The sequence below is a fragment of the Lampetra planeri genome, chromosome 35 (assembly GCF_965212315.1).
Source record: "Lampetra planeri chromosome 35, kcLamPlan1.2.h2, whole genome shotgun sequence".
NCBI lineage: Eukaryota > Metazoa > Chordata > Hyperoartia > Petromyzontiformes > Petromyzontidae > Lampetra > Lampetra planeri.
In genome coordinates this window covers 5304381-5443403 of record NC_136141.1, presented here as the reverse complement: position 1 = coordinate 5443403, position 139023 = coordinate 5304381, and the positions used below count along the sequence as shown (strand labels likewise).

Here is a 139023-nt window from a genome sequence, read left to right as displayed (position 1 = left end):
GCAGCTACAGGGGGGGGGGGGGGGTAGTTCACCCCCCGATGAGGGGTGGTGTGGGTGAGGCTTGAGGCGGTGGGCCTTGGGAAAGAAGGGGGGGGGGGGTGCAGGTACCCCCTGGAACTCAGAGGGTCCTCTCGGGATCTCCACTGGCAGGACCCACAAAAGGGGCTCCTGAATATGAATTATCGATCCGTGTCCAGAATTCCCGAGTTCTTGGATCCGAGGAGTCCTTGATCCAGACTTTCGCGTCCGAGTCTTGTAAATTGGAGTCCGTGGCTTCCAGTCGCCTCTCGACTCCACTCCACGCGATCCAGACGCTGGACTTGGGCCCGTGATCCTCATGCCGGATCTGAAACCCTCGATCCGATTTCTCAGTCGGGGTTCAAGCGATCCCCTGAGCGGGGGTCCCACCGGGTCCCTGGGCGCGCTCCCCGCACGTGGCTGGCCCCCCCGCTCGCAGGGGTTCACCCCTCGCGCTCGGGAGGGGGGTTGGAGGGGGAGCACGTTGGGGGGGGGTCCCTGAGACCCCCTTAGTCGTCAGGCAAGACTCCCCTGCGCGCCGCGCGCAGCATCTGCCGAATGTCGGAGCGGCCTCGGGGCAGGAGGTCCTCGGGGAGGTCACCGCCTTCGGACAGCGCCACTGGGGACGCGCCCTTCCGGAGAAGATGTCTACGCGGGGGGGGGGGGGGGTAAGGGGGGCACAGATTAGGAGGTGTAGGTGGGGAGTGAGGAGGTGTAGGTGGGGAGTTTTGATGATGATGGGAAGGAGCAGCTGTTGGCTCCACGACTTGGGGGAGCTCCAGGGAGTCTTCTCGTCCACGCCACTGATGATGATGATGATGGGATTCTTGATACCGTGGTGGGTGGTGTTGCTGCTGATGCTGATGGGATTCTTGATATCGTGGTGGGTGGTGTTGCTGCTGATGATGATGGGATTCTTGATACCGTGGTGGGTGGTGTTGCTGCTGATGCTGATGATCATGGGATTCTTGATAACGTGGTGGGTGGTGTTGCTGCTGATGATGATGATGATGGGATTCTTGATAACGTGGTGGGTGGTGGTGTTGCTGCTGATGATGATGATGGGATTCTTGATAACGTGGTGGGTGGTGGTGTTGCTGATGATGATGATGATGGGATTCTTGATAACGTGGTGGGTGGTGTTGCTGCTGATGATGATGATGATGATGGGATTCTTGATAACGTGGTGGGTGGTGTTGCTGCTGATGCTGATGATGATGGGATTCTTGATAACGTGGTGGGTGGTGGTGTTGCTGCTGATGATGATGATGATGATGGGATTCTTGATAACGTGGTGGGTGGTGTTGCTGCTGATGCTGATGATGATGGGATTCTTGATATCGTGGTGGGTGGTGTTGCTGCTGATGCTGATGATGATGGGATTCTTGATAACGCGGTGGGTGGTGGTGTTGCTGATGATGATGATGGGATTCTTGATAACGTGGTGGGTGGTGTTGCTGCTGATGATGATGATGGGATTCTTGATAACGTGGTGGGTGGTGTTGCTGCTGATGCTGATGATGATGGGATTCTTGATAACGTGGTGGGTGGTGTTGCTGCTGATGCTGATGATGATGGGATTCTTGATATCGTGGTGGGTGGTGTTGCTGCTGATGATGATGATGGGATTCTTGATAACGTGGTGGGTGGTGGTGTTGCTGATGATGATGATGATGGGATTCTTGATAACGTGGTGGGTGGTGTTGCTGCTGATGATGATGATGATGGGATTCTTGATAACGTGGTGGGTGGTGTTGCTGCTGATGATGATGATGGGATTCTTGATAACGTGGTGGGTGGTGTTGCTGCTGATGCTGATGATGATGGGATTCTTGATACCGTGGTGGGTGGTGTTGCTGCTGATGATGATGATGGGATTCTTGATAACGTGGTGGGTGGTGGTGTTGCTGATGATGATGATGGGATTCTTGATAATGTGGTGGGTGGTGTTGCTGCTGATGATGATGATGGGATTCTTGATAACGTGGTGGGTGGTGTTGCTGCTGATGATGATGATGGGATTCTTGATAACGTGGTGGGTGGTGTTGCTGATGATGATGATGATGATGGGATTCTTGATAACGTGGTGGGTGGTGTTGCTGCAGATGCTGATGATGATGGGATTCTTGATATCGTGGTGGGTGGTGTTGCTGCTGATGATGATGATGATGGGATTCTTGATAACGTGGTGGGTGGTGGTGTTGCTGATGATGATGATGATGGGATTCTTGATATCGTGGTGGGTGGTGTTGCTGCTGATGATGATGATGATGGGATTCTTGATAACGTGGTGGGTGGTGGTGTTGCTGATGATGATGATGATGGGATTCTTGATATCGTGGTGGGTGGTGTTGCTGCTGATGATGATGATGATGGGATTCTTGATATCGTGGTGGGTGGTGTTGTTGCTGATGATGATGATGATGGGATTCTTGATAACGTGGTGGGTGGTGTTGTTGCTGATGATGATGATGGGATTCTTGATATCGTGGTGGGTGGTGTTGCTGCTGATGATGATGATGGGATTCTTGATAACGTGGTGGGTGGTGGTGTTGCTGATGATGATGATGATGGGATTCTTGATATCGTGGTGGGTGGTGTTGCTGCTGATGATGATGATGATGGGATTCTTGATAACGTGGTGGGTGGTGGTGTTGCTGATGATGATGATGGGATTCTTGATAACGTGGTGGGTGGTGTTGCTGCTGATGATGATGATGGGATTCTTGATAACGTGGTGGGTGGTGTTGCTGCTGATGATGATGATGATGGGATTCTTGATAACGTGGTGGGTGGTGGTGTTGCTGCTGATGATGATGATGATGGGATTCTTGATAACGTGGTGGGTGGTGTTGCTGCTGATGCTGATTATGATGGGATTCTTGATATCGTGGTGGGTGGTGTTGCTGCTGATGCTGATGATGGGATTCTTGATAACGTGGTGGGTGGTGTTGCTGCTGATGATGATGATGGGATTCTTGATAACGTGGTGGGTGGTGTTGCTGCTGATGATGATGATGGGATTCTTGATAACGTGGTGGGTGGTGTTGCTGCTGATGATGATGATGGGATTCTTGATAACGTGGTGGGTGGTGTTGCTGCTGATGCTGATTATGATGGGATTCTTGATATCGTGGTGGGTGGTGTTGCTGCTGATGCTGATGATGGGATTCTTGATAACGTGGTGGGTGGTGTTGCTGCTGATGCTGATGGGATTCTTGATAACGTGGTGGGTGGTGTTGTTGCTGCTGATGATGCTGATGATGATGGGATTCTTGATAACGTGGTGGGTGGTGTTGCTGCAGATGCTGATGATGATGGGATTCTTGATAACGTGGTGGGTGGTGGTGTTGCTGCTGATGATGATGTCGAAAGTGACAACGATACTGGTGCTTATACTGATGGTGTCCGATGGACATTCCCCGTTCCCATGACGGGAGCCCACCTGATGACGGCCGTGTGGCCCTGCGAGCAGGCGAGGTGCAGCGCCGTGACCCCCCCCCTCGGTGCGCAGCTCCATCCGCGCCCCCCCTCGCAGGAGCGCCTCCACCACCTCCACGTGGCCACGCAGAGACGCCTCGTGCAGCGCCGCCATGCCTGCGTACACGTGGTGTCGTCACGAGGGAGGGTCACCCACGTGTCGCTCGCTCTCTCGCGTCTGCGTGCACGAATTGTACAAAGGCAGAGACCTCCCCCCACCCCCCTGCCCCCCCCCCCCCCCCCCCGTATAGCCTTCAACAGACCGCTCACTGGGGCAAGTGGTGTCAGCGAGCACCTATGAAGGCCGTCACGGCACACGAAGGGGGTGGGTGGCCAGCACCACGCCCGGCCGCCTTTGTCTCCCCCAACGCCGATGCTTACGCCGCCACACTAGGCTACTCATGTGAGTCTGAGTCGACCTAGGGGAGGCCCGGGACCTGGTTCAGATATCAGTCACCGATGTTGGCCGTGAGCGGGAATCGAACTCGGGTCTTTTTGCCGGGTTCGTCGCGTCGTGCGCTAACCGCCGCGCCACCGTTCCCCCTACGAACCCGCATACAGCAGGCGCGCTCAGGCGGAGGACATCGCGACCGTGCCCAGCGAGAGCGGTTTCTGCGCGGCGCTTTTACCTTCGCGAGGCGAGCGCGAGTGGGTGGCCACTCTCAATGATGCTCTGGAAGAGGGCGAGAGAGCTGGGCTCAACAGTCGGTTATAGGAGCGCTATGAAGAAGGGCAAGCTCCCAAAACGTCACCTATCGCAGGTGTCCCTCCCTCTATTTCGGGCTCGCGTGGTGCCATTTCGCGCATATGCGGCTTAACCCGGTTCTACCCAAAATCCGCTACACTATGCGGTTTGAATTCACTCCACATGCGGCTTTGCGGTCGTACGTGGGACAACGTAGTGCGTAGCGTGTGCGTAGCGTGGGTGCACTGTGTGCATAGCGTGTGCGTAGCGTGGGTGCACTGTGTGCGTAGCGTGTGCGTACCGTGGGTGCACTGTGTGCGTAGCGTGGGTGCACTGTGTGTGTACCGTGGGTGCACTGTGTGTGTACCGTGGGTGCACTGTGTGTGTACCGTGGGTGCACTGTGTGCGTAGCGTGTGCGTACCGTGGGTGCACTGTGTGCGTACCGTGGGTGCACTGTGTGTGTACCGTGGGTGCACTGTGCGTGTACCGTGGGTGCACTGTGTGTGTACCGTGGGTGCACTGTGTGCGTAGCGTGTGCGTACCGTGGGTGCACTGTGTGTGTACCGTGGGTGCACTGTGTGTGTACCGTGGGTGCACTGTGCGTGTACCGTGGGTGCACTGTGTGTGTACCGTGGGTGCACTGTGTGTGTACCGTGGGTGCACTGTGTGTGTACCGTGGGTGCACTGTGTGTGTACCGTGGGTGCACTGTGTGTGTACCGTGGGTGCACTGTGTGTGTACCGTGGGTGCACTGTGTGCGTACCGTGGGTGCACTGTGTGTGTACCGTGGGTGCACTGTGTGTGTACCGTGGGTGCACTGTGTGTGTACCGTGGGTGCACTGTGTGTGTACCGTGGGTGCACTGTGTGTGTACCGTGGGTGCATTGTGTGCGTACCGTGGGTGCACTGTGTGTGTACCGTGGGTGCACTGTGTGTGTACCGTGGGTGCACTGTGTGCGTACCGTGGGTGCATTGTGTGCGTACCGTGGGTGCACTGTGTGCGTACCGTGGGTGCATTGTGTGTGTACCGTGGGTGCACTGTGTGTGTACCGTGGGTGCACTGTGTGTGTACCGTGGGTGCACTGTGTGTGTACCGTGGGTGCACTGTGTGCGTACCGTGGGTGCATTGTGTGCGTACCGTGGGTGCATTGTGTGCGTACCGTGGGTGCACTGTGTGTGTACCGTGGGTGCACTGTGTGTGTACCGTGGGTGCACTGTGTGTGTACCGTGGGTGCACTGTGTGTGTACCGTGGGTGCATTGTGTGTGTACCGTGGGTGCACTGTGTGTGTACCGTGGGTGCACTGTGTGTGTACCGTGGGTGCACTGTGTGTGTACCGTGGGTGCATTGTGTGTGTACCGTGGGTGCATTGTGTGTGTACCGTGGGTGCACTGTGTGCGTAGCGTGGGTGCACTGTGTGTGTACCGTGGGTGCATTGTGTGTGTACCGTGGGTGCACTGTGTGTGTACCGTGGGTGCACTGTGTGCGTACCGTGGGTGCACTGTGTGTGTACCGTGGGTGCACTGTGTGTGTAGCGTGGGTGCACTGTGTGTGTAGCGTGGGTGCATTGTGTGCGTAGCGTGGGTGCACTGTGTGCGTACCGTGGGTGCACTGTGTGCGTACCGTGGGTGCACTGTGTGTGTACCGTGGGTGCACTGTGTGCGTACCGTGGGTGCACTGTGTGCGTACCGTGGGTGCACTGTGTGCGTACCGTGGGTGCACTGTGTGCGTACCGTGGGTGCACTGTGTGCGTACCGTGGGTGCACTGTGTGCGTACCGTGGGTGCACTGTGTGTGTACCGTGGGTGCACTGTGTGCGTACCGTGGGTGCACTGTGTGTGTACCGTGGGTGCACTGTGTGTGTAGCGTGGGTGCACTGTGTGCGTACCGTGGGTGCACTGTGTGTGTACCGTGGGTGCACTGTGTGCGTACCGTGGGTGCACTGTGTGTGTACCGTGGGTGCACTGTGTGCGTACCGTGGGTGCACTGTGTGCGTACCGTGGGTGCACTGTGTGCGTACCGTGGGTGCACTGTGTGTGTACCGTGGGTGCACTGTGTGCGTACCGTGGGTGCACTGTGTGTGTACCGTGGGTGCACTGTGTGCATAGCGTGTGCGTACCGTGGGTGCACTGTGTGCGCACTTGTCTGTAATGTGCGCGCGCTGGGCAGGCGCTGTCACGTGCGGTAGATCGGTCTATTCTACGCGATCTATTCTACGCGATCTCGCTTTGTGCGCCCTCGTCTCGTAACGCATCTACCGCAAATGTTTCCTGTTGAGGCCACGAACGGTTGAATGTGCCAGGTTTGAATTGTGATGATGTGCTGTAAAGTTTCGAACCAAGAAAGGGCACCGCATCGCGCGCTTTCAGACGCGCTTCTGCGGCCGTCTGGAACGCTCTTCCTTCCGATATTAGGAAGCCACTGGAGCTATCCACCATTAAATCAACTAAGAGGGAAAACGAATTTCTTTAGCACTGCTTTTTGTATTTAAGTTTGACGCCCTCCCCCCGCACCTCGGATAAACACGATCGGCTACGTACGGTGCGAAAGAAGTTCAGTATACACTCACACATGCGAACTCGCCAGAGCTGAGTGAGCGGCGTCAATTCTAAGGATGCTGCTATCGAACATTTTTTTGCCAGCTTCCACTGGGAGCCTGGGTTCAAATCCGCGTTCTTTGCAGCCGCGCACTCGTTGACTCAGCCCGGTTTCTATTCTCCTCTTGTGCACGGCAGCAGCAACATCATCATAATATTCAGAGCTCTCTGCCAATGTCGAGGTCTGCTGCTGGTCACAACGAGAGGGCTTCAGCAGAGAGAGAGAGAAGAGTTGATGTCGTTTTTTGCCGATCCTCCTCCGTTGAAGGAGCGCAGATCACGGTGGGTTTACCCTGCGGTTCATAGTTTTGGTTGCACGGCCACAATCACACGGTGATTTGTCTTTATTCGAACTCCGTGCCTCTCTGTGTATCTCGAGGAGTCTCCGCGTATTACGATGTGCCTCTACGGGTTCAATATGCGGTCCGTAGTTTGTGTTGCAAACTACGGACCGCATATCGTGCGTTGAATTTTCCATCTGTGAAGGAGATGTGCGCATGCGTCTTGGGGTGGTGACAACGTTCCGATTCGGTTGAAGGGCCTCGGCTCGGCCACCAATGATTGCACAACTGAGACCCATCCACTACGCGTCGCGTGGTTTCTCGCTGATGGGGCATCTCGCAGAAATCGGTGCTCCGTGGTGCAGTGGTGTCGCCTGCGTTTCGTGAGTGAGAAACTACAAAGATGATTACGTCACGATCAGATGCTTGATATCATCGGCAGCGGCAGCCGTGGCCAATCCACTGCTGGATGGAGGCCTCCCCAAGCCGCCGCTAAATGTGTAAATGGTATAAGTTAGAGTTGTGGTTTAGTCGTGTGGCGTAAATTTTGACTTAAAACTTTCGCGACTGAAGGAATTCATATTCGTAGGTTTTTACCCTTTTAAACTGGTACACAACTGACACCTTTAAAGGTGTCAGTTTTGTACCAGTTTTTTGTACCACTATATTTTGCCACTGGTAAAAGAGATCTCATAGTGAATTCATATTCGTTGATTCTTTCGGTAAAGTCACGTAGATAGAAAAATAAAAATAAAGTGCATAAAAATAATTAAAATAAAATTCAAAAAATATAATAAAACCACGACATTTTGATCGCAACACAAGTGGTGTTGCGATCGAAACGTCGTGGTTTGTTTTTTTATTTTATTTTTGTATTCACTTTACTTTTTTGTGTGTGGATTAGTCACTTTGGATGGATTTTAGATGCGTGTATGTATTGATGATGGTTATGATAGTGCTGATGGTGGTGATGATGGTGATGATGATGTTGTCGTGTATTCAGCAGTGATTGCGAGGTAGTTTCACGTCTCGCTAACGGGGCAACTTGCAATCTTCGCACTTAAATTTAGCAGCGTCGCGATGACGTCTGCCGCTCCTGATTTAGTGCCGGGGCGCCGCTGCCTCAGACCGGTTCAGCAGCCGCGTCCCCGACACGAAACGCGGTTGTCGCTCTGCGTTAGAGACGCACGGAGAGCCGAGAATGCTGATGATGGTTCTAGCGGCGAGGCTCTGCGTTAGAGCCACACACAGAGAGCCGAGAACGCTGATGATGCTTCTAGAGGTGAGGCTCTGCGTTAGAGCCACACACGCAGAGCCGAGAATGCTGATGATGGTTCCAGCGGCGAGGCTCTGCGTTAGAGTCATACACAGAGAGCCGAGAATGCTGATGATGCTTCTAGAGGTGAGGCTCTGCGTTAGAGCCATACACAGAAAGCCGAGAATGCTGATGATGGTTCTAGAGGCGAGGCTCTGCGTTAGAGGCACACGCAGAGCCGAGAATGCTGATGATGCTTCTAGAGGTGAGGCTCTGCGTTAGAGCCACACACAGAGAGCCGAGAATGCTGATGATGGTTCTAGAGATGAGGCTCTGCGTTAGAGGCACACACGGAGAGCCGAGAATGCTGATGATGGTTCTAGAGGTGAGGCTCTGCGTTAGAGCCACACACGGAGAGCCGAGAACGCTGATGATGCTTCTAACCGCGAGGCTCGGGCACACGAGGCGTCGTTGCTGCCGGGCGATGAGAGGCGCCTACCGGACGTATTGATGGTGTCGAGGGAGTGCTCCCCGCCCTTGACGAAAGCCTCCACCTGCTCCACGTCCCCCTGCCTCACGTTGTCAAGGAACTCCACGTCAGCCGTGAACCGCACGCTCTTGAGCGGCGCGGGGGAGTCGGTGCACTCGGGGCCGCACGAGGAGGCGACCGAGCCGCGTCGAGAGCCGGTCCCCTTGGTCTTCTTCCTACCCCCCGGGGAATTGGGTCCCGAGTCCCCCCCGCGACTCAAGAACGAGAAGCGTGCGCCGTAATCCCCGATGACGTGGTACTGCCGTACGCCCAGGTAGAGCGCCATCTCACCGGCTGATGATGCTGCTGATGATGATGATTCTGCTGATTAGGATGACTCTGCAGATAATGATGCTGCCGCTGCTGCTGCTGCTCCCGCTGCCTTGGGTTGCTGTAGCACGCTGATAATTGCGCTGCTGTTTCTGATTGATGTCCCTGCTGCTGCTGATGATGATGTTGATGTCCCTGCTGCTGCTGATGATGATGTTGATGGTCCTGCTGATGACACTGCCGATCCTTGAGTTGCCGCTGCTATTTCTGTTCCCGCAGCCGCCGCCGCCGCCGCTGCTGCTGCGGGAGTTGACTCCGACGAATGTTGTTTTGTTTTGTGTTAAAACAAATATATTTCCGAGAAGAGCAACAACAACAACAACAAAAGCGTGTCGCTCCGAGAGCACGTCGAGTCGCTCGTCGCTCTCCTCTCGTCGTCTCCTGTGCGGTGTCCACGTTGCCCCGCACCCCCTAGCTGCTCCCCTCTCCCGGGCAGGCGGGGTCAGGTCCCCTCTTATAGGGGGGCCAGAACGGGGGGTGGGGGGAGGTGGGGGGAGGGCGGCACGAACTCCACGCCGATGATGGAGCGAGAGTAGCGCGAACGCCGCGGGGGATGCGGAGGGGATGGGGGAGAGGGGAGGAGAGGGGAGGGGTTGAGGGTGGTGAGCTCGTGGGGTGAGTACGAGTGGTGGGAGGGGTGTTGGGAGAGAGAGAGAGAGTTTCGTCGTCAATAAAGGTGTGAATGTGGTTTCGTGGGGTGAGCGCGGTCAGGGTGAGTGAGGTTGAGCGCTGTGAGGATGAGCACGGTGAGCTCGCCATGGCCCAGACGACACCGCACGACCAAGCAGCTTCTGTTCGGCCGGATAGAGGGGAGCTAAACGGGCACGGCGCTGGAGAAGGGACGCAGCTGATGCGGTGCAGCAGGATGCGTAGCCGAGTGGCCTTGCCGATGACTGTGGAGGAGAGGCTCGTGAAGGAAGCTACTGGTGGAGTTGGAGGCTGTCGCCCTCCAACAACAGCGGAGGGCAGAGGAGTGAGAGCTCAGCTCACTGGCGGAAAAAATAAAATCCCGCAGCAAGTTGGCGCAGTGGGGAGCGCGGCCGATGCATCTGCCCGGCCATCTCGGTCGGTCAAACCCATGGCACCTGGGTCCGTTCCGTGACCTCCTTGCCAGGGGCCCTTTGACACTTCACGTGGCCTCAAAGTGCACCTTGCATGGCACGAGCGCCGTCGTGACGTTACCGCCACGTGGTGGTGGTGGTGGTGAACGGCGGTTGTTGTTGGTGAGCGTGGTGAGGGTGATCCATTTCATCACCATCATGCGCGCAGATGTATTTTAATATTACGTGACGCAATGTTAATATAAATAACTTGAAATTGAACCCTATCCACAACCTCTATCACCACCCCTAATGCTACGCCGAACAGTACACCTATCGCTAGCCCGAGCACTAATCCTCCGTACCCCCCGTGACCCGAGCACTACCCTTATCTCCCCAGCGTGGACAAGGTTCCGAGTTTGCACATTGCCACCATCAATGCTCTCGTGCCAGGCTAGGTGCACTGTGAGAGATGCTGGGAGCCTCTCCGCCGAGACCCAGGGGGGGGGGTCCAGGGTTCGTGTTGACTGCGTTCCTCGCTCAAATTAGCGGCTGTGGGGCGGGGGTGAGGGATGGCGGGCGGAGGGGCGAGGGGGGGGGGTCGTGGGTTCTACCCCCCCGCTACCCCAGAGCTTTGTTTAAAGTTAATCTGTTCCAATAATAATCATAAATAATCATCCTGGCGCTCTGTTTACTCAAGAAAGCCGCACGGAGTCTCGATACTCATTGCCGGGTCGGTGCGGTGGCCTCCGTCCGGGATTGGTTGACCTCATGAGGGTTTGGGTTCTGGGGGGGGGGAGACACACACGTGGCAGTAGTAGGCCTTCGCGACCAATACCATCCATATTCTTGGTTCTTTCGGTAAAGTCACGTAGATAGAAAATTTAAAATTAACTTGAATACAATTTTTATGAAAAATAAATTCTAAAATTAAAGCAAAAATAACCCGCGATGTTTCGATCGCGACAAAAGCGGTCTTCATCAAAGTCTGGGGAGGTCGTGGTTTTAGCTTTGCAACAACTGGAGCAATATTTGCAGCATGAAAAGGGAGCGATGGCTTCATTGCGTGCTGAGCTCCGATCCTGGACCTCTCCCCCGTCTCCTTTTCACAGCAAGACTCTCGACACGATGATGATTTTCTAAATGCGATTTGTACCTTTGATTGAACTATCGATAGTTCAATATTAAAGGTCCTATTTTTATTTACCGTGTTTTTTCTTTGTGGCCTGGGACCGTTTGGTTGTTTTTACTGCCTTGCCCAACTGTAGATAAATCTGACAACTTACTTTTCTAGTGACTAGCTCACCCTTTTCTGTTTTGCACTCCTATCGTTTTTGTTTTCCGTTTTAAGTTGTTGACCCACCCCCATACTGGACATCTGTGAAAAATAGTCATAACTCATCGGATTCCTCCAGTCTAAATAAAGATTCAGACTCGCTTACAAGAGCAACAGCGTTCAGCTCGGCCGACTGTTTGCATAAACCAAAACCCCGTTCACTGAAACCATCGGACATCTTTCTCCTCCTGGCCAGGCCAGGCAAGGCCCTCACGTGTCTCCCCCGAGGCTTGGTCAGCGCAGGTTCGTGAAGGCAGAGACCCACCAGAATATTGGAGCAGGGATGAACAGCCCAGCAATGGATTTTCTGCACTGCCCTGTGGCACAACACCACGTGTCCTCACAGCAGCCACAGCTGTGTGTGTGGCCACCACACCTGTGTGTGTGTGTGGCCAGTCCAGGCTCAATCAGACTTCGCTTCCGAGACCCGACGAGGTCTGGTCCGGTGCGTCGTGGGCGATGTGGGAATAAACCGCGAGATAAAACCACCACTTTGGAACACAACCACGTGATGAGTGACACCAAGCGATATGTAAAACTGGGAGAAACAAAGTCACGTGAAATCAAACCCTGGCAACTGAAACCCCGGCAAGAAAGCACGAGAAGCGAGACACGTGATGTCGTAGTTGCTGTTCCCTTTTATTTGCATCGCGAACAGCGACCCCCACCCCAACCCCCCCCCCCTACGCTCCCTACAACGACGTAACCCGCCTCAAGTTACTGCCATGTACACGCGCACGGGTACACACGGGCCAATGTGGCGCGCACACACACACGCGCACGGACACACCTGGTACAAAGACAGGTACACGTACAGACACACACACACGTGTGTACAAGCACGGAGGTACAGTCACAAACAAGCGCAAAGACACCCGCACACATCCCTGAACACACCTGGACAGACGGCACAGCCATAATGAACACACAACACCCGGACAACACCCGCAACCTAGCCAGAAGTTTCTGCGCTGTTACAAAGTTTACAAGAGAGGCGCAGTGAGCGAGGGGGTAGAGCACGGTGAGACGGGGTAGGTAAGCGAGTTTTATATTAGTCCAACTTGTTAAATTAGCAGCCAAACGCTGCCTCCATGGAGACCCGCGTCTTCCCCGCACCTCACCCTCCGGGGCGGAGCAGATATGGAGCTGCGTGGAGCATTCCACTCCGCAGTAATGTTTTTAGGTGGCACCAAGCAGAGCCTGGAGGCCTAGAGAAGGGCTCCACTACGATCCATCACCAGAATCAGCAGCCGGTCGTGTGGAACACCGCGCGTGCGTTAAACTTTCACTCGGTTGTCAGGGAAAGCAGAGAGACGTTTACAAAATATGAAGCACGCGGCGTTTCACTCAACCAACCACAGGCAGTGGCAACTCCTTTCGGGAAGCCACAGAGGCCAAGGGATTGAAAGCTCGAGGGGATTGAGGGATTGTTAAATCGAAAAGAATCGGTGGGAATGCCCAGGGAGGCCGCGGATTGGGAGACGGGCACCAGACGTGGCCCACACTCCGTAGAGCGTTCACATTTTTACATTTAATCATAAAAAAATAATTACCTGGTGGAAGGCAAACCCCAAAACAGACCCCGCAGGAAATCAGTACAAATTAAAAAAAAAAGAGACGGATTTCTTCTTCTCTTAAAGCAGACGGGAAAGGGCGCCGAGGATTTTCCGCGAGCTCTAGACACTTTGCGTCCGCACGCCCAATCCGTGGAATTCATTTACAAGGAGGCATCTCCGACGCCACGCGGGGAAACACGTGGTGGGGGCAGGGGCCAGACGTGGCTTGGCGACGCGTCTTGCCAGCCCAGCGGGGGAAAAGCAACGGAGAGACCCGACACCAGGTCGACGGCGTCACGGGGGACGGTGGTGGTGGCGACGATTCCCAGGCACTAAGGGCCTAGGCTGGACAGGCTGAAGCACGGCACAGTAAGAGGGGTGTGGGTTTTGCATTTGACATCCATGGCCTAACATTTACATACACACGAGGGGGAGGTTCATTACAAAATGGGGGGCCCCGTGGGGGCCTACAGCTCGTCCTTTTTAATGGTGTCCTCTGCTTCCACGTCGTCACTGTCGTCTTCCACCTCCTCCAGATCCTCCAGCTCCTGGGTCAGGGGTTAAGGGGCACAGGAAGGTCAGTGTCGGTGGCGTTCGACGCCCGTTCAACAGCACTGTTGACCAGTCTTAAGATTTCATTTCATTATTTTTACATATTCGCCAACTTCATCCCCCTGATTGTGCTATCGGTGTCAAGAGATCAGACGAAGAATCCATTCCAAACTCTCACAGAGCAGTTCATCACTTCACGTTACAGAACGGCCCATGGAGTCGGACATCGCAGAACTAATTCTGAGATCATTAGCAATTTAAGGCCCAGGCACAAGCCACAATTGGACACAGACAGGCACGTACACACACCACACATGAAGATCCCCCATGTAAACCACATATGCCGCCATTGGAGCAAGTGCTATTCGTGAGTAGCACCTATGAAGGCGGGCACGGCATCTCTCACAGTGCACCTAGCCTGGCACGAGAGCATTGATGGTGGCAATGTGCAAACACGCCCGAGCCCATGGCTGCTTTAGTCTCCCCAGTGCCGATGTTTACGCACTGCACCAGGGATTTGATAAACACCGAGTCGACCCCATACAAGCACATACGCGAGCGCACATGCTCAGGAATGGGTTCGTGTTGTCACACGCACAAGGAATGGCCCCACGCGCCCCACGCGAGGCCGACCCTTGGTGCTTCGTGTCCAAGTCTCCCCCCCCCCAAACCCCTCTACTCGCCAGGCCCCCGCCTCCTTCCACCTATACCCCCATATCCCAATATCCCCGCTATCCCCCAGTTTGTGCTCCTTGCCAGGCCCCTTCCCCAACTCCCTCCACCTGGCCCCCACGCACCAACCATCCCTGCACCGCATGGGGCGGTATGAGCGCGTGGCAGCGTCAATGCTTCCAGCCGCCCCTCCTCTCCGTGTTTACCAGCCGTTCAAGTGGTAATCACAGGGGACCCCCCCCCCCCCCATTGTAGATGCACGACCCTCCTTGTCATTACCACCATCTGCGCTAACCCTCACGGCCTAGGCTGCTGCCGCAGGTCGTCGGGGTTAACCGACCGTACGTCAGCGCGCGCTGGTCAGTGCGGGTTGGAGCATAGTGCGGTTCAACTGAATTTCCCTGCACTGTGTGGCCAGCACCACGCCTCTCGTCACCCCCAGCACTGAGCTGGGCAAGAACCAAGACCGGTGCAGATATTCGGCTATGGCCAGGAGTTACAATAATGTTTCCAGATTTGCCAATGGTTCTAAAATTTTACCTTTTAAAATTAGGGCCCTGTAATAATACAAAAACAGTCTATGGTAAATTTCAATAATGTGCCAATTTTCAGGGTCTCAAGAGGTAGTATATATGTAGAACTTCTTTCGCACCATACGTAGCCAACCGTGCTAATTGGAGGTGGGGGGGGACCGCCCCCATTCCCTTGCAACCATCACCGAGCCAGTTTCTGCAATGGAGTCATTTGCAGCTAATTTTTCATAATTGGGGATATTTTAGCCAATACCAGTTACATTGTGTGTGTTTTATTTAATCTATGCACGGGCTCCCTTGCAGAATAGGAGAACAGACAAACTCCACGCAGAAAAGTGCCCGAGTCTGGAATTGAACCCGGGCCCTTTCTTGCTACGGGGCGCGCAGGTGTTCCCACCTCACCACCCTGCCACCCGTGGGTCATGGGTCGGGGGTCAACTCACGTCCTCGCCGGCGCCACCCTCGCCTCCGCTCTCCAGGAATTTGACGAAGGCGTCCAGCGTCCGCTCGCCGTTATAGTCTACGACCTGCGGGGGAGGTACACGCACACACGCACGTAAATACAATGGTAAAGATCCCCCCCGTATAGCCTGGATAGACTGTTCAGATAATCGTCACACGTATCCACCACAAGCGGGAATTGAACCCGGGTGGCCGGGCTCGTAGCCCAACGTGCTAACTGCTACGCCACCGCTCTCCGCTAACTCGCACGCGCACTCGCAGAGACGATCTCCCCGCCTGTCTGCTGACACTCATCCTTACAAGAACACCACGGCCAAGTGGTGTTGGTGACCGCCCAGTAGAAATCCAGTGCGGCGTGGCCCGGAGCGGGACATACCTTGCGGCCGGCGGCGGCGGGGAAGAACTTGAGCGTGGGGAAGCTGTGCACTTTGATGCCGTCGACCTCGTTGGCGGTGGAGTCCATCTTGGCGATGACCACGCTGTCGTCCTCCTTGAACTTGTCCCCCAGCTCGTCCCAGATGGGCACCAGCTGTTTGCAGTGGCCGCACCACGGGGCGTCTGTGGGCAACGACACACGCCGCGTCGCTCGCCAGGGTTCCAACTCGGTCGCCCCAACTCGGGGGGGCTCCATACACACACCTCTCTCTCTCTCTCAGGAAGACCCGACTTGGTGCCCAGGCCTGTAACTAACTCGCCGCCCCATCAATCCCATTCATTATAATAAGAATGTCGATGTATATAGTATCTCAATGCTATAAGCAACTCTAAATGTTGTACAGGATAAACTATATTAAATAATGTGGAGGCAACAGCAAACATCTGGGCAGCTTGCCAGTAACCTAGCACACATTACAGTAAAACGTAAAATGAAATTGGATTAATATTGGATAAGAGATAAATGCCAAAATTCATGATCTGACCGGGGCATATAAAATACCCTGCTGTAAGGGGAAGCCAATTTAACACACGGTTATGATCTGTCATAACCTGCACGCCAAATCTAAAACACTTACAGACAAAAGGAGGATTTATTGTCACAAGATTGATGCTGCATCATTTGTAAACTTTGTTATTTTACATCTTGTTCGGAGTGTTCAGCGCTTCCGTGAGCCTCAATTTTTCTTGAGTACTGCGGCATTTTGCAACAAGTATCAATCCACCAATAGCAAAGATTATATTGTCTCAGTCACGTGATTCGATAAGAGTACGGCGAACGTAGGAATCCACCAGACTAGTCGAATCGAAGCATTGTTACTCCCCTGCCAGCCAGCGTACCTACTCGGTCACCCTCTTTGGGGCCCTGACCCAGAAGCACATTCTTCACTACCGACCACAATCACCGCAAACTCTACCCTCCACTCCGAACCTGACGACGCTAACCGGACTGACTGCACTCCATCTGAATATCACACTTGGCGCTGCGTCGCCCACAATTTAAGATGAAATCGATCTCACTTTGCTGACAACTCTCGCACAGGAATTTGCGCCTGGCAGTGCCCAGCTGTCGGTAAAACCCATCGGCAGTGGTGGCCGTGGCAGTAACAGCGGCTCGCGCCAAACATGGCGCGGTCCGTCAGTGGCATGGTCACATGTCGAAGGGCTGGCTCTCACCGCACCACCCTTCACCCGCCCTTCCCCGGGTTCGCGCCGAGACGGGCGACGAAGCCTGGCCCCCCACGACAGCTGGCGCCGATGCCATTCGGCGCAAACCTCGATCGACGGCACGAGTCCCAATTTCACGCAGTGGGGGGAACCTTGGGAACGGTCGCCATAAGCGGCGTCGGAAACCAGAAACGCCCTGCTGGTGCAGCTGTGAGCAGCAGCCAAACGAGTGATGCAACGCGATGGTTGTTTGAAGGATACTGCCATCCTAAAACGCAAGGCCTGAGATGATCGACCCCCTTCCAGCTATTTTCTAAATTGTTATAATTCACGGTGGCAATTTTACTCAAGAATCGATTGCTTTTTTGTCGTGTTGACCATCTCGTTTGTGTTGGTGCCAGAGGTCGCAACCGGGTACCCGATACCCGTGCCCTACCCGATACCCGGCTACCCGTACCCGGTCAGGTACGGGTACCCGTTTGCGACCCTGGTGCGGCCGGGTACGGGTACGGGTAAGGAATCAAAACCCGTTTGCGACCTCTGGTTGGTGCTTCTCGTTTTTCTTTGGTCTCGTTCGTACAGCTTTGTTTCTTCTATTCAGCTCAAAGTGACACAAGCACATCCTTGGCATATGCTATACATCTCCAGCATCATTGTCGAGCCAGACGCCACGTATTTACTCATTGCAGAGTGAATACAACTACACTATTTCTATTCTACCAGGTAAGGCCCAAAACGCCCACCCGAGCACCACTGGCCCAAACGCTATTTGTGTTGTGTGACATTTAACGCCGTGGAGTATCATTACCCATGCGTGTGACCTATTGGGGCATGCAGGGGTGCACAGGGGTGGGAGGGAGGGGAAGGAGGGGCAAGAGCAGGTATGTGCACATGGGGCACATTTAAGGGTGTTCAATTGGATCACCCTGCCACCCTCTACCATTGTACTACTGTGCCACCCTGCCACCTTATCACCAAGCCACCCTACCCACTGCACCAACCTACCACCCCACTACGGGACTCACGTGATATCCTACCACGTGCCACCCTAACCACTGTATCAACCTACCACCCCACTACGGGACTCATGTGATATCCTACGTGCCACCCTAACCGCTGTATCAACCTACCACCCCACTACGGGACTCATGTGATATCCTACCTCGTGTCACCCTACCCACTGCACCAACCTACGACCCCACTACGGGACTCATGTGATATCCTACCACGTGTCACCCTACCCACTGCACCAACCTACCACCCCACTACGGGACTCATGTGATATCCTACCACGTGTCACCCTACCCACTGCACCAACCTACCACCCCACTACGGGACTCATGTGATATCCTACGTGCCACCCTAACCACTGTATCAACCTACCACCCCACTACGTGACTCATGTGATATCCTACCACGTGTCACCCTAACCACTTTCAACCTACCACCCCACTATGGGACCTCTCGTGATGTCCCACCACCATGCCGTGCGAGTGTGGGAGGTGGGGGAGGGGCCACATACAGAACTCGACGAACACGTTCTTGCTCTCGTCGAAAGCGATCTGCTCGAAGTTCTTCCCCACGAGCACCTTGACGGAGTTCTTATCCCAGTCCTCGGGGATGTCTTCACTCATGAGGTGCGCCTGGGTGGGGGTAACAGGAGATTGTGGGGTGGGGGGTGAGGCGTTCGTGAGAGACGGCTCAAGCCGACACACCACGCCCTCCCCCTCGCCCAACCAACAGTGGACAGTCGGGTGTGGAAGACGGTGTGAAGAGCAGGGTGTGACTGTTCAACACCCTTCCCTCACAGCGGCAACCCAACCCACCCGACCCAGCAGCTCAACTGAGCAATACCGCTGCCAAAATTCCCCACCACCCCAACTCCTCCCCCCACTCCCACCACTCCGAGCAGTACCTTGAGCGCCCCGTTGAGGAAGGACCTGCAGAAAGCGATGAGGTTCTCCGTGCTGAGGTCGTTGCTGTCAGGCTTGTACTTGGACATCTCCTCCTCCAGCATGATGATGCGCGCTGCGGGGCACTCCTCCTTCTTCAGCCCGAAGAACTCCAGGATGCGCAGGTTCTCAGAGTTGTCCACATCGATGTAGATGAAGAGGATCTGCAGGTGGACACGGGGACACGCGCGTGAGAGGCGGCCGTTGAGTTCCTAGTGGCGGCTACAGCGTCCTGCTCGTCATTACATCCTGGCTGAATCATTCAGGTCGGCCTGCCTACGATCCGTCCTGGATTTTAAACTGGGCTGGATTGCACGAGGAGCTCCCTGACCCTCACAATATATTTTCACATGCGCGTTCAGGTGCACGGGTTTAAGGGGCGACGTTTAAAATCGGAGAAACGACGTGGTGTCACGCCCCCGACGACGCCTACCCACGAAGATAAAAGTGGGGAAAACGAGAGAACTCAAGGGAACCTCCCTCCTGGCACGTAGCCTCCAAACCTCCAGCCAGAAGAATGAGGGCAGGTCACACACGTTTCTTTACAAGCAACGTTCACCTTGCACCGCAATAAACGCTTGATGGTAGTCTCAGCCACGGTGGCTGGAATTCAGTCCCTTTCTCTCGGAAGAATTGGGTGAGGGGGTCTTTGGATAATAATAGTTGTTCTCGCAGCCACGTTGTTGTTTTTATGGGACCAAGGGGCAGGCCACGTGTAGGCACTGCTCAGGGCACGATAGAAACGGCACACGGGGGGAGAGTGAGACGAGAGGGTAGGGCAAAGGCGGCACGGAGATCGGGGAGGCCCACTGGGATCGCGAGCAAATCAATTATCCACGGTCAATCCAAGTTGTCGCCGTCCCTCGGGGTCTTATACGTAACAATCCACCCAGCACCTGCACGAAAGAGAGTTTCATCTGGCACGTTCACTCGTTTGACTGGACCTCCTTAATTATTCTCGTCCATGCTGTTTTGGCAAAACATCTCAAGAGATGTATTTTTGTTAAAATGTGTGTACTGCTTTCAATGACGGACAAGACCAGGACCATCGCTGCCAGGCGTGGTCTCTCCGTGGCAGCCTCCACAGTCTGGAAGGTGGCCATCATCCACCGCTGCACATTCGTAGCGGCGTTCCAAGTACACTAACATTTAAGAGAGACTTAACGGCACCACACCTTTTTTACTATCATCGTGTGTTTTTTTGTTTGCATTTGACTGCAGGTATTGTGGTTAATGCAGACACGAATCCTCGTAAAAAAGGTTTCAGTTTTGTTGCAACAAAAAAATGGAAAAACCCTATTTTTATATTTTGGTACTGGCAAAGGAGGTCCAATGATGTAGATGCTCACCCCGAGGCCTCATTACTTTGATAGTGCATTGTCTGTGAGCTGTACGCCTTTTGGCGTCCTCTGGTCGAGCACCAATTGGATCAAGGCTCAAAAGAAAGCCGTCCCTTGGTGAGGACCAATCAGTTTCAAGGACAATGCATATATTATCATCGCGTGTTTTTTGTTTGCATTTGACTGCAGGTATTGTGGTTAATGCAGACATGAATCCTCGTAAAAAAAGGTCTCAGTTTTGTTGCCAGAAAAAAGGGGAAAAACCCTATTAGCACCACACCTCTCGCCTGGCTTTCAAGTGACGTGGAGTTTGGCTCAGAGCCTCGATTCACCGTCATTTATGTCCATGAATAATCGTGCGCATTATACAAGGAGTGATTGTTGTGATTATTATTAGAGGTACACACGTGGCTCGGATGTCAGACACCGATACAGCACCACTCGGACGTGGGGTCCGAATTTGGGTTTTAGTTGCAGGTGATAAAACCGGATTCTCAAGTGTGACGAGTTGAAGGTCTCAGCCCAACAAGACTTACACAGAGACCCACAGATTTACTAAACTAAAACTATATATTAAAACAGTTTATTTCGCCAGATAAAGCTCACGGGAGCTATCAGCTATTTTTCAGAAGCGACTTGGCCACTAATAATAGCTCAACCAAGTGGCTTATCACGTGTAAATCTATAGCAGCCAAATAATTCAAAGGTATGTTTATAAATGTGGAGGTAAAAACTGGATGACCTGGAGAAAAATTCACACGGCCGCGGGGAGAACACACAAACTTCAAATATACAGGCGTCAGGGTCGGGATCAAACCCACAAACTCCTGCATACCAGGCGAGGCAGATAATGTCTCACCACCACAGCACCCATACACATTGAGTTGTAATTACACTGGGTTAATGGGGGTAGCGAGTCACAGGTCTAAGCCCAGATAAAGAGATCTACTGGACTGACTTCAATGGTAGTTCTGTGATGTTACATTCCGGGACCATTTTGTGACGAAGAGGGTGCGCACTGGCATGACACCAATAGCAGAATTGGAATATAAATAGATGCAAAAGCAAAGGAAAATGCCAACATCACAAATACATTTCCAACAGAGGCAAGAGATAACACAGACTATGGTAGGTGATATGGGTACCTGGGTAGGTATCAAGAGGGACCAGGGTGCCACGGGGATCAGGGTGACATGGTGACATAACAACGGAGGGGGTCACAGGGAGCAGGGGCCTCACCTCCCCCCTGAACTCCTTGGCGGCTCCGCGGAATTGGTCGAGCCTCTCGTCGTAGTCGGAGGACGACTTCCCAACGAAGAGGAGGATGTGGCTCTTGATGTCTCCACCGAAGATTTTGGGAGCAGTCTGTGAAGGGCCAAGAGGGTAAGGTGGGGGGGGGGACACACACAGGGACAAACCCACACAAAACACGATCCTTTATGGCAGGCCCACAACTTAATTTCCACAAGGTCTGTGGCCACACGAGGCCCACCGCTTTGAAAGTATGACCCACATGTATCCATCGCTGCAGGCATCTCAGCAGTGTGTCTACCATGGAACTGCTACCCGACTGGCAAGCCATAGAACAAAGATGATAACTGCATCGTGCGCTTTCAGGTGCGTTTGCGGCCGTCTGGAAAGCTCTTCCTTCCGATATTAGGAAGCCACTAGAGTTACGCACTTTATTAATCTGGATTGAAAACTAATATCTCTAGAACTGCTTCTTGTGTTTCGCTTGTTGTCCTTCCCCTCGCACCTCCAATGAGCACGGTTGGTTACGCACGGTGCGAGTTAAGTTTCACATACAAACATACATCGACGTGTTTCGAAGGAAAAAGAAACTGGATCGCATAGAATTCACAAAAATCACGAATAATTTACTCACAGACGCACGGTATGACACGTTTATTGTCAGCTCGAGGATCAAGTTTAATGCTAGGAGCAGCGTGGGGCTGAGGTGTCAGGAACAACGTGGTCTCCCAGAGCAGCATTGTATCCACGGTGTCTCATTCTTTTAATTGACTGCATTAGAAATACTGGTAAGTGGCGTACAATTACAGACACGCGCAGCACGCGCGACACGTCGTGCCAAAACTGCACGCGCGTAACATTTACACGTCCAAAGCCACGACACGCAAACACAAACACGGCCCCCAAACGCAAACAGCAGCCGGTCGACAGAGCTAACCACACACACACATTCCCGCCACGATCTAAAACCAGCCGGTGCTGACCGCCCACGGATCAGATTGCTCGTTATGTGATTAAATCATTTCTGGCCACGGTATTCAATCATGGGAGCGGCGCTGGGAGGGACAGGAACGCAGCCCCGAGTGGGGGTGTAGCATTGACCCGGCGCACCCCTGTGAAATGGAAACTTTAGGAAGGGCAAAACAGACACCCGACCCTCACCCTAAAATTAAATCCCAGGCAATGGCTGACATCAACCTTTAGTCACAGGGAATTCAAGTCATGGGGTCGGTGCTCCCTCGCTGGACTACCCACCCACCCTTCCACTCGATCGTGTTCTGGAAGCAAACTTTCACTTTGAGCGTCGAGATAAATTAAATGAACGTCGTGAGAAGCGAGGCAGACTCGACGCACTGCCCGGATAATGGGTTCTTTATTTATATCTGCAAAACCAATTTCACAAAAAGCATTTCCCTTTCTAGCAGCGGCGCTAAAACGCAGGCTAATTTTAAAATGGTTTTCACCGCAAGGATCTCTGCTTTTCGGTGCCGACCACGGGCCAGAGAACGAACGCATTCACCGCCGTCCGGTACAGCGGAGCTGGGCGAACAAGAGCGGCGTGGTCGGAACACGCCGGCGAGCGCGCGACAAATAACAGCTGATCGAGGCTCGTGACCGGTCACACATCGGCATGCCCTCCGCGAGAGCAAGAGAGTGGGCGGACGTTTTGCGAGCGAGCGCCGAAACTGGCCGCCTGGCTCGTCAGGTCGGACCGCGGTGGGGGCCGCGATCCAGATGCCTCGGCGAGGACGGCGACGCTCGCGCTCAACCATCCCATGGCAGCCAGACACGCGGACAGTGACGGACGCACGAGGCAGACACGTGGGCAGTGACAACCGCCGGCAGTTATCACGCATCTCCGCCTGGCCCATTATTCGTCAAAGCATTTGTCCTTCCATCCATACGGCCGCTAACGACGGGGAGCCTCCGACGACAGAAACCTTTAACGAGGCTGCACTGTAGCGAGCGATCACTGGGTGGTACGCCGCGCCAGGCTAGAGAGGCCAGGTGTGACCCGCACTCACGCTGTGGTGCTGCTTCACACCAATGCGGGGGGGCTGGATGTGCAATGTATTCCTCTGCTCCGGTGCACGGTGGTTATCCCACGTTAAAGCGTGTTATTTAATGAACCGCACAGGCAAACGATTGAGATAAAGGAAAAGCAACTTTATAAATAACGTGCAATGAAAACGGGCCATTGCACGAAATATCGGCCATTATAGTTTTGTTTTCTTTTAAAGGCTATAGTGTTATTGACAAACGTGTTTAGTTTTCGTTATAGACACAAGCGATGAGTTTCTGATGAAGAATTTTACATTTACACTCTACAACAATGTAACGTGTTATCACACGAAACACTAGTGACATCACTTCCCGTGATCTCATGTTTTTCTGAACAATCCCAAACAAAAACAAACAAAACTCGATCGTGTAATATTTTACAGCTGGCCTTGAATTTAGGATTTTTCTAATTAATCTCAAAAGACCGGACTTACAAGACGGTCAGATCAACGCACCGATGAAATCGATCCGACTCAAATCCAACGGTGCACGCAAAACCCCTCGCTCAGCAAATTGATTATGTCCAATTCAACAAACGACATTCAAGGTTCATGGCAAAGACATGCAAAAGTTATGTTCATGTCCGGAATTACGTGGCGCAGGTGGATGGGCTATTTGATGGACCCAGAACTGAATTAACCAAATGGGATGAGAATTCCAGCATAGATTAATAAATTAATTTAAAAAAAATATGGCACAGACGAGACCGCGCATATGAGAAAGTAAAAAAAAAGAGTACAAGAGAAGAGAGCAGACGACAAGAGGAGACGGTACAAGACGGGAAGAGTACACAACGAGCAGCACAACAACAGTGCACAAAAATAACAGCACAAAAACTACAAAACAGTATGGAAGATACAAACAATATGGGGCAAGGTACAAACGAGACATTACGTAAACGGTAGGCGCGTGTAATCAGTAGGCGCGTGGCGTATCATCGGTAGGCACGTCCAATCGGTAGACGCGTGTAAACGGTAGGCCTGTGTGAAGCCTCTGCTCACCTCTCGGCTCAGACGGGATGGCAGGAGAAGTCAGGAGCGAATACTGCCGGCCAAAGTGCAGCGAGAGCAATTTTGTTTTTAAATGGTTGGCTCCGGCTTTCCACGTGGCGTTTGGAGCCAACGAGGCAGGGCAGACATCCACCGTGTCCGGTCAAAGTCGCAATGCATTGAAGACACAGGATACATTTATGTTAATAAATGCTTGTCCTGCAACCAATTTGAAAAAAAGGGCCCGAGTTAATTCTGCATTACTCATTGCCGTGTTAAAGAGAAACTTTCAACAATTTTAAAAAAGTCACCAAAATGCACTCTGTTCGACAGAATGGGAGAAAGCCGGTTAAATGTTCTAATCGTCAGGTAATTGAATCGTCCCAGATGAAGAGTAGAATCACTAGGCCCGCAACTATTGATGCCCTCCCTCGCGGTTATTTGACGCCACAATTCAAGTACAAATTATTTTGCGTCTCGTTGTCTTCGCATGTGTACATCAGCCTCTTTTCTCTTGCTCCGCTAGGCTGAACGTAAGATGGGCATCTCATTCGCGTACATTTCTTTATCAATCATTCTTGCACGCACATGAATGGATACACAAGTACCATGAGCGTAAGAACTGATTTTAATGCACTTGTCATTACCTGCCCGTGGGTAGCTACCAAAGAAGACATGTTCGTCATTTTGGACCATGTCCGGCTTTTCTAGTCGAAGCAAAACGTCGCGAGCAGCGCCCTCGGGAGCGGGGGTTCCACGCAGTGAATACCGGGGAGCGGGGTGCACAAACGCGCCAAGTGGCATGCGTACGCCGCAGAGGTCAGGGGTCAGGGACAGGAAGGAATCTGCCCCACTCAGGGTGACGGCCACACCTCCCACGGGCCGTGCAAAGCTATACGTTTCAGCGAAGGCTCCAGACGCTTGTAAACGACGCAGCGCATCGTGCATCCTAACCCTCCACCCCCCCCCAACCTCCACCCCACACCACCCCAGCGCCAACTGCCGTTCCAGTTCCGCTATTTTTAGCCAATCTCTTGGTAACGGTTTGTGACTCGCAAACAAAAATGGAATCCATGGGTGCTCATCTTTTTAGACGTTGTAATTAAACAGGCGGCGAGCAGCTGTAATTAAAAGTGCAATGCGATGGTGCTCTTCACTGCGATCTTAATTGCGTATATGTGCCCACGATGCAGTGCCCGGTGCTGACACCGCCCTGGGAGTTGTCACTATGAAAGTTGAGCCTCCAGTAACCGAGGGCAACCCTCACCAACATTGGCCTATGCACAATTGCTGCAACAGATGTATTTGTTCAATCTGGACTCATTTGATCGCTGCTCCCCTCTGGTGGGTGGCCAAATGGGATGGAAAATTCCAACCGGACCACAGAGGTCACATGACTAGATAAGGCTGTGCGCTCTGCAGACCAATCGTCACTCATCTAACACTATTAAACTATACTCCGATTTTTTTTTTCAAGGTGGCTCGATGACTATGCCATTGCCATACTATGTCATCACGTGCTGATATCAAAGGCACCGCAGTTGATGGTCGCCCTGGTGTAGCAGCAGCTAGGTTGACGGAAGGGTGGTGGTGTGGTGGGGGGTGGTTTGGGTCGGGTAGGTGGTGCCGTGATCGCCGTGCGCGACCGGCGGGTGTCGTCGCCTCGCACCTGCTCGGTGAACTCGATGAGCAGAGGCAGCTCGTTGGACTTCACGAACTTGCGCAGGCCTTCCTTGCTCAGCTCGCCCTCGTACACGTTCCGGCCCTCGTCGAACTGGAAAGCACGCGACGTAACGGCACGTCAGACGGAGCAGGAAAAGCAACCTTTAAAACTCATCTTTATGCATTATGATTTCCTAGTTTTTTTTTTATTCTCATTTCCTGCAGATACTGGATGTAGTTTTAAGCGAAACGTCGTGTATCTAATTGCTATATTTAGTTGTGACAATGGTTCTTCAATTTACCGGTGAGTTGACACATTCATAATTGGCACATCAAAAAACTTGTACACCTGACAATTACATTTGTTTGGCATCTTAGGTGGCGGATGGTCTTTCACACAAATTTGGCCATATAATTTACGTGGCATAACCCAATAACAAATTAGGAATCACAATGCTGGCTTTAAAAGCCGAGGCATCAACAATCTTTAAGACATTGCGTCGCCATGACCCCATGTGTCGCGTTGTTACCAAAAGAAGTTGTGCGCAGTGATGGCAGCAGCCCCAAAATAGCAGCGCGCATCACGAGTTACGTAGGCCAGTTAGCTCGCTACATTCACGCCACGAATCAGTTTCACTGTGGCCACACGCGCAGTATAAATACCACACTCGCATCAGCATGAGCTCAAGCCGAGATGCCGGGGGTGGGGGCAGGGAATGAGAGGGGTTGCCGAGCGCCCACCCTCATGCTCACACCTCCATCCTGCGACGAGCGCGTGCGTACGACCAGGGACAACGCGGAGAAGCGAGCAGAGCCATGGGGAGGAAGAGTGGAGCTACGGGGCACAAGCAGGAGAGCCTCCCGAGCGGGAAGCGAACACCGCGGGGAGCACGAGGAAGAGCAGGAAAAAGCTGTGGAGTGCCAACGCTTACAAGCCACGCGGCCATGCATGCAGAGTGCCAAAGGGGTTGTCTTGAAAAAACTAGATAACACACAACATATCTTCATGTACACAGTAGGCTTTTGTGGAGCGTAAGAAAACTGTACAGCCATTGTGCTGATGATGCAATATTAACTATTAAAAGTGGCCTGTAAAGTCTTCCAACGAAGCCAGCACGAGTTATCTTAAAAATACACACGTGCGAGTTATCAGGTTCTTCCACGAAATCCCTCAAACGAGAAACAAGACGAGTCTCCACGCAGCGCAGCACTCCCCGGCACGCTTCAGCCACGTCGTTGACACAAGATTTACAGCCGTGAGCTCGTGCCAAGGACGGCACACACGTGTTTACGTGCAACCCGGCACGGCCCGAGCAGTGGCGGCAGGGTGGGGGCCAGCGAGGGGAAGCGAGGGGGTACACACCTTCTTAAAGAGTATGACGCCTTCTTTGGACACCTCGTACTGCGTGAAGGCGTCGTCTGATGACGCGATGCCGAAGGCGATATCGTCGATTCCGTCGGCCGCTTTAAGGAACACCTTAGCATCCTCAGCCTCCACATCCTGAGTGGGGGAACACCACCACAACGTCACGGCTCACTCTATCCCACCACCGCCACAACACAGCTCACACGGGCTTCGTGTACGCACATGGGTCACAAACGCAACACGGGTTACACCCACACAACAGGGCTTCCTCCAACACAGCTCACACCGACAACTCATCATGGTTTCACAGCACCCTCACTTGCACCGTGACAGCCACACAGCACAGATCGCACTCGCGTCCACGCGGCACCACACTCCACGATGGCGGCAGGAACAGCACGGCACCGTTTTATCGTTTGCACACAACTCCCCCTTCTCAGTCCAATTGCAGTGGGCAACTTAACTCAACATGTCCTGTACCTTATGCAGGCAAACTACTTTATTGGGATTAGAGCTAGATATCATTGCCCCCCTGCTGACAGACTAATGTCCCAGGTCACGCTTGCAAATGAGAGAATCAAAATTTCAGAAAAAGTCTTTCCAAATATGCTTCATTTAAATATTTGTATTTTATGTTATATTTTTTGTTTTTGTACATGGTTTAATTTTTAATCCCATGCACCGACTCCGATGCCACTTGAGGGGGACATTTGAGTCGTTGGTGTCAATCGGTGCAGATTTCCCGCACACAACTTCACTGTCGCATGTGCCATGGAAAACATGCAACTACATGGCTCCTATTGAGCATCGTGGCTGCTTGTTACCGAGCCATCAAACGCATTCACGTTCCACGTCTGTGGCAAAAAAATGCACCAGTTCGGCCTACATTGACAAATAAATGATAGGAAAAAAAGCAAAAAAAAGAAAATGACAATACCAAAAGTTTATTAATTACTTCTAGATTTGAAGCTTTCGTGACTGCAAGGATTCATACTCTTAGGTTTTTTCGGTAAAGGCACGTAGGTAAAAAATCTATAATAAAATGCTTTTTACAAATAATAGAAATAATAATAGAAATAAAATAATAAATCGCCACGTTTCGAAAGCAACACAAGTCTCCGTCATCAGGTGGGACCGTCACAGCTAGATTTACTGTATCAAGTGAGGCAATATAAGAGTATGTATTAATTACTCTTTGGTTCTTTCGGTAAAGTCAATTGCTGAATTTCAGCAATTGTTTTCTTGCTGTGGTTGTCCCCACCTGATGACGGACGCTTGTATTGCGCCCGAAACGTCGTGATTTTATTTTTATTTTATTTATTTTTATTTTTCACCTACGTGATTTTAACGAATGAACCAAAGAGTATGGATCCTTGCAGTCACGAAAACTTCAAATCTAGAATGTATTAATTACCTTCGCAAGGAGCGATATCTGGTTTGGTATCAGAAATCTCCTAGCCGCCATATTGGACCAGGATTCCAGGATCACTACATGACCGTGCAAACAATCAGTGCGCATGTTGCTTGTGCAACACCATCACCCCCACAACGTTTCAAAAACGGTTAAGCACCAAGTTGCTCTGGATTGCTAGACAGCCACAAGCAGGTTTAGTTCCTCCAAGGACAATGGCGTTGCATGGAACGCTGTTGTGGGAAAGCGGCAGTTTATTTCCAGAATAATCAGAGCAATGATGATGGTGGTGAGACCGGGTGGAGAGGGGGAAAAGAGGGGCGGGGGGGCAGTACCTTGAAGAAGCCGACGACCACCACCTCGGCCGACTCGATGAACTTGGCGGTGGCAGCGGCGTCATCCAGAGTTGTGGCGGAAGGCCCCGTGCGCTTCTTTAGCCAGTTCACAATGTCGTCCGCCTGCCGCCCAGCTTAACCGCACACAACCCACACACAACCGCACACTAAGCCCACTGCTACGTCCAACATGGCCAGACACCCAGAAATCAAACTAAGGCTGCCGAGTTTGAAGCGCACTGTGCTAGCCTCTGTGCCACCGCCCCCGCGTCATTGACACAGTTGTCTTCTCGCGCATGTCTAGATTAATAGAAAAAAATTACATGTCTATGTCCATATTAGATATGTGTGCTAATAGGGTTCGTCCCCTTTTTTCTGGCAACAAAACTGACACCTTTTGCAAGGAATCATGCTTACATTAACCACAACACTTGCAGTCAAATGCAAACAAAAAACAATACTCTGATAATTTATGCATCGTCTTTGGAACTGATTGGTCCACACCAGAGACAGCTTTCTTTAGAGCCTAGTCTCATATGGTGTTCGACCAGATGACGCCAAAAGGCGCCTCTTGGAGTCATCTGGTCAAACACCATATGAGACTGGGCTCTAAAGAAAGCTGTCTCTGGTGTGGACCAATCAGTTCCAAAGACAATGCATAAATTATCAGAGTATTGTTTTTTGTTTGCATTTGACTGCAAGTGTTGTGATTAATGTAAGCATGATTCCTTGCAAAAGGTGTCAGTTTTGTTGCCAGAAAAAAGGGGAAAAACCCTATTAGTATATTTTGGTACTGGCAAAGGAGGTCCCGTGATGTAGATGTGTGGTGGATTGCTTCAAATTCTCCATTGAAATTTCGGGTGAACAATGAAAATCCTCGAAGAGGTTAATGCGATAAATGTTCTAAACGTGAACACAAACCAATGTCATCAGCGAATAACGGCAAAGATACAAACGTAGGCACACGCACGAAGGCACTTGTACGCCTTGATGCAGCAGCAGCAACCCGTGCTCACCCGCGTACTCCTTGGCGTTCTTTGCGTCGCCGTCCTTGAAGAACTTGATGGTCGGGTAGCCGCGCACGCCGTACTCCTTGGCCAGCTCGGTCTCCTCCGTGGCGTCGACCTTGCCCAGCCGGATAGCTGAGCCCTCGGCCTTTAGTGTGCCGGCTGCTTTGGCGAACTCAGGTCCCAGGGCCTTGCAGTGGCCGCACCATGGCGCATCTTTGGCGAAAGCAACAGCGGCGGCGTCATTAGCGGTCACAGGTGTGGGTTCGTCCACATCAACGCGAGAAAGAAACTTTCTGGTTCATACTCTTAGTTTTTTCGGTAAAGTCACGTAGGTAAAAAATGAAATTAAAATTAATAAAAATAAAATAATAAAATTCACGACGTTTCGGAGGCAACACAAGTCTCCGTCATCAGGTGGGACCGTCACAGCCAGATTTGATACCGTCACAGCCAGATTTGATACAGCAAATCTGGCTGTGACGGTCCCACCTGATGACGGAGACTTGTGTTGCCTCCGAAACGTCGTGAATTTTATTTTATTTTTATTAATTTTAATTTCATTTTTTACCTACGTGACTTTACCGAAACAACTAACAGTTTGAATCCTTGCAGTCACGAAAGCTTCAAATCTAGAACTTTCTGGTTGATGATTCAGCACTCAATAATTTACTCCAGTCACTTGGTCACCGGTGATCAGTTGGCTCCTCGCTCGTCTCCCACTACTACCGTGGGTATCACTCCAGTGAACTTCACTCAGTCTTAAGCCACCGGTGAGGAACTATATTGGTCAAAGTTTGCTAAAACCATTGGCACGTATAGATAAAATGTGGCAATCTTGTCAGGTGGTGGACAGTAAATAACATTAATTTTGGCATACAACTACCATGTGGCACAACCCAAAAATTACAATGGACCGTGTTAACTCTTATCTATTACAACTGTTCTGTTTGTCGCTGGCTCTTTGGCGTTTTGGGCCTTTGGTCCAGTGCACAGCAAGTTGTGTTAACAAGACACCACGGTACAGTGCGGTGGGGCCAAGGGACTAGGGGCAAACAAACTTGTTTGGAATGGGCCGCCCTGTATTTTCCAGCTGGACAAGTAATCACTGCAAGCTGTGCACGGCCGATGGTGGGGGGGGGGGTCAAAAAAACCAGGATATTAATAGAAAAATTAAATATCACTGGCTTTATATAAACCTGCAAGTTAATTCAAAATTAAATATCAAAGGATGAAAATTATAATTCGTCGCGGTCCACATGTGAAAGCGAACAAATTTGTTTAATGGGCTTAAGAACCCACATCCCGGGACACGTCACAGGCCCCAAGTTGCAGGCCCCGCAAGTTAGGGGTGTTTACACAAAGGACAAAGACGTGCCATACAGGACAAAGACAAGTGCCATATACCAGTAGTCCACATTGCTAAAGAGCACATTCCTGGTGGGAAAATGTTGCAGCTTTTTGGGTCAGGATGGCACGAAGATATATATTTTTTTATGGACACAACGGTAATTAACACTGCCTTATTATAAATACATGGGCACGCATGATGTTTCAGGCAATGGTCCATCTTCAGTGTAGGTAGTCGAGAAATTGCTGACACGCTTTACACTGTGGCAGCTTTAAAAGCGGACAGAGAACCACCTACAATGGTATTCAACTCTGTTGACTTCAAAAAATGTAAGGCCCCAAGGTATAACATTTACAACTATAAGCCCATCCCTCGGACCAATCTCCAATCTCAAGAAGGGACACTAGCTTAAACTGGTCACGTAAAACTGGTTGTGCTACAAGACCGGTGTTAAAAGTGAGTGTGGAGAGTTCTAAATTTATTTTCACCGCAAATGCGGTATCAATATTTGAGTCCATTAGAGACAAATGTTCATGCAGCTGGCACCCCAATCCCACCGTCAGAAAAAGACTGATCTCCAAGACTCTTACAGGAGGCCCCTGCAATGTTTAATGTGGTAGGAAACCAATTACCAAAACACCCACGCATACGAGAGGGTACCACTCAAATGTCCAAACGTGGCTTCAATAACCCATTGCTACACTCATCTGGTCACCTTGTGTATAACACATGACATTCCCAGGAAATCTCCGGTATATGTTAACTGGGCTCAATTTGAATTAGCTTACGAGTTCTAAAAGGGTTATTTGATTTAATGCAAATAACCAAATCTCAATTCTGCGGGTTAATGCGGGGGGGGTGTAACCCAGATAAAATAAAATCTGTCATTTACCTACGCAAAATGTGAAACAAGACAGTGTTGCACTTGGTTTTAATGCACTTTTAAGTAATCAGCTTACTTTCCAACAAAATGGTAAAGTCCTGACCCTTGAAGATAGGAGCAGCTAATAATTAAACCAGCGTGGGCGTTAAGATATGAAACAATTTTGTTTGTAACTCGGATAATCCGCAACCAGGATAAGCCGCCCACAGACAATTTAGGGTTGACTGTGGGCCAACTGCCCTTTGCAGCTGCAGCGCAACCATCAGATTAAGGTTCAAACAGCATCTGTGGCCTGCACCAGTATCAGCCGGGTGACGTGGAGCTTGTGTCAGGGTCACCCCAACACATCCGCACAGGGGACAGAGCGTCGCGACTCTAGGAAGTGCCAATATACGTCGCCCGAGATTGGTCTCTACTTTGGGTAAATCAACCGCCCTCCAAGCTGTGTTGTTGACAGTCCCCTGCGCAAATCTGCGGCAAGCCAAACTGCGTGGCACTCAACCGACATACAAAGCCACGTCGCCAACCATCGCGATTCATCGAGGTCTGCAGCAGAGGGAGGGGTTACACAACACGTGCAGCAGGACACGGAAGCTTCCTGCAAACGCAACAAGTAAAAGCACGCCACGTGTAACTCGCCCCTGCAACAATGGCTGCAATCGCCGAGAATAATTACGCGACTTCGACGGCGAACCCTGGATATTGCACAAGTAGAGTAATTATGTGTTGCCTGGTGAATGTGTCAGAGGCTTTTTTTGAGGTCTCTGTGTAATTAATGCACGGATGATACCCACCCCTCCCCTGCTGCCTGACGCGACCCAGCTGTACGTGCATCTAAACATTTCGGCAAACATCTCCTTCCCGAGAAAATTCCTGCCCCACGACCGCCTCTCCCCCATCTTCTCCCGGGGTTTTCATGTGTTGCACCCATGTCTGGGAACTCTTCCGGTCATAAACTTTATAGGGAGACAGAGCATCAATCTCACCATATATCATCTCCCCCTCTTCACCTGTCTAACTTTTCTCCACACCTGTAACTTCCCTCACATCTTCCAAACAACGCGCAAACCCTCAACCCTCACTTTCCACACAACTCTCATTCGCAGCTCCTTTGCGCCTCCATCAAACCTCCCTTCCACACTTCTTCCCCAACTTTCACACTCCCACACTTCTCTCACCTTGTCACCTTTGCACGCACACACCTCCCACTTCCTCCACGGCTACCTTCACACATACCCTTCCCTCACCACCGACCCTGCCTGCTCCACACCAGTCAAACCAGTGGCCAACGTCTCTTCCCGTCTCATGGAATGCAAATTAGGCATTGGTCAACGTGTCACCACCACCCACAGGTAGCCCCTCTACCCCACACGTAGGGCCCTGGGCGAGAAAAACCATGTGCACTGGCACTGCTGATTGCTGCCAGCCTCTTCTGCCTGTCAATGAGAATGCGATTCACTCCAGAAACAAACGTGGACTCAAAACACGCACATTTAATTCAACCCTGCCTCGCTGCAGCCGCGCTGCATTTGCGCCTGTAGTTATGACGCCTCCACGACTTGATTTGGAACTTTGGTCACTGGGTGAGGCAGGAGGCGGCTTTGATTGAAGGGTTGGGGCGGGTTTAGCGGTCTGCAAAATGTTAACCAGCCCCTAGGTAGGTTACCCTGCTCGCAGGCGAGGTAAAAAATATAATAAACCTACAGATGGGTAATCCTGCTTGCAGGTGAGCTAACTCAAGCCACTGATGAGTTCATCAACCCACAGGTCAGTGGACAAACCCAAAGTGGAGTTATAATAAATTAGTTGGTCTTATATAGGTGTCATAATGAACTCTGGCGAGTTAATTGGCTCAGGAAAGTTACAGAGCACACAGGTGAGCTAATTTACCATAGGTGAGTTACCCAACTCACAGGTGGGTCCATGATGCTGAGCTCCACCAGAGCTCATACCACAGGGGACGTGCATTATTGGCTGGTTGCATGGAACGTGTTAAGTGACCTTTTCACCCATCCCTTGAACCAAATCTTATTTCAATTACAAAGCAGTGCAAAGTGCAACTTTAGCTGTTCTGTGCAACTGGTCCGTGATGGGGGCTGGTGAGGCCGGAATTGAGAGAGGCCTGATGACATGGGTATCTGAGTCAGGTCAAATCAGATCACCACTAAAGCTTGGTGGGTCTTTCACCGATTGAGTGAGATCACATCATGGGAGATCCCATGATGTAGATCACATCAGTTAAGATCAGGGACGTGTCAGGCGAGATGATTACCAGGTCAGGTCAAACTCAAAATTTCAGCAATTACTAGCCAAAAACAGGGTCACGACAAATTGTAGTCATATTCTTTGGGTCTTTCGGTAAAGATTTAAATTTCAAGTCAAGATTGTACGAGGTCAGCCGAGGTCCGGATCAGACCAGGTTGGATCATTCGCAGGTCAGGCCAAATATCCAATCACAGCCAACATTGGAGCCATGTCCAACCAAGACCAGCTCTGCTTAAGAGCAAAATTGTCCCAAGCGATGATCTGGGGCCATGCCAGGTGCGATTATGTCACGCCAGGTCCAGCCAAAGAAAGAGCTCAGCTCAAATCGCCATCGAGACTCAGCGGAATGAGGCCCAACTGTGCCACATCACGACAGCCGATGTCAGGTTGTGTCATGTCAGGAAGAGGCCAGGTCAGGGTTTGTGAGGGCGAGGAGATGCCAGTAGCTCAGAGTGAGGAGGGTGCCAGTAGGTGTGAAGATGTGCGATAGGAGGAGGAGAGTGAGGAGACACGGGCCAGTCGATGTGAGGTGAACAGCGAGCGCTGCGGGCCACTCACAGAACTCCACGAGGATGGCCGGGTGCGCGCTGAGGGCCTCCGCGAAGTTGGCGCCCGTGAGCACGAGAACGTCCTCCTCCTCCTTGACCTCGCCGTACGATCTCGCCACGCAGGCGGCCGCCAGCAGCAGCAACGAGGGCAGCAGCTTCATGTCGGAAGGCGGGAGGCAACGAACTGCAACGGAGGAGCGAGCGGACGAGCGAGAGTGGAGCAGAGCAGCGGCCGCCGAGACGAGATGGAGGAGCCGGAGAGGGCGGGGCGAGGCAACGGGCGGGGGGAAGTGGGGTCAGGGGGCGGGGGGGGGGCGAGGGGCGGGGGGGGGGCAGGGGGCCGAAGGGCGGGGCTGGGGGGGGACGTGGCACTCACGCCCGAGGAACCGCTACTGCGCATGCGCCGCTCGCGCGTCGGGGCCCTCCTCGCGCATGCGCGGCGGGGGGGGGGGTGGCCTCAGCGCGCGCGCGCGGCCCGAAAGCGGCGCGCGCGCTCCGAGGGGTGACTTGGCCGCGTCTGATTGGTCGGCTTGGTGACGTCACCGCGGGACGTGGTAGGTGGAGGGTTTGGCGCTTGGTTCGCACGTCGGCGCGGGTCGGTTACGTCATCGCGCGGGCACGCCGTAGACGACGTGACGTCGTGTCGCGCCTCTGCTCAAGACGTAAGCGCGTGGCGTCATCGCGGGCGTTTGACAAATGACGTCATCGCCAAGCAACGAGCCGGGTGACATTTTGCGTGGTGGTGCCGATTTTTTTATTACACGCTTTTTTATTTAACTCACTCTATTGTTGGTTCTTTCGGTAAAGTCACGTAGCAGAAAAACAATAAAATAATAAATATATAAAACAATAAAATTATACAGCAATAAAATGTTCTTGCTGTGGTTTTCACATCTGATCATGATTATTTGTGTTGCAATCGAAACGTGAAAATGTTATTGTTTTATATTTTTATTATTTTATTGTTTCCCTTCTACGTGACTTTACCGAAAGAACCAAGAATATGAATCCCTGCAGTCACGAAAGCTTTAAATCAAAATTTAACTCATTCTGTTGTATCCTCAAAAAATCTTGCAACTCAATTTTTCCCACTTCCCAATGTGCTATGGACTGCGAACTTGGATGCTTATGTCATACTGATGACAAGACTATTCTAACATAAAAATCTAAAACATTTTAAAACGTTATTTTACACGCTTTGATAAACTCACTGTCTGTTGTCGTATCCTCAACTCTGTTGTTGTATCCTCAAATCTTGTAACGAAATTTTAACCCACTTCCCAATGTGGTATCGACTGCAACCTTGGTATACGTATGTCATAATGGTGACAATACTATATTCTATCATTAAAAATAATATATATTTTTAAACTATCTTTTTTACATGTTATGTTTCGGCTTGGGTCTAATTGTCCACGCTCAACTAACGTTGGCTGTAAATCACCACGGCCCCTTACGTTATGGCAAGCTTTGGGGCCACTTCCTGGAGTTCTGCCATTACTAGTACGGTACATTTCATAAAAGCGTGTTTTTTTTAAGTTTGCTTAAATATTCTTTATTTTTTTTTACACGCTTTCATTTAACTCACTCTGTTGTTGTCGTTGTTGTATCCTCAAATCTTGTAACGCAATTTTAACCCACTTCCCAATGTGGTATCGACTGCAAACTTGGTATACGAATGTCATAATGGTGACAATACTATATTCTATCATTAAAAATGATATATATATTTTTTAAACATTCTTTTTTCATGTTATGTTTCGGCTTGGGTCTAATTGTCCACGCTCAACTGACCTTGGCTGTAATTGGCCACGGTCCCTTACGTTATGCCAAGCTTCGGGCCACTTCCTGGAGTCGTGGAGTTCTTCCATTGCTAGTAGATTTCATTAAAGCTTTTTTTAAGTTGTTTTAAATATTACTTATTACGGTGATAAACTCACCAGCAACATGATAACACTGGTAGGAACCTCCTGGTGACACCAAGCCCAGAGGGGATTATTGTGTCCGTCCGTCCGTCGTGCAGGGAGGGGCTGGGTGGGGAGGGGCTGGGTGGGGAGGGGCTGGGTGGGGGGTGGGAGGGGTGGGGCTGGGTGGGGGGTGGGAGGGGTGGGGCTGGGCTGGGTGGGGAGGGGCTGGGTGGGGAGGGTGTGGCTGGGTGGGGGGTGGGAGGGGTGGGGCTGGGTGGGGAGGGGCTGGTCACCCCGTGGTGCCCTTATAAAACTCAACGTTTAACCTACTCACACCGGCTTGTGCCCGCCCTCACAGTCGGGCATATTTGCGGAATACACCACGCCGCCGTTGACCCTGGCCATTAACCGAGCAACCCAACGTTCCTACCAGCTCCCTCCGCAGAAATGTGTTAAAAGAGGACGTCGACCGTGAAGCACGTTTGACTCGTCGCCTCTGATACGGAGCCACCACTAACACAGCTGCCGAGAAGAATGGGGGTCATGAGCAATGACCCCCATCGTAACCATGATCCCGCATCACGGTGACTGTCGCCACTGGAGACGTTTCATACCGCCACGGCCACCCAACCAGTCACCACCAAGGCAGTGATGCCAGCCATCACCACGAGATGATGCTCATTGCCCCCGGCGTGAATAGATACAACGAAACCAAGCAATATCCCCCACAGTATTGAAACAAATGCTTTTTTTTAAATCCTTTATATTAAGTTCGCTTGCTTGCTTACGACCGTGCAAATCTTTCGGTCGTTTGTTAACCCACTTCCCGTGATCCAATCGAGCTGACATTTTCCACACAGACTCGTTGTGCGTGACAATTAATGTTCGTGAAAATTTTTTTCCAAAATGTTACACTTTCTAGGACAAAAATATTATATTTAATTACCAATTGCTTAATGGTGCAATGCAATCATCTGACCCATAGGTGGCAGTCATCTCAAGCCAGAGGACGAGAGGACTCTAGCCGCCACGCATATAAAGGATTTATAGTGAAAAACTTTGTTTTTACGGGTTAATTTTTTTAACACATCCTATCAGCCAGTGAAATATACGCTCAGGAATTTTTATTTTTTTGTTGAGACTCCCATGGCTGAAAGTGGCTTATCCCGAGTGTTGTGCACGGATTCGTCATGGGTGAAGATCGTGTTGCATACCTGTCAACCCACATTCTTGTACAGGGAAAATTGAGTTTTTAGGTCCATCCGGCGTAAAGCCGTTTCAAATACGGGCAAAACATGTTTTTGTGTTTCTCCCTTATGGAAGGGACTTTTGTAGGATGAACGTTGAGATGTATAAGGGGCACGGGGTAACCAATAATGTCTGAATTGGTCTTTAATAAGGCAGGGCACTGACAAGGGGTTGACAGGCATGGTGTGTTGATTGCTGTATCTCGCGATGCGATCAATAGATACATTTAATTACACCCGTGTAAATTTCGATTTAAAGCTTTCGTGACTGCAGGGATTCATATTCTTGGTTCTATCGGTGAAGTCACGTAAAAGGGAAATAATAAAAATAATTTTATTTTATAATTTTCTTTTATAAAATACTTTTATTTTATACATTTATTTTATTAAAATACTTTAATTTTATTATTTTATTTAATAAAAATACTTATTTATTATTTCCCTTCTACGTGACTTCACCGACAGAACCAAGAATATACACGCGTGTATTTACCGGCGCGTTGTGGCACATGAGCCCTACGGCCACCGGAGGGCGCAAGATCCATAACATTCAAACATTTTAATTCCCCCCACCCCCAAAACTGAATGAGGACATACTCTTTGGTTCTTTCGGTAAGGTCACGTAGAAAGAAAATAAATGTTTTATTTATTTAATTTATTTTCGGCTGATGAAAGGTCGTGGAATCGAACTCGCAAACTATTTTATTTATTTATTTAATTTATTTTCTTTCTCCGTGCCTTTACCGAAAGAAGCAAAGAGTAATTCCTGCAGTCACGAAAGCTCCAAATCAAGTTTAAATGAGGACAGTTTATCATGTGGCTAACGGGGGCGAATCATGACACGCCATCTGGTAGTGACGGGGCAGCATCTGAATTATTACAGGCGATGCAAATTAATATAAAAGTCTACGGGATCTCGCCTCATCTCGTGTTTACAGCATTGAGCCAGTGGCGTCAAAGTTCCGAATTCCTACGGCAGGAGCGAGCCCCGATTCATAGGACAACCACGGCTGATGAAGGGTCGTGGAATCGAACTCGCAAACTTCCGAATGTGAGCCGCTCTGTTGACCGCTGAAGCCGTCTGGCCGGTTTTACACACAGCAGTATATAAATGTCCTCTCTCCAGCGACTCGTAATTTGCTTGGCCATGGGGACGTGGCTGTGTGGCTCAGAGGCATCCTTCACTTAAATCCAACCGAGAGCCCATTTGTGGCACGGCTCGTGTAAGCCGTCTCAAAGCCATTGCACTTAACTTGAGCCAGCTCCGCGCATCGGTCCCAGCCATGCTCAAGATTTATGTGGGCCGAGCACACTCATGCGTCTTTGACAGCAATTCTGAGCAACTTAAGCCTGAACTGAGCTGCAACTCAAGACCATGGGCCTGAGAGTCTCTTTATTTAAAGGGAGGCGTGGAGGTCACAAAAGCATGCGCCAGGCCAGGGACATTTGATGGTGCAGCAGCATACACCCCAGGCGCAGGCGCTGACATGAACCTCAGCCAGCTTAGTTCATTTCCACTCAGCAGTGGATGGAGAATGACCACCAACACCCTCGTGATTATGACACTGAAGGCCACACCAAAGTATCGGCGACATGTCTCCCACAGGGCAAGGCGATACCGAGCACAACCTCGGGCCGCGGCTATTCTGGGCCCAGGAGAGATTTACGATGAGGGCTTGGACCCATTGCGGCGGACCACGCTAGTGGGGACAGCACATACTCTCTCCGCAGGGGCATGACACAGCAGAGTCGGGTGGTTTAAAAAAAAAAAATTGCAAATACCGCTAACCGAATGAAAAACGGTTACCTAAGTGAAGCGAAGGGAGGCTGCCGTGGTGTAATGGTTGGTACACAACTTTTGGAAAATCCCTGTCTCCTTGTAGGTCTTGCACAGGGGCTGTTTTTCACCAGCCATTATCAATCCACTACTGGATGACGGCCTCCCCAAGCCGTTGTCTCGCAATACAACGATCCATACAACTGCTGCACCAGAGCGGACTTCATTGCTACATCTGTGGCCAATGTCCTCATGCACGTTTCCTCTTTTTGCTGCCACTCCCATCATATCTCGACCACCAGCCATCATCCTGAGTGGCAACTTGTCCCACCCACTTGCCCTTAATGTTTCCAGCTTGCTTTTGTTCTCTAATCCACGTTCCTGTCCCAATGTAATTGCACGCACGTGCACCTACATATTTATTCTACCTGAAATTGTTGTATTTTGAAGTTTTAATCCTGGCAGTGTTGACTATTGTGCGGTGTTAAAGCACCTTGAAGTAATCTCATGTTAAAGCCAATACACTTTAATCCTGAAGCCATCATGGGGCAAAACGTGGCGTGGGCCCCCGCGGTCCGGGTAACGGGTGCCCATGCGGTTTTAGCAGCTGTGCCACTGCTGCATTCCTTGCCAAGGAAGGCGATTGAATGTCGCTGGTGTCTGGCAGCAATGGCGAGGTTTGTCCTCGTTAGTGCAGTGGCAAGGACTGTGCACAACAAGTGGTGACTGATCCCATGCCTCGGACACGCGGCACACAAGCACCGGCTACCTACACTCATAATTACACAAACCCATTCACAAGGCACACAAAGATAACGATCCCCAGTATAGCTTTAACAAGCTGTTGGGGGCAAGTGCAAGTAGCATTACGTATATATCCATAAACACGAGCAAAACGACAACCAAGATCTCCACTCCCAACAACCGCTATCCACACCTCAAAAGCCACTTGCGCACACAATGCATGCAACATCCACTCGTATACAATACCTACAATGCAACACCCATCCCAGACAACTCTCCAAGAAACCTACTCACGCAACCCAAAAACCCTCATCGAACTTTTCCACCAGTTTATCTCCCACTAACATTTACACCCAATCTTCAACAGCCCTACACCCTCAATTCACACTTCAACACTGGAACATCAGCGCATCAGATACACACCAGCACTGCATTACCGTTCACACAACCCCACAGGCACACACCATCCAATCACCTTCACACACTACACTTCCAATTACGTATCTCAACCTCAAGATCGAACCACAATATCCTTCTCGCTCGCACCCGCTGGAACTTTGTGCAAGAGGACGTCTAGCGCTCTCTAGTGGAGGCTGCACGCACAGAAATTCGCGTGACGACCGTTTGTGAGACTCATCGTTTATTGTTACAGAGGCAATTTAACTGGAGTTGTACAAGACATTCACGCATAATAAGCTAACACAAATTTGCTTGTACAAAAACCATGACTAGTATAAAACATTGAACCTAAAACAAAAGATAGCTAACAAACCCTACGCCTTTATTCCCTGTCTTGTTTATGTACACAACATGGACGTTACGGTATTCCAAATCTCTCTCATCTTCTCAGAGATGGCTGGCTTCAGGACGCGTCGTGTTTCTCGCTCGTTTAACTTGTGTCCATCTGGAAAATAAAACACGGAGGCCGACATTAATTCAGACACTGCCACTGCCCACCAAAGGCCAAGTCAAGCAGTGCAACACTCGTGCCACGTTCCCGCCGAGGGTCGCTGCCAGACTGCACAAGGGATGACGAAACTAAACGAGGGAATATGCCGAGACTGTCCATTGGGGAGATGGGAGAAATTAAAACCAGCTCTGGAAAGCATTCATCCAGCAGTGGACTTGACCACGGCTGCTGTTAAGTTTCCGAGCCACACGATAACGCAGCGAGATGATTCCAGTGGAGTGGGAGAGGCGCTGGAACACGCTCTCACCTTGGCATTGTAGGCATCGAGTTGAGCGTCCAGCTCTTCAGCCGACAAGTTGGGCCGGCTATCGCGGGCACCCCGCCCTCGGCCCCGTCCGCGGCCCTGTGCACCACCTCGGGCCCCGCGACCCCTCATGCCGCCGCCTACCATGACGCCCCGGCCACGGGCAAACCCGCGGCCTGCGTTAAACGTGCCGCCGCCCTGCAGCCTGCGTGCAGAGAGACGCGCGCGCAAACAGCTCAGCCAGATGTCGTCATCTCACACGCCGCATCTCCGACGCTCAAGACATTGAGTTGTGAGCTCTGAGCCGGTAACAAAGTTCACTTATCTATTACAAAACAACACTCTGAAATGCCACAAGTTAAGTTTGCCCCCAAGGACTCCATTTAACCCACACCATTTCATTTTTATATTGTAAATTTTGGACCATGACAAGAGAATATGCAAGGTGCTTGCCAAGGAATTTAATGGCCTTATGAATGCAAAAGATTATCATAAAATTATACAAGTTTGCCACCGTGTGGATGTGGGTGGCATAAAAATCCAGGTTGGTGGTGCGGTGGGTGGTGCTCACCCAAGGGCCTGCCGTGGCCGAGGGGCATCAATCTGCGACGTCACGAGTTGGATGTTCATCTGTCGGCCTGACAGGAGGACAGGGGACACGGAGCGTTAACCAGCGCACTCGTATGAACCCTGAAATACGTTTTGACAAGTCGTCGCATGCAATCGCGTCAGCTCCGAGACGTCGCACAAGGTGACGGCATCGGGAAGAGGCAAGTCGCAGACACAGCGTACGTTGGTCAAGGTTGATCCGTTTTGCTTAGATTTAGCGCAAATAGTTGTGTTATAGTGGAACATTTTGGACACCACTTTAACCCATTTGGCCAGTTTGGTAATACACTTTTAAGAACATGACTTGACTTTAACATTTTGTTAACGAGTATCTTTAGCCAGGTGGCGGTGGCGCATGCTGTTAAAACTCCCTTTCCGGGTGCATCGTGGTGCTATACCCTGGCTTGTCAGAAGGCGGTACACTATTGCTCCCGTACGTAGGTTTGCTCTAAGTGCTGGTATTTCCTTCCACGTGTATCCAATTGGCCGATTACACATTTATAGAGGACTGCAGAGCTTGGTGGGGTGGGGGGGTGAATTTTGCACTGGTTCACCACCTGGCCGCTGCTGCTTTCCCAATTTGCGGTGCTTCACCCCAGAGAATAATGTGCAGCACGTTACTCATTGCAATTATTGCTATTAACGAGAGCTACTGTGGCATCCAACCCGTCTTTGTGGCCCAAAGGTCTACGCCGGCACTCACCGTCGAGAGGCACGCCGTTGTACTGCTTCATGGCCTTGATGGCGTCAGCGCGGCGCTCAAAGTGGACGTCGGCCGTACCCAGAGAGCGGCCCGAGCGGTCGTAGTGCACCGCCGCCTTGCGCAGCGGCCCAAACTCCGCAAACAGCTCCTACGGGGCCACAGAGCAGCACCCGACACTCAGCCAAGACACCCGCGAGGTGGCCGGGCAGCCCGAGCTCGCACAGCACTTCTCAATCTCCGATCCTCAAGACTCGTCACACTCCATCTGTCCAAGTTTACCAATCTTAAAGCACAAGCTGTAACAAAGGCAGTATCACGCTGAAGGGCAATTGCGTATTTTGCAGGAAATTTTTCAAATTTAGACCACGACACCAGCAAACCAGATCGATTCGCTGCCTCTACAGAGACGTAGCAATAAAATCAGACTGCGTCTATATCTTTTAGACAGAATGTTGCATCGCGAGACCCTGGTGGCCAGTGACAATCTTGAGGATGCGTCGTGCACCGAAGGGCTTGGGAATGGGGCGGTCCAGTACAGGCGGCGGTGGTACCTGGATGTCGGCGTCCGATACTCCGAAGTCGAGGTTGGAGACGAGCAGTTTGCCTCCGCGCTCCTGCACCACCGAGCCGTCAAACATGTCGTGCTGCCAGCGCTCCGCCACCCGCTGCGGCTGTTGCTGCACAAACCAAACGCGAGCACACACAAACGCGGTCACGACGGCGCCTGACTGCCACCATGTCCTCGCCCCTCCTGCGCTGTTCCCACCCACTGGTGTTGGCCTCCTGCGCTAACAACTTGTGCGTGCGCCACGCTGCCACGGCGCCAACCTCCAAGCAGCCGGGCGTTGCTCTGTCAAGTCGACGTCTAGTCACTCAGTTGATTTTAGAGCTCAATATGTTGAGCTACATACATAGAGTTCCCCTTAACGTTAATGGAAGATGACATTAAGCCTGTGGCTTCAGTCTCAAGGGGTCCATTGTGATTTGACTATATATTGGTAACCACAAAAAGGCACAATAAGTCCCGTGGCAAGAGAAAGATTGGCCAATTCCAATCTCAAGGCAGCGTTTTGCTTAACGTGGGAGGAAACCAGAAGATTGCTGTGCTGCCATCTTGCAGCCCAGCAGGTCTTGAGTTTCACAAATCTTTGTGCGATCCACCAACCCTCGCCTCCAAAGCGCCGGATCACAGGCGTGCAGAGCCACCAGGGGTCTGGTGGATGCGGTGTCCAGCACGTGGATATACAGCGTGGCAGGGCCGGCTGTCGTCAATGAAGACCTCGGGGGTTCAGCTGCTCTCCCATCACGATTCAGGCGCACGGCTCAACAATGAGGATGAACAAGGCGCTTTGCTAAAAAACATCACAACATTTACTCTACCAGAAGGATCCGATTTCATCGGCATGACGCACGCTTTTTCCTAAGCAGTTTGGTAAACTACAGACAACATTAACAGCTTGTACTGTGGTAGTAAGTCACGCTGCCACTGTGATATTATACCACCACCGCTGACCACTGTGCTGGATCGGTCACCGTGCGAGCGTTGCCGTCAAATGGGAGGCAGAATGTTGCTGCCGCCAATCACCACCGAGGTTGCAGAGAGTGGCAGGCGCAGGCGACATCGCGAACGCACCATGACCATGTTTGGTGTTGACAAGCGATTTAAGGGGGTAGGGGTGAGACTTAAACGAATGATTAAAAAATGTAATGCCCATAGACTAATTGAGAATGGAATACCCAATTCCTTGAATGCACATTAGTGTATGGGAATTCCATTTTCAATAAGAATCTATGAGCATTCCTGACAATCGTTCTAGGTCGGACACGGATGAAGAATAGGGGGACATGGTTAAGGGATTGTTGTGGGTTGAGGCTGTTCAGAGCGATGGGGCTGATAGCGCACTCTAGTTACTGCAGCAGCACTCATTATCGGCACAGTCGTCCTCGCTACCAACCCGTTCGCATGAGGCCATCACAACTCCAACACGAGATGCCAAACAAGAGCCACCGCGCGCCAAACGCCACAAACCCGGCGTGCCCGCGCTCGAGTCAATGTCCAAACCGCGCACGCGACGAATGCCACTCGGGAATTTTCATCAAGTTGCAATCAATCCCGTGTTAATAAGTCGAGACGCACACCGATCAGGCCTGATCATCTACCCGGGAGCGGTTGGTTCCTGGGGCCCCCGGCACACACCCGCCGCCTCCACCAGGGCTGCTTGCTCTCCATCTCCTCGGCCCCGGCTCTCTCGGTCTCCTACGGCGACGACTCAGACGCTTCGTGTTCTTCACGGCTCAGTCCTCGCAATCATCATCCTCTCTCGGAGTTCGTTGTCTCGCGTTGCACACCCCTCGCGCGGTCCCAGCTCTCACCCAATGAAGAGACTCGCAGTTTCACCAAGTCCTCGCAGTGGTTGTCAATACATTTCGGCCGGGGAGAAGCGAACCATCTTATATCAAAGTCACACGCAGCCTGATCTCCCCCCCCCCCATCAGCAACTCGCAGCAGGGGGCCGTGTTCGCATCTTCAGTGAAAGCGGCGCTGCTCCTCGACCCGTGACACTAGCAGCTAGAATCTCTTTCCGCGCAGCTCCACTCCTCCGCCTGGCTCCGCGGCCAGAGAAAACAGCCACAGGCCGTCTCTTATCACCTTGGTCTTCAGCAACATCGCTCTATTTCACCATCATGAGCATCAGATCACCAGCATGAGGCGGCTCCTGTCCGACTCGAGGCCGAGGCCTGGGTGTTGGGGGGGGTGAGGCTCGGATGGGACAATCTCGGCCTTCAATGGGAGGCGGCCTCGCTCCGGGCCAAATCGACACGTAAATGCGCGTGAAGACGGGAACGTGGTGGGGGTGAGGGTGGCGAGGTGCCGACCCGCTCCCCTGGCCCCGGGGTGGATTAAACGCAGTGAATTCCCGGCGAGAGCGACGCGGCGGACACACAGAGACAGAGAGCGACACGCGAAACTCGCGACGACACAAAATGGCCCCCGCCGCCGCGCATGGCGAGGCTTGCTCCGGCTCCCCGCGCCCTTCTCCTACCCGCGTGAACGCTGCTGGGCCCTGCGCGGCGCGGCCTCGCTTGAACACGGCCGTTTGCACGGGGCTTCGAAGGCCGAGCGAGGCGACCCCGAGCCCCACGCCGCCTCCTCCTCCTCGGCCGCCACGGCCTCCACGCGGGCCGCCTCCTCGGAGCCCGCGCAGGCCGACGCCTGCTCCTCGCCCGCCGCGGCCGCCTCGTCCGCCGCGGCCGCCGATCCCCTTCTGTCGGTTCTGCTTGATGATGTCGTCCAGGGACATGTCGAGTTTGTCAGCCATGGCGGCGCTGCGTTTGTGACGAGGAGGCGAAGAGGTTGTTGTTTGTAGACGGGAGGCGCGGAGAGCAGCACGATGCGAAATGGCGGCGCGAGGAGAGAAGGCGGGAGGGAGTGGTTCGTCACTGGCGGATGTGACGTAGAGGCATAGCGGAGGGGGGAGGGGCCTTATCTCACTGGCGGATGTGACGTGGAGGCGTAGCGGAGGGGCCATCTCTCACAGACGGATGTGACGTACGGGCATGGCGGAGGGAGGAGGTGCCTTCTCTCACAGGCGGATGTGACGTTGGGGCATAGCGGAGGGGGGCGGCCTTATCTCACCGACGGATGTGACGTAGGGCATATCGGAGGGGGGAGGGGCCTTATCTCACTGACGGATGGACGTAGAGGCGTAGTGGAGGGGCCTTATCTCACAGGCGGATGTGACGTAGGGGCATAGCCGAGAGGGAGGGGCCTTATCTCACTGACGGATGTGACGTAGGGCGTAGCGGAGGGGGGAGGGGCCTCACAGGCGGATGTAAACGTTGGCAAAGTGACGTGACGTCAACTGTTTTTTACGCGTCCGGTGACGTCATGCACGTCTCATTAAATAGACTGGTGACGACTTTAACAAATGACACGGGGATAAAGGGGACATCCATTTAGTAGTTTTTAGTACGTACGCAAAAATCTGTCAAAACTTGACCCCTCGCCCCTCCCTGTACGCACGCGTACGTTCACTTGACGCACCCCCCCCCCCCCGAATCCTATAGAACGGCAGATATTTAACCCACGCATATTAACGTGTCTAAGCAAACAGACCACCGCCGGACTATCCAACTCATTTCAATGCCAATGTAGACAAATTATTATAGAGGCGTCACCCCCCCCCGTCCCCCCGTTTCCTATGCGTACGAACATTGTCAGTAGACCCCCCATACGCAAGCGTACACATTTGGGTTAACATCCCCCTCCCCCCTCCATGCGTACGAACTAAATGGATGGCTACTCTTTGTTTTTTTCGGTAAAGTCAAAATATATAAAATGTGATTTTATTTAGTTTTCTTTTTTAACCTACGTGACTTTACCGAAAAAAACCAAACAGTATGAATCCTTGCAGTCACGAAAGCTTCAAATCTAGAATAAATGGATGGCCCCTAACGAGAAGGAACTGAACACGTTTTTCCAGAGCAGTTGCGGCGTGACGAGAAAATAGGACGTGACGTCACGGGGCGCGCGATTTCATTGGCTGGCGAGCTTCATCCGGGGTCACACCGCCTCTCGGCAGCCAATCACGTGGCGATCCCATCCCTGGGATTTTTTTTGACCAATCACACGCCGGCTCCGCGTGTCACGTGGTGTGGTTTTTTTAAAGGGACGCGGCGCGTCGTGACCCTGTGGGTCACGAGACCCCGGGCAGTAGCGAGCGAGTCCATTTGTTGTTGTAGTTGTTGTTTATTGTTGTTGTTGTCGTAGTTGTTTATTATTCTCGTTTATTCTTTTGTGTATCGGTCGCTTGCACCGATGGCGAGCGTGGACTTCTGGCTGCTGCAGGCTCGGTGAGTGGCTCTCTTAATCCCAAACTATGATCACTGTTACATTGGTTTTATAGCTTTCTTTTGGTGATTTTGAAAACTTTTGGTTTAGCCATCCATGTTTGTTTGTTGTAGTACAGAGTTAGCCTGATGACTTTAATCTACATTGTCTTATGGTTGTTATTGTTTGACTTGCATCCCATTGGGATTTTTGCACACAGCGTTGAAATACGGTGTTTTTTTGGGAAGACTTTGCTGTTTTACCAGGATTTTTCTGTTGCGTGTAGTCACTTTAAGATGTTTCTTGTTCATGTTTTGTTGCGGTTGCACCCGAGTCAAGAGCCGCATGGCTCACAGGGTCATACCTAACCAATGAAACTGAAAACTGCTGACAATAGCCTGGCAGTGTTGGCTCACTGCTGCTGTTGCTACAAATAACGAAGCGGGCAGCAGGTTCGCCTTCTTCCCCGTGTTGTGTGCCCCTTCCTTGGGGTACACGGCTGACGAACAGCATCGTTTGTTCAACACGAGCAAAACCTCTCAACCGCGGTGTCGGCATTCGGTATCTCATTGCCAGACTCAGGCTTGCTCGACTCAATGCTGGTGAATGGGTTAGTTTGTGTTGTGTATCTTACAGTTTACTTGGAACGATGGCCCATGTCCTCCTACACAGCGGGTCCTTGTCCCTGCCATCTCGCGGCTCGTCAGTGTTCACAGCGAAAGCCTGACTTGCTGACGAGACGATAAAGGCCGAAGCGTGGCTCAGAGTTCCCCTGTACGAACCCCCAAATCACTCCTAGAAGGCCGCGTGGCTGATGGTATATTGTAAAATGTGTTTTTTTGTAATGCGGATGGAGTTAAGATTCGGAAGTTTATTTCTCGAATGAAGCCTATTGTGGCGTGTTGTCCGCATATTCATGCTGATCTTAAAGGTGCATTGAAAAATGGTGACACTCCGACTGATGCTGCTGCTGTTGTGGAGTTACTCATGCAGCCAGCTATGGCTGCAGGGTTTTGGTGGTACATGTTGTTTATGTCGTTTATTGTGAAAATTCGGTCACAGTTCCTATGATCACTGTTTCATTGCTTGTATGGCTTTAATTCTAGATTTGAAGCTTTCGTGACTGCAATGATTCATATTCTTAGGTTTTTTCGGTAAAGTCACGTAGGTAAAAACATTAAAAAATAAAATAAAAATCACGACGTTTCGGAGGCAACACAAGCTTCCGTCTTCAGGTGGTACCGTCACAGCCACGACAGCTGTATCAAGTAAATGAGAGAGTAAATGAGAGATTGCAGGAGTTACTCCTGCAATCTCTCATTTACTTGATACAGCTGTCGTGGCTGTGACGGTACCACCTGAAGACGGAAGCTTGTGTTGCCTCCGAAACGTCGTGATTTTTATTTTATTTTACTTTTTAATGTTTTTACCTACGTGACTTTACCGAAAAAACCTAAGAATATGTATGGCTTTATTTTGGTGATTTTCGAAGAGTTTTTTGGTTTGGCCATGTTTGTTTGTTGTAGTACAGAGTTAGACTAATGGTCTTAATCTAAGTTGTCTTGTGGTTGTTGTTGTTCTAGATTTGAAGCTTTCGTGACTGCAAGGAATCATCTTCTTGGGTTTTTTCGGTAAAGTCACGTAGGTAAAACATCAAAATGAATGAAAATAAAATCAGAAATCACGACGTGTTGCCTCCGAAACGTCGTGATTTTTGATTTTATTTTATTTTCATTCATTTTGATGTTTTACCTACGTGACTTTACCGAAAAAACCTAAGAAGTTGTTGTTGTTGTTGTTTGACTTGCATCCCACTGAGATGTTTGCACACAGTGTTGGTGTACGGTGCTTTTTCTGCAATATTTTGCTGTCTTTTATTCGATTTTCTGTTTGCACTTAGTCACATATTCACTTTAAGATGAATGGCTCACAGGGCTATACCTAATAAATTAACTTGAACTTGATTTACCACCAGGACTGCCCTCAATAACGAATATTACAATTGCCCCGCCAACCTAATAATTTACTCACAGGGCAATTACAGCTGTCATGTTACATCGCGTCTGCCCCCCCAATCCCCGCTTCAGCGTCAGACAAATGAGCGCGGAGGGGTTGTGAGGAGCAAGAGCGCCTTGGGATGCGCTCTGTGGACTTGGCAAATCGTTTGCGATTCGAATGTTCACACGGGGGGGGGGGGGGGATGGCGTTGGTAGTTGCGGTGGTGGCTCCTAACCACCGCTAGAAGCTTCTGCTTCATCGGGGAGGGGGAGATATCCCTATCAACCCATACGGTTTATTGAATTTTCCCCGTATTCTTGTACAGGGAAATTTAGTTTTCAGGTCCATACGGCGTAAAGCCGTTTCAATACGGCCAAAAAAAAAATCATACGGCCAAATAAAGTAAGTGTGTTGCTTAACTCTTAATTTTCTGTGTTTATTTTTGTACATTTACTAAATGTGTATCCACATAGCAAGCAGCAGCATCAGCATGCAAGATCACAGATAGTAAGCATAAGTAGCATCATTGACACCAATTATCAAAATGAATCCATACAACTGTTATTGTTTAGTAACGTAACTTTGTCTATGTTTCTCCCTTGGGATGGGACTTACTTAGTAGAATGAACGTTGAGATTTTTAGAAGGGCATCGGGTGAACAATACGGTCTAATAATATCGGTTTTTTTTTGTTTAGATCGCATAAATATATAAATGTGTCGTTAAACCCGCCACCACCCGACAGCCAATTAGTAAGGGTTGTCACGTAAACAGAACATGCCAAATTCGTTACTAATACAGCACACCGGTGTGTTGAAGAGCAAAGCCACAACATTCACAATCTGAGTACGCCGTTTCGCCAATAATTAAAACTAGCACCATCTACGCGTTAAATAATGTCTGAATTGGTGTGTAATAAGATAGGCACTGATAAGGCGTTGACAGGCGTGGGTATGCACTGATGTTAAAGACCCATCACTGCTTCATGCCCTCCGACACAAAAACCATCGGTGGCCAGAGGGCCGGCGTGGAACTTTTCTCTGGAGCAGAGATGTGGACGTGGACATGAGAAATGGATACAAAGTCTAAAAAGTACCCAAACAAGCATGGTGAGGTGCACGGTGGGAATTACCCGAGCGGGTGACGATGGTTGTGGGGGGGGGACCCTCATCCACCAGTGGATTGCTCATGGCTGAATTAATTATGATCAACGATAGAAAGGTAAAGGTTGCAGCCCTGCGATAACTTGCTCACACCACAGAGGGAGCTCCTCTAGAGGGAGCTCTAGAGGTGGACCCTGACCTCCGTTCGGTGCGCCCATTTATTGCACTAATTGATACCTGATAATTGTTTTTTTACCCTTCTATCTAGCAACAAAACTGACACCTTTTTTACAAGGAGTTATGTTTGCATAGACCACAAAACCTGCAGTCATAATGCAAACAAAAAACATAACTCTGATAATGTATGCACTGTGCTTGAAGTTGATTGGTCCACACCCGAGACAGCTTTCCTTAAGGAAAAAAAGGTGTCAGTTTAGTTGCCAGATAGAAGGGTAAAAAAAAACAATTATCATATTTTTGTACTGGCAAATGAGGTTCCAATGGTGTAATTGATACCTTTCAACCTCTTATCAGTGCCTGCCTGATTACAGACCAATTCAGACCTTATTGGTCACCCCGTGCCCTTATAAATCTCAACGTACATCCAACAGAGTCCCATCACAAGGGAGAAACACAAACAGACACTTTTTTTGGCCGTATTGAAACGGCTGTACGGCGTATGGACCTGAAAACTACAAGAATACGGGGTAAACCGTATGGGTTGACAGGTATGCTAAATGATCCCGCGAGTCAGCCATTATTAACCCTCGTGTTGTGGTTGTAACGTTGCCACCCCCGTCTCCGTGCAGGGCGCTGGGCGGCACCGAGGTGGACGACTTCTGCCGTCGCCTCGCCGCCGCGCTGGTGGCACGGGGGGACGCCGGCGCCGAGGCCACCGTGCTGCTCCAGCGCCTGCACCTCGTGGTGTCGGCCAGCAGGAAGAGACGGAGGTACGGTGACGCTAGCGCCTCGCCGCCAGATGGGGGCCTGGGTTCGATTCCTGCCTCGGGAGTTTGTGTGTGTGTGTGTGACCGTGTGCATATGTATTTGTGGAGGGCGGTCAGCGTGCTGCACTACGAACCCGGCGACCCGAGTTCGATTTCTGCTCACGGCCAAAACCAGTTACAATTTTCTAAATCTGTCCTGGGCCTCCCCTAGGTCGACTCGGCATCAAATCAGTACTTGGTATGATGTGTAAACATCGCCACTGGGGAGACACAGGCAGCCAGGCATGGTGCCGGCCACCCACCCCCTCGTGTGCCGTGCCGGCCTTCATCGGTGCTCGCTAACAGCACTTGCCCCAACCGTCTGTTTAGGCTACACGGGGGGGGATCTTTGTCTTTTTAGTGCGTATATTTGTGCGACTGTGTGTGTGAGTGTGCCCATGTGTGTGTGACTGCGTGTGGTTTACCCATTGCGCAGGCTGCCTAGGGAGGTTCTGGACAAGCTGCTGGCCATGCTGCTGTTCCCCACCGCCCCAGACAGCGTGCACACGCTGTGTGCCGGCGTGCTGCGGGACTTGGGGCCCCGGCTCGCCCCCGCTCTGCCCCACGCCTCCGAACCGGTGCCCGGGGACAACACCGCCACTCCCCCCACCCCCACTGCGAGCTCTGCCGGTGCCACCGCCACGGAGCCTCCGCTGCTCTCCTTGACACTGCTGTGCGATGACGTGGCGGCCCTGGACGCCTCGACCCTTACTCGCCTGGCGCCCGTGCTGCTCGCTCAGGTGAATGGCTCACCCAGGTGACGGGCTCTCTGCTCGGTCAATTAGGGCGTTGCCTGCTCGTTGACGGTGTCACCCGATTAACGGAAGGGTCGGCGCGACCTCTGCCGCAGGGCAACGTGAACGGAGAGGTGCAGCAGCTGCTGGGACGAGTTTTGCGGCTGCTGGAGGGGAGGGGGGGCATCCCCGAGGGGGGCTCGGGGGCCCCCCGCTTGCTGGCTGTGCTGGCTCGCATCGTGCACCTCTACCCTGCCCTGCTCACCTCTGGTGAGACGACCTCGCTCTGACCTTTCCCGTGACCTCGTAATGACGCGCGGGGTCGCTTGCGCAGCGGCTCTTTGCGCCGGCGGGGTTCTCGAGTTAAAGGCCGAATGACATCTGGGGAAGGCGAGTGTGGTGCGGTTTGTCTGATCATGGTGTCTGACCTCCCGGGTTCCCTTGCCCCGCTGTGCGTGTGGTGCGTGCGGTGTGCGCCACAGAGCAGTGCGACGCTGTGAGCCGCCGTCTCGCCCAGTGGCTCCGCTACACGGGGACCTCCCAAGGAGCCCCCTCCTCCCACTCCTCCTCGACTGGATTCTTCTCAGCGGCGCGGGGGAAGCAGGTACCGCCATCCCGTTCCGGCCGCGGGAACAACCGTGAAGACCGTCACTTGCCCGTGAAGTCCATCAGCCCCGATAGCAATGGGTTTAACAGCGTGCTGATGAGACTGAGAAAGTCCAAACCCGTGCCAAGTTTTAATACAATTTGATGATCCTCATTTGCAAGAGTGACGTAGGGCACCAAAATGACAATAGAAATAATATGAAAAGAAAGAATAACAATTGAGCGAAAATAAATCGGAGCGAAAACAAAATGGGGTAGTAAAGGTTGCTCACGCCTGCTGTTCCATTCTGGCTAGAGCTATTGAATGAGGTGGAAGTATCAATACTTTACCCCGCCACACGAGGCCTGCCGTTCTACTAACTGTGGTGGGGGGAAAAGAGGCGGTTGATTTAAGAAGCTTGCCTCATTGTTCCAACTGCTGCGCCTGGAGATCAAACCGGCGACCCGGTTTCAAGTCCGGTGTGCTGACCGTCACTTGCACCCCGTCTACCACCACCCTCTCCTCCCCACTGTGCCCCTGCACCCCTAGCTGGCTCCTGTGCAGGAGGTGGACGGCAGCCCAGTGGGAGACTTCTTTACCGTGCTGTGCATTGGTCAGCACTACACCCACGAGCAGTGGCTGCACCTTCACTCCTTCTCCATGCTGCGCCTCTGGCTGCAGGCCTGCCTCACCCTCACCCCCGCTGGTAAGCTCGCCCCCCCACCCCCCCCGCTTCACCCCGCCACTCGCCCCGCTAGCCTCTCTCCCCCCCCGCCGTGACCTCGACAATTACCGCTTTGTCGTCGAAGCAATAAATAAGCACTGAAGTAATAGGAGAGCGGCGGGGACACGAGGTAGGTCTGATAGAGACGAGAGAGCAGACGCCGCCGGTGGGGATGCATGACGTTACACGCGCACGCACACGATTGCGCGGAACAAGAGCAGAAGGGATCGGCGGAGATCCGGCGCCATCAGCCCTCGCAGAAGAGGAAAGGGAGCTAGAGGAGACGATGCATGCGCGCGTCACCATTCACCGCCCCATGGCTCAGCGGCGGAGCAAGCCGCTCGCAATCGGGAGGTCGCAAGTACAAATCCTGGTTGGGGGGAGGGGGGGGAGGATGGTTGACCCACCTTGACACCCCCGCATGTTTAACCGACCTGGCCGCTGTCTCTGACCCCCATCTGTGACGTGCCACGCGTGTGGCCCCCGCCACCTCTGCGTAGAGGGGCGCGTGTCGTTGCCGGGCGGCTCGGTGTCGTCGCTGGTGTCGGGGGCGTCGGCGGCGTCGGCGCAGGGCGGCGCCCGTGACCGCCTCGCGCGCGCCGCCTTCGAGTACAGCCTCCGCGTGCTGGGCCAGGCCGAGAGGAGTAAGGCCCGCTCACCGCCACTCTCGCTCACCACGACCACCCACCACCACGCTCGCCACGCCAACAACGTTCGCTCACCACACTAGCTCGCCACACATCTCACCTCCTTGTGTATCCGCCCCCTCCACCCACCCCTCATTTGTTCATCCACAGAAGCCACAAAGAGAATTGACGCTGAACTCCAGGGAGCGGTGAGACGTGGTGCACACTCGCTCGCATTGAAACGAACTCGCTCGCACCCACGCTCGAGCACGCTCGCAATCTAACCGTCGGCGTGTGCGTGGGCCTGTGCGTGCCCGTTCCAGTGCGTGGAGGAGGCACTGTCTCTACTACAGTTGCTGTGCCGCCTGGACCCTGACCTCGTGACCCCAGCGTTCTCGGCCGTGTCGCGTCTCTCGGGGAGTCTCCTCTCCTCCCGATCGCACCCACGCGCCCTCCTCCCCGCCGCACACTTTCTGCTGCACCACGGTGAGGGGAACCGCACCGTCGCGCGCAGCCCCGCACCATCTGTCCTGCCGCCTTGCATCGACCACTCCGTGACCTCGCCACGTTCCCCACCCCCCACCGTGGCGTAGGCGAGACGCTGGCGGTGGATGCCAGCGTCGCGTGCCGGGCGGCGCTGACGCGACTGCCCTCCGAGCGGGGTCGCGACCCCGTGACTTCTCAACTGCTGGTCACATTCTGCCGCCGCAACGCGTCGCGGCTGAGCGATGTCCTGCCAAGAACGTTTCCCAGCTTGCTCAAGGTGCCCCCTCCCCCTAACACCACTACTTGCATGACCTGTACCACCACCAGTACGCATCACCTCGACCACCACCAGCACGAATACCACCAGCACTGCCGCTACTGCTGCCGTGTAAATCACGAGGATATTTTTCCGCTGCATTTGAGGGGCCTGCACTACTTGGGTAGACATCGTTTGCAGGTCTTTCGTGGCCATGGGCCATTCGCTCAGCGAGGCCAATGGCGTGACCCGGCGTGACCCTGCGTGACCACATGTGACCACACGTGACCCCTTGACCACACGTGACCCCGCGTGACTCCGTTTGACCCCGCATGGCACAGCTGGTGGCGTGGCACACCGTGGCCCTGCTTCCCGACTTGGTGGAGCTCATGCCGGCCATAATGGGCCGGTCCACCGCCCTGGAGCTCTTCCACAGCCTCCTGGACCTGCCCGTCCTCACAGCCGCCCTGACCCTGCGGTAACGCTTGCCTCCCCTCGCCTCCCCTCGCCTGCCCACTCCTCTCCTCCCCACTGGTCTCCTCCCCACTCCTATCTTACCCACTCCTCTCCTCCCCACTCCTATCTTACCCACTCCTCTCCTCCCCACTGGTCTCCTCCCCACTCCTATCTTACCCACTCCTCATACCTCCCCACTCGTCTCCTCCCCACTCCTATCTTACCCACTCCTCTCCTCCCCACTCGTCTCCCCTCCCCACTCCTATCTTACCCACTCCTCTCCTCCCCACTAATCTCCTCCCCACTCCTATCTTACCCACTCCTCTCCTCCCCACTCGTCTCCTCCCCACTCCTGTCTTACCCACTCCTCTCCTCCCCACTCGTCTCCCCTCCCCACTCCTATCTTACCCACTCCTCTCCTCCCCACTAATCTCCTCCCCACTCCTCTCCTCCCCACTCGTCTCCTCCCCACTCCTATCTTACCCACTCCTCTCCTCCCCACTCCTATCTTACCCACTCCTCTCCTCCCCACTAATCTCCTCCCCACTCCTCTCCTCCCCACTCGTCTCCTCCCCACTCCTATCTTACCCACTCCTCTCCTCCCCACTCCTATCTTACCCACTCCTCTCCTCCCCACTCGTCTCCTCCCCACTCCTATCTTACCCACTCGTCTCCTCCCCACTCCTATCTTACCCACTCCTCTCCTCCCCACTCCTCTCCTCCCCACTCCTATCTTACCCACTCCTCTCCTCCCCACTGGTCTGCTCCCCACTCCTATCTTACCCACTCCTCTCCTCCCCACTCCTCTCCTCCCCACTCCTATCTTACCCACTCCTCTCCTCCCCACTCCTCTCCTCCCCACTCCTATCTTACCCACTCCTCTCCTCCCCACTCCTATCTTACCCACTCCTCTCCTCCCCACTCGTCTCCTCCCCACTCCTATCTTACCCACTCCTCTCCTCCCCACTCCTCTCCTCCCCACTCCTATCTTACCCACTCCTCTCCTCCCCACTCCTCTCCTCCCCACTCCTATCTTACCCACTCCTCTCCTCCCCACTCCTATCTTACCCACTCCTCTCCTCCCCACTCGTCTCCTCCCCACTCCTATCTTACCCACTCCTCTCCTCCCCACTCGTCTCCTCCCCACTCCTATCTTACCCACTCCTCTCCTCCCCACTCGTCTCCTCCCCACTCCTATCTTACCCACTCCTCTCCTCCCCACTAATCTCCTCCCCACTCCTATCTTACCCACTCCTCTCCTCCCCACTCGTCTCCTCCCCCACTCCTGTCTTACCCACTCCTCTCCTCCCCACTCGTCTCCCCTCCCCACTCCTATCTTACCCACTCCTCTCCTCCCCACTAATCTCCTCCCCACTCCTCTCCTCCCCACTCGTCTCCTCCCCACTCCTATCTTACCCACTCCTCTCCTCCCCACTCCTATCTTACCCACTCCTCTCCTCCCCACTAATCTCCTCCCCACTCCTCTCCTCCCCACTAATCTCCTCCCCACTCGTCTCCTCCCCACTCCTATCTTACCCACTCCTCTCCTCCCCACTAATCTCCTCCCCACTCCTCTCCTCCCCACTAATCTCCTCCCCACTCCTCTCCTCCCCACTCCTATCTTACCCACTCCTCTCCTCCCCACTAATCTCCTCCCCACTAATCTCCTCCCCACTAATCTCCTCCCCACTCGTCTCCTCCCCACTCCTATCTTACCCACTCCTCTCCTCCCCACTCCTATCTTACCCACTCCTCTCCTCCCCACTCGTCTCCTCCCCACTCCTATCTTACCCACTCGTCTCCTCCCCACTCCTATCTTACCCACTCCTCTCCTCCCCACTCGTCTCCTCCCCACTCCTATCTTACCCACTCCTCTCCTCCCCACTCCTATCTTACCCACTCCTCTCCTCCCCACTGGTCTGCTCCCCACTCCTATCTTACCCACTCCTCTCCTCCCCACTCCTCTCCTCCCCACTCCTATCTTACCCACTCCTCTCCTCCCCACTCCTCTCCTCCCCACTCCTATCTTACCCACTCCTCTCCTCCCCACTCCTATCTTACCCACTCCTCTCCTCCCCACTCGTCTCCTCCCCACTCCTATCTTACCCACTCCTCTCCTCCCCACTCGTCTCCTCCCCACTCCTATCTTACCCACTCCTCTCCTCCCCATTCGTCTCCTCCCCACACCTATCTTACCCACTCCTCTCCTCCCCACTCCTATCTTACCCACTCCTCTCCTCCCCACTCCTATCTTACCCACTCCTCTCCTCCCCACTCGTCTCCTCCCCACTCCTATCTTACCCACTCCTCTCCTCCCCATTCGTCTCCTCCCCACACCTATCTTACCCACTCCTCTCCTCCCCACTTGTCTCCTCCCCACTCCTATCTTACCCACTCCTCTCCTCCCCACTCGTCTCCTCCCTACTCCTATCTTACCCACTCCTCTCCTCCCCACTCCTATCTTACCCACTCCTCTCCTCCCCACTCCTATCTTACCCACTCCTCTCCTCCCCACTCGTCTCCTCCCCACTCCTATCTTACCCACTCCTCTCCTCCCCACTCGTCTCCTCCCCACTCCTATCTTACCCACTCCTCTCCTCCCCACTCGTCTCCTCCCTACTCCTATCTTACCCACTCCTCTCCTCCCCACTCGTCTCCTCCCCACTCCTATCTTACCCACTCCTCTCCTCCCCACTCCTATCTTACCCACTCCTTCCCCTCCCCTGCACTCTCCTCCCCTTACCCCCCACTCCCCTCCCATCTCCTTCCTCCCCTGCCCTCTTCTCTCTTATATACCCGTATTTTAATAAGAAGAATAACAATTTCGATTTAAAGCTTTCGTGACTGCAGGGATTCATATTCTTGGTTCTTTCGTCCCGCTACTAGTCCATAATTGGCAAATAAGTAACGGCAAAGCAGTTATAAGTGACTCACAGAATTGTGCGCAGTTGCATATACAGTACACGACTTCCCTGAAGGCATTAACCTTCAGCGGTTTGAATTCAATCCTCGATCGATGGCGCAGCCATCGCCGCACACGCGTCGAATAAAAAGCACGGGTCAAGTCCTTACTTACTAACAACTCCGATAATTTTTAATTGCTGGGGGGGTTGCCCCCCATCCCCCCTACCTGAAAATCCCGGCTCCGCCATTGGCGCGATGCAGTTTTCACACCGAGGTGCCGGAACCCACGGAAAGGTGTGAGGAAGGCAGCCAGAACCGACGCTACCAGCAATTGCCCGAGCTCTGTTTAGCAAATATGCACTCCCCTCCGGTGTCTCCAGCTCATTCATCTCATACTTGCGTCTCTGTACAGGTACGAGGGGGGTGCCACCACCCCGAGCAGACCGGCGGGTGAGCTGCCCCACGAGGCAACCCTTGACCCCCTCACTCAGGGCATGCTGCGTTTCCTACTGAGGGAGGAGTCTGGCTTGGGAGATACCATTGACAAGTAAGGTGGGGTGGGGTGGATGTGGGGATGATACCATTGACAAGGGGGGGATGGGGGGGAGATACCATTAATAGTAAGGCACAGTGGGGTAGGGGGGATGGGGGGGAGATACCATTAATAGTAAGGCACAGTGGGGTGGGAGGGATGGGGGGGAGATACCATTAATAGTAAGGCACAGTGGGGTGGGGGGGATGAGTACGATACCGTTGACAAGTAAGGCACGGTGGGGTGGGGGGCATGGGAGGGAGATTCCATTGACAAGTAAGGCTTGGGGGAAGATGCAATTGACAGAGCACAGAGGGCTACAATGATGACGTGGCGGTTGTGACGGTTGTGGCGGTGGTGGTGGCTGCAGGCTGGCGATGCTGCACGGGGAGCTGGAGTCACTGCGTGGGCACCGGCGCGTGCTGCTGTGCGCTCGCGCCGCCCCCGTCCTGCTCCACGCCTTCTTCTGCGCGCTGGCTCACGTGAGGCCCCCCCGCCCCCCCGCGACCTAGATCTACAGTCGCGTGCCACTCACATGAGGGCCCCCCCCCCGCGAGCTAGCGCTACAGTCGCATGCCACTCACGTGAGGGCCCCCCCCCCCCCCACCCTGAGCTAGCGCTACAGTCGCGTGCCACTCACGTGAGGGCCCCCACCCCCCTGAGCTAGCGCTACAGTCGCGAGCCACTCACGTGAGGGCCCCCACCCCCCCCCCCCCCCCCTGAGCTAGCGCTACAGTCGCGAGCCACTCACGTGAGGCCCCGCCCCCCGCGAGCTAGCGCTACAGTCGCGAGCCACTCACGTGAGGCTCCCCCCCCCCCCCCGCCCCCCGCGAGCTAGCGCTACAGTCGCGTGCCACTCGCGCTCCCCTCTGCGGCCTTCGCGTCTCTCACCGTTGCTTTCGTGATTTGTTTCTGTTCGCGTAGCGGGCGGACGAGGAGGAGCTGGTGGCGGAGCTGTTCCCCGTGCTGCTGGAGAGGAGCACTCAGCTCTACGGCATCGCCGCCTTCCAAGCGGACGTGCTGCGGTACAGGGGTGGGGGGCCGAGGGGGGTGGGGGGCCGAGGGGGGTGGAGGGTGGGGGGTGGGGGGTCGAGGAGGGATCGGGGATGGCAGGGTTTGGGGAGGAATTGAATTCGTAATTATGGTCATTGAGAGCTGACGTGACACGCTGTGTGTGTGTGTGGGCTTGTGTCCGTGTTCCAGTGTGTGTGTGTATATGTGCGTGTGTGGGGAGTGAGAGTGTAGTGGTTAACACGCTGCTGTACGAACCCGGCGACCCGAGTTGGATTCCCACTCATGGCCAACACCAGTGACGGTTATCTGAACCGGTCATGGGCCTCCCCTAGGTCGACTCAACCTCAAATGAGGACCTGGTGCGTTGTGTAAACATCGCCACTGGGGAAACGAAGGTGGCCGGGCGTGATGTTGGCCACCCAACCCCTCGTGTGCCGTGCCGGCCTTCATAGGTGCTCGCTAACAGCACTTGCCCCAACAGTCTGTTAAGGCTATACGGGGGGATCTTTGTGTGTATGTGTGTGATGTGTTTGTGTGTGTGTGCAGTTTGCTGGGGGCGGAGGTGGAGCGTGTTTGCTCGCTGCAGCCGTCGCTGCTGCTGGCGCACTCCGGAGACGTCGCCCACGCGGTCTCCTCTCTCTCCAGCCGCCCCGACCACGAGTCGCTCCTCGTCAGCCTGGTACCAGCATCGCCACCACCGCCACTGTCACCACCACCAGCATCGCCACCACCGCCACTGTCACCACCACCAGCATCACCAGCCCTGTCACTATCACCAGCACCAGCATCACCAGCACTGTCACCACCACCACCAGCATCACCACAGTTGCTGTGGCTGCTGGGTTTTACTTACAGTCGCCCTGCCTTTCGCCCTGCTTGCACTAAATGCCAGAACCCATGAGACCAGGGCCCATGCCAGGGCCTGGTGCTCTGGGCCTTGTTAATCTGCTCACAGTTACATGTGAGGAAAATGATGTATTGTCTATCTAAAGTTAGCGATCATCCACGTGGTGGGCAGTTGCACGTGACCGGTTTTGGGAACACCTGGACACCCGATGCCGAGGTTAGGGTGAGAGTCCGAAAGTCGATACGTCGTCCCTGCGCCGGCCTCAACACCCAGGACCTCTCTGGAGTAACCCAAGCTGGTTTACCATGTGGTCTTCTTGGTTAACGTGCGGCTGGTTAACGCGCGGTTCCCGTGGTCACCGCGCGATTGTCGCACGGCTGCCGTGGCGTGCGCAGGTGTGGGCGGTGGGCGAGCACGCGCCGGGCGACGCGCCGCACACCACGCTCGCCGCCTACTTCGCGGCGCTGGAGACGCTGCTCTACGAGGCGCTGGCGTCTCAGCCCCCCCGCCACCCCCCCCGCGTGGTGGCAGCCGTGTGCTCCGCCCTGGCCAAGCTGGCGGCGCGAAGCCAGGACCTCATCCCACGGTGACGAAACAGCACCATCGCGCACGCACCATCGCCATCGTAATCATCGTCGCCATCATCATCATCATCTCTCCGCGGAGAATGCTATCGGAAGCGTTTAGCAGGCGTGGATGCGATTAAAGGTTGTGGAGTTAAGCGAAGATAACGGATTTTAGCGGCTTACCTAGGTGTGCGCACCCAGTATTGTTCTGGCTTCCTGCGTTTCATTCTCGCTTCCTGGATCTCGTCCTCAAGTTGCTGGATGCAGGCTCAAGCGAAACATCGTGCCTCTCTGATCGCTGAATTTGGCTGAAAAAATTGTTCGAAATCTCGCCCACAGTGAGCTGCGACGACAATGATTCGCGCGATAAAAACATGACCGTTGAGTTTGATTGGCTGTGTCGGGTGGTGGAGGGTCTCAAAGTTTGCCGCATCATTATGTGGGCCCAACCCACAAGCTAATGGTGACTCCACAACGGGTTTCAATTACAGAGCGAGAAAACCTGAAATCCGTGCCAGACGGGCGAGAGTAACGATGGAAAGGTGATCGGAGGGGAGGAGAGGGGGCAGTCAACAGGACGAGAGGTGGTGCAAATGAGATTAGAAGATTTTGGAGAATCAATAAATTGTGCTTTATACAAATAAGATACGAAAACAACATCTGGGCCGCTTCCTCTTCACCAGACCACACTAACCAGCGTGGGGAAGTACGGTCAAACAGACCTGCGTGACCACCTTACCCAGTGTGGGCGAGACCGTCATCCATCTAGCAGTGGATTGGCAGAGGGCTGTTTTTATTAGTTTCGTTGGTGCGCATGTTTGGAGTGATGTTGATTGTGTGGCCGTGCGGCTGCCCCGTCTGTGGAACAGAGGTCGCAACCGGGTACCCGATACCCGGCTACCCGTACCCAGCCGGGTACGGGTACCCGTTTGCGACCCTGGTGCGGCCGGGTACGGGTAAGGAATCAAAACCCGTTTGCGACCTCTGCCGTGGAACCTTTCCACCCGCCGTCTTTCGTCGCCTCTGCAGACCTCCGCGTCACCACGAGGGGGCTCCATCGCGTCTCCTGTGTTGCTCCGTTGTGGCTGTCCCCTCCCCAGTCGCCTGTCCTGTCGGCTCCCTGCCCCCTGTTCAATCCCGACTCAAAGCCCCTTTTCTCTGCCTATAACAGACGGCCTAAAATAAAATCCAAGAATACGAGGTGAATCTTGATTAGAAGCTTTCGTGACTGCAGGAATCCATACTCTTTGGTTCTTTCGGTAAAGTCACGTAGGTAAAAATACATGTTTTGGACCGGGTTCGCGAACACAAGGCAGATCTGAAACACGGCAGACCCAATACCTCTGCCGTGGCTGACCATTGTTATAACGCTGTGGGCTCGCATGATATTGTTTTTTTTCCCGAGACCAAGGTACTCTGCAAACCTTCGGGCAGCTATCAAAGGTTTGTTCATGAAGCCATCCAGACATATGAACATAGACATAACTTCAACCGAGAAGATGGATACAAATTGAGCAATCATGTGAAGGATGTTATTAACCAGGTAAAGCCTTAACTGGTTGTGGTTGTTTCCATCAAACCTGCCGGGTACTAGTCTATTTTTCCGAGTTACTTTCCCCACCGTGTCCCCAGCTTCCCACTTGTAGCCCTGCCTACTTCTCCCCCAGCCTCACTTCTTCTCCCCCTAGCGCTCACGCAGTCCTCCCCTACCCCACACCACCCCCATCTTTCTCTCTCCCCCCCTTTCTTACCTATATAACCTCTTGCTACGGCAGCTCTCTCGCCGACTTCAGCAAATTTTTTCTTGCTGTGGTTGTTCCACCTTATGAGGATTGCTTGTGTTGTGATCGAAAGGTCGCGATTTATTTTATTTTATTTCTACCTACGTGACTTTACCGAAAGAACCAAAGAGTAATAATACGAGGTGAATGGCTGCTCTAGGCAATATATGTTGATATCACTATTCATGTTCGAGTGCACGGCATTCTTGTGTGGGGCATCAATATTAATGAGCGTGTGGGCATTAGCTTGCGCACTGCTCACAATAGCTGGCAAGCGAATGAATATGCAAAATTATTTGGTGATGTTGCTGCAAGCAGCAATAACAACCCCAACACGCTCGTCAACAACGCTGCCTTGGCAATGACCCTTCGTAGAACAGCACAGAATAATTGTATTTCTGTTAAAATTATTAACGTAATTTTACATGCCATGAAGAAGGCACATTGCCCAAAATGTTGCATAGAATGTTTTTTTCTTTTTAATGCCACCACAGTGGTATTGACAAATGCGTTGAGGTTTTTAATGAATATTCATAAGCTTGAGGGCGGAGTCTGAGATGCGGGACCATTCCCCCCCCCCCACCTCGTGAATGGCTGCCTGCTTATTGAGAGCGCAGCATCAATTATTTATGTCAGCCACTGCCATTAATCCGCTTGGCTACGTGGCTCCATCGTCATCGATTACGTGCCGTCGCTGCCCTGTTTCATTCGGGTTTCGGAGGCAGCAGCGGGAGATTTGGAAACCATGCTGATTGGGAAATTGTGCTAATTGGAGGTACGGGGGAAAGAAAACAAACTAGATACAAAAAGCAGCTTTAAATAAATGTTTAAAATGTATATTTTAAAAATGCGTAACTCCAGTGGCATCCTAATATCGGCAGGAAGAGCGTTCCAGACAGCCACAGAAGCGCGATGCGTTGACGACGATTGCGTCATGTCACATGTGTGTTGCATGTGCCCCCACCGCCCCCCTTCCCCCCACCGCAGGCTGCAGCTCGGCCTGGGCAAGGTGTGCACGCAGTACGGGGCGAGCGGCGGGCGCGGCGCTAGCGCCAGCGCGCGGGAGCTGGCGTCGCGCGCGCGGGAGCTCTCCGGCCTCGTGGCGCAGCCCACGACGGCCCAGTGCGTGCTGGGCGGCACCGCCGCCATGCCGGCTTCGCTCCTCCACCACCAGCGCGACCCGCACACCGTGCCGACGCTGGCGCTCGCCGCGCTGTGCTGCGACGAGCGTTACGCCTGATATCCGTCGGCACCTGCATCTATGGGGCGTGCCTGGGCACACGCTTGGATGTGACCTGGAGCACACGTGGACAGCCCTGCGCGCACGCGTAAATAACGTGGGTGCGCCTGAATACACCTGTGGACAGACTTCCCTAAGCACGCACCCATGGATGTGGGGATTCACCAGTGCACTGTGCACACCTGTGGATGCATGGGAGACACTGGAGAGAGGGATGCCATCTGTCCAGGTTTTATCTGCACAGTGAAGCCTGGGAACTGGAGTCATTGTTCAGGCGGCACAAATAAATTTGTATCGGGATCTGGTACGGGTAATGCTGCGCCGATCTTCGTTACCGCCACACTGCGGTTGTGACGATGGGCCTGGTCTGACTTGAGTAATGGCCAGGTTTGGTCTTTGGTGGGAATGGTGGCCACCTGCGGATGCGTGGGCACACCTGTGCAAACAAGGCGGTGTGGTTTGCGTAGTCGAGTCAAAAAACAGCCAAGGACAAATCGCATCCGTGCTGCTGCTGTTACTCTCCCACATCCTCCGGACCTTGCCGTGCTGTCCTTGGGGGGGGGGGGGGGCAGTCGTGGTGCAGTGATGGATGACGCGCGAGTGGGCGACGTGGTGATGTAATGCGAGTCGGGCCTTGTCGAACAAAACACAATGAGCGGAGAGGAAGTGACCCTTGGGACCTGTTGGCCTGTGCCACGGCTCCTGCAAATGGTGTGCGGGGGAGGCAGTGGCAGGGTTGGTGGATTACACGGAGATCTGTGGACCCACATGCAGTACAGCAAGGTAGGCGGCAGTTCACCGTGTGCGTACCAGACTTTCGAGCATCACCCCTTCGTTTGTCGAGTCTTCTCCGGGTACTCACGATTTTTTCCCCTGGAGGTACAAAACGACCCTGTAACCATACTGATGCGCGTAGTAAAACGCACACAGAGCCAATGACCAAATCGTCCAAAATGTCCCCTTTCCGAGCCAAGCAGGCTTGGGCCTGAATAGCGCTTGGCATGGGCGACCACCGTGCTGATGAAGCAGGTGCTGTCGGCTGTAGTGGCTACGTTGTAAGCGGAGGGCAGTGCAATACAATCCATTGCTTTCCTGCACCTGGCCCGGTATGGAGAAGTCGCCTGTCTCTACCTCCCCGAACAGCTTTGTGTAATTACAAGATGTTTCATTTTCTTTGTCGGTGTCCGTGTGTTGCATCGGGTGGTACGTGCCGATTCAGAACCTGTAGGCGTCTTGGCTGTGTTACACTGTGGCGTGAAAACCGGTACAAAATGGCCCGTCTTTACTCACCAATGCAGTTGAGGCTATGGAGGCCCACAGCCCAGAAACCCCCCTGCCTCCTCCCGTCTTGCCTGAACGGTTCAGCCCAAAAAGAAGCGCACCCAAACCCAGTTAGGGACCTTGGCAAGTGATGGCAATGAAACAAGACGAGTAGAAAAAAAAAACTGAACCATTAACCTTTATAGAGACAGTAAACGCTTTGTTTTGTTAAACATGGTCATGCGGCGACATTTTTTTTTTTTAAACGCGTCCTTTTAATATCTTGCCATTGCTGTGACAACCCACGTGACCCTAAAAATCTGGCCAAACGCGGCATAGTTTTGTTGCGCAGCAAGGAGAGAGGTGGACAATGGGAGGGGGGTGTGGCCGTGGTTGAAACAAATTCTGCACAACTTCCACCAGGTGCTCCAGCCTGTGATGCGGAGCAATGGATGCAATCGCAGGAAGCAAGAGTTGTGGGGAAATTACGCTCTTCCCAACTTCAGTTGCGACCCTCAATTCGATCTTTACCCCCCCCCCCCCCCCCCAAATCAAACGCGGGACATGTTGCTCAAAACTGTGCAGTGGTAACCTGCGGTAAGTTCAGAGGCGTACAAATCTACTCCTGCCACCAGAAGGTGGGTGCCAATTCCCGCGCTGTCCAGGTCTTTGCCTGGATAGGCGGCCAACTCGGTGTTAAGGCTGCAGTATGTGCTTGGGAGCCACAGTTCGTGGTAGGGGGTTTGGGATTACGGATTAGAGTTCGGGGAGCTGGTCTAGTGCATCTATCCCATCCCTGGTCCAGCCACCCCTGGTTTGTGCACTTCACATGGTGGGCGGGAAGTCCCCCTAAACCCTGACCTGCACCAGAAATAAGAGGCGCTTTATCCAGAGGTATAGTGACTTCCCATCCACCCTGTAAATAGCTACATATACATACATACAATATAGTACACACACAGGGCTCCCTCATCACCTGGTCCCTACTACAAGTTAATGGATTGGTTAGTAAACACACGGCTAGGCGTAGTTGCAGGCACACTGCAGGTGGGAGCGCGCAGAGTTCCTCGGCTGTGCGGGTGAATCTGCTGTCCACCCGCACCGACCTTGCCGTGAACGCGCCTGCTCCCAGAGAGTACGCAGCTGCGGTGCCGCCTGGTTAGTGCAGTGCGCTCGCGAAGGGAGAAGATTGAATTGCCAGCACAGCGAGCGGCTTTGTAACGACCCATCTCCGGTTTCCTCCGAAACGAAGGCTAAAAATCGCACGCGCGTGGCCAAGACCTCGTGTCGTGGCAGCACCCTCCTGAAAAACGGGCCTTGAGACTCGGGACGAAGCTCTCCTGGGTAAATGCATCGCTCTCAAAACAACAAGAATAATAATATTACTACACGGCACTGGTAGGCATATATATGGGCATACTGACATAAACAAAAAAAAAAGACCCGGCTCACACGTTCCATCGCTCGCACATGTCCACGTTACTATGGAACGATGAGGCATCCACGATGGCGTACGCCGCCACTTTGCTCCTCGGCGTTTTGTGCGTAACGCGGCCCCGCAGTGCACAGGGCGAGGCTCCGATGTGAAGCCGGTTCTGGGGGTTTTGCTGCTGAAACAAATGCCGCTGGGAAGACTGGCTCAGAAGGCAGCTGGGATGATGGACATCAAAGTGATTTTACTGGAAGTGGGGGAGGGGCAGCGTAAGGGCATAGGCTCTGGAGATGCTTCAGGTGGCGGCAGCTCCGGGCGGCAGAGGCTCTCGGTGTCTCCACGCTGGTTGGCGCCTAGGTGAGCACTGTGCGTGGGACCTGGTGTCGCATGGAGCCCCGGGTGGTCACGGGCGTGGAGCTGTCCGGGCCCCCAGGGGGGGAATACTGGGGGTGGGGGGGGGGGTGGAATGTGGGGGTCAGTGAGGTCTCCTGATCCCACAGGACAGAACCTTGGTTCATGTTCCCTGTTTGCATGCCTCCCATGTCTTTGCATCCCCATGTGTCCGTAATCGCCGTCTACCACTCCACTCGTCTGCGTCCCTTCGTCTGTGGTACCTGTCTCATGTCCCCTGTGGTCCCCTGTGGTCCCCTGTGGTCCCCTGTGGTCCCCTGTGGTCCCCTGTGGTCCCCTGTGGTCCCCTGTGGTCCCCTGTGGTCTCCCAGTCTCCATGTCTCTTTGTCCCCATGTCACCCTGTCCCCATGTCACCCTGTCCCCTAGTCACCCTGTCACCCTGTCCCCGTGTCACCCTGCCACCCTGTCACCGTGTCACTGTGTCACCCTGTCACCGTGTCACCCTGTCACCGTGTCACCCTGTCCCCCAGTCACCCTGTCCCCCTGTCACCGTGTCACCCTGTCACCGTGTCACCCTGTCCCCCAGTCACCCTGTCCCCCTGTCACCCTGTCACTGTGTCACCCTGTCACCCTGTCCCCGTGTCCCCCAGTCACCCTGTCCCCCTGTCACCGTGTCACCCTGTCCCCGTGTCACCCTGTCACCCTTTCTCCGTGTCCCCATGCTCACCGAGGGTGGGGGTGAGTGGCGTCCGATGAGTGGGACGTTCTCGTAGCGCGGGTTCCCAAATGCAGCGCTCTGGTTCCTGACATCCGAAAAGAGAAACGACAGCACTACAACCACCACCACAACCACCACGACTACAACCACCACAACAACCACCACAACCAGTAAAACCACCACTACAACCACCACTATAACCACAACCACCACCACGACAACCACCACTATAACCACCACTACAACCAGTAAAAACACCACAACCACCACTACAACCACCACTACAACCACCACTATAACCACAACAACCAAAACAACCACGATAACCTGTAATAATAGCCACTAACCCCAACTAACACTCCACTCTGAACATCCACCCCTTGCCACCACTACCTTTGCCAATCCACTGCTGGATGAAGACCTCGATGCTGTCGGTTGAGGTTTTTGTTTTGACCATGCTTCACGCTGGTCAACGCAGGTTGGTGAACCGGGCGGTCTAGGACCAGTTCAAGTCTCGCTCACCACTGGTGTTAAGCGCTGGCTGGCAATCAAACCAGGTTCGTGGTGCGGTGCGCTAACCACGGCGCCACCCCTCCACGCCTATCCCTCCACCCGCTCTCGACGAGCCCCCCCCGCCACGTACTCGGACTACACGTGTACTCGGACTCACACGCGTACTCGGACTCACACGCGTACTCGGACTCACATGTACTCGGAGATGGGTGCGTTGGTGACGGACTGCGAAGGGGGCCGTGCGCTGCCCAGGCTGCCCAGGCTGCCCCCGGGGAAGCTGTAGAGGCCGGGGAAGGTTGTGCGCAGGGGGGCAGGCCCCCCCCCTGGTCCGGGGCCCCGCCTCCGAGACCCCCGCGGGTTGAAGGGGTCCCCCCCCCTGGCGCCCGCGCACACCTCGTCGTCGCCGTCGTCGTCGTAGTCGTCGCAGTCCCGCGGCCTACAGGGACCGCGCCGACACCAGCGCCCCAACCACATTGAGTACAACCACACACCACACGCTCACCCCACACGCACACCCCACACGCACCACCCCCTAAACACACACCACGGTTGTACACCCAAGGAGGATGAACAGATTGCGTATCCCGAGGCCACGTGGGTTTTTTTTGTTTCTACGGTCTCTGGAAGGGGGCCGGTCCGGTGGTTTGTGACCCCCGGTTCCCTGGGCCGCCGAATTCTTCCCACTGGCCGGTTGGTGGTAGACACGCAGCAACAATCGTCCCGGATCCTCCGCTCCCCCAGGTCCCCCCTACACCCCCCCCCCCCCCCCCGTGGGCCCCAGGTACCCTTTCCCTGTTCCTCACCGGTGCTGCCATGATTCCATGATAATGAGAAATGAGGTTCGGGCCGTGCAGCTCAACCACGGCTGCTACGTCTCCCCCCCCCCCCCCTGCCCTACACTATAGGACTGGAGGGCGGCAATCACAATCTCAACCCCGGGTCGCCGTTTTAGAATTTTCTGCCATTGATTTTTTTTTCAACGACGACGCGTCCCTCGATTCCTGTCGCAGCAGCCCGTCTCCTCTTCCCCGGTTCCGTGACCTCGCGACCTTGATGCGGCTGGGCTAAGGGCGCCGCGGCTTCTGCCATGTGGGTCTGGCCGCCCAGCAAGAGCCGGCCGCGTGGCCCGGCGGGTGGGGCCTAGCTCCGCTCGCTCGCTCCCCACGCCTGGGGCTCCGCTCCCCACGCCTCTCCGCGTGACCCCAGGTCCCCGGGGTTTACCCTGCGCTGGGGGTCGCGTACTCCGAGTCGCAGGGGGCAGAGGGCACGGGCGGGGATGGAGACGCATCCGGGCTGAACTCATCCCCCCACGACAGCTTAGAGGGGAGACTGGGGGACACGAGAACACGGGGATACAGGGACACGGGACATAGGAATACGGGACACAGGGGCACAGGACATGGGGATACAGGGACACGGGACATAGGAACACAGGGGTGTAGGAACATGGGAACATAGGGGTACAGAGACATGGGGAAAGGGGACACAGGGTTTCCGGGATGGGGAAACGAGCACCGTGGAGACGGGGAGACAGGGTGGACAAGGTCGTGAAGCGGACAGTGAGGACGGGGATGAGGCGGAGGAGACAAATGAGCAGACAGACGAGACGAGGTGTAAGTCATCTCATGAGACACGATGACGCGGCGGGAGGATGGAGTACTTTTTTTTGGGAAGCATGGGGGGCATGGAGGGGGGGGGGTCAAGTCCCCCAAAGCACAGGGCGGGGGGGGGCAAGGTCAACCTGGTTGTGTGCACGTGTAGGTGTGTAAGTGCGCCTAGCCTGGCAGGAGGGTTGTGGTGACGGCTCTCCACCACCTATAGGTGTCAGCTCTGTTGTGCGTGTGTGCTCCAGGTGTGTGCGGTGTGTCCGCACCTGCTGCCCGCGCGGTGCCAGGATCGCGGCGCAGCACACACGACGGCGTTGAACGCCAGCGCCGCCAGCACGGAGCCGAGCGCCAGCAGCAGGAGCCCCCAGAGCCCGTCCCGGCACAACCCGTGCAACCCTTCCACGTAGTCCTACAGGGCGGCAACACAGCAGAAGTGAGAGGGGGGGGGGGTCCTGGATAGCCCAGCAGGGGTGGCGGAACATCCTGGCCCTCCAAGCCACGAGCGAAGGCCCGACGCACAGTAGCACATGGGGAAGGCCCAGACCTTGTGTAGGCCTCGGCAGTCGAGGAGGGCTGTGAGGAGATGCAGCTGAGTCTCCGTGCCGTTGAGCTCCCCTTGCAGGTTCAACACTTGTCTCTGTCGCACGCACATGCGGCACACACACCACACGCAGCACCACACACCACCGCACACACCACCGCACACACCACCGCACACACCACCACACCAGGGCAGTGAGCACCTATGAAGGCCGGCACGACGCACGAGGTAAGGCAGTGGGCAGAACCACTTCCGGCCGCATTTGTCTCCCCAGTGCTGAAGTTTACACAGCGTGCCAGGTACTCCTGAAGGCTGAGTCGACCTAGGTTAGGCCGAACAGCAGCCGATGTTTAATTTGCCAGCGATGTTATCTGTTGTAACACGCTGCTGCACCACTCCGAACGCACAGACACGCGAGCACTCGGAGCGCGCGCTCGATCTCGTCGGATCCTTGAAGCCGAGCAGAGTAGAGCAGAGGTGTGGACTCGAGTCATGTGACTTGGACTCGAGTCAGACTCGAGTCATGAATTTGATGACTTGCGACTCGACTTGGACTTGCATAACAATGACTTTGTCCCACCTCTGGAGTAGAGCCTGGTTGATACTCGTCTGTGAGCGAGTGGCGGTGAGGGCGAGTGGTGGTGAGGGCGAGTGCTGCTCACCCGGGCAGAAGGAAAGTCTCGGGCAGATGCGGCGAGGAGCCCCTGGACTTCTCCCTGTGCGGCTGACAAAGCCTTCTGACTCGCGGTGAGATCCTGGGGGGCAGCAGGGGAGTGGGGGGGGCAGGTTTTGAGCAAGGAGAGGAGCACAACTTCTGACCTGTGACCTTCACAATCACTCGCCCTCACACACCGCTCACCCTCATCCCTCACCCACCACCCATCCCTCACTACCCATCCCTCACCCATCCCTCACTCACCCTCATCACTCATCCCTCACCCATCCCTCACCCTCACTCACCACCCATCCCTCACCACCCATCCCTCACCACCCATCCCTCACCACCCATCCCTCACCCTCACTCACTCACCCTCACTCATCACTCACCCTCACTCATCACTCACCCTCACTCATCACCCATCACTCACCCTCACCACCCATCCCTCACCACCCATCCCTCACCACCCATCCCTCACCCTCACACATCACTCACCCTCACTCATCACCCATCACTCACCCTCACTCATCACCCATCCCTCACCCATCACCCATCCCTCACCTGCTGCAAGGGGTTCCCAACGCCCGGAGGACAGTAGAGGTAATAGTCCAGGAGCTCTGCAGATGGGACGCACGCAGACAACCATCAGCATCACCACCATCACCGCCATCAGCATCACCACTGCCATCAGCATCACCATCGCCACCGCCATCAGCATCACCACCATCACCACCGTCAGCATCACCACCATCAGCATCACCACCACCATCAGCATCAACACCATCACCGCCATCAGCATCCCCACCGCCATCAGCATCACCATCGCCACCGCCATCAGCATCACCACCATCACCACCGTCAGCATCACCACCATCAGCATCACCACCACCATCAGCATCACCATCGCCACCGCCATCAGCATCACCATCGCCACCGCCATCAGCATCACCACCATCAGCATCAACACCATCACCGCCATCAGCATCCCCACCGCCATCAGCATCACCATCGCCACCGCCATCAGCATCACCACCATCAGCATCAACACCATCACCGCCATCAGCATCCCCACCGCCATCAGCATCACCATCGCCACCGCCATCAGCATCACCACCATCAGCATCAACACCATCACCGCCATCAGCATCCCCACCGCCATCAGCATCACCACCATCACCACCGTCAGCATCACCACCATCAGCATCACCATCGCCGCCATCAGCATCACCACCATCACCACCGTCAGTATCACCACCACCGCCACCATGACCACCATCAGCATCACCAGCACCATCACCACCATCATCAGCATCACCAGCACCATTACCACCATCAGCAGCATCACCACCATCACCACCGCCATCAGCATCACCACCACCGCCACCATCACCACCATCAGCATCACCACCACCATCACCACCGCCACCATGACCAGCATCACCAGCACCATAACCACCATCAGCAGCATCACCACCACCACCGCCATCAGCATCACCACAACCACCAGCATCACCACCATCACCACCGCCACCATGACCACCATCAGCATCACCACCACCATGACCACCATCAGCATCACCACCACCATCATCACCACCATCAGCATCACCATCAGCATCAGCATCACCACCATGACCACCATCATCACCACCACCATCAGCATCATGGGCAGGGGTAGGAGGTCTGTCGCGGTGTGTAGATATGCAGGTGTGTGTGTGTGTGGTAGTGAGTGTGTGCGAGTGTGCGAGTGTAGGGGTGAGCGCACACCTTTGCTGGTGCGGTCCTGGCGACTCACGTTCACGATGAACTGGTCAGGAGCCACGCAGAAGTCCGCAACGCCCTGCAGCTCACGCAATCACACGCAATCACACGTACAATCACACGCAATCACATGCAATTACACCGCAATCACACGCAATCACACGCAATCACACGCCATCACACGCAATCACACGCAATCACACGCACAATCAACAACAAAGACAAAGATCCCCTTATAGCCTCAACAGACTGTAGGGGCAAGTGATGTTCGCGAGCACCTATGAATGCCGACACAGCACACGAGGGGGTAGGTGGCCAGCACCACGCCCGGCCGCCTTTGTCTCCCCAGTGGCGATGTTTACGCACCGTGTCAAGTACTAAATTTGAGGCTGAGTCGACCTAGAGGAGGCCCAGGACCGGTTCAGATAATCGTCACTGATGTTGGCCGTGTGCGGGAATCGAACCCGTGTTGCCGGGTTTGTAGCACAGAGTGTGCTAGCTGCTACACTATCTCTCCCCAGCACACACACACACACCACCAAGACAATCACACACACACACACACCACCAAGACAATCACACACACACACCACCAAGACAATCACACACACACACACACGATCACCAAGACAATCACACACACACACGATCACCAAGACAATCACACACACACACGACCACCAAGACAATCACACACACACCACCAAGACAATCACACACACACACACACGACCACCAAGACAATCACACACACACACACCACCAAGACAATCACACACACACACACCACCAAGACAATCACACACACACACACACACCCCACCAAGACAATCACACACACACGACCACCAAGACAATCACACACACACACACCACCAAGACAATCACACACACACACCACCAAGACAATCACACACACACACACCACCAAGACAATCACACACACACACACACACCACCAAGACAATCACACACACACACACACCACCAAGACAATCACACACACACACACACCCCACCAAGACAATCACACACACACGACCACCAAGACAATCACACACACACACACCACCAAGACAATCACACACACACACCACCAAGACAATCACACACACACACACCACCAAGACAATCACACACACCACCAAGACAATCGCACACACACACACCACCAAGACAATCACACACACACGACCACCAAGACAATCACACACACACCACCAAGACAATCACACACACACACACCAAGACAATCACACACACACACACCACACCACCAAGACAATCGCACACACACACACCACCAAGACAATCACACACACACACACCACCAAGACAATCACACACACACACGACCACCAAGACAATCACACACACACGACCACCAAGACAATCACACACACACACACCACCAAGACAATCACACACACACACACCACCAAGACAATCACACACACACACACCACCAAGACAATCACACACACACACACCACCAAGACAATCACACACACACACCACCAAGACAATCACACACACACACACACACCACCAAGACAATCACACACACACCACCAAGACAATCACACACACACACCACCAAGACAATCACACACACACACACACGACCACCAAGACAATCACACACACACACGCCACCAAGACAATCACACACACCACCAAGACAATCACACACACACACCATCACCAAGACAATCACACACACACACCATCACCAAGACAATCACACACACACACGACCACCAAGACAATCACACACACACACACACACCACCAAGACAATCACACACACACACGCCACCAAGACAATCACACACACACACCATCACCAAGACAATCACACACACACACACACACCACCAAGACAATCACACACACACACACACCACCAAGACAATCACACACACCACCAAGACAATCACACACACACACACACGACCAAGACAATCACACACACACACGCCACCAAGACAATCACACACACACACCACCAAGACAATCACACACACACACACACCACCAAGACAATCACACACACACCACCAAGACAATCACACACACACACACACCACCAAGACAATCACACACACACACGATCACCAAGACAATCACACACACACACACGATCACCAAGACAATCACACACACACACACGATCACCAAGACAATCACACACACACACACACCACCAAGACAATCACACACACACGCCATCACCAAGACAATCACACACACACACGCACGATCACCAAGACAATCACACACACACACACGACCACCAAGACAATCACACACACACACCACCAAGACAATCACACACACCATCACCAAGACAATCACACACACACACACGACCACCAAGACAATCACACACACACACACGATCACCAAGACAATCACACACACACACACCACCAAGACAATCACACACACACACACACCACCAAGACAATCACACACACACCACCAAGACAATCACACACACACCACCAAGACAATCACACACACACACACCACCAAGACAATCACACACACACACCACCAAGACAATCACACACACACACCACCAAGACAATCACACACACACACCACCAAGACAATCACACACACACACGATCACCAAGACAATCACACACACACACCACCAAGACAATCACACACACACCACCAAGACAATCACACACACACACACGATCACCAAGACAATCACACACACACACACCACCAAGACAATCACACACACACCACCAAGACAATCACACACACACACCACCAAGACAATCACACACACACACCACCAAGACAATCACACACACACACACCACCAAGACAATCACACACACACACACACCACCAAGACAATCACACACACACACACACACCACCAAGACAATCACACACACACACCACCAAGACAATCACACACACACACGATCACCAAGACAATCACACACACACACGATCACCAAGACAATCACACACACACACACACACACCAAGACAATCACACACACCATCACCAAGACAATCACACACACACACCATCACCAAGACAATCACACACACACACACACGACCACCAAGACAATCACACACACACGCCACCAAGACAATCACACACACACACACACGACCACCAAGACAATCACACACACACACCACCAAGACAATCACACACACACACACACCACCAAGACAATCACACACACACACACACGACCACCAAGACAATCACACACACACACGACCACCAAGACAATCACACACACACACCACCAAGACAATCACACACACACGCCACCAAGACAATCACACACACACACACACCACCAAGACAATCACACACACACACGACCACCAAGACAATCACACACACACACACACACCACCAAGACAATCACACACACACACACACACCACCAAGACAATCACACACACACACGCCACCAAGACAATCACACACACACACACACCACCAAGACAATCACACACACACGCCACCAAGACAATCACACACACACACACACGACCACCAAGACAATCACACACACACACACACGACCACCAAGACAATCACACACACGACCACCAAGACAATCACACACACACACGACCACCAAGACAATCACACACACACACACACACCACCAAGACAATCACACACACACACACACCACCAAGACAATCACACACACACACCACCAAGACAATCACACACACACACACCACCAAGACAATCACACACACCACCAAGACAATCGCACACACACACACCACCAAGACAATCACACACACACGACCACCAAGACAATCACACACACACCACCAAGACAATCACACACACACACACCAAGACAATCACACACACACACACACACCACCAAGACAATCACACACACACACACACACCACCAAGACAATCGCACACACACACACCACCAAGACAATCACACACACACACAACACCAAGACAATCACACACACACACGACCACCAAGACAATCACACACACACACACCACCAAGACAATCACACACACCACCAAGACAATCACACACACACCACCAAGACAATCACACACACACACCACCAAGACAATCACACACACACCACCAAGACAATCACACACACCACCAAGACAATCACACACACACACGACCACCAAGACAATCACACACACCACCAAGACAATCACACACACCACCAAGACAATCACACACACACACACCACCAAGACAATCACACACACCACCAAGACAATCACACACACCACCAAGACAATCACACACACACACACCACCAAGACAATCACACACACACACACCACCAAGACAATCACACACACACACGATCACACACACACAATAACAACAGCCGCACTTCACCACCAAGTGGTGGTGATGTCATCACAGCGCTTGTGCCAGGCTAGGTGCGCTTGGAGGCCATCGCGTGAAGTGTGGAAGGTTTCGCTGTTGGCAAGGAGGTCACGGGACAGACCCAGGTGCCATGGGGTGACCGCCTGTGCCACCTCGCTGCGTTGTCGTTGTATGTCGTGGTCACGCACACGCAACACCACGGAAACACCCCACGCACACACCCCCCCCCCCGCCTGTGCAGTGCCAGGGTGTCCCTGTCTGCTTTCAAGTCCGCAAGGTGGCACTGCAGTGGTTGACGCTGGCGCCTCGTAGCAAGAGGTTTTCCCAGAGTTCCATTCCCGAACCGGGCGACTTTCTCTGTGAAGGTTGTCCGCTCTCTCCCTCTTCTTGGTTCTTTCGGAAAAGTCACGTAGAATGGAAATGTTCTCCACCTGAGGACGGCTGCTTGCGTTGTGGCCGAAACGTCGTGAGAATTGTATTATGTTTTATTTTTATTATTTTATTATTTCCATTCTACGTGACTTCACCGAAAGAACCAAGAAGATGAATCCCTGCAGTCACGAAAGCTCTCTCCCTGTTGTTCTGCATGGGGTTTCATCAGGATTCTCCAGTTTCCTCCCGTAACTAAATACAAGCACGCACTGTAAGCCGGTATTCGCCCAAATATCCCATTGCTGAAAGGTCACTCGCAACTTAGTGGGTTGGGATCACAGCAGCAGCAGCAGCAGCAGCAGCGTCGTCGTTGTCCAACTGCTGTGAACACGTGGCAGGGCCCTTCAGACGAAACGAGCCTGAGGACTCGGCGGGGCTCTCCGGAGTGGACGAGCGAAATAACGAGGATGACGAATAACGAGGACGATTGACATGCACGTCTGGGGGTCTCTCTCTCCACCTCGACATTCCGGTTCTGAGAGCCTCGAGGGTCAAAGGAAGGGTCTGTGTGTGAGAGAGAGAGAGTGAGCAGCGAGCAAGCAGTGAGTGAGAGTGAATCCGAGTGATGGAGTGCGAGTGAGCGGTGTGAGAGTGCGAGTGAGAATGCAGTGAGTGAGAGTGAGTGGTGTGAGTGTGAGCGAGCGGTGTGAGTGCGGGTGAGTAGTGAGGGCATGCGGGTGAAAGTGCGAGTGAGTGGTAAAAATGCAAGTGAGGGTGAGAGCGAATGGTAAGAGTGCGAGCGAGCGGTGAGAGTGTTAGAGAGCGGTGAGAGTGTTAGTGAGCGGGGTGAGAGTGCGAGCGAGCGGTGAGAGCGAGCAGTGAATGAGTGGTGAGCGAGCGGTGAGTGAGTGGTGAGTGAGTGGTGAGCGAGTGGTGAGTGCCCGTCCTCACCACGCCGAGCGCGAGCTCGAACGCCAGCGAGGCCCAGCACAGCAGCAGGGAGAGCGAGGCGAACACCGTGAGCCTGGCACAAAGACAAAGGTCCCCCGGGAAGCCTTCGTCAAGATTCGCATTACTGTGAGGGACCCCCATCATCCCTCTACCCCAATCCCCTCCCCCTGTAGGACACCCACGGGACCCCCTGTGGCACCCCCGTCAGACCCCTGTGAGCCCCTCTGTGACCCCCGTGGGACCCCGTGGGACCCCGTGGGACTCACGCGAGATCCCTGCGAGACCCTCTGGGATCCTTGTAGGACTCCCCCCCCCCCCCCCCCCCCCCCCCCCATGGGCCTCCATGTGCGTGTGGACCCCATGTTACCCCTACGAGACCCCATGTTACCCCTGCGAGACCCCGTGTGGACCCCATGTTACCCCTACGAGACCCCGTGTGGACCCCATGAGACCCCATGAGACCCTTGTGCTACTGACGAGATGAGCAAGCAGGGAGCGCGCGTGGCGATGCCCAGCAGCACGAGCAGGCAGGAGAACAGCTGGGCGAGTAGCAGCAGCAGCGTGCCTGGCCACCTGCAGGTGCACACGGGCCCACACCGTGAGCACCACGCCGCACCACACCGCACCGTGAGCACCACGCCGCACCACACCGCACCACACTGCACCGTGAGCACCACGCCGCACCACACCGCACCGTGAGTAGCACACCGCACCACACCACACCGCACCGTGAGCACCACGCCGCACCACACCGCACCGTGAGTAGCACACCGCACCACGCCGCACCACACCGCACCGTGAGTAGCACACCGCACCACGCCGCACCACACCGCACCGTGAGTAGCACACCGCACCACGCCGCACCACACCGCACCGTGAGTAGCACACCGCACCACGCCGCACCACACCGCACCGTGAGTAGCACACCGCACCACACCGCAAGCACACCGCACCACACCGCACCGTGAGCACCACGCCGCACCACACCGCACCGTGAGCACCACGCCGCACCACACCGTGAGTAGCACACCGCACCACACCGCAAGCACACCGCACCACGCCGCACCACACCGCACCGTGAGTAGCACACCGCACCACACCGCAAGCACACCGCACCACACCGCACCGTGAGCACCGCACTGCACCACACCGCACCGTGAGCACCGCACTGCACCACACCGCACCGCGATCACATCACGAGCAGCGCGAGCACGCCGCACCGTGATCGCAGCGCACCACACCGCTGCTCCATCACGGCACGGCAGCAGCACACCAGAAGCACCGCAGGTCGAGTCCCAACCCCCCCCCCCCCACGCAATTCCCACCCCCGTGACCCCTCCCACCCTCCCACCCTCCCACCTCCTCCCATCTCAATGACCCCCCCCCCCCCACTAATGGATCTGTATCGATTGCAGCTGAGTTTGCAGAGATCGGCTCCACGTGGCTGTGGATGTTGCTGCTCGTCGTGGCGATGTTGTTTGTTGTTGTTGTTTGTTTGTTTGTTCCGATGTTGCTGACGCGGTGTCGTCGTCGTCGGCGGAGTTGTTTGTGGTGGCGGCGGCGGTGACTTGGCGAACGGTGGCGCAGCGGTTAGGGGGCCGCGCCGCGAATCCGCCAAACCCAAGTTCGATTCCCGCTCACGGCCACCAACACCGGTGGAGATTGTCTGAACCGGTGCTGGACTCCCCTAGGTCGACTCGACCTCAAATGAGTACCTGGTGCGGCGTGTAAAACATCAGCACTGGAGAGACAAAGGTGGCCGGGCGTGGTGGTGATCACCCACCCCCTCGTGTGCCGTGCGGCCCTTCATAGGTGCTCGCTAACAGCGCCTGCCCCAACAGCCTGTTACAGGCTATGCGGGGGATCTTTTGAATTGATGGTCGAGTTGAGGATTTAACTTTGGTGGTGGCGGCGGTGGTGGTGGTGCAGTAGTGAGTTACAGACCCCCCCCTCAGTTCCCAACCCTCACCCACCCGGTGACCCTCACCCCCTCACCCCCCTCGGTTACCACCCCCTCACCCCGTGACCCTCACCCCACCACCCCCCAATCCTCACCCCCCCCCCACCCTCAACCCCCCGACCCTCACCCCCCCACCCCCCGACCCTCACCCCCCCACCCCCCGACCCTCACCCCCCCACCCCCCGACTCCCACCCCCCGATTCTCACCCCCACCCTCACCCCCTCCCCCCCCGACCCCCACCCCCCGATCCTCACCCCCAACCTCACCCCCACCCCCCCACCCTCACCCCCTCCCCCCCCCGACCCCCACCCCCCGATCCTCACCCCCAACCTCACCCTCCCCCTCCCCCCCCGGCCCCTCACCTGTAGCCCTCAAACTCCGCGGTGGCCTCGGACAGCTGCTGCAGCGAGGGTAGCGGGGCCCCCATGGCGGGGTCCCCCCCACCAAGGGGGGGGAGGAAGGGGGCCCCGGGGCCCCCCGCGTGGGAGAAGACCCCCCCCGTGGGGAGGGTGGGCAGGGCCGCCGTGAGGGTGAGCGCGTGGCCCCTTGCGGCCTCCAGGCGCGACAGCAGGTCCCTGCGGCCTCCAAACACCTCGCCCAGACGCTCCATCTCCTGCGTGACGGGCCCCCCCACGCTGTCGTGCGTGCTCAGCACCTGGAGGAGGGTGAGCGGAGGTGGTGAGGGGAGGTGGTGGTGGTAGGGCAAGGTGGTTGGTGAGAGATGGCTGGCTGGCTGAGGTGCGGTGAGGATGTGTGGTGAGCACGGGGAGCGTGGTGGGTGAGGTGAGTGTGGTGAGTGAGGTGGGTGAGGTGAGTGGTGAGTGTGGTGAGTGAGTGTGGTGAGTGTGGTGAGTGAATGAGGTGAGTGTGGTGAGTGAGGTGAGTGAGGTGAGCGTGGTGAGTGTGGTGAGTGAGGTGGGTGAGGTGAGTGTGGTGAGTGAGGTGAGCGTGGTGAGTGAGGTGGGTGAGGTGGGTGAGGTGGGTGAGGTGAGTGTGGTGAGCGTGGTGAGCGTGGTGAGTGTGGTGAGTGTGGTGAGTGAATGAGGTGAGTGTGGTGAGTGAGGTGAGTGAGGTGAGCGTGATGAGTGAGGTGAGTGAATGAGGTGAGTGTGGTGAGTGTGGTGAGTGAGTGTGGTGAGTGTGGTGAGTGAATGAGGTGAGTGTGGTGAGTGAATGAGGTGAGTGTGGTGAGTGTGGTGAGTGAGTGTGGTGAGTGTGGTGAGTGAGTGTGGCGAGTGTGGTGAGTGAATGAGGTGAGTGTGGTGAGTGTGGTGAGTGAGTGTGGTGAGCGAGGTGAGTGAGTGTGGTGAGTGAGTGTGGTGAGTGAATGAGGTGAGTGTGGTGAGTGTGGTGAGTGAGTGTGGTGAGCGAGGTGAGTGAGTGTGGTGAGTGAGTGTGGTGAGTGAGTGTAGTGAGTGAATGAGGTGAGTGTGGTGAGTGTGGTGAGTGAGTGAGTGAGTGTGGTGAGCGAGGTGAGTAAGTGTGGTGAGTGAGTGAGTGTGGTGAGTGAGTGTGGTGAGTGAGTGTGGTGAGTGAGTGTGGTGAGTGAGTGTGGTGAGCGTGGTGAGTGTGGTGAGCGAGGTGGGTGAGTGTGGTCAGTCTCACTCACCAGGCTGGCTGCTGTGTGCAGGGTGAGTGTGGTGAGTGAGTGTGGTGAGTGAGCGTGGTGAGTGTGGTGAGTGAGTCTCACTCACCAGGCTGGCTGCTGTGTGCAGGGTGAGTGAGTGAGGGTGAGTGAGGTGAGTGAGTGTGGTGAGTCTCACTCACCAGGCTGGCTGCTGTGTGCAGGGTGAGTGTGGTGAGTGAGTGTGGTGAGTGAGTGTGGTGAGCGTGGTGAGTGTGGTGAGCGAGGTGGGTGAGTGTGGTCAGTCTCACTCACCAGGCTGGCTGCTGTGTGCAGGGTGAGTGTGGTGAGTGAGTGTGGTGAGTGAGCGTGGTGAGTGTGGTGAGTGTGGTGAGTGAATGAGGTGAGTGTGGTGAGTGAGGTGAGTGAGGTGAGCGTGATGAGTGAGGTGAGTGAATGAGGTGAGTGTGGTGAGTGTGGTGAGTGAGTGTGGTGAGTGTGGTGAGTGAATGAGGTGAGTGTGGTGAGTGAATGAGGTGAGTGTGGTGAGTGAATGAGGTGAGTGTGGTGAGTGTGGTGAGTGAGTGTGGTGAGTGTGGTGAGTGAGTGTGGCGAGTGTGGTGAGTGAATGAGGTGAGTGTGGTGAGTGTGGTGAGTGAGTGTGGTGAGCGAGGTGAGTGAGTGTGGTGAGTGAGTGTGGTGAGTGAGTGAGTGTAGTGAGTGAATGAGGTGAGTGTGGTGAGTGTGGTGAGTGAGTGAGTGTGGTGAGCGAGGTGAGTAAGTGTGGTGAGTGAGGGTGGTGAGTGAATGTGGTGAGGGTGGTGAGTGGGTGAGTGAGTGAGTGTGGTGAGTGAGTGTGGTGAGTGTGGTGAGTGAGTGAGTGTGGTGAGTGAGTGTGGTGAGTGTGGTGAGTGAGTGAGTGTGGTGAGCGAGGTGAGTAAGTGTGGTGAGTGAGGGTGGTGAGTGAATGTGGTGAGGGTGGTGAGTGGGTGAGTGAGTGAGTGTGGTGAGTGAGTGTGGTGAGTGTGGTGAGTGAGTGAGTGTGGTGAGTGAGTGTGGTGAGTGTGGTGAGTGAGTGAGTGTGGTGAGCGAGGTGAGTAAGTGTGGTGAGTGAGGGTGGTGAGTGAATGTGGTGAGGGTGGTGAGTGGGTGAGTGAGTGAGTGTGGTGAGTGAGTGTGGTGAGTGTGGTGAGTGAGTGAGTGTGGTGAGTGAGTGTGGTGAGTGAGTGTGGTGAGTGAGCGAGGTGAGTGTGGTGAGTCTCACTCACCAGGCTGGCTGCTGTGTGCAGGGTGAGTGTGGTGAGTGAGTGTGGTGAGTGAGTGTGGTGAGCGTGGTGAGTGTGGTGAGCGAGGTGGGTGAGTGTGGTCAGACTCACTCACCAGGCTGGCTGCTGTGTGCAGGGTGAGTGTGGTGAGTGAGTGTGGTGAGTGAGCGTGGTGAGTGTAGTGAGTGAGTCTCACTCACCAGGCTGGCTGCTGTGTGCAGGGTGAGTGAGTGAGGGTGAGTGAGGTGAGTGAGTGTGGTGAGCGTGGTGAGTGTGGTGAGCGAGGTGGGTGAGTGTGGTCAGACTCACTCACCAGGCTGGCTGCTGTGTGCAGGGTGAGTGTGGTGAGTGAGTGTGGTGAGTGAGCGTGGTGAGTGTAGTGAGTGAGTCTCACTCACCAGGCTGGCTGCTGTGTGCAGGGTGAGTGAGTGAGGGTGAGTGAGGTGAGTGAGTGTGGTGAGCGTGGTGAGTGTGGTGAGCGAGGTGGGTGAGTGTGGTCAGACTCACTCACCAGGCTGGCTGCTGTGTGCAGGGTGAGTGTGGTGAGTGAGTGTGGTGAGTGAGCGTGGTGAGTGTGGTGAGTGAGTCTCACTCACCAGGCTGGCTGCTGTGTGCAGGGTGAGTGGATGAGTGTGGTGAGTGAGTGTGGTGAGTGTGGTGAGTGTGGTGAGCGTGGTGAGTCTCACTCACCAGGCTGGCTGCTGTGTGCAGGGTGAGTGTGGTGAGTGTGGTGAGTGTGGTGAGTGTGGTGAGCGTGGTGAGTGTGGTGAGTGAGTGTGGTGAGTGAGCGTGGTGAGTGTGGTGAGTGTGGTGAGCGTGGTGAGTGTGGTGAGTCTCACTCACCAGGCTGGCTGCTGTGTGCAGGGTGAGTGAGTGAGGGTGAGTGAGGTGAGTGAGTGTGGTGAGTCTCACTCACCAGGCTGGCTGCTGTGTGCAGGGTGAGTGTGGTGAGTGTGGTGAGTGAGCGAGGTGAGTGTGGTGAGTCTCACTCACCAGGCTGGCTGCTGTGTGCAGGGTGAGTGTGGTGAGTGAGTGTGGTGAGTGAGTGTGGTGAGCGTGGTGAGTGTGGTGAGCGAGGTGGGTGAGTGTGGTCAGTCTCACTCACCAGGCTGGCTGCTGTGTGCAGGGTGAGTGTGGTGAGTGAGTGTGGTGAGTGAGCGTGGTGAGTGTGGTGAGTGTGGTGAGTGAATGAGGTGAGTGTGGTGAGTGAGGTGAGTGAGGTGAGCGTGATGAGTGAGGTGAGTGAATGAGGTGAGTGTGGTGAGTGTGGTGAGTGAGTGTGGTGAGTGTGGTGAGTGAATGAGGTGAGTGTGGTGAGTGAATGAGGTGAGTGTGGTGAGTGAATGAGGTGAGTGTGGTGAGTGTGGTGAGTGAGTGTGGTGAGTGTGGTGAGTGAGTGTGGCGAGTGTGGTGAGTGAATGAGGTGAGTGTGGTGAGTGTGGTGAGTGAGTGTGGTGAGCGAGGTGAGTGAGTGTGGTGAGTGAGTGTGGTGAGTGAGTGAGTGTAGTGAGTGAATGAGGTGAGTGTGGTGAGTGTGGTGAGTGAGTGAGTGTGGTGAGCGAGGTGAGTAAGTGTGGTGAGTGAGGGTGGTGAGTGAATGTGGTGAGGGTGGTGAGTGGGTGAGTGAGTGAGTGTGGTGAGTGAGTGTGGTGAGTGTGGTGAGTGAGTGAGTGTGGTGAGTGAGTGTGGTGAGTGTGGTGAGTGAGTGAGTGTGGTGAGCGAGGTGAGTAAGTGTGGTGAGTGAGGGTGGTGAGTGAATGTGGTGAGGGTGGTGAGTGGGTGAGTGAGTGAGTGTGGTGAGTGAGTGTGGTGAGTGTGGTGAGTGAGTGAGTGTGGTGAGTGAGTGTGGTGAGTGTGGTGAGTGAGTGAGTGTGGTGAGCGAGGTGAGTAAGTGTGGTGAGTGAGGGTGGTGAGTGAATGTGGTGAGGGTGGTGAGTGGGTGAGTGAGTGAGTGTGGTGAGTGAGTGTGGTGAGTGTGGTGAGTGAGTGAGTGTGGTGAGTGAGTGTGGTGAGTGAGTGTGGTGAGTGAGCGAGGTGAGTGTGGTGAGTCTCACTCACCAGGCTGGCTGCTGTGTGCAGGGTGAGTGTGGTGAGTGAGTGTGGTGAGTGAGTGTGGTGAGCGTGGTGAGTGTGGTGAGCGAGGTGGGTGAGTGTGGTCAGACTCACTCACCAGGCTGGCTGCTGTGTGCAGGGTGAGTGTGGTGAGTGAGTGTGGTGAGTGAGCGTGGTGAGTGTAGTGAGTGAGTCTCACTCACCAGGCTGGCTGCTGTGTGCAGGGTGAGTGAGTGAGGGTGAGTGAGGTGAGTGAGTGTGGTGAGCGTGGTGAGTGTGGTGAGCGAGGTGGGTGAGTGTGGTCAGACTCACTCACCAGGCTGGCTGCTGTGTGCAGGGTGAGTGTGGTGAGTGAGTGTGGTGAGTGAGCGTGGTGAGTGTGGTGAGTGAGTCTCACTCACCAGGCTGGCTGCTGTGTGCAGGGTGAGTGGATGAGTGTGGTGAGTGAGTGTGGTGAGTGTGGTGAGTGTGGTGAGCGTGGTGAGTCTCACTCACCAGGCTGGCTGCTGTGTGCAGGGTGAGTGTGGTGAGTGTGGTGAGTGTGGTGAGTGTGGTGAGTGTGGTGAGCGTGGTGAGTGTGGTGAGTGAGTGTGGTGAGTGAGCGTGGTGAGTGTGGTGAGTGTGGTGAGCGTGGTGAGTGTGGTGAGTCTCACTCACCAGGCTGGCTGCTGTGTGCAGGGTGAGTGTGGTGAGTGTGGTGAGTGGTGAGTGAGTGTGGTGAGTGAGTGTGGTGAGTCTCACTCACCAGGCTGGCTGCTGTGTGCAGGGTGAGTGTGGTGAGTGTGGTGAGTGTGGTGAGCGTGGTGAGTGTGGTGAGTGAGTGTGGTGAGTGAGCGTGGTGAGTGTGGTGAGTGTGGTGAGTGTGGTGAGCGTGGTGAGTGTGGTGAGTCTCACTCACCAGGCTGGCTGCTGTGTGCAGGGTGAGTGTGGTGAGTGTGGTGAGTGGTGAGTGAGTGTGGTGAGTGAGTGTGGTGAGTCTCACTCACCAGGCTGGCTGCTGTGTGCAGGGTGAGTGTGGTGAGTGTGGTGAGTGTGGTGAGCGTGGTGAGTGTGGTGAGTGAGTGTGGTGAGTGAGTGTGGTGAGTCTCACTCACCAGGCTGGCTGCTGTGTGCAGGGTGAGTGTGGTGAGTGTGGTGAGTGTGGTGAGTGTGGTGAGCGTGGTGAGTGTGGTGAGTGAGTGTGGTGAGTGAGTGTGGTGAGTCTCACTCACCAGGCTGGCTGCTGTGTGCAGGGTGAGTGTGGTGAGTGTGGTGAGTGTGGTGAGTGTGGTGAGCGTGGTGAGTGAGGTGAGTGAGTGTGGTGAGTGAGTGTGGTGAGTCTCACTCACCAGGCTGGCTGCTGTGTGCAGGGTGCCATTGGCGCTGCTGAGCGCGTGGCAGAAGCGTTGGGCGCCATCGCTCGCCTCCCCGTTTCCATAGAAACCCAGACCCACAGCAACCCTGCACCCACCATCACCACCATCTTCATCATCAACAACACCAACATCACCACCATCACCATCACCGCCATGAACATCTATCACCGCCATCATCATCACCACCATCACCGCCATCACACCATCAACATCTAGCATCACCACCATCATTAACAACACCAACATCACCACCATCATCATCACCATCATCATCACCAACATCACCACCATCACCACCACCATCATCATCAACAACACCAACATCACCACCATCACCACCGCCACCACCGCCATCAACATCTATCACCACCAACATCACCATCGGCGTCTTCGCCGCTGAATGAGCCGAGGTCACGGGTTCAGGCTCCGTTTCCCACGGACTCGTCCGTTCACTCGGAGGGAGGAAATGATGAACACGTGTTACACACCACGCTGACACAGTCACGTGTTACACACCACGCTGACACAGTCACGTGTTACACACCACGCTGACACAGTCACGTGTTACACACCACGCTGACACAGTCACGTGTTGCACACCACGCTGACACAGTCACGTGTTGCACACCACGCTGACACAGTCACGTGTTACACACCACGCTGACACAGCCACGTGTTACACACCACGCTGACACAGTCACGTGTTGCACACCACGCTGACACAGTCACGTGTTGCACACCACGCTGACACAGTCACGTGTTACACACCACGCTGACACAGCCACGTGTTACACACCACGCTGACACAGTCACGTGTTGCACACCACGCTGACACAGCCACGTGTTACACACCACGCTGACACACAGTCACGTGTTACACACCACACTGACACAACCACGTGTTACACACCACGCTGACACAGTCACGTGTTACACACCACGCTGACACAGCCACGTGTTACACACCACGCTGACACAGTCACGTGTTGCACACCACGCTGACACAGCCACGTGTTACACACCACGCTGACACAGCCACGTGTTACACACCACGCTGACACACAGTCACGTGTTACACACCACGCTGACACAGCCACGTGTTACACACCACACTGACACAACCACGTGTTGCACACCACGCTGACACAGTCACGTGTTGCACACCACGCTGACACAGCCACGTGTTACACACCACGCTGACACAGCCACGTGTTACACACCACGCTGACACACAGTCACGTGTTACACACCACGCTGACACACAGCCACGTGTTACACACCACACTGACACACAGCCACGTGTTACACACCACGCTGACACACAGCCACGTGTTACACACCACACTGACACACAGCCACGTGTTACACACCACACTGACACACAGCCACGTGTTACACACCACGCTGACACACAGCCACGTGTTACACACCACGCTGACACACAGTCACGTGTTACACACCACACTGACACACAGTCACGTGTTACACACCACGCTGACACACAGCCACGTGTTACACACCACGCTGACACACAGCCACGTGTTACACACCACGCTGACACACAGTCACGTGTTACACACCACCTGACACACAGTCACGTGTTACACACCACGCTGACACACAGCCACGTGTTACACACCACGCTGACACACAGCCACGTGTTACACACCACGCTGACACACAGCCACGTGTTACACTCCACGCTGACACACAGCCACGTGTTACACTCCACGCTGACACACAGCCACGTGTTACACTCCACGCTGACACACAGTCACGTGTTACACTCCACGCTGACACACAGCCACGTGTTACACTCCACGCTGACACACAGCCACGTGTTACACACCACACTGACACACAGCCACGTGTTACACTCCACGCTGACACACAGTCACGTGTTACACACCACACTGACACACAGTCACGTGTTACACACCACACTGACACACAGTCACGTGTTACACACCACGCTGACACACAGTCACGTGTTACACACCACACTGACACACGACCACGTGTTACACACCACGCTGACACACAGTCACGTGTTACACACCACGCTGACACACAGTCACGTGTTACACACCACGCTGACACACAGCCACGTGTTACACACCACGCTGACACACAGTCACGTGTTACACACCACGCTGACACAACCACGTGTTACACACCACACTGACACACAGCCACGTGTTACACACCACGCTGACACACAGTCACGTGTTACACACCACACTGACACACGACCACGTGTTACACACCACGCTGACACACAGTCACGTGTTACACACCACGCTGACACACAGCCACGTGTTACACACCACGCTGACACACAGTCACGTGTTACACACCACGCTGACACAACCACGTGTTACACACCACGCTGACACACAGTCACGTGTTACACACCACGCTGACACACAGCCACGTGTTACACACCACGCTGACACACAGCCACGTGTTACACACCACGCTGACACACAGCCACGTGTTACACACCACGCTGACACACAGTCACGTGTTACACACCACGCTGACACAGCCACGTGTTACACACCACGCTGACACACAGCCACGTGTTGCACTCCACACGTATCTACGGCACACGAGAGGGGTCCCGGTGGCCAGCACCACGCCCGGCCGCCTTTGTCTCCCCGAGTGCTGGCGTGTGCACATTACCGCCCAAGCACTCGTTTCGGGCCGAGGTGACCTAAATGAGAGACCCCAAGACCGGTTCAAATATTCGTCGCTTATAACGCCATGAGCTAGAATCGAACTCGGGGTCCGCTGGGTTCGTACTGTGGGGCTGAACGATGAATCGATTTCAAATCGCAATTCGAAACAATGCGATTAGCAAATCACAAAGGCTGCGATTTTTTGCGATTTGCAAAGTCCGATTTATTTTCTTATTGGAAGTGATTTATTTTCCATTATTATAACTTTATTTAACTTAACAATTGTTCTGTTTTTGATTGTTCTATTTCAATTACAACATTTTAATAGATACATGTTGGAAGCAATTCACGTCTTTTAAGTTCTCATCCTTGCATGCATTAGAATATATCGAGCAGTTAATATTTTGATAGTATCACGTGGTAATAATGCTCCATCACATATTTTAAATCTATTAAACAGTGAATATTGATCTGATGCTTGACTTGAAAAAATTTAATCGCAAATCAAATTGTAATATCTGTCAGAAAAATCCACAATTAGATATTTTTACCCAAATCGTTCTGCCCTAGTTCGTAGTGCCCGCCACTGCACTTTCCATCCCCCACCCACACGCTCTGTCACACACACACACACGCTCTGTCACACACACACGCTTTGTCACACCCACCCACTCAGTGTGTGTGTGACAGCCACACATTGTCAGTACGATTCTGTTCACGTATGCGCATACAGTACCCTCATTCACACACTCAGCGACAAAGATCCCCCGTGTAGCATTCACAGATTGTTCGGGGCGAGTGATGTTTGCGAGCGCCTTTGTCTTCCCGATGCTAATGCGTATACAGTGCACTGGGTAATCAATTAAGGCTGAGTAAACCTCGCATTCTCTCACACATACACTCAGATAAACACGCTCACAGCCCCTACACACACACTCTTACACTCCCCTACACACACACACCCTTACACTCTCACCTACACACACACTTACACTCCCACCTACACACACACACCCTGCCACTCTCACCTACACGCACACTCCCTTACACTCTCACCTACACACACACACCCTCACACTCACCTACACACACACACCCTGACACTCACCTACACACACACCCTGACACTCTCACCTACACACACACACCCTCACACTCTCACCTACACACACACACCCTGACACTCACCTACACACACACCCTGACACTCTCACCTACACACACACACCCTCACACTATCACCTACACACACACACCCTGACACTCTCACCTACACACACACCCTCACACTCTCACCTACACATACACACACACACCCTTACACTCTCACCTACTCACACCCTTACACTCTCACCTACACACTCTCACCTACACACACACACCCTCACACTCTCACCTACACACACACACCCTGACACTCACCTACACACACCCTGACACTCACCTACACACACACACACACCCTGACACTCTCACCTCCACACACACTCCCTCACACTATCACCTACACACACACACCCTGACACTCTCACCTACACACACACCCTCACACTCTCACCTACACATACACACACACACCCTTACACTCTCACCTACTCACACCCTTACACTCTCACCTACACACTCTCACCTACACACACACACCCTTACACTCTCACCTACACACACACACCCTCACACTCTCACCTACACACACCCTCACACTCTCTCCTACACGCACACACCCTCACACTCTCACCTACACACACACACCCTTACACTCTCACCTACACACACACACCCTCACACTCTCACCTACACACACACACACACACCCTTACACTCTCACCTACACACACACACCCTTACACTCTCACTTACACACACACACCCTTACACTCTCACCTACACACACACACCCTTACACTCTCACCTACACACACACACCCTTACACTCTCACCTACACACACACACCCTTACACTCTCACCTACACACACCCTCACACTCTCTCCTACACGCACACACCCTCACACTCTCACCTACACACACACACCCTTACACTCTCACCTACACACACACACCCTCACACTCTCACCTACACACACACACACACACCCTTACACTCTCACCTACACACACACACCCTTACACTCTCACTTACACACACACACCCTTACACTCTCACCTACACACACACACCCTTACACTCTCACCTACACACACACACACCCTCACACTCTCACCTACACACACACACCCTCACACTCTCACCTACACACACACACCCTTACACTCTCACCTACACACACACCCTGACACTCTCACCTACACACACACACCCTCACACTCTCACCTACACACACACACCCTCACACTCTCACCTACACACACACACCCTGACACTCTCACCTACACACACACACCCTCACACTCTCACCTACACACACACACCCTGACACTCTCACCTACACACACACACCCTGACACTCTCACCTACACACACACACCCTGACACTCTCACCTACACACACACACCCTCACACTCTCACCTACACACACACCCTCACACTCTCACCTACACACACACACCCTTACACTCTCACCTACACACACACCCTGACACTCTCACCTACACACACACACCCTCACACTCTCACCTACACACACACACACCCTCACACTCTCACCTACACACACACACCCTGACACTCTCACCTACACACACACACCCTCACACTCTCACCTACACACACACACCCTGACACTCTCACCTACACACACACACCCTGACACTCTCACCTACACACACACACCCTGACACTCTCACCTACACACACACACCCTCACACTCTCACCTACACACACACACCCTCACACTCTCACCTACACACACACACCCTCACACTCTCACCTACACACACACACCCTCACACTCTCACCTACACACACACACCCTCACACTCTCACCTACACACACACACCCTGACACTCACACACACTCATCCACCCACACACTCTAACCTACGCACACACACCCTGACACTCACACACACTCATCCACCCACACACTCTCACCTACACACACACACCCTGACACTCTAACCTACACACACACACCCTCACACTATCACCTACACACACACACCCTGACACTCTCACCTACACACACACCCTCACACTCTCACCTACACATACACACACACACCCTTACACTCTCACCTACTCACACCCTTACACTCTCACCTACACACACACACCCTGACACTCTCACCTACACACACACACCCTCACACTCTCACCTACACACACACACACCCTGACACTCTCACCTACACACAGACACCCTGACACTCTCACCTACACACACACACCCTCACACTCTCACCTACACACACACACCCTCACACTCTCACCTACACACACACACCCTGACACTCTCACCTACACACACACACCCTGACACTCTCACCTACACACACACACCCTGACACTCTCACCTACACACACACACCCTCACACTCTCACCTACACACACACACACCCTGACACTCTCACCTACACACACACACCCTGACACTCTCACCTACACACACACACCCTCACACTCTCACCTACACACACACACCCTCACACTCTCACCTACACACACACACCCTCACACTCTCACCTACACACACACACCCTTACACTCTCACCTACACACACACACACCCTGACACTCTCACCTACACACACACACACACCCTGACACTCTCACCTACACACACACACCCTGACACTCTCACCTACACACACACACCCTGACACTCTCACCTACACACACACACCCTCACACTCTCACCTACACACACACACCCTCACACTCTCACCTACACACACACACCCTCACACTCTCACCTACACACACACACTCTTACACTCTCACCTACACACACACACACCCTGACACTCTCACCTACACACACACACCCTGACACTATCACCCACACACACACACCCTGACACTCTCACCTACACACACACACCCTCACACTCTCACCTACACACACACACCCTCACACTCTCACCTACACACACACACCCTTATACTCTTCACTACACATTCTCACTTACACACTCACACACACTCATCCTCCCACACACTCACACTCTCTCTCTCACACTCCCGATGACCCCACACATCGCTGCACACACAGCAACACTTTGTCAGTAGAATTCTCGTCCCTTTTTCTTTGGCCGGGAGCTGCCAGAATTCCTGGAAGGGGAGTGAGGGGTGGGGGGAAGTGGGGGGGGCAGGAACAGGAGCTGGGTGGGTAGTGGGAGGGGCTGACACCTGCAACTGAGCCCAACACCACTCACACGACGACAACAACAACAAACAACAATAAACAACAACACCGGATGTCCTTTGTTTGACCGACGCCCATGGAGATGTCTTCTCTGAGCAGAACGAGCCCACGTGGGGACAAAGACCAGCACACGTGGAGACGCCATAATCGCTCACAGAGACGATCCCACACGCCGTCTTGCACACTCCACGTACACACTCACACTCCACGTACACACTCACACTCTCAGACACATTGATGCTCACTCTCTCACTCGGGGGTTGGGAGGTGAAGGGTGGGAACTGAGGGGTGTCTGTAACTCAATATCGCGAGTGTCACTGCACCACCACCACCACCAAAGTTAAATCCTCAACATCAACTCCAAATTGCAACAATCCCCTGTATAGCCTTTAACAGGCTGTTGGGGCAAGTGCTGTTAGCGAGCACCTATGAAGTCCGGCACGGGATACAAGGTAGTGGGTGGCCAGCACCACGCCCGGCCACCTTTGTCTCCCTAATGGAGATGTTTACAAACAGCACCAGGTGTTTATTTGAGGCTGAGTCGACCGAGGGCAAGCCCATGGCCGGTGCAGATAATCGTCACTGTTGTTGGTCTTGAGCGGGAATCGAACTCAGGTGGGTGGGTTTTTAGCGCGTAACCACGACGCTACCTCTCCCCACACACTCCCACACACGCAGACACACACATCCACACCAGTACCGGATTAAGCTAGTGCGGGGCCTGTAGCATATGTTATTAAGGGGCCATAAATTTAAAAACCATAAATATTAAAACACATAAATGTTTTACTTGCACAGTAACGTAATTGTATTTTTGCATCTGCTATACAGCCAGATAATAGGACAAATCGCGAACCTTAAACACCCAGTCGTTCATAAAAGTTGAAGGCAGTATAGTACTATAGTAATTGAGCAAGTGTAGAATCACTGAACCGATCGAAACGTCGTGATATTGTTATTATTTTGATTATTTTTCCTATCTACGTGGCTTTACCGAAAGACCCAAAGAATACGCAATTGATAGCTTGAAAGCATTTAGCGCGGGTGGCCCTTGCAAGTGCGGCGCCCGTAGCATATACTACTTTTGCTACTAGGATAATCCGGCAATGACCCACACACACACCGACACACTGACACTCCCTCTCTCTCGTACTCGTTGGCCCAGTCTGGCCACATGTCAGTGCCTCGTCTGGGACCCAGGAATGTTCACTCCTCGCCAGGGGAGGTCCGTGGAGAGGAGGGACGGGCACAGGAGGGCAGCACGGCCCCCACGTGGCCTCCCACGTGGCCCCCAGATCTCCCACGCGCGCCGTGACCCCTTCCGGCGAGCTGGAGGCCCGTTGAGAAACCTCGCGCGGAAGCGGACACCGCAGAGATACCTCTGAGATCACCTTCTGCACAGCGACACCTGGTCCACTGCACCAGTAGTAGGGGCAGCGGCTTGTCCGCCCGCCCCGCTCATAATCGCGTGATGGTCGAACCGATATTTTAATTGCCACAGCTGGAATTTTCCAGATTCGGTGCAGGACCAAAAGTGACGCGATGTTTTGCTTGTGCAGTAACTGGTGACCAGGCTGAGACCATCAACTCGCTGCACCAGAGAATGCGGTTTAATCACAACTCAGTCTATGTGAGTCTGTGGGTCTGTACATGAGTCGATGGGTCTCTATATGAGTCTATGGATCTCTGTGATCCTATTGGTCACGATGGTGTTGTCTGTGGGTCTCTATACAAGTCGGTGGGTCTCTATATGAGTCTATCGATCTCTGTGATCCTATTGGTCACGATGGTGTTGCCTGTGGGTCTCTAGATTAGTCGATGGGTCTCTATATGAGTCTATGAAACTCTGTGATCCTATTGGTCACGATAGTGTTGTCTGTGGGTCTCTAGATGAGTCGATGGGTCTCTATATGAGTCTATCGATATCTGTGATCCTATTGATCACGATGGTGTTGTCTGTGGGTCTCTAGATGAGTCTATGGGTCTCTATATGAGTCGATGGATCTCTGTGATCCTATTGGTCACGATGGTGTTGTCTGTGGGTCTCTATATGAGTCTATGGGTCTCTGTGATCCTATTGGTCACGATGGTGTTGTCTGTGGGTCTCTAGATGAGTCTATGGGTCTCTATATGAGTCTATGAAACTCTGTGATCCTATTGGTCATGATGGTGTAGTCTGTGGGTCTCTAGATGAGTCTATGGGTCTCTAGATGAGTCGATGGATCTCTGTGATTCTATTGGTCACGATGTTGTTGTCTGTGGGTCTCTATATGAGTCTATGGGTCTCTGTGACCCTATTGGTCACGATGGTGTTGTCTGTGGGTCTCTAGATGAGTCGATGGGTCTCTAGATGAGTCTATGGATCTCTGTGATCCTATTGGTCACGATGGTGTTGTCTGTGAGTCACCGTTGACGGGGCTTGCTGCGATCCAGAACCCCGTCTAATTGCAGTGGGCGGCTCAACCCCGGGCCGCATCTCGGAGCCCGGCAGTGCCAGCTCAGCGCTCTGACCTCATCCACCCGGCCACAACTCAACCACTTCTCCTCCCACGCTCCACATCCACGACCATAACCACATCCCTCTCCACAGATGCCCTCTCTCCCTTGGACCTCTACCCACGCCCATAATACCCTCAGACACTGCCACAGGGCACTCCAGAGGGTACCCGATACCCGTACCCTACCCGTACCCGCCGGGTACGAGTAGGGTACGGGTACGGCTGGGTACGGGTACTGGTATCCGTTTGCGACCCTGGTGCGGCCGGGTACGGGTATGGGTAAGGAATCAAAACCCGTTTGCGACCTCTGGGGCACTCCCACCACCACAGCACCCCCTACTACCACGTGGCCCCCCACTACCACAGGGCCCCACACTACCACAAGGACTCCTACCACACCAAAATGAGAAGCTGCCTTCCCCCCAAATTGTACTGTACTCTCACACACACACACACACCACTCTTACTGCCTCACCGACTATCACACTCACTCTCTCACTCCCACACACTCAATCCACACTCTCACTCCCACACTCTCATTATTTCGCACTCTCACACTCACTCACTCCCGCTCCCTCCCCTTCTCTCTCTCCGTGACGACTCAGCGCCGTGGCCGGGCGCCGTCTCGCCGTGGGGAGGAAACTGCGTCTCGTGGTTTCCTCTCCTCGCAAATTCGCCACGAAATATCGGACCCCCGCCCCCCCAAAAAAAAAACGACTAGAAACAAACGCTCCGCGCAGCTCCAAGGGAACCCGGCGCCGATAGTGCCCTGAGACCCGGGGTTCACAACGCCACTGCCGGGGTTCACAATCCCACCGGGGTCACGGGGGCACCCACTCAGAGAGCCCGACTGTGGTTATTCAGCCCTGAAAGGAAATCAAAGAGGTTTTGCTGCTCAATTGAACATTGATGCACTGGTGCTCATCTCCTGCTCACAACCGTGCTGCAGAGCCAGCGGTGTAAATTCCACATTCCTATGGCGGGAGGGAGAGGGGGAGGTCTAAGTATAGAACAGCCGCTGTTGACGTCCTCACAAAGGCGGTAACTCAATTTTTCGACCCCAGAGGGGAGGGATGATGATGAGCCGTGCCAACCCCCATACAGGACTCGCAGTCCTTCTGATTGCGAGCCGCTCACTCCGCCGCTGACCCACCCGGCCGTCGAGGGGTTATCCCCTCGTGCGCAGCGCCGCGGTGGGGCTGGGTTTGTCTCCGGGTCCTCCGGTTTTCCTCATCCCGCACGAAGCTACGAACTCTCGCTATGTCAAAAGCAAATCGGTCCAACATCCTCCGTCATTCATCCGGGATGGATGAATGGCAGAGGAGATTGCGGGACGATGGGGCGGCTAAATTTGGTTCGGCGAGATCATGGGGATGACTGGCCGTGGCGCTAATGGACAATTAATCAATGGAGCGTCCGCTAGAGGATCTCAAGCCCATTGAGCGAGACCACAGCAGCATCGCCACACCGCGGCCCTCCGATCCATAATGACCGGCTCGGGCACTCAGCCCCCCCCACCCCCCCCTATCAAGCCCCCCCCCCCACGCCCCAACCCACAGATGGACACCCATTCTCGGCCCTTGTGGGGTCCGGGTTTCATGAGGTCCAAAATCAAACCCAGACACGTATGGACTGTGCAGTGTACGCTGAAACAATGTTCAACGCGACGCCGGGACACCGGGTGCAAATCAACTCCTGCCACAAGAACACAGGCGCACATGCGCGTGTGTTTGTGGTGCTCGTGCCTGGGTGCGTCCGTGCACGTGCGTGTGTGTGTGTGCCTGGGTGCGTGTGTGTGCCTGGGGGCGTCCGTGCACGTGCGTGCGTGTGTGTGCCTGGGTGCGTATGTGTGTGTGTGCCTGGGTGCGTGTGCGTGTGTGTGTGCCTGTGTGTGTGTGTGGTTGGCGCACCGTGCAACAAAAACCCTCGACCCGAGATCAATGCCCGCTCACGGCCAACATCGACGATGAAAACCTGATCCGGTCCTGGGCCTCCCATAGATCGACTCGGGCCCAGCAGCCTCTGTGAAATCTTGAGCGATGGAAGGGGGGGGGGGGGGTCCGGGTCCTTGCCTCTGTCTTCTCGTGAGCGAGTGAGTGAGGGAGGGAGCGAGCGAGTAAGCGAGGGAGCGAGTAATCGAGTGAGCGAGTGAGCGAGCGAGGGATCGAGGGAGCGAGCGAGTGAGCGAGCGAAGGAGTAAGCATTGAGTGTCGCGCTCACCCCGCGAGCAGGGCGGCCGAGCCGGTGGTCCACGCGACGCGGCTCCCGCTGCTGGCGCGCTGCTTGGGCGCTGCGCCGGCGCGGGCCCGCGAGCAGCACAGGCAGCACAGGTAGAGGAGCAGCAGCAGCACGTTGAGGGCGAGGCACGCCACCACTGCGCCGGCCAGCACCACCAACGCCTAGGGGGGGGACACGCGGGGTGAGTTGGGCAGCGTTGTCAATCACTCCGGGGGAGTCGGGGGGTTCGGGTGGCAGCCGGGACGGCTTCGTGCCAGAGGTCGCAACCGGGTACCTGATACCCGTACCCTACCCGATACCCGGCTACCCGTACCCGGCTGGGTACGGGTAGCCGTTTGCGACCCTGGTGCGGCCGGGTACGTGTACGGGTAGGCCGTGAGTCACTGGTGAGTCACCGTTTGTCACTCATTTCGGGTAGGGTACGGGTAGGGAACGGGTACCCATTTGCGACCCTGGTGCGGCCGGGTACGGGTACGGGTAAGGAATCAAAACCCGTTTGCGACCTCTGCTTCGTGCCGGGATCTGGCAGCGCCGGTCTCGGCTGCGCTGAATTCAGCTCCAGTTGTCGTGGGGGCACCTGGGACAAGACTCGAGTCCATCGCCCAAAGTTAGGGGGTTTAGAGTCGTAGGCTCGGTTTAGGAGTTCGGGTTGGGTTCAGAGGGTTAGGGGGGGGACTTTGAGAGCATTTGTCTACGTTGAAGGCGTTAGAGTCGTACGGTTATAGGGTTCGCAATGCGTGGGTCGGGTCCAGGGGTTTGGGGTCAGCTGCGTGTGGAGTCGCTGCCAGCCCTCACCCCGTCTGGTAGGGTCCGTGACGGGGCTGGGACCGGGGGGCCCCGTTCGTTGGGATCCCGTGCATTGTGTCCAACAAACACAGGAGGCGGAACGGAACACAATGGGGCTCTGGGGGACGCCACTCGTGTCCCTACCTTCCTGTGAGTACACGAGCGCGTACGTACGTGTGTGCGCGTGTGTGTGCGCGTGTGTGTGCGCGTGTGTGTGCGCGTGTGTGTGCGCGTGTGTGTGCGCGTGTGTGTGCGCGTGTGTGTGCGCGCGTGTGTGCATGCGTGTGTGTGCGTGTGTGTGTGCGTGAGATGCTGTGTCTGGGTGTGGGAAGCGTTGCGGCGCACTGCAGGTTCCTCATCGCACTGCGCCACCAATCTGGCCACCCGAGTTTGATTCCCAGCGATGGTGACTACATCTTGCACAAGTCCCAGGGCTTTTCCCGAGGGTCTACTCAGCCTGCTGTGGTGTTTTAAACATCACCACTGGGGAGGGGATATAGGCACCCAGCACCTACCACTACCCACCCCACACCTACCACCCAGCACCTACCACTACCCATCCAGTAACTACACTACCCACCCCACACCTACCACCCAGCACCTACCACCACCCACCTACCACCCAGCACCTACCACCACCCACCCCACACCTACCACCCAACACCTACCACCACCCACCCCACACCTACCACCCAGCACCTACCACCACCCACCTACCACCCAGCACCTACCACCACCCACCCCACACCTACCACCCAGCACCTACCACCCCACACCTACCACCCAGCACCTACCACCACCCACCTACCACCCAACAACTACCACCACCCACCCCACACCTACCACCCCGCACCTACCACCACCCACCCCACACCTACCACCCCGCACCTACCACCACCCACCCCACACCTACCACCCCGCACCTACCACCCCGCACCTACCACCCAGTATCTACTCACCCTGCACCCAGTAGTGTGGCGAGGGGCACCACGAGATGTGCTGCCTGCAGGGTATCCTCTTGCTGCCTATCCCTTCCCTGTGTGTCCCCCTCCCTGTGTGTCCCTTCCCTGGGTGTCCTCTTTCCTGGGTGTCCCCTTCCCTGGGTGTCTCCTTCCCTGTGTGTCCCCTCCCTGTGTGTCCCTTCCCTGGGTGTCCTCTTCCCTGCGTATCCCCTCCCCTGTGTATCCCCACGCTGTGTGTCCCCTTCCCTGCGTATCCCCTCGCTGTGTATCCCCTCGCCGGGTACCCACCTGCTGGTAGGCGCCCTGGCCCGGCGCGAAGTCGCGTGGCGCGGCACCCAGCGCCAGCGAGAGGTGCGGGGCGCCGTGCAACCAGCGGGCCCACGGCGGCGGGGTGTAGGTCAGCGGAGTGGCCATAGCGGGGTCACCACCCCCACCCCGGACCCCCTCGCTCGCTCGCTCGACGCGGGACCCCCTCGCTCTTAGGTCCTCTCAGCCATAGACATCCTCGCTCGATACGAGGACCCCCCTGTGTCCGTCAAGACCCCCCCCCCCCTTCCCCAAGTCACAATCCCTGCCGGACCCCCCTCGGATCCCGGCGTCGAGGGGTCCACCGCTCGCACCCCGTGGTGGTTGCTGTTGTTGGTGGTTGCTGTTGTTGCTGGTTGCTGTTGTTGGTGGTTGCTGTTGTTGGTGGTTGTCCGGAGGAGATGGAGCTGTCGTGGGTGTCTCCCGGCCGTGCCCGTCCTTGCAGTGGTCGACTTGGTGGTTGTTGTTGTTGTGGTGGTGGTTGTGGTGGTTGTTGTTGTTGTGGTGGTGGTTGTGGTGGTTGTTGTTGTGGTGGTGGTGGTCGCGAGTGTCGAGTGGAGGAGGCGCGCCGCGCGCAATCTCAGAGCGCGGGGCGCGGCGGAGCGGACACGGAGGAGGCGGAGCGAGAGGGGGGGGGTGCAGGGAGAGAGAGGGGGAGTAGGGAGAAAGGAGGGAGGGAGAGCAGGGGGAGGGAGAGAGGGGGCAGGGAGAGAGGGGGGAGGAAGAGGGGGGAGGGAGAGAGTGCAGGGAGAGAGATAGAGGGGGAGTAGGGAGAGAGGGGGAAGGGGGATAGGGGGGAGGGAGAGGGGGTAGGGAGGGAGAGCAGGGGGGAGCTATGACACGGGGGAGGGAGCAGGAGGAGGAGGGAGAGCGGGGAGAGGCGGGGGGAGGGGCTATTACACGGGGGGAGGAGGAGGAGGAGGGAGGGGTGGAGGATCTACACGGGGAGCAGAGGGGTGGGGTGGGGGTGTTGTTGAGCTCGGGTCGATGGGGAGTTGGAAGTGGCAGCTGCAGGGGGAGTAGGAGGAGGAGGAGATGAAGTGGGGGGCTGGAGGGAGGGAGGGGGTAGAAGCGAAGTCGAGGCGGGTGTTGGTGATGATGGAGACGAGGTGGGTGGAGATGATGGCCGTCGTGTAGGCGGCGGCAAGCTCCAGCTGGTTCTGTGTCACCGGCTGAGAACCCCGGGGAGCGGGATAGGAGGCTCATTTGCAAGAGTGACCTTGGGGGTGGTTGTTGTTGTTGCTGCTGCTGCTCCTGCTGCTGCTGCTGTGCGTGGAATCCCACTCGAGTCACGACATTTCGAGGGGACCGTGATCACGTCCGGGGTCGTGAGCATTCGCTTGCGTTAAACACACGTCCTCGGGAGGACCGTAACGGCTGTCGCACTCGGCAGTATTAATCGGGGCGGCCGCTGGAAGCGAACCGCGCGAACCGATTGCAACGAGCCAATGAGCCCCCCCCCCTCCCGCGCGTGTCGGAAGGAGATGGAGGGAGACTGGAGGAGACTGACATCCTGAGTGAATTCCCAGCCTCTGCTGAGAATTAAATAGCTCTGGGTCCCCTCCCATACCCGCGTGCTTCCCCCACCTCCCTCCTCCTGCCCCCACCCCTCTCCTCCTGCCCCCCCCTGCCCCCACCTCTCTCCTCCTGCCCCCCCTGCCCCCACCCCCCTGCCCCCACCCCTCTCCTCCTACCCCCGCCCCCCCCTACCCCCAACCCCCCCCGGTCTGTGCTCGTGCTGCCGACGCGTGTGGCATTCGCGAGGGTTTAGGATGAGATGAGACACCGAGAGAGAGAGGGAGAGAGCGAAACATCGATGAAGCCATCACGCGATGATTGAATGGGAGCGGCGATGTCGTCTCACTGCTCGGTGTGAAACTGTTCACAGCGAGATCCGCCCGCCCGCCACTCGGCATTGCCGTTCATCACCGGAGACGATCCGACACATTGTCGATGGCTCGCCGCACCGTGGAGCCATCGACCGCATCGTGACAGCGTCTCACACCAAGGGGCGCCCGCTGCTTCGTGGATTGTGAGAAATCAACGGCAGGAGCGGCAGGCGTGCGCGATTGTGGTGGCCACGCGAGACCCAAAGCTATGGTGGGACTGTACAGTAAAGCCCGTGAAGACACAGAGAGGCGCATGAGAGAGAGAGATTAACGGAGGAGGAAAAGCGAAATGACGTGAACGCACTCTCTCTGGAGGCCCCTCTCGTGGTGGCGAGCAGAAGATCTCGACATCTTTCTGTTGAACGTATTTCTGCTGCTATCGTGTCAGAGTAGAAGCAAAGAAAATAACGAATATTGATGAGTGAAGGATAAACTCAAATAGCACTGGTCTACAGCCAAAATGCTTCCGAAAACACATTGTCCTGCGGAGGGAGCTGGTAGGAACGTTGGGTTGCTCGGTCAATGGCCAGGGTCAACGGCGGCGTGGTGTATTCCGCAAATATGGCCGACTGTGAGGGCGGGCACAAGCCGGCGTGAGTAGGTTAAACGTTGAGTTTTATAAGGACACCACGGGGTGGCCATCCTCTCCCCACCCAGCCCCAACCAGCCCCTCCCCAACCCCCCCCACCCAGCCCCTCCCCACCCTCCCCTCCCCACCCAGCCCCTCCCTCCCTACCCAGCCCCTCCCTGCACGCGGACAGACGGACACAATAATCCCCTGTGGGCTGGTGTAACCAGGAGGTTCCTACCAGTATAAATGTAGTCCAAATATACTAATTCTGGGTCACTGAGAATGAAAATGATGCTTACAATTGTTGATTGGCTCTAGTTTCTAAGATATGCTACTGGGTCAGTATATACGACCCTTCACTTGGGATTGGCGGAGGATAGAAATATGTTTTTATCGAATCAATAGAATTTTTTACTTGATTTTAAAACACGCACCTGAAATAACGATCTAAAAAAATGAGATGATTTAATAACCGGAACATTCTGAACACCCACCGAGCCCTCGCAGTGTAAGGGGGGGGGCCCACTGCTGCCTTTGGAGTTGGGGAGCCGGCGTTCGAATCCCGCAAATAAACTTTTGCCAATGTACACATTGCGACATGACGTCATCACACGATTAAAGTAATGCGCAATGACGTCATCCCACATGTTCACACAGCCTTGTGCGCAGAGTGTGAACAAGGACGCGGTGGGAAACAAATGAGAAAAATAAAACTCGATTCATCTAAAAATAAATTACTGGTGGAATTTGACCAAACCAACTAAATCAAGCTGTTACAGCGGCAGTAACCAGTGAAGTATGGTCAGATAACCCTCATGTCCCGCACGGACTGGGAAGGCCCTCATCCAGCAGCGGATTAATAAGCATCCGCTGCGAGAGAATCAGGCGGGAGACTCGAGTTCGGTCCAGGGAGCGGTGCAGGCCACTCCGTGTTTTATTTACAACCCGAGCAAAGCTTGGCCACTCCATAGGGACCCCTGGACGCAGGGACCCGCAACAATAGAACCCCCCAACACAGGCACCCCCTCTGCAGCAACACTAATACTGGGACCCCCGATGCAGGGACCCCCCCCCCAACACCAAACCCCGCGTCACACCCCGCGTGGCTGTGATTGAGCAGAGCATGAGAGCGACGATGTTCAAGTAGGCAGGGCATGGCGCGGTGGAGGTTAAACTCTGAGTGCGTCGGGCTGTGCACACGCGTGCGAACAGCGTGTGAACAGCATGTGAAGTGCGCAAAGTGCGTGAAATGTGCGTGAAATACGCGCGAGTGGTCATGGCCGCGACACGAGTCGACCCCTCCAGCGATGCAATGAAACGTCACGGTTCCGGGGCCGCACTCCATTCAAGAGCCGACGATGCCTTCCCCACCGTCTCCCCAGTGTCTCATCTCGTCGCCCGCTCCGTCCGTGGGGTTTCGTTCGCTCTCCGTTCGCCCCGCTGCTACATCGACATCTCGCTGTGACATCAGCATCTCGTTGTGACATCAGCATCTCGCTGTGACATCAGCATCTCGCTGTGACATCAGAATCTCGCTGTGACATCAGCATCTCGTTGTGACATCAGCATCTCGCTGTGACATCAGCATCTCGTTGTGACATCAGCATCTCGTTGTGACATCAGCATCTCGTTGTGACATCAGCATCTCGCTGTGACATCAGCATCTCGTTGTGACATCAGCATCTCGTTGTGACATCAGCATCTCGCTGTGACATCAGCATCTCGTTCGCGTAACGATCGGCGCGTCGATGCGCGTCACTCGTCAGCTGCTCAGGAAGGAGAAGGCGGAGGAGGAAGTGGCGAGAGTGGGGGGGGGGCAGTATGGCCCTGCCGCCTGCCCCCCCTCTCCGCCGCGGCCCGACGGGGGGCCCCCCTCTCCAGGCCGGACCGACGCCTCCGCCCCAGGGGTTCGCTCCGCAGGGGGTCCCGGCGGCCTTCTCTTTGGCCGCAGCCCTTCCTGCTCGGGCCCCTCCGCGACGCCGGGGCCCACCGCCCGGATCTCCATACCGGCGAAGAGGGACGGGCCTCTCTGGGCCTGGGGCCCACGGCCGGGCCGAGGTCTCTCCTCCGCGAGGCCTGGCGGGGCGGCGGGGATAGCGGGGGACGCGGGGGCGGCGGGACCCGGTGGGGGAGTGTGCAGGGGGCTGGGCGATCCCCGGCTGCTGCCCCCGCTGCTGCCCAGAGACTGCAGCTGCCGGAGGATCTGGGGCGAGGCGGGGGCACGACAAGTACGTTCTCACGTCATCGAATGCTGGGCGAGGGCTTCTCAATGCCGTGTCGGTTATTGCGTGACCATACTTCACGTTGTTAGCCGGCCGTGTGGCTCAGCAGTCGCCAGCCGCCCGCTATGAACCCGGCTCCCAAGAGCAGCGAGTCGATCGTCTCACGAGTGGGGAGTGCGAGCCCCCTGCAGGGCCACGATTCTCACAGAGCCTCGCTCGATCCCAGAAACTCATTACACTCTGACCGATGTACAGCTCTTATAGTCGTGCTGCTTGTTGCTAGCCGCCTGACGTGTTGGGCTCAGGAACTTAATTTGAAGGGAGGTTTTCGAAAGAGGTCCTTTTTGGGAATCATCTTTGTGCAGCCACCTGGTCACTCCCTTCACTCAGGGTGGTGTGGTGTGCGTGGCGGTGTGGTGTGCATGTTGGTGTGTGTGGTGTTATGTGATGGGGTGTATAGTGGGGAGCGTTAGTGTTGTGGTTAGCACGGGGCGAACAAAGTTAAATTCCAGCTCACAGCCAACACCAGTGACGCTGAGCTGAACAAATCCTGGGTCTCCTCTATGCCGACCCACCCTTAAATTAGTACCTGGTTCGATAAAACATCAGCATTGGGGAGACAAAGGTGGCCGGGTGCAGTGCCATCCATCCATTCCCTCGTGTGCCATGCCAGTCTTCATTGGTCCTACTCGCAAACAGCACTTGCCCCTGCAGTCTGTTAGAGGTTTACGGGGGATATTCGTCTTGTGGTGTGTGTGATGTGTGGTGTGTGTGGTTTGGTGTGTGTGTGATGTGTGTGGTGTGTGTTGTGTGTGTGTGGTGTGTGTGTGGTGTGTGGCGTGGTGTGTGTGGTGTGTGTGTGTGGTGTGTGTGACGTATGGTGTGTGTGTGGTGTGTGGTGTGTGGGTGTGTGTGTGGTGGTGTGTTATGTGTGTGTGGTGTGTGTGTGTGGTGTGTGTGGTAGTGTGTGTGGTGTGTGTGTGGGATGATGTATGTGGGTGGTGTGTGTGTGGTGTGTGTGGTGTGTGTGTTGTGTGTGTGTGTGGTGTGTGTGATGTGTGTGTGTCGTGGTGTGTGTGTGTGTGGTGTGTGTGGGGTGTGGGGGACACCTTGTTGGCCCGGTCTGCGCAGGCTCCGGGTGGCCCCCCGCTCACTGTGTGCAGCGCCGACGCTGCCGCCCCCCACACCTGCTCATGTGACAGGAGGTCGGAGTTCACGAGGCTGGACAGTGCCGCCATGGCCCGCTGGGCACATCATCGGATCAAGAAGGGGTGGAGAAGGAACGTTATTTTCACTTTGTGTGTAAGATGTTGAGAGCGGTAGCACGGTGGTTATTACACTGCATCGCAGGTCCAGCCACCTGTGTTCAATTCTAGGCCACGATTAACGATTACGTGAGTATACAGGTCTCGATGTAAATCAGTGAGTCTGTATAAATCTCTGGGTCTCTATATTAGTTGGCGGGTCTCTTATGTTATTCTTCAGGTTTCCATTTATATAATGAGTGTGCATTTCACATCTTGTTCATATTATCGTTGTTGTGGAAATGAAACTCAATTTTACGGGTCGTACCATCTTCACGGTGTCGGAGGGGTCTCCGAGCCGCTCGGACAGCCGCACGGCGAGGAGCTCACAGTTCAGCAGCCCTGCCCTGGGGGGCGCGGGGGGGAGGCCAGGGGGTCAACACCGTGGGGGTCACGTACACCCCGACACAATCGACACAGCACGTACACACACCGCCCTCGCACCAGGCACTCCACGCACACACGCCACACACGCCCCACACACGCCCCACACACGCCCCACACACACCCCACACACACCCCACACACACCCCACACACACCCCACACACACCACGCAGAGTGGTAGAACCGATTCGCGTCGCCGGGGTCGTAGCGGAGTGCGCTGTGAACCTGCACTGCGCCACCACTCCCCACATCCAGACACGTATACTCACGCACGGACACACTGCCGGGGTCGTAGCGGAGTGCGCTGTGAACCTGCACTGCGCCACCACTCCCCACATCCAGACACGTATACTCACGCACGGACACAGCACAGCCCCCGTCACGTTGGGTGTTCTCACGCACTCTCGCAGCAAGGCTTGGTTCTCGGCCGGAGAAAGGAACGGGCGCGAGCCGCCCACCACCCGTGCCACCAGCTGCTGCTCCTCTCTCTCCTCCTCCTCCTCCTCATCCTCTTCGTCACCGCCAGCGCCCTCTTGCCTGCAGATGCACGCACGCAACACCAAGTGACGGTGGCGTTCGCCACAGCGCTTGTGCCAGGTAAAGTGCTCTTTGAGGCCTTCATGTGAAGTGTGGAAGGCAGGTGGTCATGCGGCAGACCGTGTTATGCGTTGACTGCGTTGACTGACAGATGCAAAACAAAGACAAAGATCCCCCGTATAGTTTTTTAACAGACTGTTGGGGGAAGTGCTGTTTAGCGAGTAGCACCTATTAATGCCAGCACAGCACACGAACAAGGTGGGTGGCCAGCACCACGCCCGGATGCCTTTGTCTCCCCAGTACTGATGTTTCACCGCACCAGATGCACACATATATACGCGCACACACAGGCACGTGTGTGCGCAAACATGCAGGCTTACACTCGCACACACACACACGCGCGCACGGATACGTGCGCACAAACATACGTACATATAAAGACAAAGATCCCCCGTGTAGCCGATAGCAGTCGGGGCAAGTGCTGTCATAAGCTGGAACTATAAAGGAGGGGCCGCTGGCGCATCGCGCGGCGGGTTTCCCGGTCGCACCTCCCGGGGGGCAGCGTGGCGGTGACGTCCGGGTCCAGCGAGCGGCCGTCAGAGCCCGATCTGTGGCTCCCACTGAGGCTCGCCGGCCCGGAGAGACGCACGCCGGCGCCCACCGAGGCCTGGGACAGGCTGTCGCTGCTGTCGCTCTCGTCCCAGCCCCCACCGGCCTGCCCGGGCCGGTGCACCGCTGGCAAAACAAAGACAGAGATCCCCCGCGTAGCCTTCAACGAACCGCTGAGGGATAGCTGCTGTAGGCGGGCAATCGTGAAGGCCGGAAAGATACGCGAGGAGGCGGCGATGTGACCGGAGCCACACCCGGATGCCTTCATCTCTCCACTGCTCATGTTTTATACGCGCCACGCCAGCAGGTACTCGTTTAAGACGGAGTCAACCTAGGGGCTGCTCAGGACCTGTTCAGATATTCGTCACCGATGTTGGCTGCGAGCTGTATGAGCTGTCGTGATTTGGTAGCGAACCTATCCGCGTATCCCGGGCAGCCCTCTCAGCAGGCCGCGCCACACTCGTCGTCACGGAGACCTCCTCCGCTGCCATTGGCTGGTAACCGTCCCTATGGAGACCTGAACCGGCGTTTCTGATTGGCTGCTGGGATGGGGTTGGGGTCGCCGTTGCCAAGACGACGCTGGCCACCCTCTGGATTCGATCAAGGAGGCCTTCACCTGCGAAGGGAACAAAACACAGCAACATACACATTTACATACACGCTGACAAAGACAAAAATCCCCTGCATAGCCTTGATAGACACTAACACAGAAAGGTGCAATACAATACAAGGTGAATTAGCGGTCTTCACCGATTGGGAGTTTAAAAATGTTTTGATTTTGCTGAACGTTTAAAGCTTTGTAACAAAGAATTTCAGCCTCCAGCGCCACCCAGAGCACGTAGCTTGCAGTGCAGGCGAGGGCGCACACACGCACAGCAGTGGCCGTGTGTTTTGTAGCTGCGTGAAGCTGCGTGAAGCTACGTGTAGACCCGTCTCTCTTGTGGTGGGAGGCGTAACGTCCTTCACAGGCCTCCTCCACAGACGGCGATCTTGACACCGCTGGTACCCGTAATTGTCAAGTCCACTCGGCTCCATATCCCCCCCTATCCGGCCAAACAGATGCTGTAGCTGGGCATGGGGTGGCTGGGCATGTGCCGGCTGGGCATGCGGCGGTTGGACATGTGGAGGCTGGGCATGCGGCGGTTGGACATGTGGAGGCTGGGCATGCGGGGATTGACAACTGTGAGTCTCATTTCCCTGTTGTGGGTGCCAATAGCCTCCCCGAGGCTCATCTGTCTGGGGTGAGGTGCGGTGCGGTGCGGTACGGTGTGGTGGTGGGGTGTGGTGCAGGTGTCATGAGCACCCACCGGCTCCAGGAGCCGTGAAGCCAAAACCTTGCATGGAGGCACGTGGTGTCCGGCCATCAGACACGCACCCCATACCTAAGCGCACACACACAGACACGTACAAAGACAAAGAGCTGTTGGGGCAAGTGCTGCGAGTATCTATTAATGCCGGCACGGCACGCGAGTGGGTGGTGTGATTTTGCGCCTGTGATTGCGGTGACCCAGATGACTCACTCCTGCAAATGGGTTTCTCGCATTCTCACAGAGTCGCACAGAATCAACCCCCGAGTCTTACCGGTGGAGGGTGGGGGGCGGTCTCGCGGCTTTGGAGGGGAGTCCGGATCGTCAGCGTAAAGGGCTCCGGCCAGATCCTGCGCCACCATCGAATCACAGCGACACTCAACTCTGCCACCCAACCCCCCCCCCCCGTCGACCCACACGCTAAAGCTCCCCCACCGTGTAGCCTTAACAGGCTGTTGGGGCAAGTGCCGTTAGCGAGCTGCACCTATGAAGCCCAGCGCGGCACACGAGGAGGTGGGCTGCCAGAACCACGGCCGTTCGCATTTGTCTCCCCAGTGCGCTAGACTACCGCTCCCCATACTCACACTCGCCCTACCTTTGGGATTCCTTCAAGTGACCACTGGTCAACAATGCAGAGGGCAGCACTTTTGCAATCGCCCTGCATGAGTGTAATGTCTGTCGAGTGGAAGTCAAACTGATATATTTAAATCTCAGAGCTGGAATCTAGAAAAAAACCAGCACAGAACTAAATTTAATGTAATGGCTTTTTTTGTGTGTGCAGTTATTGGTGACCGGACCAGGACCGACAACTTAGCGCTACACCGTTCGGAAAAGTGAGTGGCCTTGGACAGGACCCGGTGGGCGAGACTCAAGACGGAGTGGCAACCAAAGTAGATAATGTCCCCGAGAGGATGTCGACCATCGAGATGGAGCAATGGAATCATCTCACGCGCCAGAGCTCAATGGACTGTCACATCGTAGGACCATGAGCGACGGCGACGGTTTCATCCAGCAGTGGATTACTCACGGGTGACAATGATGACGATAAAAATGACGATGACGATAAAAATTACGATGATGCGTGAACCCCGCTCTGTGGCACAGCGCATCACTCACCGCGGCGGCCGTGCGTACATTGCGGTAGTGGGCGTTCCCGTACAGCGCATCTGGGGGGCCTGCGTACACTGTGGGGGGCACAGGTGCGGCGGTGTTGGTGCTGGCAAGGGAGAAGTGGGCACCAGGGGCAACCGGCCAACGTGAACGTGCGGAGGGTTGTCTGTGCGTGGCTGCCAATGCTGGTGCCGACTGCGGCGCCTCTCACCGCTGAACTGCTGCAGGCAGGCTGCGTTTCGGCGCAGCGCGAGTGTGAACTGCGGCGAGCCGTGGTCGAGGAGGTGACGGCACAGCTTCAGCACCTGCGGGGGGTGGAGGTCAGGGGGTGGTGGTGTTGGTGGGGAGGTGGGCAGTGGGCGATACAGGGTGGTGCGGGTGTTGGTAGAACGTTTTTAACGCTTTCCAATTAAGCCTGCAGGTGTTACTCATTAAACGCCATGATGGTGGCGGAGAGTGCGGAGTAGAGAGGAGGAAGGTGGAGGAGAGCGACGGAGAGAGGACGAGACAGAGAGGCGAGCGGAGCAATGTGGAGGAGAGAGCTCCGGAGCAGAGGAGAGTGGAGGAGGGAAGAGGAGGGAGGAGATTGGAGGAGGCACCTTGAGCTTGCTGTGGCAGGAGCCCCCACGTAGCCGCTCCAGCAGGAACTCCAGCAGACAGTGGCAGGTGCCGGCCGACTCGCGCGACATGTCTGACTCATAGTCAAGGGCCTTACTGGGTAGACAATTCGGCACCGGCTGCGCCAGCCCCGGTGCTTGTTCCCGTGATGCACTTACACCGAGAAAACTAAATTGGAAACCGCCCATATGCCGAGCTGGCTCTGAGAATGCAAATTTAGCTTACAGCGAGAAGGCCCCTCCAGCCTCTTATCGGTGGGTATTGCACAGTGAAACTGGAGGGCCCCGATGCCTCACCTCATAACCCCATGTGCCCCCCCCCCCCCCCCCATTCAGAGGCAGCTTCTCGGGGTCGCTGGGGAATTGAGGTGGTGCGATGCGGAGGTTAATGTTAATTCTCTAGGAATACTAAATACACAACACTCGACGCGCGTAAGGGTTTTTTTAATTCACGTTGCAATGGGATCACTTGACCCCTGCAACCTCGATAGTGCTAGTGGCCACGACATTGACCGCGATGTTATCAAAAAAGATTCTCGGATCGAGTCATGGCCATGAATCACCACCTCCGAGTCATGACTGCGGAGGTAACTTGACACCTCGACCGACATCAATTACTTCTCAAGAGCTGGATGCAGCCAACATTAACTTCATAACCAAGTAGAATTGAAGATCCTGGCTGAGACCATCAGCTCACGACACTCAAGGAACCCACTTTAACCGTATTTCAACATACAAGAGTCTATGGGCTTCTATATGATGCATTGAGTCCCCTGTGAATGTCTATTCGTGTATGTCAGTCATTGGTGACTGCGTTGAAACCAATCATTTACTACGGATGGGAAATCGGTTAACTCACAGGCAGTTGCCCGGAATTGAACCTAGATCTCTGCGCTGGGCCGCCCAGCCACCTCCCTGTGCCTGCCGCTCTTTACAGTCGGATAACCAAACGCATGACACTGAGGCTGTGGATACGAGCCCCCATTAGTCCCCCGCCCCCCGGCACAGCCAGCCTAATGCCCCCGTACTCGTAAACGCTACGGCGGGGGTCCAAGAGAAAGCTGGTATGAAGCCCTGCGAGCATGCCATGAGTCCAAGGGGATACCGGCCACGGCCTCGTACAGGTACCCCGGGCAGGGCGAGGGCTCATCCGAGGTGGCGTGGACCAGCACGGGCAGCTGTTGGCATGGGGTCGGAGGTCAGAGGGAGCAGGGAGAGGCTTTAACACGGAATAGTCAGAGGTCATGATCAGAATAAAGCCACAAAATGTTGGGCTGGGGTAGTTCCAGTGGAATCAAAAAGTCTGTCCTGGTAAAAAAAAAAACTGGGATTTATTTTGTTGAAGGTTTGAAATGTTCTGGCCTTGTGCTCGACTCATGATGCAGGCCCGAGGGTGGAGCTACCTGGGCAGAGGGCAAGGTTCCCTGGGGAGTGATTCGGGTTAGTGGCAGAGTGGACGTGCCCATGTACAAGTGGGCAGGGCTGCTCGCTCACCATGTTTCCCAGGTGAGCTTCCCACAAATTATGGTTAGTCATCTATTATAAAAAAAAATCCCGGCGTTCCGTTTGTCCATCAACTAAATAATAAGAGCCTCTTCAGAAGGACTGAATCAAACAGTGAGAGAAAGTGGACCCCCCCCCCCTCCACCACAGATGTGGAGGTAAACAGTTGATCCAACAGGGTTCCAAAAATTATCAAACTCCACAAAATAATTTTCACTCCCCCCCCTCCAAAAAAAATATTGTGTTGGCATATATGCCCACACACCACCCGACGTAGAATAGTCAGTAGCAGCCGCACACATGCGGGGACGGGGAGGGGATAAGCAGAGGGCATCAGTGGGGGCGACGAGGCACCAAGAAGCCCTCTTCTGCAGGAGCGAGATGAAGGCGGCCGTCGGCCACCGACATTCTCGTCGGTTAAACGGGAAGGGGGGGCACTTGGGCAAGGCGCACGTCAGGGTGAAACAGTATCGGCGATCAATATCCTCACGCCCACGACGTGCGCTGGGTAACGAATAGAGAAGCGAAATTCTACAGAGGGGGGGAGCGGGTGGGGAGGGGATGTGTGGCTCTCCTCAAGCAGGGCGGTCAAACGAAACGAAACTGCCCGGCTCTTGAACAGAATCGAGGCGAATTGAATGGATCGCGGGGATTGTGTGATTAAGAATCACATGGTGACACTTGGCGATCACGGGGTGAGGAACACAATCCTTCTGGGGGGGGGGGGTGGTGGTGGTGGTGGTGGGGGTGGTGGTGATAAAGTTAGACTCGGGAGTGTTGCGGCCAGGACGAAAATAACGCGGCCGAGCGCCCCGCCGATGCAGCTTGCAATGACGGGGGACAAACATCGTTCGTGGCCCGTCCCGTAGCAGTTCAGTGGGGGGGGGGGGGTCAAGTGTCATGTGTTTGAAATAAAGTCGCCCGACATGTCCGGAACCGCGCGGGCATGAGGTTCCAAACCCGGGCATGATGTTACCCAACGCGGACCCTCCATCCCCCCCCCCCAAACCCCTGAATCCAAGAATACTTCTGACTCCCGAGACCCCCAACGCGCGGGGCTCGACCCCCGATGACAAGTGGACCCCTCACCCCGGCGATAAGACCCCCCTTAAACCAGGGACCCCTGCCCCATACCACCACCCTCACGACTGGAGACCCCGACGGACCCAGGGAGCCGGCTGCAGCCTGAGCAGCTCCCCCTCTGCGGCTGCCTCTAGCAGGCCCCCCCCCGTCCTAGGGCCCCCCCTCCAGCAGGGCCCCCCCTCTAACAGGGCCCCCCCCCCCTCTAGCAGGGCCCCCCCCCCCTCTAGCAGGGCCCCCCCTCTAGCAGGCCCCCCCCCCCTCTAGCAGGGCCCCCCCCTCTAGCAGGCCCCCCCCTCTAGCAGGGCCCCCCCCCCTCTAGCAGGGCCCCCCCTCTAACAGGGCCCCCCCCCCCTCTAGCAGGGCCCCCCCCCCCTCTAGCAGGCCCCCCCCTCTAGCAGGCCCCCCCCCTCTAGCAGGGCCCCCCCCTCTCCCACCTTGCGCAGGAAGAGCAGCTTGTCCGTGAGGGACGCGGCACTCATGGCGGCGAAACCCAAGAAACACGGAGCAACACCCCCCCCACCCACCGGAAGTGAAGGGGCTGAGGGGTGAAGAGGGGCGGAAACTTCCGGTGGGTGGGGCGAAGGCGATGATTGACAGCTGGCGCTATGAGACTCACAGAGTCCCACCCTGCCTCCGATTATAGAATTATCACGGTTGGCTACGTACGGTGCGAAAGAAATTCGGCGTACATTGTTTGGTGCTGCTGTTGCTGCAGTGGTCATAAGGGCAATTAACAAAACTCTACACATTCGTCAATAAGTGTGGCCTTAAAATTTAAAACGTGTAGTGGGCGACGTTTCAGGTCATGGACCTTAATAGCTCTCGAATAAAGAGGGCAGTCGAGCGATAGCGTGGATAATTGTGAGAATTACCCTTTAAACGTGCGTCCTGGTGACGTGTATTTTTTTTAATGGGCGTATGGATAGCAACATTCACTGCTAAATCTGAACTCATCTCCTGTTATACATGAATGGAAAAAAGCTTGAACCATCTCTTCCACTCAAACGGACCAGCAGAGACCAGATCAGAATTGAGGGGAGTAAATTCCACTTGTGTAGCCCCCTCTCTTTTTTCACCTTAAAACACGCTTCCTGTACACCTCGCAAACAGCGTCCGTCACACGTCAAACAATCGGAATGATTTTATTCTCAGCACCGCAAAACGCTGAGTTAAGTGACAAACAACATTTAACACCGCGGGTTTTATTGTGCAGTCATTGGTGAACGGGGTGACACCACCAACTCGCTACGCTCAAGAACCCGGTTTAATCACGGGCGCCTGACACCCAGATGGGAACCCGGGATCACCTCGGCCTGTCCCACCCTGCACGAACCCTACGAGCCACCAGGATACCCACCCATGAAACCCACATTTTAATTATTGATATTCTGCCATCTACCTTGTGTGGCAACGTCAGGCAGAAGGCCGATGCATATTTGGTCCAAATCCTGTTTCCAATCAAGGTGATAACTTACCCGATCGCTCTAACACTGGGGACAAATTGGCTTGTGGTTATGGTTGCAGTGCTGCGGTTCTGCCTCCAACACGAGCCCAGGACGTCGCTCACGCTGCAGATGAAGTCGGGCCCAACAAGAAGCCTCTGTCCCAGCTTTGTGGTGTGAGTTAAGGAAGCGCCGAGACCCAGCGATGGCCTATGACAGCGCTGCAGCCCACCTGTGCCCTTTTTCCACGAGCAAAACTGAGCAAGGCCGCCGCAGGGGCCTCACAGGACACTCGAATTTGGCTCGGGGGCCCAGCAGGGCCAGGGGTGAGAACGATGATGTCGTCGGCGAGTAAAACTCAAACACAAAGTCCTCACACGTCGTCTACACGCGTCTCCAGTGGCTCACTGTGTGTGATTGCGATGGCACGGCTCGGTTGCGCAGTGGGAAAGAAGCAAGAGGCTCGACATTCGCCCGAGCAGCGAAGGGCAAGAGAACGGCTTCTCACGGCCGATGACCACAAGGTGCTTCCACGGATTTCTAACGGACGGCAGGTTCCGTGTAAGAGCGCAAACGGGGGAGGTGTCATCGGTCACGCGCGAAAGTCCGACCTCGCACAAAGCGTCCCCCACCGCCGCGGCCGGCACGACGTTACGAACGCAAACGGCGCCGACAGGGGCGGCGCGCACCCCGAGGCCTCTACCCCCCGTCGGCCTCCGCGGCCTGCTTCAGTTTCCGCACGACGCTGCCGAGCGGCGCAACCTGGACGCGGGCCGGGCTCTCGTGCCCGTGGAGGAGCGTGTCAGGTCCCAGGGCTGGAACCAAGGCCCCCACCTCCAGTCTCCCCAACACGGTCTCCTGACTGCGTCTCCGGGGAGCCGTCGCCGCCGCCGCCAAACTAGCGACGATTTCAGATTCCCTCCTCCTCCGCTTGCGACGCAGATCGGGGCTGTCCAGCTTATCCTCCTCTTTATTCTCCTCCTCCTCCTCCACAGCAGCAGCACCCTCTGCTGGCGGCCCCGGCGCGTCCGCCACCACCGCATGCTCAACCTCCACCACCGCATGCTCAACCTCGCTGCCCTTGCCGGTGTCCGCATTCCCCTCCTCCTCTCTCCGCGCCGCCGGTGGCTCGGCGAGTTTAGCAGGAGGAGCGTCGTGCTCTGGGTGGCGATCATTTGCGTGCCCGTCGTGATTGCGATGATCAATCGCCACTGCCGCCGCCGCCGCTGGCTCCTCTTTTCTCTTCGCGACCTCCGCCCCTCTTCCCTCCCCTTCGACATCCGCATCCCTCGCGACCTGCACGTTGACCTCCACCTCGTGCGACGCCTTCCCCGGCTCAGCGGGAGCGCGGTGGAGCTGTTTGTCGGCTGGGGCAGCAGGCGCCGGATTCTCTTCCTTGCGCACTTTGACCATGGCCTCCTCTGCCGGCTCAGCAGCTCCATCTCTATTCTCGACATCCTGCGCAGGATTCACGCCAGCATCCACTTCTCCTCCAGGTTTGTCGTTGGTATCTTTACTGCCATCAGCATTCTCCGGAGCTGTGAAATGTAAGAGAGGAAACCTGACCACGATGACACGGCATGTGTGTTTTCACTCACACAGACACAAACACACGTACATAAACATACACCCACACAATACATACAAAAACACCAACACATATATACAAAGGCACGCACGCAGCCACAACCACACAGATACAAATACACACGCAGACACACACAGAAACATCCTACCCACACACGCGCACACAGCAGGGGCCAGACAAATGGCAATACCAATACCCGCCATTCGCCACTAAGTGACAGTGACGTCACCATGGCGCCTGTGCCAGGCTATGTGCATTTTAAGGCCACGTGAAATGTCGAACGCCCAATGGCAGGTCACGGGACAGACCCAGGTGCCATGGGCTGCCTGACTGAGATGACTGGCTGCTACACCACCTGTGCCCTCTACTGTGCCAACTAGTTGTGCTTTAGCCCCCCCCGGCGCTCCGCTCGTTCTTGTGAGCGCCACTCCTTTGCCATCCGTTGTTGCTGGAGGGCGACTCCCTCCAACTGCCCAGGAGCAGCGTCCTTCACGAGCCTCCTCCATAGAGGCCGAACCTAACACCGCTGGTACCAGTTGTCGGCAAGTCCACTCAGCTCCACATAAGTCCAGGTTGGAAAGACCAAATTAAGCTCGTGCTAGAGGGACCAGACCCACACACAGGCACACGTCAAACGCACACAGACATGCACGCGAGGCCGCGTTAGTGCCCACACACCAGGCTGGCTGTGAGGCCGCACAGCGTTATCGAGCTTCTCCTGCCCGTGCATCTCCTTGTGCTGCTCCTGGATCACGGCCAGCAGCCGCTCCTGCTGGTCCAGCAGCCGCTTCTGCTGCTCCTGCTGCTGCTTGATCACCTCGAGCAGGAGCTTCTGGTCCAGCTTGCCATCCTCGCCCTCGCCCTGTCCGGCGCCCACATCGGCGCCGGCGGCCGGCTGTCCCTGCGGCTTCTCCTGCGGCTTCTCCTGCGGCTTCTCCTCCTCGCCATGAGCCGCTGCCTCCAACGGCTGGGCGTTATTGTCGTGCTCGGCCGGCGGCCGCCGGTGCTGGTCGCCGGGCTCCACGGCAGCTCCTGCTGGTGCAGCGTCATCTGCTGCTACCTCGGCGGCATTCGGTTCATTCGCGTGGATGTGCCGCGGGGGGGGGGGCGGCAGCGTCATCGGCGCCGCCTCCGGCCTCGGCCCGCGCTCTCACGTGAACCTCTCTCTCCACTAAGTCGCGTTCCTTCTTCTTGGGCTCTGCCGGCTCCTTCGGCTTGTTCTCATCCTCCAACGCCGCCTGACCTCGGACCTCGGCCTTGGCCAGGCCTCCGGCTACGCCTCCTCCATCGCGGTGTGGGGGCACCAGCGCTTTCTCCTTCTCTTCCTGCACGAGCTCGCGAAGGTCCTGCACGTCAGCCTGGTGCCGCCCGGCCACCACCTCCTCCATCTCCATGGCCGGCCCCTCCACGTTTTTGGCGTGGTCGTCACCCTCGCGTTGCCCCCCGCCGTGCCCCCCGCCATGCCTCCCCCCACCAACTGGCCCAGGCTTATCATCGGGAATCATCTCCTCGTGCTCCTCGCTCTCCTTTATTTTTTCTACATTGAGAAACAGAGAGAGGTGGAGATCAGGACCGGTTAAAAACAACATGTCACGAAGGTGGTCAGGTGGCTCGGAGGTCAGAACTCTGAGCCAGCTCCACTTCGATTTTGGGTTCGAATCTGGGTTCATCAGCCCGTGACCAAACCGGCATGACAAGCGTGGCGGCGTTGTTTGTTGCATGTGGATCGGTCTTGACCTGACACCCGACTGCTTCCTCCACGCTGAGACGGCGATGGTGCATTCAGTTCCGTGTACGCTGTAAACCACTGGACCTATTCCAAAAGAAACCCCCATATTTCATGAAACCATGATTACCTGATAAATGGCGCGATATTTTTTTCAATCCCAGAGCCGGAATTTAGCCAAATTACGTGGCAAACCAAATTTACCGTGAGGGTTTTTTTTTGCGGTGACAGGGCCGAGACCATCAACTCGCTGTGGTTGGGGATGACAACCCATATTGGAACACACGAGTCCAGCGGCGCCAGCTCAGCGGCCCTGCGCTCGTAAGCCACGTGACAATTTCATTTGTTTGGCCGCGTCGGGCGGTGGAGGGTCCTTTCGACAGAAATGTGGCCGGATAGTTGCGTCGTGGACCAAATAATGAGCTATGCACGTCACCAGCCATTGCAATGCCTCGCTGCCAATTAATCAACCAGGAAATGTTGGGGGCATGCTGCATAATCTAAATGATGGCGTTGTCTTCTGGAAAAAATGTTTTAATCTCGTTGTTCAGGAAAATCAAAATAAATAATTTTGGTACACGCACAAATTTCACGAAATTAACAAATTACTGTTCATCTTGTGAAAGACAATTCTCCCCGATGTAATGCAGCGCGTACGACTAAAGTGCGAGTTGCCACTCACTGCTCAACCCCACCCCGCACCCAGCCCCAGCTCAATCCCGTGACACCATGACCCTGTGACCTCTGACCTGGTGCCCCCGGCCGGTCCAGCGGCACACCATCACGCGGCACGGGCGGCTCGTGACGATGCTCGTCCTGCAGCGCCTGCTGACCTCCTGGCGGCACAACAACCACGCACAGGAAACGGGATCTGTTTGGCATTGTCCATCATCACAACAAAGACAAAGATCCCCCGTACAGCCTTTTCAGGCTGGTAGGGCAAGTGCTTTTATAGCGGGCACCGATGAAGGCCAACTATTAAGGCCAACATGACCTTCATAGGTAACCAGCATCACAACAATATCACCCACCATCATACCAACATCACATCAGCACCCACCATCAAAGTGCTCAAAACGACAACAGCATCACAGCAGAGTCGCTCACCATCGTCCGGCCTCAGCAGCTGTCCTTGCTCGTCCTCAATCTTGTCCTCCAACTCCGCTTTGGGAACCTCGATCTGGGGGGGCTCCGCTGCCCCCTCCTCCATGGAGTCGAGTTTGAGCCTTCCCCCACCAGCCGCTATGGCCCCCATCGCATCGTTCACCGCTGGGAGCACGTCGGGTGCTTAGGGGGGCAGGGGGCGCGGGGGGTGGGGGAGGAGAACGGGGGGGGGGGGGGCACGTCAGCGCAACTGGGCGGTGACGCGGCGGCCCAGCTGGAGTGCGCTCGCCGCGTTTTGCGGAAACTTGCAGTTCGAATCCAAACGGCCGCCCTGGTTATTGCCGCCGCTCGTGTTGACCATCAAGTACCACGCGTCGGCTGCTTCGGGTGCACGTTAAAGATACCATGACGTCATTTCGTGACCCCATTACGAACAAACGGAGGGATGGACGACGGGGCTGACGTCGCACTCGTTGGAGAGAGTTACCTGCGCGAATGTCGGCGCCGCGGTTCGCTTCGCGGAGCTCAGGCGCCAGCGCCACATCGAGGTCCAGCATCCCGGTCCGGGCCGGCGTTGGGGCTGGCACGAGCTTCTCCGGCGACGCCGGGGACAGGGTGCTGATAGTGCTCACCACCAGCACCACCAGCCCCACCCACAGCACCAGCTGCACACACGCACACACACGTGCCAAGTCAGAGTTTGACTCTTTACCAAGTACCTGGTGCGGTGTGTAAACATCCTCGCTGGGAGATGGCCACAAAGGCGTAGTGCTCTCCAGGCCACCCCCTCTCGTGTGTGCCGTGCCAGCCTTCATAGGTGCTACTCGCTAATGGCACAGCCTGTGCGGGCTCCACGGGGGTTCTGCGTCTGTGTGTGCGTGCCTGTGCGATGAAGCCGTCCTTGTGGAGCCGGCGGTAGATGAGCGCCGGGCAGATGAAGCAGATGAGGCTGCCCATGGTGGCTCCGGTCAGTCCCAGAATCGTCTCAACTGCCAGGAAACCACCACCCCGCACACGACAACCGCACAGTCACCGCACACTGCCACGTCGTCACCACACCGCACAGTCACCGCACAGTCACCGCACACTGCCACGTCGTCACCGCACGCCGCCACAACACCGCACAGTCACCGCACGCCATCACCAACGTCACCACGCACCAGACCACCAACGCGCACGACCGCCACCGCTCCACACCGTCACCGGGCACCTTCACGCGCCGCCCTCCCCCGCACCACCCGCCTAGGCTAGTGGGTATAGCACTGCATAGACCCTGAACCGTGCCCGGAGCGCTGGGAAGCAGAGATGGAGAGGGGATTAGTCGAGGGGGTGGTGGAGGGGGGGGGGAGGTGGTTGGCACTCACCGTTGGGCACGAACACGCTGACCAGCATGGTGGAGAACACAATGAGTGCCGTCACCACCTTGAACCGCAACGGCGGCATGAAGCCCGTCGCCGTGAACGTGCCGTCCTTTTGCTGCGGGGACACGCGTTGGGGGGGGGGGGTCGTGGGAGGGAAGGGAGAGGGGGGTTTTATGTCATTAGATCCGGTGACAGAATTGTGACCTTTCACAGCTGTCCCCCCCGTCACTGTGTTTCCGCGCGACTTCCCGAGTTAAAATAGAAACCAAATTATAGCGAAAGGATTCAATAGGTGGGAGTGCTCCGTGTCAGGTGGGACACACACGAACATACACACACACGCACAAATACGTACACACGTACACACAAGTACAAAGACAAACAAACAAAGATCCCCCCGTATAGCCTTAAAAGACTGTTGGGGCAAGTGTTGTTAGGGAGCACCTATGAAGGCCCACTGCACACGAGGGGGTGGATGGCCAACATTACGCCCGACCGCCTTTGTTTGCCGAGTGGCAAAGTTCACACGTGGCACCAGGTACGAATTTGAGGTTGAGTCGACCTAGGGTAGGCCCAACACCGCTTCAGATAATCGTCAGTGGTGTTGGCCGTGAGCGGGAATTGAACTCTGGATCGCTGGGTTCGTAGCGCTGCGCACTAACCGCTGCACTACCGCTCCCCACACACATGTACACACACACACACATGTACACACACACACACGAAGTCTCTATCTGCACTTCAGAAAAGTCTCAGCCAACTCTGAGTGACACCCAGCCCTGAGTGACACCCAGCCCTAATTGACACCCAGCCCTGAGTGACACCCAGCCCTTAGTGACACCCAGCCCTGATTGACACCCAGCCCTGAGTGACACCCAACCCTGAGTGACACCCAGCCCTTAGTGACACCCAGCCCTGAGTGACACCCAGCCCTGAGTGACACCCAGCCCTTAGTGACACCCAGCCCTGAGTGACACCCAGCCCTGAGTGACACCAGCCCTGATTGACACCCAGCCCTGAGTGACACCCAGCCCTGAGTGACACCCAGCCGAGTGACACCCAGCCCTGAGTGACACCCAGCCCTGAGTGACACCCAGCCCTGAGTGACACCCAGCCCTGAGTGACACCCAGCCCTGAGTGACACCCAGCCCTGAGTGACACCCAACCCTGAGTGACACCCAGCCCTGAGTGACACCCAACCCTGAGTGACACCCAGCCCTTAGTGACACCCAGCCCTGAGTGACACCCAGCCTTGTGTGATACCCAGCCCTAATTGACACCCAGCCCTGAGTGACACCCAGCCCTGAGTGACACCCAACCCTGAGTGACACCCAGCCCTTAGTGACACCCAGCCCTGAGTGACACCCAGCCCTGAGTGACACCCAGCCCTTAGTGACACCCAGCCCTGAGTGACACCCAGCCCTGAGTGACACCCAGCCCTGAGTGACACCCAGCCCTGAGTGACACCCAGCCCTGATTGACACCCAGCCCTTAGTGACACCCAACCCTGAGTGACACCCAGCCCTGAGTGACACCCAGCCCTGAGTGACACCCAGCCCTGATTGACACCCAGCCCTAATTGACACCCAACCCTGATTGACACCCAGCCCTGAGTGACACCCAGCCCTGAGTGACACCCAGCCCTGAGTGACACCCAGCCCTGAGTGACACCCAGCCCTGAGTGACACCCAGCCCTGAGTGACACCCAGCCCTGATTGACACCGAGCCGAGTGACACCCAGCCCTGAGTGACACCCAGCCCTGAGTGACACCCAGCCCTGAGTGACACCCAGCCCTGAGTGACACCCAGCCCTGAGTGACACCCAGCCCTAATTGACACCCAGCCCTGAGTGACACCCAGCCCTGAGTGACACCCAGCCCTGAGTGACACCCAGCCCTGAGTGACACCCAGCCCTTAGTGACACCCAGCCATTAGTGACACCCAGCCCTGTGTGACACCCAGCCCTAATTGACACCCAGCCCTGAGTGATACCCAGCCCTTAGTGACACCCAGCCCTGAGTGACACCCAGCCCTGTGTGATACCCAGCCCTAATTGACACGCAGCCCTGAGTGACACCCAGCCCTGAGTGACACCCAGCCCTGAGTGTCACCCAGCCCTGAGTGACACCCAGCCCTGAGTGGCACCCAGCCCTGAGTGACACCCAGCCCTGAGTGACCCGCAGCCCTGAGTGACACCAGCCCTGAGTGACACCCAGCCCTGATTGACACCCAACCCTGAGTGACAACCAGCCCTGAGTGACACCCAGCCCTGATTGACACCCAGCCCTGAGTGACACCCAGCTCTTGGCGAGACCCACCCAGCCCTGAGACGCAACCAGCCAGGCCCGTGCGTGACACACGGCCGAGGCAGGGTGGCACCCGGGCACAACCACCTGTGTCTCGAAGAGCAGGGTGTTGAGCGCCTGGCGGCAGGGCAGGATCATCATGGGGAAGGAGACGGCCACGGAGAGGACGAAGCCCATGCGGATCGCCTCCGTTACCACGTTCGACGGGAAGTTCATCAGGACATTCCCGGCGATCTCGTCCGTGAAGCTCGCGTAGCCAAAAAACCCGACCTAGAGCCGCCGGCAGCGAGGGAGAGGGCAGGGGGGGGTGGAGGTTGTGGAAGGTGTTTTGTTTATAAACAGAGTTGCGGAGAACAGGCCCAAAGCCCCGTGATGCAGATTAGGGAGCGATTACAACTTTGAGTTACGGACCCAGCATCGGTATACCAAGTGGCCAACTTGCACAGTGACATGTTTGACAACTTTAGAAGGTCCGTATTTATTTCATTTGTTAAACTATTAAACGTGGAAGGTGGAACGTGTTACCGTGAGCGAGTGCAAGAGTGCAATCGAGTGAGCGTGTCCACTCACGGCGATGTAGAACGTGTAAACGATCTTGAGCGCACGGCTGAATATGGAGCTCATGTGCTTGACGGACGGCTCGTCTAGCGAGTCATATGTCGGCAGCACCTGCCTGTGGCCGGCGGGGGGAGAGGTCAGAGGTCACGGCGCGGGCGGCACGACAATGGCGCAATTGGAAGAGCTTAAAAAAACGCACGCCGCCGCCGACGACGATCTCAGCCTGCATCTGTTTCCAACGCCACTCGCTCTCCCGAGCCACACGACGGAGCCCCAACGCCGCCGTAGATGGGGAGGGAGCGACGGAGGGAGGGAGCGATGGGCAGAAGCAGAACAACGAGGAGAAGCGGCTAACAAGTGCTTCTGCGTCGTGCGCAAAGCAGGGAATGCTGGGAGTGATGGTGTTAGTGTGGTGGGGGGGGGGGTTGTGGATTCATGGTGAGAGGGAGAGGGGGGGGGGCATAATTTTCACGATGTTCGCACACTGGGGGGTAGCGCTGGTTATTACTACGTCACTCTCTTTAATTGACAATTCACTCCCTGTCGACGTGTGTTTGGCGCTTTGCAAAACGTAATCTTGCAACTGTGCGAGTGGCTTCATTTCACCATCTCAAGTGTCCAATTGGACCTCTCTCAGTGGGCAGTGCATCACTTCGTGTGTTGGCGAGCGACTCGCGGAAGACAAAGATCACAGAGCTGCTTCGGAGATCCACTCAAGCGACCTCTGATCCGCACGTGCCCACTGTGGCAGTGATAATTGCGCATCATAGAAATGCAATCTATTATTTTTCTTAGAGCTGGAAATTGGTCAAATAAAATGTCAAAGACGCCCGAAATTGAACGCGATGTTTAGTTTGTGATTCGTTCGTCACCAGGGTAAGAACGCCACATCATGAGAACCCGGTTTAATCGCGAGCAGTGGCTGAACCCGGATTTGAACTCAGGTTCCCACTGGTGCTGGCTCAACGCTCCAGACTTCTTTTGTAAAAGCACCATAATGGGAAAAACACGTCCACTTAATATTCTGTTGTAAAAGTGCATTTAGGATGCTGTGAATGAGTTCAAAGTAGAAACTACACTAGAGGTCACGGATTTCATACAATCACAGAAGTCACAGCTCAGCATCTCCGACCCCCCGAGCTACCACGCTCACCACGTGAAGAGCGTCGGGAAAATTTACCTCGGGGACCCGGCCACAGCCCCTCCCCTCCAGCGCCATCGCTCACGCAAGCACGGGCGCGGCCTCGCCACGACCAACAGTGCACATTGTGGTGACCGTCTAGGCCACCGGGCCTCATCGGTACACGACGAGGGGTCTCGGCGTGTACCGCGGGCCAAGGGAGGTTTCATACTCTTAGTTCTTTCGGTAAAGTCACGTAGGTAAAAAATGAAATTAAAATTAATAAAAACAATAAAATCACGACGTTTCGGAGGCAACACAAGCTTCTGTCTTCAGGTGAAACTGTCACAGCAAAACATCTGTATCAATTGCTTGTGTTGCCTCCGAAACGTCGTGATTTTATTAATTTGAATTTCATTTTTTACCCACGTGACTTTACCGAAAGAACTAAGAGTATGAATCCTTGCAGTCACAAAAGCTTCAAATCTAGAATCAAGGGAGGTTTCTCCCTCCCGTGGCCTTGCGCTCCGGCGCCGCGAAGACGGCGCAGGCGAGGCAAGGAGGGACGGGGGCTCGCGAGCGCCAAGCACGTAACGACGACCCACCGGCATGAGCAGAGAGCACGGTGTGGTTAAACTACCGATTCTGCACGTCTCGTTTGCATCGTGTGCTCCGACTCGCTCATCGGCGTTAAGTTTAACTGTAAGTTGCATTTAACTTGCGTAAATTGGATGTTATCGAATCTCATGCCAACGACTTCATTGGATTCCGCTGACTTCGACGTGTGACGAGCACATCAGTTGCGTCCAACTCGCACGATCGTATCGGATCGATTCTCGCTTACACGACGCGATGCGTGGCATCACCGCAAGCACAGCAATGGACTGTAAATTGGTGATTTGACGCGTCGTTGCATGCCGACCAAGCGCGGCGAGCGTGACCCCACCGCAGGGGTCAAGTCACGCTCAGCCATTCCCAGAATGCACCAGCAAAGCTGTTAGAAGGGCAGACATCTCCAGAAGCTCCCACGACGCACACCAAAAGCCGGGGATTTTGCAGCAGCGCCAGCGGTGGCGGTGGCAGCAAGCGTGGCGGTGGACGGAGGCCAAGGCATCCTCACAAGAAACGACAAACGGGGGGACTGAGAGCTCCCCAAGAGAGGTGCCCCGCCTGGCCACGGTGCTGCCAGGCAGAGCCGGCAGCACGCGGATCATGGCACTGACAGCACCGGCCAGCTGGGAGACAGGGAACGGTGATGCCCATTGCGAGCGCCGTGGAAGGGAGTGTGGGAGGGAGTGGTCGGGGTGAGGGGGGGGGAACACCCGGCAGAGGCGACGGGCACAATGGGTGCCGTCGCCGGCGCAAATCGCGTGCCAACTCGGCGGCTAAATCTGCACGAGCCGGGGCCACTGGCGATGACGCAAGAGTTTTCAGTTTGCGACATCGATTCACAGACGCGGCTGTGCGGCTGTGCGGCTCACAGACGCCGACACAAGCAGGGCAGGGCGGACACCGTAACTTGTCCTGCTCGGCGATCTCTCGTCATGGAAAAGTTTTGCACATGGTCGTTATCGACCTTTTACTGCAACATTCACTTGATCCTTGAGTGCACCGGATGGCCCAGGTCTCCCATGGAAAGTAGCCAATCAGTCTAAGTGGGCTCTGGTTATAAATCAAGGAGCCACGAAAACAAATGATAATTAAATTAGTCAGAACGATCTGCAGCCTACATGAGCACTGAGGCATGTGATGCTCATCTCCACTCCACAAACCTGAGCCAGTGTTGGAAATTCCACTTTCCTATGGCAGGGGGGAGTCTATCCTTAGGACGACCGCGACGTACATCCCCGCCAAGCTGCCTCCATGTTCTCGATCGAGGAGGAACGACGGGCTGAGTCAACCCGCAAGCCGGATGTAGAACTCGCAACCTCCCGACTGCGGGACGCTCACTTGACCACTGATCAGCCACGGGGCCGGGGATGGACTTAAGAGGCTAACTGGGCGCTCGTTGCCCTGCGCGCACGCTACCATCACTACACGCCGTAATGTTCACAGTGAAGCGAGCCGACCCCCAGATACACAGGACAGGAGCCTCGGCGGGAGACACAAAGGTCCCCCACCACATAGCCTACTACACAGGCTGTTGGGGAAAGTGCAGTTAAGGAGCACCTTCCACACGAAAGCACATGGACAACAGCGTGGCACTGTATGCACAGGCAGGCAGACGCACAGACGCACAACAACCATAACAACATAAACAACAACAACAAGACAGACACCATGGTGAGGGTTAAGGCCTGGGCAAGGGCCCAACAGGGTCACGTGACGGACCCAGACGCCGGTAGCGATTGGTGGCTGGGGTGGAGGCATGGAGGCGAGGACTGGGCGACGGATGCGCGTACTCACGACTGACATCCGAAGGCCATGCTGAAGATGGAGAAGCTGTGGAAAAGGCCCGTGCCCCAGTGCGAGAGGACCAGCTTGCGCCTCCACTGCTCGGTTAGAATCTCATGGGAGAAGCACAGGCAGGCCATCTGTTTGGCGAAGGCAAACACGCCCTGAGTTTGGCTCGACTCGACTCGCTTGCGCCACCAAAGTAAATAAATAAATAGCCTGCTGCCCGGAGCCTTTCCCAGCATCACGGGGACGAGGAGGAAGGAGAGGGCACTGGCTCGGGAGTACAGGAGGGGAGGGGGCGGGCGATGACCGAAGGAACGCGCCGGTGGGGTTTGGAAACGGATGCTGGCGCTGCTCGCTGCGCTGGGACGGCTGCGCTCACGGATAACCCCGGCGCCAGCGACATCGACGGAGTACACTCGACGCACCCGGGATTGTTCAATTGACCCGCCACGTCTCAAGCCAGAGAACAGTACACTTTCTCACTCTTAAGTTCCCATTATATTTCCAATGGTGCCGTCGGCCCATTCAGATAGGGGTGTTCTACCCCATGGAAGCAGATATCATAGAACTGCTTTTGAAGTCGCTTCCATACTGGCGACCGAAAGCAGCCGAAAACTCAAACTCAGGATCTCAGCAGGTGGCCCTGCGTGTCTCTGACCTCCGAGCCACGCGTCCGCCTCTCGTCACCGTGGTTTGTAAATCGCGCGACGTGGTGGTTCGTGAGCCTAGCCGTTCCAGCCGCAGCCTCGCGTCATTAGCCCAAGCCGCGCCCCTGATCCACGCTGGCCCTCTCGCGCGCGCGAGAGAGAGAGAAAGACGGCAGGCCTTACCGCCCAACCGCCCCTCACGCAGCCACATGTCGGCACAAGCAACGCCGCGGCCCGCGGTTTAATCGGCGAGGAGCGGACTCCCGTAGGACGCCCTGCGCCACTCAGCAACGTCAGAACTACTCGCGCCATCGCCAATCATTGTTAGGATTGTCCGGTACATTTTCTGGCCAGGAGAGCGGCGGTGAAATGGCCGAGATTTGGCTCTCTGCTCCCGCCGATCAAAGTGGGGGCGGCGGCGTGCCTCGGCCGACGCCGTACAAACGGGCCCGGCTACTTACGGGTGGCACAGGAAGGTTGTGCCAAAGAGCGCCAGGCAGCGGAAGGTCCCGGCCGGGCGCCAATAGTGCACTCGTCTCATCCATCCGCCCGCAAAGAGGCCGTAACGCAGGGATGTGAGAGCTATCTAAGGCAACGCAAAGCACGCCAGAGGGGTTTTCTCGCACGGCACACACGAACGAACACACGCGCACAAGCACGAACACACGCGCACGTACGCAAGCACGAACACACGTGCACGTACGCAAGCACGAACACAGGCGCACGCACACAAGCACGAACACACACAAGCAGGAACACACACACGAACACGTATGCTTGGACACACGCACGCGCGCACAGACACACACATGGGCACGCCTGCACAAGCGCACACGCTCACACGCACAGAAATGCCTGCACACACGCTCGCACGCACATGTACGCACACGCTTGCTGAAGTTGTGGAAGCCATGACAGGACCACGGAGGCCATGGTCTGTGCAGCGTTAGTAATGGCAGAAGAAGTGAGTGGGTGAGGCAGCACCACAGAGGTTCACACACACAGTAACCTGGCCACAAATCTCAACAGTATTTCTTATACAACACAACAGCAATGTGGATTTACATCACCCTGTCTAAACGTGACTGGATATCAAGAAGCTGGACAGGAACAGCCATATTTATTTTTATAAAGGCAGTTGTAGGTCTCTATGCAAGTCTGTGGGTTCCTGTGTGGGTATACGAGTCTCTATGAGAGTCCAATGGCCTCTGTCTAAGTCAATACAATGTAATGTGAATGTAAAGAATGTCTAAATGGGAATGTTTATTTTGGAGCGGGGGGGGGCAGTTCGCTAACCTAACCTTAAGCTTTCACCAACACTACAGTTGACATTCATAACAAGTATTCTTTGGGTCTTTCGGTAAAGCCACAGACAGAAAAAAATACAAATAAAAAATTCATAAAAAGCACAACGCAATTTGGATCCGCACAGCCAAACGAGAACGACTTAGCGGAGACGGAGCGACAAGATTTAGCTCATGTCCAGTTGCTGGACAGATTGTTGTGTCACGTAATGGCGAGAACTGGCGACAGCGTGAGGACAAAGGCCTGCGGCCACCAGTAACTAGATCGTGCTTGGTGGGTGACATTGTCGATTCTGCTCAGGAAACATTCAGGGTGTACGGGGTCGACAGTAGAGGAACCCTTCATAAATGTAGAGGAGCCTTTCCTAAACCCAGCCAGAAATCGGCTCGTGCGCAGGAGCTAGCCGGATTGTTGTGCCGCGTGACTGCGAGAGGTGGCGCTGGCTAGAGGGAGAAGGTCCCTCATCTGGCAGTGGATGGATTGCGGTGCGCGCTGGCGACGGTCGATATCGGCGTGCGAGCTGCGAGGCGCCGGCGCCTGCGGTACTGACCACAAGCACGAAGAAGGCGTAGAAGAGTAGCGCCATGGCGCTGAGCGCCTGCAGCGAGGCCATGAGGTTGCGCTGGAGGCTGATGGGCAGCACGATGAGCGAGGCCACGGCCAGCAAGAGGAGCGCGCGGAACCCAAACGAAACCTCCACCACGACGACAACAACAAACAACTCTCACTCATCTTAGCAATCACTTACACCTCCCCCACGATCATAACTATTAAAAAACAACACTCCAACTCATCGCACCTACGATTAGCACGGTTGGCTACACACGGTGAGAAAGAAGTTCAACAGACATACATCTCACGAATTAACGAGACCTCCACCTCAGCAACAACGAACCACACTCACACACTCACTCTCGTCTAACCAATTAACAGGCACAACAATCAACACACTCACTTATGAGTAATTAGCAATACTTCCTCCATGGAAACAACAACAAACAACTACTCACTCTCATCTCACTAATTAATCTGACTTCTCGTCAAGAAACATAAACCCATTACACAAACTCCGGTCATCGTCGCAGTGGCTTTTGGCTATCCATCGAACAAAGAAGGTCACTGCAGAAGCCGTCTGGAACGCTCTTCCTTCCGATATAAGGATGCCACTGGAGCTATGCACTTTTAAACCATCTAGATTGAAAACTAATTTCTTGAGAACTGCTGTTAAGTTTAGTTTGTTGTCCTTCCCCCGCACCTCCGATTAGCACTGTTGGCTACGTACGGTGCGAAATAAGTTCAACATACACACATATAATCAAAGGATGACTACAAATAACGAAGGACCCCCTCCTCTGCTAGGGGCCGTCTGTGTGTTGGTGCGCTGTGCTCACGGTGACCCCGAGGAGGCGTCCGAAGAAGCTGGATCCGAGGTCGGCGATGACGACGTAGAAGGCGATGCACGTGCCCAGCATGAGGCCGATCATGCTGCCCGCGAAAGGTGCACCGTGGGTGCAGCACAACGGCACGGAGGAGCGTTAGGGACGACGCTGCAGGATCGCGCGCCGATTCTAAGAGAGCCGATACTTTGCATTTCGTTTGTTTTGCCTTGTTTAACACCGTCCTCGTCTCATTTGTATTGTTTGTCTTGATTGTCATGCCTCATTCTTTCCGTTAGCCTTAATGTCACATGGTCAGTGATATCTAAGCCATCCCTGGGCACCCGCCCTTACTAACCTGCCCTAACCAGCATGGTGAAGTATGCTCGAATAACCCTCATGATCAACACAGAATGGGGAAGCCTTCCTCCTCAAGTGGCTTAACAAAGGGCTGTACATTATTTATTTATCATTAAATATGAGCGAATACAATACTCTCTCGCTAACGAAGATAAATTAAACAAACCAGGTAGAAAAATAAGAAACTATTCAAACAACAGGAAAAGGAATCGATTATTGAGATGGATTTGCAACTCCGGGGAGTGGTCTGTGAGTAGTTAAAGATAATGAATGAATGAACGAGCAAGTCACACTTAACACTGCTGGCCGTTCAGTTCTCACCTGGCCTCAACAAGCAGCTTCCCCGGATGCCCATATGCCTGGTAGGCTGAGATACACGCACACACATGCGCATGTCAAAACACATTTTACTCTAATTTCAAACGTACACAAATGGAAACTATCATGATAATCCAACTTCTTTCGCACCGTAAGTAGCCAACCGTAACGGTCATGCGCTCCCAGAAGGCCGTGTGTCTGATGGGATGTGTGAAAAAAACATTAGATTTTTTTTAATCTGGTGGGCTAAAGAAGTGAATTATTTTGTCCTTTGAAAACGTGACACATTTTTTACTGTTTGGCCGTGTCGGGTGGTGGAGGGTTACGACACATTTATAAATAACGCGATCTGACCCAAAAACCTATATTATGAATAATATTGGTCACGAAAGCCTACGTGTTAATCTGGAGGGTTCCATTGGAAGTTCTGCGCAAAGTAACGTCATCGTTATCGCTCTGATTAACGGCGCGGCTCTTGTTAAATATAACAACTCTTTTCATGCCCGCGGGTGGCGCGGTGGGGCGGGTGGCGCGGTGGGGCGTGCGGCGCAGAGGGATGAGCGCTGGGTACCCAAGCCGACGTAGGTGCGGCGCTTGGTGGCGAAGGCCGTCTTGACGAGCATCATGCAGGTCTGGTGCGTCATCCATGCGCAGAAGAGGAGCAGCGCCGTGCCCAGCACCACACCACACTGCGCACATACAAAGTCAAAGATCCCCCCCCCGTGCTGATGTTTACACACTGCACCGGGTAATCATTTGAGGCCGAGTCGGCTCAGATAATCGTCACTTGTGTTGGTCGTGAGTAGGAATCGAAATCAGGTTGCCAGGTTCGTAGCACAGTACGCGCTAGACACTGCACTGCCGCTCCCAACGCACGATCCCCGGAGTAGCTTAATTAGATTGTTTAGGAAAATTCTGTTCACGAGCACCTCTAAAGGCTGGCACCATGGAGAAAGGGGGGGTGTGGTCAGGAGATCTATTTCAGTCACAGTCTGTGTCTAGTCGACATCTTGTGCAGTTGTATTCGAGTCATAGATTGTGGGTTTCATTCGGTCATTCTCTCGAAACTGTAGCAACCCTGGGCAGCCATCTAACTGCATTCAGGCATCTCCATGCACGGATGCATGCATGGAGCTGTCACGCACAGGTGCTGGGAGATGCTGCAGGTGACGTGAGGCTGTTATTGTCGGGCAGTGAGACGGGACACAGCTGTGAGTGGGCAATGACCTCTACAAGCCAGTGAACACGTGGGGTGGGCGGCCCCATCCAAACCCATCAAGTGGAACCCGAGACACGTCTGATATGTCTCTGAAGTGAAACATGAGACACATGGAACATGAGACACAGGGACACGTGGAACAAGAGGCAATGGACACGTGGACATGAGACAATGGACACGTGGAACAAGAGACAATGGACACGTGGAACATGAAACACAGAGACACGTGGAACATGAGTTCAAGTTCAAGTTAATTTATTTGGTATAGCCCTGTGAGCCATTCGGCTCTTGAATCGGGTGCAACTGCAACAAACAAAAAACATGAACAAGAAAACATTTTAAAGTGACTAAGTGCAAACAGAAAATCCAAGAAAAGACAGCAAAATATTGCAGAAAAAGCACCGTACACCAACACTGTGTGCAAAAATCCCAGTGGGATGAGACACAGGGACACGTGGTACATGAGACACAGGGACACGTTGGACAAGAGACACGTGGTACATGAGACACAGGGACACGTGGACATGAGACACAAGGACACGTGGTAGATGAGACACAGAGACACGTGGGACAAGAGACACAGAGACACGTGGTACATGAAACACAGAGACACGTGGTACAAGAGATACAGGGACACGTGGTACATGAGACACAGGGACACGTGGTACATGAGACACAGGGACACGTGGTACATGAAACACAGGGACACGTGGGACATGAAACACAGAGACACGTGGTACATGAAACACAGAGACACGTGGTACAAGAGATACAGGGACACGTGGTACATGAGACACAGGGACACGTGGTACAAGAGACACAGGGACACGTGGGACATGAAACACAGAGACACGTGGTACATGAAACACAGAGACACGTGGGACATGAAACACAGAGACACGTGGTACATGAAACACAGAGACACGTGGTACAAGAGATACAGGGACACGTGGTACATGAGACACAGGGACACGTGGTACATGAGACACAAGGACACATGGAACATGAAACACAGGGACACGTGGAAAAAAAGACAATGGACACGTGGAACATGAAACACAGAGACACGTGGAACATGAAACACAGGGACACGTGGAACATGAGTTCAAGTTCAAGTTAATTTATTAGGTATAGCCCTGTGAGCCATTCGGCTCTTGAATTGGGTGCAACCGCAAAAAAACAAAAAACATGAACAAGAAAACATCTTAAAGTGACTAAGTGCAAACAGAAAATCCAAGAAAAGACAGCAAAATATTGCAGAAAAAGCACCGTACACCAACGCTGTGTGCAAACATCCCAGTGGGATGAGACACAGGGACACGTGGTACATGAGACACAGAGACACGTGGGACAAGAGACACGTGGTACATGAGACACAGAGACACGTAGTACATGAGACACAGAGACACGTAGTACATGAGACACAGAGACACGTGGTAGATGAGACACAAGCACACGTGGGACAAGAGACACAGGGACACGTGGTACATGAGACACAGAGACACGTGTTCCAGTAGAATATTAGACAGACACGTGGAACTATTAAAAAGTAACTATTTTATTTTACCAGGTAAGACCCACTGAGCTACATAGCGACCTGGCCACAGATAATAACTCAACAAAGTGGCTTATCACGCGGACAATTATATCAGTCGCATATAAAACTCAAAACGCGCGTTTCTAAATGTTGAAAGAAACCCGGAGGACCCGGAGAAAAATCCACGCGACCACGGGGGGGGGGGGAGAGAGACATGCAAAAACTCCAAATATTACAGGCGTGAGATCACGGTGGGCATCGAACACACGATCTCCTTGCATACCAGGTGAGGTTAAATTTCGATTTAAAGCTTTCGTGACTGCAGGGATTCATCTTCTTGGTTCTTTCGGTAAAGTAACGTAGAAGGGAAGTAATAAAATAATAAAACATAATAAAATAATTCTCACGACGTTTCGGCCACAACGCAAGCAGCCGTCCTCAGGTGAAGACCAGGTCTGACGCTGTCTCCCCGACATACCTGTTCTTCAACTGAGGCCGGCTGCTTGCGTTGTGGCCGAAACGTCGTGAGAATTATTTTATTATGTTTTATTTTTATTATTTTATTACTTCCCTTCTAACGTGACTTTACCGAAAGAACCAAGAAGACAGGCGAGGTGAGTTAAGATCTCGCCACCGTGGAACATGAGACAGAGAGGATGAACGAGAGAGAACACGAGTCACAGGTGTGACACGCGTCAAAGTAGAACACGCATTGGAACCCTCGTCGAGAGGGTGTCCAAACTTGACGCAGAACCACGCGAATCGTTGCCTCGATGGGACCCCCCCTCTTCTCCTGACCACCCGTGAACTCGTAGAGCAGCACAGTCCCCCCTGCTGCCCACCACACGAAGCCCCCCTCACCTCCTTGAAGCAGTAGGGCATCGTCAGCACGCTCACGCCGACGATGCTGTTCACGATGTTTATCGTCAGCCCCCAGCTCGTCACGGCCATCTTCGCACGGAACGAGGGAGGTGGATGGTGGAAGAGACCCCGTGGGGATGATAGAAACGAGACGGGGGGGGGACACAGAGAGAGAGAGAACGCTTCGAGTCCCCGAGACCGGACACCCCCCGACCACCTCCCCGGGGTCTCTCCTAGTCGCCCCGCCGGGGAAAGCGCGCGATCGGCCCGCAACGATTAGTAGGCCGCAACGGAAGGCAGCAGCAGCAGCGGCGTCGGGGGGGGGGGGGCTCTTGTCGAATACCAAAAAAAAACTATCGAAATAAAGTTTATATTACATCTTGTTAACAATAACACACTGTGGGGTGGTGGGAGATGTTGATGCTGGGCAGTGCCACGCCACAAGGTGCAGAGAGGGCGGCTGGGCTGTGGAAGGGCGCGGGAAGTGGGAAGCCGCGGACGTGGCAATGGGGACCGCCCCCCTCGGAGTCCCCGAGGTCCCCTCAGTCTCACCCCCCCCAAGCCCCCCTGTCCCCCCACCCCCCTGTCCCCCCCACCCCCCAAAACCCCCCTGTCCCCCCACCCCCCCAAACCCCCCCTATCCCCCCACCCCCCCAAACCCCCCTGTCCCCCCACCCCCCCAAACCCCCCTGTCCCCCCACCCCCCTGTCCCCCCACCCCCCCAAAACCCCCCTGTCCCCCCACCCCCCAAAACCCCCCTGTCCCCCCACCCCCCCAAACCCCCCTGTCCCCCACCCCCCTGTCCCCCCACCCCCCCCAAACCCCCCTGTACCCCCACCCCCCTGTCCCCCCACCCCCCCAAACCCCCCCGTCCCCCACCCCCCTGTCCCCCCACCCCCCTGTCCCCCCCCCCCCACCCCCCCAGCCCCCCTGTACCCCCCACCCCCCCTGTCCCCCCCACCCCCCCAAACCCCCCTGTCCCCCCACCCCCCCAAACCCCCCTGTCCCCCCACCCCCCCAAGCCCTCCACCCCCCTGTCCCCCCCACCCCCCCAAACCCCCCTGTCCCCCCACCCCCCTGTCCCCCCACCCCCCCAAACCCCCCTGTCCCCCCACCCCCCCAAACCCCCCTGTCCCCCCACCCCCCCAAGCCCCCCACCCCCCTGTCCCCCCACCCCCCCAAACCCCCCTGTCCCCCCACCCCCCTGTCCCCCCACCCCCCTGTCCCCCCACCCCCCCAAACCCCCCTGTCCCCCCACCCCCCTGTCCCCCCCACCCCCAAAACCCCCCTGTCCCCCCACCCCCCCAAACCCTCCTGTCCCCCCCACCCCCCCACCCCCCTGTCCCCCCACCCCCCCAAACCCCCCCGTCCCCCCACCCCCCCTGTCCCCCCCACCCCCAAAACCCCCCTGTCCCCCCACCCCCCAAAACCCCCCTATCCCCCCACCCCCCCAACCCCCCTGTCCCCCTACCCCCCCAAACCCCCCTGTCCCCCCACCCCCCCAAACCCCCCCTGTCCCCCCACCCCCCTGTCCCCCCACCCCCCCAAACCCCCCTGTCCCCCCACCCCCCCAAGCCCCCCACCCCCCGTCCCCCACCCCCCCCAAGCCCCCCCTGTTTCCCAGCCCCCAAACCCCCCTGTCCCCCCACCCCCCCAAACCCCCCTGTCCCCCCAAACCCCTGTCCCCCTAAACTCACCCCCCCATGTCCCCCACCCCCTACCCCCCCCTGTCCCCCCCAAACTCTCTCCACCTTCGCTTCAGACTGTGCCCGGCTGGCTCGCCACGTGCCGTGGTCCCTGCACCCAATTCCAGGTGTCTCCCTCTGAATCCCTCGGTCCGAGTCACCGATCCCCAGGTCCCCGTCAGCTTTCAAGACTCCTTGTCGCCGGTCCCCAGCAATCCCACGCGTCCCTCAAGAGACCCCCCCCCCTCCAGATCGTGGAAGACCCCCCTAGTGACGAGGGGGATGATTTTGTTGGGGAGCGTGAATGGGGATCGTCCTTTAGGGGCGCTGCATCATCACCAAGAGCAAAGATCCCTCCCGGATAGCCGGAAGCAGATTGTTGAGGAAGTGCTGTTAGCGAGCACCTGTGAAGGCCGACACTGTGGCACAAGGGGGGTTGGGTGGCCAGCACCACGCCCGACCGCCTTTGTCTCCCCAGTGGCGATGTTTACGCACCGCACCATGCACTCGTTTGAGGCTGAGTCGACCTAGGGGCTCTAATAATCGTCACTGTGGTGTCGGTGGTCGTGAGTTGGAATCGAACTCGGGTCGCTCAACCAAACACCTCTCCACAAGACCTCACGACCACCACCATCATCATATTCTTGGTTCTTTCGGTAAAGTCACGTAGAAGGGAAGTAATAAAATAATAAAAATAAAACATAATAAAATAATTATTATTTTTAATAAAAAAAAATATATTTATATTTTTAAAAGGGGGGAAATATATTTATATATATTTGTTTTGTTATTTCCCTTCTACGTGACTTTACCGAAAGAACCAATAATATGAATCCCTGCAGTCACGAAAGCTTTAAATCAAAATTTACACCACCACCATCATCTTTCAACATCAACACCATCACCGTCGTGACGTCACCGTCGCCATCGTCACCATGCCCCGCCCCTCCGACGTCATCGAGACGCTGAGTAACACAGCGGCCATGTTACGTGGGGGGGGGGGGAGGTCTCGGTGTGGACCCCGTCGCCTCCATATGACGGCCGCCCCACGGGGTCCCCTTTGCCGGCCACGTGTGGCTGGGGTGAGGGGGCTCTGGAAACGGCACACAGACAGCCAGCAGCGGGATTGCAGCAGTAACCCCAGGTGAGGTCAGGTCAAGGGGGTGAGGTGAGGACGGCGGTGAGGTCGGGAAAGGGCA

General features: G+C 55.0%; 7 protein-coding genes across 12 annotated transcripts; 1 reads left to right on the top strand and 6 right to left on the bottom strand.

The window, feature by feature from the left end:
* Positions 1-19: 19 nt before the first annotated feature.
* Positions 20-9613, bottom strand: PPP1R27 (protein phosphatase 1 regulatory subunit 27). Its single transcript, XM_078611058.1, is given in 4 exon segments — positions 20-666; positions 3464-3519; positions 3521-3615; positions 8813-9613. Coding segments are annotated over 4 exon segments (606 nt in total). The 5' UTR covers positions 9129-9613; the 3' UTR covers positions 20-527.
* A 2555-nt stretch (positions 9614-12168) lies between these two features.
* On the bottom strand, positions 12169-35632 carry P4HB (prolyl 4-hydroxylase subunit beta). The gene is made up of 11 exons (XM_078611057.1): positions 35357-35632; positions 30309-30515; positions 29293-29426; positions 27544-27681; positions 26188-26292; positions 21457-21582; positions 18841-19041; positions 18448-18568; positions 15700-15881; positions 15305-15388; positions 12169-13652 (listed from the first exon to the last, which is right to left on the bottom strand). The coding sequence occupies exons 1-11, from the start codon at positions 35505-35507 to the stop codon at positions 13572-13574; spliced, it is 1530 nt and encodes a 509-aa protein (XP_078467183.1). The 5' UTR covers positions 35508-35632; the 3' UTR covers positions 12169-13571.
* Positions 35633-41644: 6012 nt separating this feature from the next.
* ALYREF (Aly/REF export factor) lies at positions 41645-47017 on the bottom strand. 2 transcript variants are annotated; one of them, XM_078611056.1, is made up of 6 exons: positions 46592-47017; positions 44099-44224; positions 43548-43692; positions 42807-42873; positions 42239-42440; positions 41645-41925 (listed from the first exon to the last, which is right to left on the bottom strand). In XM_078611056.1, exons 1-6 carry the CDS (start codon positions 46865-46867, stop codon positions 41911-41913), a joined length of 831 nt encoding a protein of 276 aa, XP_078467182.1. In that variant the 5' UTR covers positions 46868-47017; the 3' UTR covers positions 41645-41910. The 2 variants fall into 2 exon arrangements, with proteins under 2 accessions (XP_078467182.1, XP_078467181.1); XM_078611055.1 differs by having other exon boundaries at positions 43548-43695; positions 46592-47015.
* A 1182-nt stretch (positions 47018-48199) lies between these two features.
* Positions 48200-66389, top strand: AP5Z1 (adaptor related protein complex 5 subunit zeta 1). The gene is made up of 17 exons (XM_078611052.1): positions 48200-48401; positions 52288-52428; positions 52901-53204; positions 53315-53468; positions 53681-53802; positions 54334-54490; positions 55009-55152; positions 55306-55343; positions 55458-55620; positions 55728-55897; positions 56218-56354; positions 59649-59783; positions 60139-60250; positions 60693-60793; positions 61329-61461; positions 62025-62215; positions 64964-66389. Exons 1-17 carry the CDS (start codon positions 48367-48369, stop codon positions 65214-65216), a joined length of 2490 nt encoding a protein of 829 aa, XP_078467178.1. The 5' UTR covers positions 48200-48366; the 3' UTR covers positions 65217-66389.
* Positions 66390-66659: 270 nt separating this feature from the next.
* Positions 66660-102448, bottom strand: LOC144730321 (protein tweety homolog 2-like). 2 transcript variants are annotated; one of them, XM_078611053.1, is made up of 15 exons: positions 101756-102448; positions 99702-99880; positions 87946-88057; positions 82099-82391; positions 80253-80348; positions 79776-79848; positions 74065-74137; positions 72859-72914; positions 72302-72394; positions 71643-71735; positions 71365-71507; positions 70713-70820; positions 69685-69927; positions 68988-69063; positions 66660-68351 (listed from the first exon to the last, which is right to left on the bottom strand). In XM_078611053.1, exons 1-15 carry the CDS (start codon positions 101879-101881, stop codon positions 68262-68264), a joined length of 1854 nt encoding a protein of 617 aa, XP_078467179.1. In that variant the 5' UTR covers positions 101882-102448; the 3' UTR covers positions 66660-68261. The 2 variants fall into 2 exon arrangements, with proteins under 2 accessions (XP_078467179.1, XP_078467180.1); XM_078611054.1 differs by lacking the exon at positions 70713-70820 and having other exon boundaries at positions 101756-102446.
* Positions 102449-105132: 2684 nt separating this feature from the next.
* On the bottom strand, positions 105133-115933 carry TEPSIN (TEPSIN adaptor related protein complex 4 accessory protein). Of its 4 annotated transcripts, none has more exons than XM_078611051.1 (13): positions 115346-115933; positions 113431-113503; positions 112308-112399; positions 111920-112013; positions 111715-111782; positions 110873-110948; positions 110599-110673; positions 109707-109907; positions 109231-109417; positions 108512-108682; positions 108028-108106; positions 107565-107699; positions 105133-106436 (listed from the first exon to the last, which is right to left on the bottom strand). In XM_078611051.1, exons 1-13 carry the CDS (start codon positions 115658-115660, stop codon positions 105996-105998), a joined length of 2007 nt encoding a protein of 668 aa, XP_078467177.1. In that variant the 5' UTR covers positions 115661-115933; the 3' UTR covers positions 105133-105995. The 4 variants fall into 4 exon arrangements, with proteins under 4 accessions (XP_078467177.1, XP_078467174.1, XP_078467173.1 ...); XM_078611048.1 differs by having other exon boundaries at positions 108548-108682; XM_078611047.1 differs by having other exon boundaries at positions 106346-107699; positions 108548-108682.
* A 104-nt stretch (positions 115934-116037) lies between these two features.
* SLC38A10 (solute carrier family 38 member 10) lies at positions 116038-138006 on the bottom strand. The gene is given in 17 exon segments (XM_078611046.1): positions 116038-117891; positions 118620-119046; positions 119048-119478; positions 120417-120503; positions 120775-120954; positions 121259-121436; positions 121654-121760; positions 122136-122247; positions 124526-124708; positions 125009-125111; positions 128523-128650; positions 131019-131162; positions 131860-131953; positions 132526-132571; positions 133094-133211; positions 136140-136229; positions 137891-138006. Coding segments are annotated over 16 exon segments (3267 nt in total). The 5' UTR covers positions 137891-138006; the 3' UTR covers positions 116038-117052.
* Positions 138007-139023: the final 1017 nt, after the last annotated feature.

Bases quoted from the DNA above. Each gene is read 5' to 3' on its own strand.
- ALYREF (XM_078611055.1), bottom strand. From the start codon at position 46,867: ATGGCTGACAAACTCGACATGTCCCTGGACGACATCATCAAGCAGAAC. The intron at 44,225-46,591 runs GTAGGAGAAGGG...TGGTTTGTGCAG, and splicing joins GCCCAGCAGCGTTCACGCGG to CAACAGCCGCAGCGGGTGGC. The intron at 43,696-44,098 runs GTACCACCGCCG...GTGGCCCCGTAG, and splicing joins TATCGGACGCCGACATCCAG to GAGCTGTTTGCGGAGTTTGG.
- LOC144730321 (XM_078611053.1), bottom strand. From the start codon at position 101,881: ATGGCCACTCCGCTGACCTACACCCCGCCGCCGTGGGCCCGCTGGTTG. The intron at 70,821-71,364 runs GTGCGGACACAC...CGTGTCCCCCAG, and splicing joins TGGCACCGCGCGGGCAGCAG to TCTCCCCTCTAAGCTGTCGT. The intron at 69,928-70,712 runs GTAAACCCCGGG...CGGTCCCTGTAG, and splicing joins TACGCGACCCCCAGCGCAGG to GCCGCGGGACTGCGACGACT.
- TEPSIN (XM_078611047.1), bottom strand. From the start codon at position 115,660: ATGTGTAGAGTTTTGTTAATTGCCCTTATGACCACTGCAGCAACAGCA. The intron at 111,783-111,919 runs GTGAGAGGCGCC...TGCCCCCCACAG, and splicing joins CTGCCTGCAGCAGTTCAGCG to TGTACGCAGGCCCCCCAGAT. The intron at 110,674-110,872 runs GTAAGACTCGGG...GTGTGCGCTTAG, and splicing joins CCGCCCCCCACCCTCCACCG to GTATGGGGTGCGTGTCTGAT.
- P4HB (XM_078611057.1), bottom strand. From the start codon at position 35,507: ATGAAGCTGCTGCCCTCGTTGCTGCTGCTGGCGGCCGCCTGCGTGGCG. The intron at 30,516-35,356 runs GTGAGTGGCCCG...CTTTCGCCAAAG, and splicing joins GGCCATCCTCGTGGAGTTCT to ATGCGCCATGGTGCGGCCAC. The intron at 26,293-27,543 runs GTGTGTACCCCC...CGTGCTTTCCAG, and splicing joins GCGTCATACTCTTTAAGAAG to TTCGACGAGGGCCGGAACGT.
- AP5Z1 (XM_078611052.1), top strand. From the start codon at position 48,367: ATGGCGAGCGTGGACTTCTGGCTGCTGCAGGCTCG. The intron at 55,153-55,305 runs GTAAGGCCCGCT...GTTCATCCACAG, and splicing joins GCTGGGCCAGGCCGAGAGGA to AAGCCACAAAGAGAATTGAC. The intron at 60,794-61,328 runs GTACAGGGGTGG...GTGTGTGTGCAG, and splicing joins TTCCAAGCGGACGTGCTGCG to TTTGCTGGGGGCGGAGGTGG.